The following is a 121,276-nucleotide window of genomic DNA, read 5'->3' as shown; positions in this document are numbered from 1 at the left end:
TACCATCAGAGACCAAGGAGCTGGAAACCAAAAATAAAATTCTAGGCCCCCCAACCGACTGAATGGACCCATTCTCTCCAACAAGGGCATTCCAGATTTAACCTGGAAAACTAGTTCAGGCCATAATGGAAAGTGGGGGAGTGGACATGCCTCATTATACTCTCTGCCTTTTGGGATTCAGACACAGCTGACCAACATTAACATTAAAACAGAGATCTTGCTGGGCGTGGTGGCTCACGCCTGTAATCCCAGCACTTTGGGAGGCCGAGGCAGGTGGATCATCTGAGGTTGGGAATTTGAGACCAGCCTGACCAACATGGAGAAACACCGTCTCTACTAAAAATCCAAAAAAAATACAAAAAAATTAGCCGGGATCATGCCACTGCAGTCCAGCCTGGGTGTCAGAACAAGACGCTGTCTCAAAAACAAACAAAAAAAACAAACAACAACAACAACACCACAAAGATCTTAAGGCTAAGGAAACAGACTTTTTTTTTTTTTTTTAGACGGAGTCTCACTTTATTGCCCAGGCTGGAGTACAGTGGTGCAATCTCAGCTCATTGCAACCTCTGCCTCCTGGGTTCAAGCGATTCTCCTGTCTCAGTCTCCCAAGTAGCTGGGATTACAGGCACACGCCACCATGCCCAGCTAATTTTTGTATTTTTAGTAGAGACGGGATTTTGCCATGTTGGCCAGGCTGGTCTTGAAACCTTGACCTCAGGTGATCTGCCCACCTTGGCCTCCCCAAGTGCTAGGATTACAGGGATGAACCACCACGCTTGGCCAGAAACAGACTTTTTGTAGCAATAATATTACTGGAGAGGGGTCCTGATCCAGACCCCAAGTGAGGGTTCTTGGATCTCACACAAGAAAGAATTCAAGGCGAGTTCATAAAGTGAAAGCAAGTGATTAAGAAAGTAAAGGAATAAAGAATGGCTACTCCATAGGCAGAGCAGCCCTGAGGGCTGGCGGTTGCCCATTTTTATGGTTATATCTTGATAATATGCCAAACAAGGGGTGGATTATTCATGCCTCCTTTTTTCAGACCATATAGGGTAACTTCCAGATGTTGCCATGGCATTTGTAAACTGTCATGGCGCTAGTGGGAGTGTAGCAGTGAGGTCACTCTCATCATCGTCTTGGTTTTGGTGGGTTTTAGCCAGCTTCTTTACTGCAACCTGTTTCATCAGCAAGGTCTTTATGACGTGTATCTTGTGCTGACCTCCTTAGGATCTCATCTTGTTACTTAGAATTCCTAACTGTCTGGTAATGCAGCCCAGTAGGTCTCAGCCTTATTTTACCCAGCCCCTATTCAAGATGGAATTGCTCTGGTCCAAACGCCTCTGACAATAATACGCCAAATTCCAGCCTGATTCTAGTATAGTATCACATGACAGACAGTAGACCCTGAAAGAAATTATTTTACCCCAAAATATATTTTTCTTTTCTTTTTCTTTTTTCTTTTTTTTTTTAGAAGCAAATGAAGCACAAAATTTATTGTGTGTTTTTTTTTTGTTGTTGTTGTTGTTGTTGAGACGGAGTCTCACTCTGTTGCCCAGGCTGGAGTCCAGTGTTGCAATCTCAGCTCACTGTAAGCTCCACCTCCCAGGTTCACATCATTCTCCTGCCTCAAGTAGCTGGGACTACAGGTGCCTGCTATCACGCCAGGCTACTTTTTTGTATTTTTAGTGGAGATGGGGTTTCACCGTGTTAGCCAGGATGGTCTCCATCTCCTGACTTTGTGATCCTCCCGCCTCGGCCTCCCAAAGTGCTGGCATTACAGGCGTGAACCACCGCGCCTGGCCCGCAAAATTTATTTTAAAAGATGCTGCAAATTCACTCATCTGCTCTAAATAACTCCTGTCCTTTGGGATCCTGTTATAGGCAATGTACACAAGACTTTCCAGCGCAATATATATATTTTCAGTAGCTCTTTGGGAAACAGGTGGTGTTTGGTTACATGAATAAGTTCTTTATGGTGATTTCTGAGATTCTGGTACACCCATCATGCAAGCCGTGTACATTGCACCAAATTTATAGTCTTTTATCCCTCACCCCACCCCACCCTTTCCCCTGAGTCCCCAAAGTCCATTGTATCATTCTTACGCCTTTGTGTCCTCATAACTTAGCTCTCACCAAAATCTATTTCTTTGACATATTTTGAAATGGCCCTGCAGAGCTGTCTCTTGTGGGGAAGATCTACATTCTGTAGAGAATTCCCATTCCTTCCCAGGTATCTTCCCTGATCCGGGAGAGAACTAGGAGTCCAGCACCTTTTTAGGTCTGATAAGAGCTCTGAAGTCTGCTACCTGGAGGGTTCACCTGCATAATAAAACCTTGATCTCCATAACTTTTTATCTTAACCCAGACAGATCTTTCAATTGGTTCCAGGTCTTAGATAATAACTCTTTTAACCTATTGCCAATCAGAAAACCTTTGAATCTGCCTATGACCTGGAAGCCCCTCCACCCCTGCTTCAAGTTGCCCGGCATTTCAGCTGAACCAATGTTCATCTCACATGTATTGATTGATGTCTGATGTCGCCCTGAAATGATTAAAACCAAGCCATAGCCCAACCACTTTGGGCACATGTTGTCAGGATCTTCTGGGGCTGTGTCAGGGGACCTTGGTCACTCATATTTGGCTCAGAAGAAATCTCTTCAAATATTTTATAGAGTTTAACTCTTTTCATTGACAGAGCCTTAGGATTTAGGGTGGGAAGACCCAGAACTTGCAAGTTTATGTGAGGAAGAGCAGAGAGAAGAGGATTGCCTCTTCTGCTAATGAAGATGGAATGCCAGTTGCTTGCAGGATGTAGGGTACATGGAGGGTGGGGAAACCAGAACCAAGTAGGGCTTCCCTCTCTCCAGGCAAGTAGTAGCCAAGTGGAGATCAGAGGGGAAGAAGGGAAGATGCTGTTAATGAACTGCGTTTCTTCTTCCCCTCGGAGCAGCCCGAGTAGAGAAACTCTACACTTCATGCATCCTTGGATGAGTAGAGGAGGAAGTTTTAGCAAACTGGAAGTTAATTTCTCCTAAGGAAACTCCACCAATTTATGATTTATTTTTATTGTTATTATTATTATTTTTGAGAGACAGAGTTTTGCTCTGTCACCCAGGCTGGAGTGCAATGGTGTGATCTCATCTCACTGTAACCTCCACCTCCTGGGTTCAAGTGATTCTCCTCCCTCAGCCTCCTGAGTAGCTGGAATTACAGGCATGTGCCACCACACCCAGCTAGTTTTATATTTTTAGAAGAGACACGGTTTCACCATGTTGGTCAGGCTGGTCTTGAACTCCTGACCTCGGATGATCCGCCTGCTTTGGCCTCCCAAAGTGTTAGGATTACAGGTGTGAGCCACTGTGCCCAGCTCACATTATGATTTTGAAAGCTGTTGCAGTACCAGGAAAAAAAAAAACAAGGCAACAGAACTTTCATCTCCATTAGAAAGACAGCAAAGCCAGAAAGTATAGCTTTCAGGCACAAAAGTTCTTCGCCCAGCCAGTAATCTGGGAAATATTGATATTTGTTTTCCTCACCTCAACCCCAAAATGACATGTAGGAACAGGTGTTTAAGTTTTTGGATAAATAATGAATTAGTGAAGAAATTCTGGTTGGTCGCGGTGGCTCATGCCTATAATCCCAGCACTTTGGGAGGCCGAGGCAGGCGGATCACAAGATCAGGAGATCGAGACCATCCTGGCTAACACGGTGAAACCCGATTTCTACTAAAAATACAAAAAATTAGCCGGGCGCGGTGGTGGGCACCTGTAGTCCCAGCTACTCGGGAGGCTGAGGCAGGAGAATCTCTTGAACCCAGGAGTTTGAGGTTGCAGTGAGCCAAGATCATGCCACTGCACTCCAGCCTGGGTGACAGAGCGAGACTCTGTCTCAAAAAAAAAAAAAAAAAAAAAAAAAAAAAAAAAGAGAAGAAAGAAAAAAAGAAAGAAAGAAATTCCACCTCTCCCAGCCACATAGTAGGCCTGAACTCAGAAGTCCTCCTTAAGTGTCAGATGCCTAAATGAGAACAGTAAGGACTCCAGCGTGCTTCTCCTTTGATGCAGAATGTGGCTGGAGATCTTGGGCAGTGTGATTTTATTTCTTCACCATGAAGTTTGGGAATATATAATCTTTAAGGGATGACCCTTGAGTAATTCAGGGAACAGCAGAGGCATGGGGCTGTGGGCTGAGGCCAAAGGTCTGACTTATCCTTAGGGCATCGTAGCTGGGGTCACCCCTTCCTGACCTAGGTCCTGCTTCCACTGGAGGGAGGCCTCTTTGCCATTGTGTACATGGCTGGCTGTCACTGGACTCACTCTGGTCCCTCCCCCGACATTCTCAAGCAGGGGTTCCCTACAAATGATTCGCATGACTATTTTCTCAATTTTCAAAGGGATAGTATATAACTAGTAACATTCTAATTGCATAGAAATAAGTTAATTTATGACACAAAGGATACCTTATGGCATGGAGGCTTAATTCTTGTGGAACTTCAGTTGAGGACTGGAATAGATACTTTGCCTCAACTGAAAATAGACCTTTGGTCTGAACAAAAAAGCCCTTCACATTCTGCTCAACCAAATTGCTTCCCCAACCTCCTCAAAACCTTTCCTAATATGTATTGCCTCCTGGAAATATTTTCTTTCTTAAACACATGATTCCAACCTAGACCCTCTACAGTGGGGATCGCCGGATGAAAGGGATGAGAGAAAACAGGAAAGCCTTGGAGTCAGACAGACCTGGTTCAAATCCTAGCTCTGCTGCTTACCAGCTGCATGACTTGGGACAACTTGTGAACTTCAACTTCCTCATTTGTAAAATGAAGATTAAAAGAGATAAGGCACTGAGTTCAGTGCCTGTTGCATAGAAGGCTGTTTTAGTAATCTATGATTAAATAGCAAACCACTTCAAAATTTAGTGGCTTGAAACAACAGCCACTATTTATTTGCTCATGAGTTTACAATGTGGGCAGGGCTCTCCAGGGGTGATTTGTCTCTACAAGGTGCTCGACTGGGGCTCTGGGGTCCAAGGTGGCCACATGTGTCTGGGGCCAGGGTGCTGGCTGTCAGTGGGGATGCTTGGTTGTCCTCCACGTGGCCTCTCATCATTCAGTAATGTAGCCTGAGATCCTTTACATGGGAGCTGACTTCTAAGAGGAAAAGTAGAAACTATGGTACCTCTTAAGGCCCAGGCCTGGACTGGCACCTCTTCACTTCTGCTACATTCTTTCGGTCAGAGCAAGTCACATGATTCAACGGAAGGGGAAACAGACTCCAACTCCTGATGAGAGGAGCAGCATGCTCATACAAAGACAGGAGGAACTGTTATCATCTTCTGTAGATTCTATCACAGAACACCTTCCATATCTTATTTGTCATCAGAATGAAAACAAAGATAATCAAGGGAACCTCACCTTTATTCTTTCCTGGGTTTAATGAGACTCTGCTCCAATTTCTTTTTTCTTTTTTTTTTTTTTTTTTTGAGGCTGAGTCTTGCTCTGTTGCCCAGGCTGGAGTGCAGTGGCATGATCTCGGCTCACTGAAAGCTCCAGCTCCTGGGTTCAAGCGATTCTCCTCCCTCAGCCTCCTGAGTAGCTAGGATGAGAGGCGCCCACCACCACACCTGTCCAATTTTTTTGTATTTTTAGTAGAGACAGGTTTTCACCATGTTGGCCAGGCTGGTTTTGAACTCTTAACCTTAAGTGATCCGCCTGCCTCGGCCTCACAAAGTGCTGGGATTATGGGCGTGAGCCACAATGCCCAGCCTAATTTTTGTATTTTTGTATTTTTTTTTTTTTTTTTTTTGAGACAGAGTCTCGCTCTGTCGCCTAGGCTGGAGTGCAGTGGCGTGATCTCGGCTCACTGCAAGCCCTGCCTCCCGGGTTCACGCCATTCTCCCAGCTCAGCCTCCTGAGTAGCTGGGACTACAGGCACCCGCCACCACACCCGGCTAGTTTTTTTTGTATTTTTAGTAGAGAGGGGGTTTCACCGTGTTAGCCAGGATGGTCTCGATCTCCTGACTTTGTGATCCTCCCGCCTCGGCCTCCCAAAGTGCTGGCATTACAGGCGTGAACCACCGCGCCTGGCCCGCAAAATTTATTTTAAAAGATGCTGCAAATTCACTCATCTGCTCTAAATAACTCCTGTCCTTTGGGATCCTGTTATAGGCAATGTACACAAGACTTTCCAGCGCAATATATATATTTTCAGTAGCTCTTTGGGAAACAGGTGGTGTTTGGTTACATGAATAAGTTCTTTATGGTGATTTCTGAGATTCTGGTACACCCATCATGCAAGCCGTGTACATTGCACCAAATTTATAGTCTTTTATCCCTCACCCCACCCCACCCTTTCCCCTGAGTCCCCAAAGTCCATTGTATCATTCTTACGCCTTTGTGTCCTCATAACTTAGCTCTCACCAAAATCTATTTCTTTGACATATTTTGAAATGGCCCTGCAGAGCTGTCTCTTGTGGGGAAGATCTACATTCTGTAGAGAATTCCCATTCCTTCCCAGGTATCTTCCCTGATCCGGGAGAGAACTAGGAGTCCAGCACCTTTTTAGGTCTGATAAGAGCTCTGAAGTCTGCTACCTGGAGGGTTCACCTGCATAATAAAACCTTGATCTCCATAACTTTTTATCTTAACCCAGACAGATCTTTCAATTGGTTCCAGGTCTTAGATAATAACTCTTTTAACCTATTGCCAATCAGAAAACCTTTGAATCTGCCTATGACCTGGAAGCCCCTCCACCCCTGCTTCAAGTTGCCCGGCATTTCAGCTGAACCAATGTTCATCTCACATGTATTGATTGATGTCTGATGTCGCCCTGAAATGATTAAAACCAAGCCATAGCCCAACCACTTTGGGCACATGTTGTCAGGATCTTCTGGGGCTGTGTCAGGGGACCTTGGTCACTCATATTTGGCTCAGAAGAAATCTCTTCAAATATTTTATAGAGTTTAACTCTTTTCATTGACAGAGCCTTAGGATTTAGGGTGGGAAGACCCAGAACTTGCAAGTTTATGTGAGGAAGAGCAGAGAGAAGAGGATTGCCTCTTCTGCTAATGAAGATGGAATGCCAGTTGCTTGCAGGATGTAGGGTACATGGAGGGTGGGGAAACCAGAACCAAGTAGGGCTTCCCTCTCTCCAGGCAAGTAGTAGCCAAGTGGAGATCAGAGGGGAAGAAGGGAAGATGCTGTTAATGAACTGCGTTTCTTCTTCCCCTCGGAGCAGCCCGAGTAGAGAAACTCTACACTTCATGCATCCTTGGATGAGTAGAGGAGGAAGTTTTAGCAAACTGGAAGTTAATTTCTCCTAAGGAAACTCCACCAATTTATGATTTATTTTTATTGTTATTATTATTATTTTTGAGAGACAGAGTTTTGCTCTGTCACCCAGGCTGGAGTGCAATGGTGTGATCTCATCTCACTGTAACCTCCACCTCCTGGGTTCAAGTGATTCTCCTCCCTCAGCCTCCTGAGTAGCTGGAATTACAGGCATGTGCCACCACACCCAGCTAGTTTTATATTTTTAGAAGAGACACGGTTTCACCATGTTGGTCAGGCTGGTCTTGAACTCCTGACCTCGGATGATCCGCCTGCTTTGGCCTCCCAAAGTGTTAGGATTACAGGTGTGAGCCACTGTGCCCAGCTCACATTATGATTTTGAAAGCTGTTGCAGTACCAGGAAAAAAAAAAAAAACAAGGCAACAGAACTTTCATCTCCATTAGAAAGACAGCAAAGCCAGAAAGTATAGCTTTCAGGCACAAAAGTTCTTCGCCCAGCCAGTAATCTGGGAAATATTGATATTTGTTTTCCTCACCTCAACCCCAAAATGACATGTAGGAACAGGTGTTTAAGTTTTTGGATAAATAATGAATTAGTGAAGAAATTCTGGTTGGTCGCGGTGGCTCATGCCTATAATCCCAGCACTTTGGGAGGCCGAGGCAGGCGGATCACAAGATCAGGAGATCGAGACCATCCTGGCTAACACAGTGAAACCCGATTTCTACTAAAAATACAAAAAATTAGCCGGGCGCGGTGGTGGGCACCTGTAGTCCCAGCTACTCGGGAGGCTGAGGCAGGAGAATCTCTTGAACCCAGGAGTTTGAGGTTGCAGTGAGCCAAGATCATGCCACTGCACTCCAGCCTGGGTGACAGAGCGAGACTCTGTCTCAAAAAAAAAAAAAAAAAAAAAAAAAAAGAGAAGAAAGAAAAAAAGAAAGAAAGAAATTCCACCTCTCCCAGCCACATAGTAGGCCTGAACTCAGAAGTCCTCCTTAAGTGTCAGATGCCTAAATGAGAACAGTAAGGACTCCAGCGTGCTTCTCCTTTGATGCAGAATGTGGCTGGAGATCTTGGGCAGTGTGATTTTATTTCTTCACCATGAAGTTTGGGAATATATAATCTTTAAGGGATGACCCTTGAGTAATTCAGGGAACAGCAGAGGCATGGGGCTGTGGGCTGAGGCCAAAGGTCTGACTTATCCTTAGGGCATCGTAGCTGGGGTCACCCCTTCCTGACCTAGGTCCTGCTTCCACTGGAGGGAGGCCTCTTTGCCATTGTGTACATGGCTGGCTGTCACTGGACTCACTCTGGTCCCTCCCCCGACATTCTCAAGCAGGGGTTCCCTACAAATGACTCGCATGACTATTTTCTCAATTTTCAAAGGGATAGTATATAACTAGTAACATTCTAATTGCATAGAAATAAGTTAATTTATGACACAAAGGATACCTTATGGCATGGAGGCTTAATTCTTGTGGAACTTCAGTTGAGGACTGGAATAGATACTTTGCCTCAACTGAAAATAGACCTTTGGTCTGAACAAAAAAGCCCTTCACATTCTGCTCAACCAAATTGCTTCCCCAACCTCCTCAAAACCTTTCCTAATATGTATTGCCTCCTGGAAATATTTTCTTTCTTAAACACATGATTCCAACCTAGACCCTCTACAGTGGGGATCGCCGGATGAAAGGGATGAGAGAAAACAGGAAAGCCTTGGAGTCAGACAGACCTGGTTCAAATCCTAGCTCTGCTGCTTACCAGCTGCATGACTTGGGACAACTTGTGAACTTCAACTTCCTCATTTGTAAAATGAAGATTAAAAGAGATAAGGCACTGAGTTCAGTGCCTGTTGCATAGAAGGCTGTTTTAGTAATCTATGATTAAATAGCAAACCACTTCAAAATTTAGTGGCTTGAAACAACAGCCACTATTTATTTGCTCATGAGTTTACAATGTGGGCAGGGCTCTCCAGGGGTGATTTGTCTCTACAAGGTGCTCGACTGGGGCTCTGGGGTCCAAGGTGGCCACATGTGTCTGGGGCCAGGGTGCTGGCTGTCAGTGGGGATGCTTGGTTGTCCTCCACGTGGCCTCTCATCATTCAGTAATGTAGCCTGAGATCCTTTACATGGGAGCTGACTTCTAAGAGGAAAAGTAGAAACTATGGTACCTCTTAAGGCCCAGGCCTGGACTGGCACCTCTTCACTTCTGCTACATTCTTTCGGTCAGAGCAAGTCACATGATTCAACGGAAGGGGAAACAGACTCCAACTCCTGATGAGAGGAGCAGCATGCTCATACAAAGACAGGAGGAACTGTTATCATCTTCTGTAGATTCTATCACAGAACACCTTCCATATCTTATTTGTCATCAGAATGAAAACAAAGATAATCAAGGGAACCTCACCTTTATTCTTTCCTGGGTTTAATGAGACTCTGCTCCAATTTCTTTTTTCTTTTTTTTTTTTTTTTTTTGAGGCTGAGTCTTGCTCTGTTGCCCAGGCTGGAGTGCAGTGGCATGATCTCGGCTCACTGAAAGCTCCAGCTCCTGGGTTCAAGCGATTCTCCTCCCTCAGCCTCCTGAGTAGCTAGGATGAGAGGCGCCCACCACCACACCTGTCCAATTTTTTTGTATTTTTAGTAGAGACAGGTTTTCACCATGTTGGCCAGGCTGGTTTTGAACTCTTAACCTTAAGTGATCCGCCTGCCTCGGCCTCACAAAGTGCTGGGATTATGGGCGTGAGCCACAATGCCCAGCCTAATTTTTGTATTTTTGTATTTTTTTTTTTTTTTTTTTGAGACAGAGTCTCGCTCTGTCGCCTAGGCTGGAGTGCAGTGGCGTGATCTCGGCTCACTGCAAGCCCTGCCTCCCGGGTTCACGCCATTCTCCCAGCTCAGCCTCCTGAGTAGCTGGGACTACAGGCACCCGCCACCACACCCGGCTAGTTTTTTTTGTATTTTTAGTAGAGAGGGGGTTTCACCGTGTTAGCCAGGATGGTCTCGATCTCCTGACCTCGTGACCCACCCGCCTCGGCCTCCCAAAGTGCTGGGATTACAGGCGTGAGCCACCGCGCCCGGCCTAATTTTTGTATTTTTATAGAGATGGGGTTTCACCATATTGGCTGGGCTGGTCTCGAACTCCTGACCTCAAGTGATCCATCTGCCTCAGCCTCCCACAGTTCTAGGATTACAGGTATAAGCCACAGTGCCCAACCCTCCAATTTCTTGAGTATCATTCCAGCCCTCAGGTCTTGGGGCTCTGTCTATAATTAGTTATGTTCATACTTGTGTTCTGCTGTTTGCCTCTTTTTGGTAGATGTGTGTCCTGTTATCCCAACTTAAATTGGAAAGCCCATAGAGGCAGAGAGCAAGTCACCTTCGGCATCTCTTTCCAGCACTTAGTACTGTAGAGAGTTGAATTCAGTTGTGTCGTAGATGTCTAGGGAAAAGAACAGCATTAGAAACCTCTGTGGAAGAGAATGTGGATATGGGAAGAGAAAGGGGAGTCTTAAGGCCCTGTGATTCCTTATAGCATGGCTAAAGGATGGCAACTTTCCATGTGTTTCATAGAAAGTCTCAAATACAGGAACATTTAGGCACTGGGGAGCCACACATTTATTTAGATGAATCCAAACCAGACATGGTGCCGAAGCTCCTTGACACAATCTCACCACTGGCGGGCTTCCTGGAGGCACTGAAAAGAGATAGCACTTTGTAGCCGTGACAGCAAATGGCCAGAGGACACCAGGCTGCTGAGGGCACCATTCTCACGGACCCTGGCTCCTGTGCCATGAATTCACTCCATTGCCGGGCACTGGCTGTGAGAGAGGGAAAGGGGTAACTAACACGAATGCAAGTATCATTAACACAGAGAGGGAGGGGAGAGAGGGAGAGCTGTCTCTGCAAGCCGACTGTCGGAGAGCGCTTTCCTGAGAAGCCTGTACTTGTAATGCATCCCTTTGGGCTTTCATTTGCTACATACCAGTGAGAGCCTTAAATAAATGTCTTATGGGATCAAATTCATTTCCAATTTCCATCAGCCAGCAGCTACAAGTCAGAGAGGACACTGGGAACTTGTTCTCTTTAGTTCTGTCTCAAGCTTCTTTTTCACCTTATGCATCAATTTGTACATAGCATACCTACTGTGAATGACAGAAAATCTAAAGGAGCTGTCAAGTTCTAAATGATGAGCTGAGTTGCCTTTTGCCAATAATGTGCTGCTTGGGACCACACACCTAAAGGTTAAATTATAATTGACATAAATGAGAAGGAGGATTTTCTTCTCTTGGAAGGGAAGGAATCTATAAGCTTCAAAGTAAAAAAAAAACAAACATATTAATCTGTTTTTTTACCATGCTTATGATCCTGAGGTGTTTACTCAGTCAGCAGGAGCAGCCTCCCCTGTCCTTATGTACCCCACAGGCATAAGGTGCTGTGACTCTTGTGGGTTCCTGCACTCCGAATTGTTCCCTTGACATCTTTTCCTACAATACCTGCCCAGCTCCCTCCCCTAGAACCTCCTTATGATTAGGTGGATGCTGTCACTCTTCTTCAGAGGACCATTAGGTTTAATTTCTACCATCAACTTGAGAAGTTCAGATGGAGAGAGGATATGACAAAAGCAGACTGCATCTAGTATTCATTCTCTCCACAGGGATGACAGTATTCGCTTTTAAAAACAGGCTGAGCGCGGTGGCTCATGTCTGTAATCTCAGCACTTTGGGAGGCCAAGGCGGGCAGATCATGGTCAGGAGATTGAGACCATCCTGGCTAACATGGTGAAATCCCGTCTCTACTAAAAAAAAAAAAATAGCTGGGTGTGGTGGCAGGCACCTGTAGTCCCAGCTACTCAGGAGACTGAAGCACAAGAATCGTTTGAACCCAGGAGGCAGAGGTTGCAGTGAGCCGAGATGGCCCCACTGCACTCCAGCCTGGGCAACAGAGCAAGACCTCATCTCAAAAAAAAAAAAAAAAAAAAATGGTTACAACAAAAGTGGTCACTAGTGGATACATGACTGGAAGGCTCAGGAATGCACCTCTGTCCCTGACTCAACAACACTAGCCATAAACAGGAACTAATCCACTGACACATCTTGCCTCTCTTTACTTACCTTTGTCAGAGTACCACGTCTTCTTAGGTGTCCTCAATTAGGAACTGCAATAATTCGGACATTTATCAGTGTTAACATCTCAGAAATCTCTGAGAAACCTTCTTTCAGAGCATTAGCATTAGAAATAGAAATATTCTATTTCAGGTTTTTGGGGAGTCAATGGTGCTAATTAGGTAGTCTATACATAGAGAAGAACAGGACATGTAAGGGTTCATTCATTCTCGATTCATGCAACAAACAGAGTGCCTACTGTGTGTCAGAAACTGGGCTAGACACTATGGGGACAAACGCAAATAAGACACTGTCCCTGCCCTCAAAATGCTTATAATTTAATAGGAAAACATCTATAAATAGAAAATTATAAAACAGTATGTTAAACACAATGATAGAGATCTGAACAAGGTGACAGGTATAGATAAGTGATTAAATACTTTAAGGAAGTAGAGAGGATATGCAATATTACCTGTAAACAAACAAGAGGGGAAAGTGAAATAAAGCCCGACAAACAGCTGCAGCTTTCCTAGGCTGAGTCAGAAGATTGCACAGCATAAAGAAAAATGAGCTGAGTGAGGACCGGGAGACCTGGGCTCTTTCCACCAGTGCCAGGTGGTCAATCAACTGACACTGGAAATCATGAGCAAACCAGTTGTACTTTCGTACAACTACCCCCCCTGTACTTTCGTCTTCTCTTTTGCAAAATGGAAATACAATTCTTCCTGTATTATTGAATTGCGATGGGGAGAAATGAGATTGTAGATAATTAAAATGTCTCCTCCAAGACATCCTGATGATGACAGTGATGAGAGGGTCCAACCGAGGAGCCCCTTCTCCACCTAGGCTTGCGTCTCTGGCCCCTGACTCTTCCACCGGTGGAGAGAGGAGGTGGCTGGCAACCTAAGGCACTGGTTCTCCTCTTGCCCTTACCTTTCACATCCACCCGACAGTCCACAGATGCCTCCCCTAGGGGGTTCACCGCCTTGCAGGTATAGATGCCTCCATCAAAGGGACCAGGCTTGCGGATCTCTAGGGAGCAGATTCCCAGGTGAGTCAGGGCTCTGTACTTAGGGTTGCCTTGGATATCCATCTTGTTCTTCAGCCAGATGATCTTGGGCTGAAAGACAAAGATGAGGGAGGCAGCAAGGAGGGGCAGGGGTAAGAACCAATAGTCTTTCTGTGCTCAGTTTCTGGGACTCTGTCTACATAGAGATAATGGCTTTCTGGAAGGCTCCCTGTTCCTTATTGTGGGAAGGGGTTCCCCTTCCAGTACCTTCAGTAGTCGCCCAAGCTCCTTCTCTTGGTTGAAAATAGCGCCTGAAGCTTCACTTTCTTCGCCAATATTTCTGACTGGAAGAAAACTGCTAACTTCTATACCGTGCTCTCAGGATCAGAAGCACTGAGCATCAGGCTCACCTGTTGTGAACCATTCATATTCTGTTCCCACTGCTGACTTTTGAATTGCCTCTGTTCCCTCTGGTTAGAGAGTAGCTTCTAGAGTGGGCTCTTGATATCCCCCTTCTGAGATGTTATCTCCATGTAGTCTGGCCCAGACTCGAAACCCAAAAGGTTCTTGGTACAGGTTATTAATGGTGTTTTATGCTGTGTGTGGAGCACGATGACTAGATTGTAAATAGAGAGCCTTGTTCAGGATTATGGCCAAAGGCTGAACTCTAGGCAGCTTGCATGTGCACGGCCCTGATGGGATGAGGTACGGATGGGAAGGAGAAACCACCAGGACTCCGTCACTCCTACCAGAGACACAACTTGAAGCACATGCCTAATTGCCAGCAGGTCAGTAAGCAACATTTTCATATATGAGAAACAAACACTCAAAAGGAAATGTCATTCTCATTAGTCTGTCTTGGACTCCAAGCACCCCGACTGTTCCTAAATACCGCGCTGTTGAAGAGGCAAATGGCGGTGATGGTAACAGATGTTATGTTACAATGCTCTGCAACTCAGCTTACGTTAGGAGAGGCAGGAACAGAAAGCAGCTCAGCACAGCACCCCCAAGAGCCCCCACTCACCCGGGGAGAGGCACGGACACAGCAGAAGAGCTGGGTGTTATAGCCGGTGACTGTAGTGCAGTCGGCCAGAGGCTGGGTAAACTTTGGGGCTTCAGAGAAATCTCGTTGGGCAAATCCCTTGATCTTGTAAACAGTAGCTGAGGGCACCAAGAGGGGCTGGGATGTAGCTTCTGAGACCCCAGCCCTCATCGACTCGTTATCCTTAGCCTTTTCTTTCTTTCTTTGTTTTTCTTTTAGATGGAGTTTCATTCTGTTGCCCAGGCTGGAGTGCAGCGGCTCTATCTCAGCTCACTGTAACCTCCACCTCCCGAATTCAAGCAATTCTCCTGCCTCAGCCTCCTGAGTAGCTGGGATTACAGGAGTGCGCCACCATGCCTTGCTAATTTTTGTATTTTTAGTAGAGACGAGGTTTCACCATGTTGGCCAGGATGGTCTCGAACTCCTGACCTCAAGTGATCTGCCTACCTTGGCCTCCCAAAGTGCTGGAATTACAGGCGTGAGCCACTGCACCCGGCCTATCCTTAAGTCTTCCCAGCTCATGGTCCCCGTGCCTCCCTTACCTGCTTTCTGGATGTGGGCGAGGTCCGTGGTGATGGGGGCTGTTTCACTGAGTCCGCATTGGTTTTCAGCAAAGACACGGAAGGCATAGGAGTTGCCGATGATGAGATCGGAGACGATGCAGCTGGTGCGGTGATAGTGCTCCAGCACTGTGAACCACAGCTGCAGGGCCGAACATGATGCCAGAAATCAGCCACTCCATGTGGAACTACCAGAGGCCTGTCCCAGCGTGCCCTCTTCCACCCTCCTTCCTCCCCAGCTGGCCTCACCCCAGATTTTGTGTCAGCCTTCTGCACCGTGTATCCCAGGAGTGCTGTATTCCCCGTATCTTGGGGAGGTGTCCATTCCAGGGTCGCGTTGAAGCCCCAGACGTCCACTAGCTTAATACTCTGAGGAGGGCCTGGCCTCTCTGAAAGGGCAAAGCCATGGCAGTGGGCGTGGCACAGCCCACATGCATTGAAGTCACTTCAGGAGTGTCCCAGCCCCTTTTCCTGCTCAGCTACCCTTCCTGTGCCCACCCTGTGTCCCAGACATGACGTGGGGGCCTTGCCCCAGCTTCCTCAGCTCTCTGCGCTGGCTCCTGTTCAGCCTGGAGAGGGAGTTCCTGAGGAACCCCCATCTCCCACTCCCCGTTCCCCCCGCCGTACCAATCACCAGGATGTCAATGGTGGCGGTGGCCTCCAGCCCGCCCAGCTGCACACGGAGTTGGTAGCGACCTGAGTCAGCACGTTGGGCTTCTCGGATGAAGAGGATGGAGTCTCGCTCCCCATTCCGCACACTCACACGGCTGGTGTCCAAGGCACAGCCATCGTGTGTCCAGATGGCTTGAGGTTTGGGCTTGCCCTGAGGAATGAGGGTAATGCTTTGAGCAGCCCTGAGAGGCTTCCTGACTCTCCCTGCTGCTGTAGGGGTCCCGTCCACCCCAGGTCCACAGGGAGGCTTGACTTGGAGCTGCATATGCCTTGAGTTAGAAGTTGGTCGACCCTCCCGGGGGCCTCCTCCTTTCAGCAACAACCTAAGGATCTTGGGAAAGGGGGATGGCTTTGAGTCTCCCAACCTCTGAGAGCTTAGGTCATGAACATCCGGGGCAGCTGTGACCCAACTGAATAGCCACTCAAACTGCCAAGAACCCTTCTAACTGCAAGCTCCGCAGCCTCTGCAGACTGAATGGTATGGATTAGCCTCACACCATCTCATGGGTGCACATCCAGTCCTATCCAAACCCACCCTCAGGAGTGCAGAGGTCTTTTGGCCTCAGACTTCTGGTGATGTGACCCCTTCTATCCAAGGCCGGGAAGATTGCCCCTCTGCTAGCAGGACTCTTGGCATCTGTTTCCAAATCGGAAGCCTGGGCTGGCCCCAGACATGGACCCAGTATGGTTCTCGCGTGATCACCTGGAATGGGATTAGTAGGTTCACTGTGTCCCCAACCTTCCGGATGTAGGTCTGCCTCAGGGCCCGAGGTAGCCAGATCTTGGGGTGCTCTGAGTGATGGAAAGAGAGAAAATAGGAGATGGATACTCAGAGAAAGTAAATCCTGCCTCCAGCTGCCTGCTGTGGGTGGGTGGCCCAGGAATCAGTCACCAAATTAAGCCTTTCTTAGAGGGAAGGGGAAGAGTGCTCCTATCATCCTGCTGGGATTTGGGGATGAGGGGTTGGCTTAAGGAACACCCTGGGAATGTTAAAGTCTCAGCAGAAAGAACACTGGAGCGCGAGTCTGACAGTTCTCTTAATTTGTAACTCTCAAATGCTGACTTTCCATCATCTCGAGGCATTCCATCCTGATGGAGGCATTTTTATTTTTCTGTTTATGTACAGACCAGCCTAGTCTGTGTGGTTTGTCTTTCCACCCTTTTCTACATTTGTCCTTAATACCATTCCTTTTATCAAGGCCACTTTCCATGTCAACCCTGACCTCCCAGTTAAGTCTGAGTCTGAGGAGAATGCTCTCCATTCTGCAGGCAGAGTCAACACCCTGGCCTCCCCAGCCGCCCACGGAGACAGCACTGATGTCACTGCCGAGGGAGCGCATGTCTGGGTCCCTTCCTCTGCATGGCCACTCTGCTCCCGGGCTTCTTCCAGTTTGCTGAGGATCATTTTGTACAGATTCTGGGACAGATGCGGTCCACCGCTCATTTCCCCTTGATCTCCCCGGCCTGCCCCAGTGAGAAGTGGAGATTAGATGGTGTGTTTGAGCTTCCAGGATGAAGACAGGAGAGGCCTGGAAAAGTGCTGAGTGTAGGTTTGGAGAATGACCAGGTGTCATTTCTCTCCTCCTGGGATGCCTCACACTGTCTCGGCTGGGCTCTGGTGAGCTGTCTCTACCTGGGCTCCCTCGGGGGCCTGGCTGAGACGGACACCATTTTCTGGCCTTTTCCTGGCTGCTGTCTCTTCCTTTCTCAGGCACAGGCGTTCGCCTGGCTGATGTTATCTTCAGTAGAATGTGATAGTGCTTCAGTTCCCAACAACCCAGGATTCCTGCCGCAGCTCATTCTTGGCAGTTGGAAGAACTTCACCCCTGGTACATTCCTGTGGCAAACAGCATGACTGCTTGATAGTGGATTCCAGACTCTTTGCTAACGCACACTTCTGTGAAAATACTTCCCTGAGCATTCACTATGACATATGTCTGTTTACTTATAGATGAACTGTTGAAATATGTACATTACATAACACAAACATGTAAGTGACGCAACTGAAACAGAGCTTCTACTGTGTCCTTCCTCCAGCTCAATCGGCGAGCACTGTCCAGAGAACTTGACTCCCGGAGTCTCCCCATGATAATCTCAAGGTCGCGAGACCTTTGCAAATGAAGATCAATAGCAATGTACAGTGCACACAGTCCGTTTGATTTCTGCAGTTTCCTTTTGTGCTGTGTGGCTTATGTTTTCACCCGGGCTGTGCCTGTCTTAGACTGCACCTCAGGAATACATGATGAGGGGACTTGATGGGTCTGCGTGCCCGTCCTCCCTGCCCTGCGCAGGGCTTGACGGCCTCAGCACAGATGCAGCAGTCCCAGGCGGCTGAGCGACCCTGCTGTGGCTGCCCTCGGCTGGGCTCTGGTGGCTTGGGAGGGGCGGGGCATGAAGAACAGAAGAAGCGTTTGTGTGATGGGCTCCTCTCCTGTGGCCATCTTGGCAAGCAACCAAGGAGTTGAAAACGGGTGGATATGACTTAAGGGTGTTTTGAAAAAGAGGGCTGTACTTGGAAAGGAGGGTCAAAACCTCATCTTGTTGGGCTCGGTTTCCCACTGTTGGGGGAGGAAATAACCCTTCTTACATTTGCTGGAGAGAAGGTGGCTCCGCTGTCCCTGTGCTGCCTCCCTATAGAATGTCGGCGTTGGGAAGGGGCTGTAAGCACCAGAACAAGGAAGCTGGGAGGAAGAGGGCTCCGAGAAAAAAGCCGGTATTCTGGAGACCTCCCGGCTAGCGGTGACGATGTGCCTGGCAACTGAGACTCCTGCCTCCCCATCTAAGATTGTGTGTCTGCAGGACCCATTCTCAGAGCACTAACTGTGTCCTGCCCGCCAGTGTCCCCCCGGCACTGAGCACCAGTCAGGGCTCAGAGAGTGGCCTGCCCCTGGAGGGAGGAGGCCCAGAGGGAAAGCAGGAGCTAGACACACCCAAGAACTGCAAAGGGTTGAGGTGGGGAGAGGAACCCAGGTCTTCACGCCTGGCAGAAGTGCCCGCTGCGGCCCGCCCTGCCGAGACCTCAGGTAGGGAATGGGCTGTCATGGGTGGCTGTGAGCTGATGTATGTGTTTCCACCTAATGTTTCTTAGAAAAACACCTTGGAAAATATTAGCGTTCTTACATCTGAACCAAAGAGAAAAATGAAAGAAACAGGTTTATGTGGAACATAAGCTAAGGTGGGGGAGTTAGGGGAAGAGGAGCAGACTGGCCCTTGAGATCTAGAGAGGATCCCAGCTGGGCAGAGAGAGCAAGGAAGGAGGCTGCCCGCGAGGACGGTGGTCTCTCCCGTCCTGGACGGCTCCGTTGCCGGTTCTCTGCTTATCAGTGGGTTTCCTGACAATGGACTCTGAGGATGAGCAGGTGAGGCCTCTGCTCACAGCAGGCTCCTGGCTCCCTGTGGGAGGGCAGAGGAGGGGCGTGAGGCTCACACAGCTGACTATGTGCAGAGGTGGCAGGAGACAGTGTGACAGCTTCAGACGCCCGGTCAACAGGTCAGCAGCATGCGCTCCAATCGCCTCCCAACCCAACCTGGGTGCAATCTGACTCTTTGCTAAGAATGTGAATGCCGGGCTCATTTGAGGCATCTCTTTTCACACATCTGCAGTCAAGCGAGGTGTAAATTGTACTGACCTTGGGGAGGCATGGCTTTCCCTGATGCCCAAGGTCTTTCTCCTCCTCAGATGCCAGGAGGGATGTGAACCAAAGCCTAGAGCCTTTAAGAGCCTAGGTTTTCTAAGAGCAGGTCTGTGGGAGTCACAGTTTGGTTTTCTCCCTTCATAGGGTCTTAGAGAAAAGGCATCTTGAAAAGTCCTTTAAGGGCCTTTGGTTCTGAGCTGGGCTGCTCTCAGTCCGACATTTCTCTCAGACAGAATGCTGTCTAATTCTTTCTCAAAGATTCTTAGAGAAGACTACTTTAGTCCGGGCACAGTGGCTCACACCTGTAATCCCAGCACTTTGGGAGGCTGAGGAAGGTGGATCACCTGAGGTCAGAAGTTCAAGACTAGCCTGGTCAACATGGTGAAACCCTGTCTGTCCTAAATATACAAAAATTAGCTGGGCGTGGTGGCGGGTGCCTGTAATCCCAGCTACTTGGGAGACTGAGGCAGGAGAATCACTTGAACCCGGGAGGCAGAGGTTGCAGTGAGCCGAGGTCACACCATTGCGCTCCAGCCTGGGCAACAAGAGCAAAACTTCATCTCAAAAAGAAAAAAAAAAGAAAAGAAAAGAGAAAACTACTTCAAGTCCAAAGATCTTGAGTTCTGATTAGAAAATTCCTCCTAATGCCTACCCTACTTTTATCCTGCTAAAGTTTATGCCTGGTTTACTATTCTATAATTGTTCCTATCCTCTCATAATTCCCTTTTATGGGATCAGTCTTTCTCCAGCGGCTCCCTAGGGGCTGTATAGTTCAGACCAATGTTACTAACTATGACCTAGAGAGACAAGAATCAAGATGGAAGCACTGGAGAAGTGGAGAGGGTGTGTGTGTGTGTGTGTTTGTATGAGGGTGTATGTATGTGTGTGTGAATGCGTGTGCGTGAATGTGTGTGTGTACGTGCACGAATGTATGGGTGTGTTTACGTGTGTGTGTGTGAATGGTGTGTGTGTGTACGTGTGTGTATGAGAGTGTGTGTGTGAGAGAGCCTGCATACACACGTGCCTATGTGGGTGAAGGGTCACCAAAAGAGGGGGAATGCAGGAGGCTAGCTACGGCTTTGAAACTATCCAGAGGTTTCCAGAAATCCAAGAAGTACCAGGATTTCTTAGAGAAACATTACCAGATGCCTAGGATGTGGCCTTGGTCTACTCAGAAACCTGTCTCGAGGAGTGCAGTGGGAAAGGAGTGGGGCAAGAGTGTCACTTTCTTGAAGACCATGAAACTAAGGTCAGAAAAAATAAAAGGACATAGGAACAGGCAACACTTCTTTGAGGAAAAGACTCCACCCCACCCCGTCCCAGTGTTACAGTCGTCCCCCTAGTGCTTGATGGTTTTAGCCCTGGCTCACTGTCTCTCCAACACTGCTCCAGGCATAATTCCTGCTGGTCCCAACACCCATGTTTCCAGTCCCTGTAGGGTCTCTCACATCCAGCCCACCACTCCTCCAATAACTTTGTCCTCTCCTAATTCAGCCACTGGTCCCTGTGGCTATTTCTAGACCAACAGCTACAATCCTTCTATGATCAGAATTACAAGCATCCCACTGTCTCATCACCAGAGATGGCTGTCTAACAAAATGTATGTTACCCCTTCTGTAGTGTAGCTATCTCTGAGAAGTGGCTACCCGGCCACCTTTTGCTGGACGGCCATGAGACTAGTTCTTGCCAATGAGACCTAAGTGGCAATGGTGAGAATCACTTCTGGTCCCAGGCTTTGAAGAAGTTAGATTTCTATTTTCTCCTTCTGCTAGCTGTACGCAAATGATCACGGGGCCCTAAGGAATGGCAGAGCCCCAAGATGAAAGAGGCCTGGGTCCCTGAATTACTACATGGAGGAGAACTATCTGCAGAATACAGTTGTTTTCAGTTCTTACGCTAGTGAGAAAGAGATGTCTGTCATTCCTGAGACCAATTTGTTTCATTCACTAGTATACCTAACTAATATAATCTTTATCCCTTTAGCTCACTTCCTCTAATGCTCCAACACCAGCAATTCTTTGGCACCACTGAGATCTGTGATCCATTGTCCTACCACCCTCTCACTACCTAGCACCCCTTTCATGTCAGCACTTTCTTCACTGCCCAACTTAGATTACATGGTCATTATTATACTCTCTCTCTTGCACTCACTCAAATCCCTGAGTCCTCTTTGACTTCATTGCACTCTCCTGGCAATACCTAACCCTGGTTAAATAAACTTCCCACCCACTCAGTGCCTGTATCTGCACAGAGTAACAGGACTAGGGGAAAATACAAAATTATGTGGAGTTTAACTTGAGGGCCATTAATAGTGACCACCACCTCCAAGTGGACCCTGGCAATTCTACTAGACTTCCCAAGTTCACTCGGTCTCCCATTCTCCTGGATGACTATTGCACACCTTCCCCTTCTAAAACCTCCCTACCTTCTCCCTCATTCTCATTCCCAGTTGTTGATCTTGCTAGTGTCCAAGGCCCACCTACAGTCTATTCTTAACATGGCCAGCTGGAAAAATCCTTAAAATCTACAGTTGGTCCTGTCAGTCCTTACTCCCAGTCCCTGCACTGGCTGTCTCTCTGTCTCGTAGACAAACCAAAGTCTTCACAGCGACCCTGCTACCTCTCAGACTGAAATACTGCCACTGTCTCCCTCTCTGTGCTACAGCCACAATTGCCCCAACCCATAAAGCACACTCCTGCCTCAGGGCCTTTGCAGTTGTTCTCTCTGCGTGGAAAATATTCCCCCAAATATCTGCATGCATTGCTTTCTCACATCCTTTAAGTGGCTGCTCAAATGTCACCTTATTAGTGAGGCCCTCACTGAATATTCCATTTGAAGCAGGAAGCCTGCATGCTTCCTACCCGCAGCACGTGTTATCCCCGTCCCTGCATTAGTTTTGGCATAGCATTTCTCACCACCTGACATATTAGATATTTTACTTGTTTATTTATTATCTAGCTCCCTCTGTGAGAATATAACTTCCATAAGGGCAGTTATTTTACCTATTTTGTTCATTTCTGTAATTCTGGCACCTACCCGGCCACCTTTTGCTGGATGGCCATGAGACTAGTTCTTGCCAATGAGACCTAAGTGGCAATGGTGAGAATTGCTTCTGGTCCCAGGCTTTGAAGAAGTTAGATTTCTATTTTCTGGCACCTATGATGAGCACCTGGCACATCATAGGCACAACCTAAATATTTGTGGAAGGAAGGAGGAGGAAAGGAATGATGGAAGGAAGGGCGGGAAGAAAGGTCACTCCTAGGCATGAGATTCAGTTTCCCATGTCTGGAAGACACAGAACAGTTCAGACTGAAAGAGCACACACAGTCAGTTGGAGAGATGTTGCTGAAGTCAGCAGATGGGCTCTCCCTCCTCCACCTCAGCGTCTCACCTTCTCTATGGGAGGGATGCAGCTTGTTACCCAGCCTCTCCCTGTTTTGGAAGCTCTCCTCTCGCCCCTGCCAAGCTTTGTCTCCAGGACACAGTGCTCAGTGTAGTGCTGAGGACAGACATAGAACTGTTTACCAATGCCGGCCACCTACTCCTGCTTATTTAGCCACGTAGCAGGCTTGCCAAACTAAAAGCTCATTGTTGGCCATTTGCAGTTGGTTTTGATCTTGCAAATTAATTTCTATTTCTGATGCTTGCTCTAGTTCCCATGTTTTCACATGCTTACTGTGATACTCAGTCCCAGAGCTCTCTGTAAGGAAGAGGAGTTAGGAGGAAGAAAGGCTTTGGAGCTCTCAGGTGGCTTAGGGGTCATCTAGTCCAGGTCCATGGCACCCTGAAGGATCTTTAGTGGGGGTTTGTGTGTTTTTTTGTGTATTTTTCCTGGGGCAAGAGTCCACAGCTGTCATTAGATTTTCCTAGGGGTCCATATCCACCAAAAGGTTAAGACCCTGATTTAGTTCAACTCCTCAATTTACAGATGAGAAAATGGGAGTGGATTGACTTGCCTCGGGCCACAGAACAGAGCCAAGATTTGAACTCTTGGAACTTCTTTGTTCCAAGTAGTTAACAGATGCACATATATTTTGGAAAGTATTCAAAGGTATTCTTATTGCCAGTGACTTCTAGGGTACCACTGGGTTGAGCCACTGGGTGCTAGTGGCCCTGAGGCCTGCAGTGTACAGAGCTGCCGCAAACAAGAGGGTTTGGGCTGCATTTGCGGGCCCGTGACTGGGGGCTGTCAGGAGCTGGCTGCAGCCAGAGGGGAGAAGCATGGGGGAGATGAGCGCCCTCCCTTGGGGTTTTGGGGAGACCAGTAGAGACAGCCAAGTCGTCAGCAGTCTCAGCTCTCATTCTCCTGCTGCCTGTCACTTATTCTCTGGGCCTTTTAAGGGAAGAAACTGGTTTTCTGCCTCAATCACCCCAGCTTAATATATTAACACTAACTTCTGCTCCCATCTTCAATGGGACAAACTTGGCCAGCTCTCTACCCTTGACATTCAAACAGTTTCTGGAAACCTGGCCTCTCCCATGAGGATAAGAAGCAGAGAGTATCTGCTGCACAACCCTATGGAGGCAGAACGCAGCCTTCACCTCTCACTTGGAAATATTTGATCATTTATTTACGTCTAGTTTGACCTCTTCCAAGGCACTCTGGATCATCTCAGCAATCCTTTCAACTACCCTGATAGGTAGATGTTACGAATCACCATTTTACAGAGCGAAAATGGAAACTAAGCCGTTCAGTGACTTGTCCAAGGTCACAGGGCTATTAGAGGCAGCACTAGGAATTGAGCCTACAGCTTTGCCTCCAAGTCTAGTACATCTTTTCCCCTGCCTCTTCCTGCCCTGGGAGTCCACGTGTTTCTTGTTTGTGGTCTTTTCATCCTCTTCACTCAAGAATTCCAGGTGAGCGCCACGAAGTGGTTAGCTACAGAGGCCTCAGTCAGGGCATTCGGGGATGGGTGGCAGGAAGCTGGGGGTTGGAATTCGTGCCAACCACCTCCTCACTTGGGAACGCCTCTTTGCTGAGAGGCGCACAGAGACCATCGTGAAGGGGAAATCGAATGCTTCTCCCAGACGAGCTCCACCTCTGTGGAGCTCAGACTGAGGGGTCAGGATCTCCCATGGGAGCATCTGGAGGTTGGAGGAGGTCCTGACCCCGTGGCACTGCCCAGCAGAAGGCCGAGTGTCACTGTGCTGCCCCACTCTTAGCCTCCCCATTGCCATAGCTTTTGATTTCCCTGTTCCTTCTGCAGACAGCCACTCTCTCTCACCCCTCAGTCCCTTCCTGACTGGCCATTAGTATATCAGGTCCTCCCGTCCTTATGACAATTTTTTAAAAGGTAAAAATATAAACAGATCATTTTTAGTCACTGTAAAGTGCCACCAACATCATCACTGACTTCTCAGCTAAAACACAAAAACTTAGCAGAGACATTTGAGCAGCAAGTCAGACTCCATCAAGGACAGGGGCTGGGGGCTCCCACGAATGATCTCCAGCCTAAGCACCAATCCTATAAAGTCTTTAGCTCAGCAAAAAACCTGAGGTGCCGCCAGGAAAGTGGCAATGTCCTCCCCAACTCCCACCACCCGGCCTCGCCAGCCTCCCCACCCGCCATGGGTCACCTTCTATAGGGGGCAGGAGCTGGGGAGTGGGGCTGCCAGCCCCCTGTCCAGGTGAAGCCTGGGGTGGTTCAGCATCTGCTGGGCTGACTTCTTTCACCTTCAGCTTGGATCCTACGGCCACCTCCGGAGCTGTGGCTGCCTCCATGCTGGGCCTTCCCAGAGGCTGGGCTCCAGCTCTAGATTTTCACTGCTGGTGATGAGGGAGGGGCGGAGCACCTGCTCCCAGGCTGGCCTCCCGGGTCCCAGCCACAGGGTTACGTAACTGGGCTGGCCTTCCCCACTCAGCTACGCCCTGCAGAAGGGCTGAAGTAGGGGTTGGGGGAGAGAGGAGGATCAAAGAGCAGCCAAGAATAGCCCCAGGAGGAGGACTGAGGTGGCCCGGTTATCTCGAGAGAGAGATGACACCCCCCACAGCACCGGGGGGGAGGGAGAGCTTGAACACAGACCATCCACAAGGGACCTCTGATTTCTGTCGGGAGGGTTGAGTGACATCTCTGCTCCTGACCTCCAGTTCATCCCGCAGGGCATTCAGGTCCCAAAGAAGGGGCCCAGGATCAGCTGACTCACAGCAATACCTGAACTGCTCTTTCTCCCTCTGCTCCCACATTCAATGAGTTGTAAAGTCTTATCAACTCGACCTTTACAGGGCCTGTCCCATTCTCCCCCGCTCCCCAGAGGGCAGCGGGCACAGTGCAGTGGTAGGTGGAGACTGCACTCACACTGGCTGCCCGGGCACCACTTGGGGCTCTGTCACCAACTAGCTGTGTGACTCACAACACATCACAGTCTCTCTTCAGTCTGTTTCCTCATCTGTAAAATGGAGATAATTATAACCGTAGGGTCGTTGTGAGGATTAAAGAGGTAATCTCTGTAAAGTGCTTAGCAGAGTGTACCCGACTAAGTGCTTGATAAATGTAAGCTATTTTTAGGTCAGGCCAGCACTTCCCCCTTTGAGAGCTGTCAATGGCTGCCTTGCCTATGAGATGAAGTACAAATAAAGGGAGAGGCAGCAGTGGTAGAGGGAGGCGAGCTCAGAGGACCTGCGTGTGACTTCTGGCTGTACCACTCACTCACCAGCTGGGACTCTGGGCAAATCACCAACTTGGAGTCTCAGGTCCCAGCCTGTGAAACAAGGGATGATGCCATGATTGTGTTGAGGATAAAATGATACAATCTATAGGAAAGTGGCCAGCTCACAGCAGGTACTAGTCACATTAGTAGGATTTCCAGACTTAGCAAACCATCTTTCTATACGTGTTGTACATGCCATGGCCACTGCCGCTTTCCTGTCATACTCCCACCTTCTTATCTCCAGAAGCCAGCATCCCTCTGCATTTTAAAATGCCTTAATTTTAGAGCAGTTTTAAAGTCACAGCAAAGTTGAGTGGAAAGTACAGGGTTCCCGCAGCCCCTACTTGCCCCTGTTATTTTTTTCATGAAAAAAAAAAAAAAATGGGTGCAGTTGAATGAATGGACTGACTTCTTACTCATTTTGCCCTCAATTTTGGGGTAAATGGTAAGATCCCAGGAGCCTGTGTTATCTTGGGGTGACAGCAGCTCACCCTCTTTGTAACTGGTATAGGGGCTGAGGTCCAGGACAATCTGTTTATTGGGGCCTTGGATGGCCTATGGGGCTGGTTTGGTTGGCAGAAGACTGGGTTTTTGCCATATCAGAACTAGTTTGAAGGTCTTCCTGAACTATTTTTCTTGCCTGACCCAGCCAAGGCCCCGTTAAGTGTGGACAGTCCCCTAGCCAGGAGACCCCAAATACACCCCCTTTTACGCAACACGTAACCCATCTTTTGGTGAGGAAATTGGCCCAGGCTGAATCTTAGCCCTTTGTTGGAACGAAGGTGTAAATAATCAACTTTAAGATGCAGGTTCCTAAACTTTGCCCATCAGAAAGTCTAATTCAATAGGTCTGGGGTGGTATCCAGAAATCTGCACCTAAAAAAACCAACCTAGTGATTCCGGCACAGGAAATCTTAGAATACCATATTAGATAGAATTCCTTCAAATAAAACGACCTTAGATAATGTCCTGGTATAGAAACTCTCCCATCAGATGGTGGCCTCAGAAACAAGGGCTTTGCCCTGTCATCTTCAGACCAAGATGCTGGAGTATTACATGGAATATTGCCCCAGGCTAGCAGCGTAGGATGGCTAATGGTTCCAAACGGGTGGGCAGGAACCTCTCTTAAACGCTTTGCAAGGTCCTTAAATGAAATTGACAAGAAAGGGCCAGTACGAACAGCAAGAGAAATGTAAGAGGGGCAGATGGGAAGTTACAAAGCTGAACTTCTCAGTGCCACCAGGTGTCAAACCTGCTGAAAATAACACAGAATTCAAGGAGTAATTATCTGTTGCTGTGTCCAGAAGGAAGAGTGTAGCAACTGAAACCTGTGAAGGTATGTGGGGTGGGTGCCTAGACTTTCTAGGCACTGGTCGTACACACACCCACAGGAGGAAGATCTGTATGAGCACAAAGAGCAAGAAAATGAGGTAATTTACGGCTCACATTTTGTGAGTCGTTTTCCTCATAGATGACCGAATACATTTCATGCTATAAATGTACAGTCCTGGCTCTTTAACTGGCCTGTTCTCTGATTGCTAGAGTCTGATTCTGAAGCTAGAAAACTGGAAAATGTATCATATTAACAAACTGTAACTTAGTCATTTCAGTAGGTTAGGTAACAAAGTCCAGTCTGTTTTATTTTTAACCCAAATATTCCAAATATACAGAAAATTACCAGTACAAAGTTAAACACATTCAGATTTATTTACACAATGCTAAAGAAATTTGAGTTTTATTTCCATTTTGTGGAATTTTATTATGGGGCCTGGCTTTAATGTGTAAGTGATGTGGGTCACTGAAACTCGATTATCCCACCTCACATGCAATTTTCTGTCCCAAGGGAATAGAAAACTTGGGTTTTTAGGGCACATGCAGTAATGATCTTAATACTGCTTTACACTTTCGTAGGAAGGCAGCTGTCCCACAGCTTGGGGAAGGACCACATGCTCAGAAAGGGAACAAGAGAGAGGGTTGAACAACAGGCACATGGGGACCCTGAGCATTTCTGTGCACAAGGAAAAGGAGAATATAACCAAAACCTCCTCCCTAGAGGTCCAAACACAGGAGGTGGGCCAAATCATCAGGGAACAGTCAGTCACCCACTTGTGGCTGAGGGCATGCGGAGGATGAGAACTACATTAAGGATCTGGGGCATAGCAATAAATCATTACCATGTACACTATACAGTTTATATATGTATATATGTACACACACATATATATAAAGGTACAGATTAGTTCGTTATTCCTTATAAACAAGTACACTTAAGAATGTACTGGTGTGAAGAAATGCATACTGCAAGTTGTTTCGAATTAATTTTCTGACTCTTGTTATTGTAATGCAACCTAACCAAGAAATCAACATGCTCCTGCTATTTCAATGATGCTTCATGAGGGGAAGGCCTGGGCTCTGCTAGGGCAGGATGGTGCTCCTAGAGCTACCTGAGCTGGACAAACCCGTGGCAGATGGAACAGAAAGTCTGGCACCTGCTGACTCTGGCCCTCCCTGTCACTTCATCACACAGCAAATCTTAAAACTTTGGTTTTTTTCAAAGGACATTTAAGTCCATGTTCATTTTCCTGCTTCAGGGAAGATGGCAGCAAAGTTGAAAGCCGAACCCTTTCCTATTTTAGCAGTTCCAAGTATCCTGGACGAATATAGGGGCGAGGGGCTACACTGACAGTGAGCAGGATGCACTCTAGGTCATTGTGGACAGGCACGGAGCTCTTGAGAGCGCTGCTCAAAGGAAAGGGAATCTCTACCTGGATGGTTGGCCTGGAAACTAAATAATGACTAATGCCAGGCCAGTCCTGTTATCCTAGGGTGGGTGTGGATGGCCCTGGGCTCCTCTCCGTATCCTGGTATCCTGACGAAGGTCATGAGAGAACCAGCTCTGGTTTACAGACTCGAGGCAGGAGCTGGAGGCGGTCAGCACATTACCAGCCTGTCAGGGATGAAAGGCAGCTTGGGCATGGAGAGGCCCAGAGGCAAGCCTCAGAGCAAGAGAGAGGAGGTGGGAAGTCCATTCAGAGGCAGACACCGATTCCAAGTTCCAGTTACAGCTGATCTATGGACCCCCCCGAGCCCACCCCCAGAACTGCCGCAACTCTTCAAAGGCTTTTATTCTTTGAAATAGAGTTGCCGTTGAATTAACAGCCTACAGGAGAGACCAGCCTGGGCTGTGGTCTCACTAGAGCCCAATGCCCCCTTAGGCCCAGAGCAGAAAGAAGAGTGAGTTCCCTACCTGGATTTAAGAACTCGGACCACTTTGGACTGGTATGTTCAATCTCTCTTATAATGCTAAATTCCACTGCTGAAGCCTCCAGAAATGATCTCTTCTGCTACATCAAGCCTGGGAGTTTACACAATGATACACTATGTTTTACCTTCAAAGACAATGTTCCTAACATGAGTAGGGCAAATTAGAAATGTTTTTTTGTTTTTTAAAGCTGTAACGGATTTGGGCTGTCTTACTCTCTGGCTGAGGACATACACTTGTGAGTGAGCAGGTTGATAAAGAAAGCTAACTAGCCAATAATGAGAATGAGTCAGGCTGGCTGTCAGTCTTCAAACCAATGGAGCTAGCCAGCCTGGGGTGGAAACCAGGGTGGGGAGGGAGACCCCTCAGTGGAGAGTCCACTTCTGCACTCTTGAGCAGTGACCCTCAGTGAGGGGAAGGGCAGTTTCTGCAAACACATAATTCCCATTACTTTTGTTTTCAGCCATGAAAGACAGGAAAATACAATTTTCTGTTCACCAAGGTGGCAAAAAGGTGCTAAATACTGCTCGGAAACAAATGCCACTGATCCCTGTCATAAAGAACAGCAAGTCATCTACATGAAGGCTGCCCTGCTCAAAGTGGTCAGCACTCAAATGCATAAAGATTTCCAAGAGTCCTGAAGACAGCCAGCCAGCACTGCTTATCACACACACGGGAACCCTGAACAACTGACTCCATCCCAAGAACATTGTGAGGTTCAAATGACATTATGCGAGTGAAGGTGCTCTGAAAATTTGCTAAGTTCCACAGAAATCCCAGATATCATCATAAGCGAAGAGCTTATAATAGCCATTACCAATGGCTAGCTCCACTGGTAATCGTATATGGGTTAGAGAAGAATATTAAGTTTCTTAAGTCTTAAAATGAGTAAGAGGATTACCATGTATTGGTGCATCTACCCACAGTGAGTACATGCTGGGAGAAAGGTAAGTGGTGTAAACAGTTCTTTTATGGGCACCAAATCCACTTTGGGCAGGAGGGAGGGTAGGACAGAGGGTGACGCTTTCATTTGTGAGCTGGCGTATCTTTGGAATTATTTTTAATTTTAAAACCATGCAAAATGAATGAGCAAAAAGACCAGTGCACTCCAGCCCTAACCATATTAATTATCTTCGCAACAACTGCCTTAACTTTATTTTCTAACGGAAGCTCCCTGACTCATTTAATTCTACTGCAGTTTCAATGTCTCTAAAAGTCTCCATCCACTCTCTCCCCCACTTTCCACGCAGCTGTTAATCCATTCTGGGGAGGAGAGAACTTAGCCATCTGCTCACATTCTGATGAAAGTTAATTTGGCACTTAAAAAAAAAACCCCAAAAAACCTGACTTTCTAGCCACAAAATAAACTAGTAGCAAATGGTATCTACCAAAGAATGTCCCAATCATAATCGCTGGGAGAAACTGTGACCCGCACAGTAGCTACAGTAAGACCAAAAACTTTCCATACTATATTCCTATATAGCAAATATTCAAGCTGTATTAAAACGAATTATTGCAGCTTTCCATTACTATATGGGCACCCCAAAATTCACCCAACAACATTCTATAATTTATTTAATTTAGAGAAGTATCAAATGGAAAACTTTTTTCAATTCAAAATAAGAAATTAATGTATCACACAAAGCATCATCTAGACTGGAAGTGTGTTTTCAACTGGTTCCTCCAAAATTTTCGTATCAACAAATTACTTGGTGAGGCCAGAAAAAAGTGGTGAGAAGGAGAGCCTGGTAATGAAATTCTAATTTTTTAAGTCTATACATCTGAAAAAATCTCTAGTCCTGGTTCCATGTACAACAGCAACCTAAGAAGCAGCAGAGAGGCAGCCATTGACATGATTCAGCAATGAGCCACATGACAGTTAAAAAGGGAACATGGAAGACTGTGAGGTTCCGTCTTCGGGGGGGCCACACTGTGTACCCGACAATCAACTCTAGGGAAGAGATCATTCAGCCTGGGCAGACTTCCAGCTAAGTCTGTACCTGTCCTTGAGTAAGTCCACTGGCACACACACAAAGCACAGCTTGAAAGATCTCAGAAGAAGCAAGAGTTTCTCTTTTAATAGGTGCTAAATCTAGTCAATTCTCTGCTGCTCCCTTCTTCCTGCCCCAAGTTAAAAATATTGCTCTGTAAGTTTTCCTGATTTACCGTGTGGGAAGCACATGTTTAACTTAGTTGTCAAAGGGCAATTAACAAAGGTATTGCCTAATTAAACAGGGGAAAAAAAATCACTGTGGTCTGTGGTCTCTGAAAAACACAAAAAAAGGAAGTGGGATCTGTGTGAGGAGCTGGTGTGCAGTGTTCTTGGAATAGGACTGTCCCCAGATGGAGAAAAGCTGGCCAGGCTGTGCCAGCCTCTGCAGCCTGTTTTCATCTCTACAGCTGCTTCGTCTCGCCAGCAGAGCCCAGGGATGGTACCAAGTACACTGTGAGAGCTGATGCTGGAGTTGGCAGATGCCCTGGGGCAGGCGCCATGCAGAACACACAGAAGTGAGGTTAGTGAAAAGGTCCCTTCGACTTCCATTTCATTTCCCTTAAAAAACAAAAAACAAAAGCCCATACTTTGCAAAGAGACAGGACAAGAAATAAGAAGTTAAAGAATTTAAAATGTCCCCCTTCTTCTCAGAGCCAATTGTAAAAAAGTGCTCAGGGTTCCCCACCCCCACCCTGCATTTCTTTAATGTAGGTCCTTTTGGCTTTGATGGAAGCAGCAGAAACAGAGCTGGGTCCCTCGCAATGGGAAATTTATTTCCCGAAGTTGGAGCCACAGGGAGTGTAAGAGGTACTGTGGTTCCACCATTCACGCTGGGTCCAGCTCCTCTGAAGAGCTATTCCAAGAGGTCCTGAAAAAGACATGCACCATATTACCAACAGACCACAACACTCCTATTTCAAAAGCAATCACCTAGTTTTTGGGCTTGCCAAATATTATAGTCATTAAGTTGCCTTGGCCCTGGCATATCTTGATCACGAACAGAAGACAAATTTTTTTTTCTTGTATTTTTTTTTTGCGGGGGTGGGGGGTGGGGTGGGGTACTACCATTCAAGAAGAAATAGCCTCACCTCATCTGAGTCGTCATGATAACCACTTTTATTAGTGTGGGAGGCTGTGTCCAAAGCATCCACACCATCCATGCCATTGGCCTCTGCATGCTGCTGCAGCACAGAGTATCGATGCACCAGGAACCTGTGAACAGAAACCTCCTTAACACTCGGGTGGCACACAGGGGTGCGTTTCTTACAGGACTGTGGACTTTCTCAGTTTTATACACTCAGGAACACATCAGACACAGAAAACACAGTCCATGGTCAACATAGGAAAAATGTAAGACATGAGAAGATTTGGGCCTGATTTTTCAGGAACAGTACTGCAAGTACCTAGTTTTTGCCAAGAGCAGACTCAGCCACATGCCCTAGACTAGCCTTCTGGCTTGAACTCAGTACCTTGGATTGACTTCTGTGTTCCTTACCTTCCCCCACAGACATATTTCTTCACAATGAGCACTCCTGCTATGACTGTGACCAGCATCAATCCCACGATGGCCAGGATAATTGGAACAGAATTTGACTTGGAATTCTTGAGAAATTAAAGCACAAACACAAAAGTTTTAGGCATGCATATCCTAGGACTGAGGTCAAAGCAGCCACTCATTCCCCTCATCTCCTTGTGAATGATCTGCAGTCCTGATGTGCTTACGGATGGCTCTTTTCCAGCTCCCCAAGATGAACCATCTCAATGTTACCAGGAGAATATTATAGCTGGCAGAGGGTCATCTTAGCTCCAACTGCCTTGAACCTTCAAATTCAGTGCCTTAAATGTCAAAGTTACCCTGGAAGCCTTGGCAACTGCCTAGATCAAGTATGACTGCTCCACAGCACCACTGTTCACAAGTCTTGAGGCTTAAGGGTGGAGCAGGAAAGGGAGACTACTATAACAGTGGGCCGAATGCCTAGAGAACAGGGTCATTATCTGGGAAGAAGCTGTGTCAGAAGAACCAGGCAGGCCATTATATGACACCAAGATTTATTTTTTTACTTAATTTTGATATCTTGTTACAAATAAGCCTTATTATATCATTGTTTGCGTGTGACCTACCTGCTTCTGGGTGGGAAATAGGGAGTGTGTGTTTTCAATGTATCCCAGAGGAGGCGGAGCTGGATTCTGGGACAAGCTGTGTCCCTGTGGGCGGGAGTCCTGTGCAATCACACACACGAACACTGAGGAAAGTCACCAGGAACCCAGGACAAGGGTGCACAGAGGGAGGAACTCGCCCCCTTACCAATACACGCACCCACACACTCCTCTCCCATCATGTCCTTAATCCCACCCCTTGTCAGTCCTTCATCCCTTAGAACAACAGAGAGGAGGAACTGCAGGTGGTCCAGCTTGACCTCCTCTATTACGAATTGGGAAACAGGCCTGCTGTTTAGCATCTGAAGTCATGCTGTTGGTCTAGTGCTTCATTATCAAGAGGTTTCCTCTTTACACATCTCCAATTCTACAGGTAGTTCAGTGCTACAGATTTGGACGCAGCCTCATGACCTTTTTTTTTTTTTTTTTAATTGAGACAGGATCTCACTCTGTCACCCAGGCTGGAGTGCAGCGGTATAATCACGGCTCACTGAAGCCTTGACCTCCCAGGCTCAGGCGATTCTCTCGCCTCAGCCTCCTGAATAGCTGGGACTACAGGCATGCACCACCACATCTGGCTAATTTTTGTTTTTTGTAAAGACGGGAGTTTCTCCATGTTGTCCAGGCTGGTCTCAAACTTCTAGCCTCAACTGATCTGCCCAACTCAGCCTCCCAAAGTGCTGGGACTATACAGCTGTGAGCCACCACGCCCAACAGATAACTTGCTTCTAAATCAAAACCTGCTCATTACCATAGCTCAAATTTTCACTTTGAACATACTTTTTTTTTTTTTTTTTTTTTTTTTTTTGAGACGGAGTCTCGCTCTGTCGCCCAGGCTGGAGTGCAGTGGCGCGATCTCGGCTCACTGCAAGCTCCGCCTCCCGGGTTCACGCCATTCTCCTGCCTCAGCCTCCCGAGTAGCTGGGACTACAGGCGCCCACAACCGTGCCCGGCTAATTTTTTGTATTTTTAGTAGAGACGGGGTTTCACCGTGGTCTCGATCTTCTGACCTTGTGATCCGCCCGCCTCGGCCTCCCAAAGTGCTGGGATTACAGGCGTGAGCCACCGCGCCCGGCAACTTTGAACATACTTAACATGACTTGGTCAAAGATCCACCCTACCTATTGCCCAGTGCTCTTCTCTTCCACACATGCACAACTCCAGGTCATGGCCCTTCACAGACAACCTTTTCTTTTTTTGTTACGGAGTCTTGCTCTGTTGCCCAGGCTGGAGTGTAGTGGCACGATCTCGGCTCACTGCAACCTCCACCTCCCAGGTTCACACGATTCTCCTGCCTCAGCCTCCGGAGTAACTGGGACTACAGGTGCACACCACCAACCCCAGCTAATTTTTGTAATTTTAATTTTTGTATTTTTAGTAGAGACAGGGTTTCACCATGTTTGACAGGCTGGTCTTGAACTCCTGACCTCAGTGATCCACCTGCCTTGGACTTCCAAAGTGCTAGGATTACAGGTGTGAACCACTGTACCCAGCCCATAGACAACCTTTTTGAATTTTCCTAAATGACTCTCAGCCTCAGAAATTTCCACAACTGTATGATTTTAAGAATTTTACAGCTTTACAGAATATCATCCCCCCATCCTCAATAAAAAAGGAGCTTTCAGTAGGGTGAGCTTATCACTGGGTTATGTGACCCATGCTTCATGCTAACAGCTTCCTGTGCAAAGGGAAGCCTGACAGAAGTAGTTTGACCACTTTGTATCAGTAACAAAACTCTTGATGTTTTAACTTTGATATTTCTTGGCAGAACACAAAATCCCATTTGTACCTGAAAACTAGACCTATTTTAACATACCTGTTTTTCCGGACTCAAAAAGTTGCTTGTGCATTTCTTTTTCAAATCTTTTACTTCTCTAACTGGATTCACCCCACCCTGGCATTTGTCCCCTGGAATTTTCCGGTACCTACCAGGCAGAGAAGATTATTTGGTAACAGAAGATAAGGATGTATTCCTGGGTCCCTGCCTACTTCTTGGAAACAAGATTTGAAAAGCTGCCAAAAACCTTCCCATCCTTATATCATCTTTCAGGTCTGGGGGGATGTCCACAGGGATGTTTTGGGGGTATTTTGTGTAGTTTCAGGCCTCTTAAGCAAACTAAGCATCTCAGTCCCCTGCTGTCAGAAACATGCCTGTTCTTTCTACCTAAGAGACTGTGCCAAAGAAATGTGACCTGGAAAAAGGTCATTAACAAGTGGTCCAAAATGGGAGAGGGGAATTATCAGGGGAGGGAGGTAATGAGGCCCCTCTAGAGCAGCACTGTCCAATATGGTGGCTACTTAAATTAAAATTGATTAAAATGAAAATTTCAGTTCCTCCGTTACACTAGTGTCCACAGCTACGTGTGGCTAGTGACTATCATATTGGGCACAGCAAATTACAGAACACTTCCATCACCAAAGAAAGTCCTATCAGACAGAGCTCTGCCTGGCCGTGCCTAAACTGTGGCAGGCGAGTGATGGACATTCATGGTGGATGGGACGCTTCTATCGTTCTGCCTGGGGGTCCCTCGCCTCTCCTCCCTTCCTGGGGGCGGTGGGCGGGAGGCAGGGGTGCAGGATCTGGCCGAGCTTGTTCTCCTGCCCTCTGCCTCGTGGTGTTGGTGGGGTTGAGTCCTCTGACACCAAGCACCCATGGCTCACCTCCTGTAGTTGACCCTCGAGGGAGGCCTTCACATCCTGCCCCTCCCCAACCCCTCCAAAAATAGTGCTCTAAAGTAGGGCTTGGATCTCAGTGTGGAGAGAAGCAGCTTTCACTCTGAACAAGAACACCTCATCCATCATGACAAGGGAGAAAAGGCCACCTCACCCATTTGTTGTTAGGTGTTCTTCTCTTCCGTACAGACAAAACTCCAGGTCATGGCCCTTCAGTTCTGGCTGCTCCACACACTTGGAGTCATTTTCTGGACGGTAGTAGCCAAAATCACTGCAAGAGTCAGCAAATAAAGTACCTTTCAAAGCAGCTGGAAGATAGTAAGTGACTAGCAATGAAGGGTTATGTGGGCAGTGGATGGTTAACATTCCAGTCTTGGGTTGTTAGAAAGTAGCTCAGGAAGGCCTGTGACACCTCTGAAGGAGGTCGATTTAGGAAAACAGATATGGAGAAGGCCTTTTTTTTTTTTTTTTTTTTTTTTGAGATGGAGTCTTGCTCTCTTGCCTAGGCTGGAGTGTAGTGGTGTATTCTTGGCTCACTGCAACCTCTGCCTCCCAGGTTCAAGTGACTCTCCTGCCTCAGCCTTCTGAGTAGCTGGGATTACAGGTGTGTGCCACCATGCCTGGCTAATTTTTAAATTTTTAGTAGAGATAGAGTTTCACCATGTTGGTCAGGCTGGTCTCGAACTCCTGACCTTGTGATACGCCCGCCTTGGCCTCCCAAAGAGCTGGGATTACAGGCGTGAGCCACTGTGCCTGGCCAGAGAGGGCTTTATTGAGGAAAAGAAGCTTATGGGTCAGGCATGGTGGGGTAGGACTAGCAAGGGCCCCGAGGCTGTGCACTGCAGGCAGCTCAGGCGCAGGGAGGGGACTAATGCAGTCTGCAGAGGGGTGGGACTCACAAAGAAACCTCAGCATCAGCAGCAGCTCTCAACTCGGGGATACTTGGCAATTCTTTTCTTTTCTTCCCCCCCGCTCTTTTTTTTTTGAGACACGGTCTTGCTCTGTTGCCCAGGCTGGAGTACAGCAGCATGAACACGGTAGCTTCAACCACCTGGGTTCAAGTGATCTTTCCGCTTCAGGCTCCCAAGAAGCTGGAACCACATGCATACACCACCATGCTCATCTAATTTTTTGTGAAGATGAGGTCTTGATGCATTGCTCAGGCTTGTTTTGAACTACTGGGCTCAAGTGATCGGTCCACCTCGGCCTCCCAAAGTGCTGGCATTACAGGTGTGAACCACTGTGCCTGGCTAATTTTTGTATTTTCTGTAGAGTCAGGGTTTTGCCATATTGCCCAGCCTGATCTCAAACTCCTGAGCTCAAGAGATCCACCTGCCTCAGCCTCCCAAAGTATTGCGATTACAGGCATGAGTCACTGCACCCAGCCAGTAATTCTTTACCTCCAAATGTCATTATTATGTTGCCCTTGTGGTACACAGCAAATTTTTCTGTCTTCCCCACTTCTGTTCCTTTAGCTTCTTAGATAGTCTTTGCCTTCCATGTGAACACCTTTTTCTGTCCTCCATTCCACCCTGTCTCTCCAGAGTGCCACCCACTGCTCTCCTTTTCCTGCTTTCCCCAAAGAAACAACGTCTGCTGACAATCTCCAGGGCTGACTCCATGAGCATCCTTGGTTCCCCTCCTCTGACCTGCCCTGGGGCCTTGCTTCCCTGAGTATGAGGAGAACAATCAATCTCTCCCACTCAGCTGGCAGCATCTCCTTAGCCTGCATGTCTTGACCTTAGAAATTACTTCCTTAACCCACCTCTCCCTTACTACCCACATTTCTCGAAAGAGTATTTCTTTACTTGTCCTATTTTACTCATTTATTTTTCCTTCCATGCATTTTGGCTTTGACCCCTTCTGCAACTTTGAAAATAAGTGTCTGGTCCAGGTATGGTGGCTCATGCCTATAATCCTAGCACTTAGGAGGCCGAGGCAGGCAGATTACCTGAAGTCAGGAGTTCAAGACCAGCCTGGCCAACATGGTGAAACCCCGTCTCTACTAGAAATATAAAAAATTAGCTGGGTGCAGTGGTGTGCGCCTGTAATCTCAGTTACTCGGGAGGCTGAGGCAGGAGAATTGCTTGAACCTGGGAGGAGGAGGTTGCGGTGAGCCGAGAACACGCCACTGCATTCCAGCCTGGGCGACAGCACGAGACTCCATCTCAAAAAAAAAAGAAAAAAAGAAAAAAAGAAAAAAAAAAAAAGAAAGTAAGTGTTTGCAATGTCCCCAAAGCTCAACAATCATCAAATTCAGTGGAGCCCTCTCTGGTCTCATTCCCCCAGACCACCCATTCTGCAGCATCGAACACACTGTTGTGCCCCTGCCCACCTTGGCACTGGCAAAGCTGCACTCATCTGTTTCTCTGCCCTCTGCTGCCCCTGCCACTGCCTGCTCTTCTTTCTTCCTAACCCATAAATGTAGTCTTCTGCCGGGGGCGGGGGGAGGTATAATGCATTCTCTTACTTTTTCTCTACCTGCTCTCCCTTAGTGATCACAACTATTTTTGGTTGCAACTAAAACTTCCAGGTTTTACCTCTCTTTAGTTCTAATCCTGTATTTCAAATACATGCTGGATATTACCACCTAAATACGCTGACAAAACCTCAAAGAAATAAGACGTTCAAAATACATCATGTTTTCTCCTTTGTGACAGACTCTCCTTATCATTTCCATATTTGTCCATGACATTACCTTCCTTCCCTCAGTAGAAAATTTAGCCTGAGGATCCTCCTTCTGGACCCTACTTACTTCTTTATCATGACTACTATGACTTCCTCAATGGCCTATCTTCCAGAACACCCTTCCTTGATCATGCTGTCGGTGTCTCTGCTTGCAGTAGTCCACTGGCATTGATGACCTGCTTCTTCCCAGATGCTCATGGACAAATCCTACCGTTTGTCAATGCTCAGCTCTCATACCACCTCCTCAACAAGGCCTTCTTTGACCCACTTCCTTTCAGCTCTACATGAAATATTCTCTTCCTTTTCTAAATCCCCATGGCACTTGCCACCTTCTGTTTTGCAACAAATTTTCCATTATCGCTTTTCATTGCCTGCACACAGCTGGTATTCAATGAGTATTTGGGGAATATATAGATGCTGCTTGTATTTCAAGGTTTTTCTGGTAAGTATTTAGGAGAGAGAGTATGGAGAACAAAATATGCTGAAGATATCACCCTTCAAATAACAGGAGGAAATTCGGGTAAGAGTTTTAGGTATTCAGTCAGAAATTTCTGGATTTTTGTGAGTACCCTTCTCACTCATAAAGGACCCACTTCCCAAACATGTGGGCTCTGGAGTTGGGATGCCAGTTTCACATCCCAGCTCTGCCACTTCCCACAGGCATGACAGTCATATCCTCTCTGTTGTGAGGTTAAATGTAAATTGCTTAGGACAGTGTCTAGTATAGAGTTAGTGCTCAATAAATGTTAGCTGCTATCATGATTACTATATTATTATCGAATAGAATATGCTTCCAAGGAATTTGGGGCTTAATGGTGGAAGCAAACCTGTAAATAGTAGTTAAAACACAGTAAGTGCTGTAATAGGGGAACTCTGGGGGTCTAGATGAGGGAAAGCCCATCTAGTGGTGATACCTGAGCTAAGTATGAAAGGCTAAGTGGGAAGTCGCCAGACTTGGGGGTGAAGCAGGGACTGTGGAAAGACTTTTCAGGCAGAGGAAGCATCATGTGCAGTGGCATGGAGGTCTGAAGAACCACAGCATTGCTGGAGAAGAGCAGAAGCACATGTGAAGAGCCTGGCATATGTGGAGTCAAGGATAGGAGAGAACCCTTTAGAGTGTTACAGGTTCATCAATGACCTCCAACCCTACAGGAACACCAAAGGTGATCCTTACGGAAACAGAGAAGGGAGGACCCTTGATCATGCCACACACAGGTGTGAGCCATGCAGGAGGAACCACACTGGGTCAGACCTGCATTTTGGTCAGAACTATATTCTACAGTCACCTGCGATTTGAGAGAACATGACATGCAGGGCCAGGGCTGCTATCTGCTTCCCTTCTTTGTCCAAATCCTTTAGGATCTACTTTTATCTTGTGTCAGTATCTTTTACAGGTAACAAGTTTCATAAGATCATCATCTGTGATGTGAAGCAGTTCCTCTTATTTGCCCCAAAATTACCTCATTTAAGCTATCCAGGGACTCATGCCCTTATATAATCAACTAACCCGATGCCAGCCAAGTAACTAATCCTTAAGTCTGGATGGTCCTGAACTCTAGGGAGTCCACTTTGATGGCCTCTAAACCTTAATGGGACCATGACTATACTGATGTCACCTCTAGTCTCAGGACCAACCACCATCTCTCTGCCTTGATTCTTGCAGAGGATCCAAAACCTAGTGTCCGCCTGCCGAGCTCATGCTGTCAGGGAGTTTTCTTTCTCTTTCTTTGTTTTCGTTTGAGATGGGGTCTTGTCATATTGCCCAAGCTGGTCTCAAACTCCTGAGTTTAAGCAATCCACCCTCCTTGGCCTCCCAAAGTGTTGGGATTACAGGCATGAGCCACCGTGCCGGGCCTCAGGCTATTTTCTAAAGTCCAATTTCCTCTTTGCTCCTCTACCACTTCTTTTGGTGTTTTTGTCTTTATTTCCTACAGATTTTTGTTTTATTCTCTTCTTTTTTTTTTTTTTGAGACAGAGTCTCACTCTGTCCCCTAGGCTGGAGTGCAGTGGCGTGATCTCGGCTCACTGCAAGCTCTGCCTCCCGGGTTCATGCCATTCTCCTGCCTCAGCCTCCCAAGCAGCTGGGACTACAGGAGCCCCCGACCACGCCCAGCTAGTTTTTTGTATTTTTTAGTAGAGATGGGGTTTCACCATGTTAGCCAGGATGGTCTCGATCTCTTGACCTCATGATCTGCCTGCCGCGGCCTCCCACAGTGCTGGGATTACAGGCGTGAGCCACCACGCCTGGCTTCTCTTCTTTCTTATATCACTTCTCTCCTTCCCACCACTGTCAACTCAGGATTTCTGGGGTTCGTTGCTGGTTCTGCCCATTAACTGTCTAATATGATTATATTATCTAATTATTAACAATTTTGGTTTCCTTTCTCTGTGCCTCAGTTTCCTTGATAAGAAGCAGCAGTTCTCCACTCTTGGAGAAAAGGGTTTCAATTTCTTTTGGGACAAGAGTCTCGCTCTGTCGCCCCGGCTGGAGTGCAATGGCGCGATCTTGGCTCACTGCAACCTCTGCCTCCCAAGTTCAAGTGATTCTTGTGTCTCAGCCACCTGAGCAGCTGGGATTACAGGCATGTGCCACCACACCCAGCTAATTTTTTTTTTTTGTAGAGACAGAGTTTCACCATGTTGGCCAAGCTGACCTCGAACTCCTGGCCTGAAGTGATCCACCTGCCTCGACCTCCCAAAGTGCTGGGATTACAGGTGTGAGCCACGGTGCCCGGTTGGATTTCAATATTTGTTAGCCTATAAGAAAACTGTCTTTCACCTCCTCCAACAGGGAAGGGGAGATAGAGAAATCTGAGGAATGCCGATACCAGAGAAAGTCCTCCAGGGAACAGAGGCAGATGGAGGGCTGCTTGGTCACAACATAGTCTCGACCATTCTGACACACGGATGACTTGCGTAGCCGCAGAAACTGTTCTTTATAGCCCAAAATGCAGCCATCTTCATAATCTTCAGGGTCTGTGGAGTGTGCCAGCCATATGGTATAGTCCTTCTCTTCACCTGAATGAGAGACAGACTGTTCAGGAAAAGTGCACAGCACAGAACCCACCCACGGGAGGCAGCTGCCAGGCTATAGGTAGAACAAGGAGAGGGAAAGTGGGAATGTCTGACTCAACCTATTCCTTCATTTTGGAATTGCAAACAGAAAGCTACACTAGTCTAGAGCCTACTAGCAATTGCATTTCCTCATGCCAAAAGAATATTCTTTCCATCTCAACATCCATCTGAGGATTAGGAAAAACCCTACTTGTTTTGAAGTGGGAGCTGGATAGAAAATCTCTCTAGTTCCTTCCAAACTAAGAGGCTGTTGTCTGTGTGTCTTGCACACCTACGCCCTCAGTCAAGGAGCTGTCAGATGTAAGCAACCAGATATTTTCCACTCAGGGCCAGGGAGCTCTTTGTTTAGGACAAGACTAATTAGCCAAGAACACAGGTTCAATTTCACCATGTGTTCACTGGCTTAAGGCAGAAGGGAAAACATCCTCTTCCTAGACTTCTAGCTCCAATTGACCGGCTCTCAAATGCAGATTGCTGATGAACCTAGTTTCTGGCTTAGTATGTCGTATCATCTACTGGAAAAACGACTCAAAGGCTGTGACCTAAAGACAGTGGATTAGGTTTTATCCTTCGGGAAATGAAGACCAGCATAGATCCTGCTAAAGAGCAGGTGCCTAACAAATCTTTTAATGACATTAAACTTTAGGGGTAACTGGAAAACTGCCTGCTGAGGGGAGAACTCCCAAGCCAGCTTCTGTACAGACTACTGAATGGATTTAAATGACAGCGACCCTCAGGCATTAAATCTATTTGAACGTCTTATGGAAAAGTAAGGTCCAAACCAAGGGTCTGCTCCCTCAGGAGTCACTAAATCAACACACTGAGGAAATGAGCTCACGAGTCTCAAAGAACCAAATTCAACTAAAGTGTCTGGAAATGTTAAGTCTTTTATTGCATCATGCCAACACTTAACTACAGGTCATCCTTTTTCCAGTGTTTTCCTTTATCCCCCTTCTTTTTTTTTTTTTTTTTGAGATGGAGTCTTGCTCTTGTCACCCAGGCTGGAGTGCAATGGCACGATCTTGGCTCACTACAACCTCTTCATCCCGGGTTCAAATGATTCTCCTGCCCCAGCCTCCCGACTAGCTGGGATTACAGGCACCCGCCACCTCACCTGGCTAATTTTTGTATTTTTAGTAGAGACGGGGTTTCGCCCTGTTGGCCAGGCTGGTCTCGAACTCCTGACCTCGTGATCTGCCCATCTTGGCCTCCCAAAGTGCTAGGATTACAGGCATGAGCCACTGCGCCTGGCCATTCCCCTTATTTCTTATATAATGCCAGCACCTTTGTTTGGCACTGAGATCAGGGTTTGCTTGTGACACTTCGGGAACACTGTGTAATGAACATTATGAATCTTTTTCTGAAGCTATTTTCTGGTCCTTTAATACTGCTTAATGTTGAAATAATATTTTGTATATATTAAGTTTATTTTATTAATATCACCTTTCTTTTTACTTTTATAATGTAACTGACAGAATAATTTAAATGACATATGTGACCCTCATATTTCTCCTGGACAGTGCTAGCACCAAGGAGGAGGCTGTTTTTCTGATGCCATTCCATTACTTAATCACCCGCACAGAACATCTGTCAATCCTCTTTCATGTGAATATGCATCTGCTGATTCCAGCTAACAGAAATCAAACCATATTGATTATTTAGGAAAATAGGCTTAGGTTGCTGGTAGAAAAGGTCAAAGGAGACACTCACAGTTCCTTTCAAGGATATCTTTAAAATCAATGGTGTAGGAGACCCACTGGCTGGTCAGGAAAGATTCTGTGAAGCCCCAAATACTGATATTCATGGACCTCGCTCCAGGTTCTGAAGCTAGGCCAGTGAAATAGATGGGGTCCCTGGTGAACGTGTAGGTTTGCCAGCACTGACCTTCGTCTGTGGAGAACCTGAAACCACGATTAGAGAAAGATCATGACAGAGGATCCACGTATACTGGGAATTCAGAAAACCACTCTGGCTTTTTGACCCCAAACCAGACAAAACCCCTTACACATTTAGGTGATGGCTTATTGGCTGACAACTATTTTAATCTTTTTTTTTTTTTTTTTCTGAGATGGAGTGTCACTCTGTCACCAGGCTGGAGTGCAGTGGCACGATCTCGGCTCACTGCAACCTCTGCCTCGTGGGTTCAAGAGATTCTCATGCCTTAGCCTCCCGAGTAGCTGGGATTACAGGCACGTGCTACCACACCCAGCTAATTTTTGTATTTTTAGTAGAAATGGAGTTTCACATGTTGCGCAGGCTGGTCTCGAACTCTTGATCTCAGGTAATCTTCCCGCCTTGGCCTCCCAAGATAATCGGTGTGAGCCACCGCACCCGGCCAACTATTTTTACTTTTAATGTCTGTGGTTAACAGGATAAGCAAAAGAGATTTGTTCAGAGAGAGTATGAAAGTAAATATCTTTGCAGAAATTATTTCAAAGGAAAGACAGGAGAGTGACCCAGGTAAGAAGTGGCTTTTAAATTAATAAATTTAAGGCTGGCTGTGGTGGTGCACGCCTGTAATCCCAGCATTTTGGGAGGCTGAGGCAGGTGAATCACCTGAGGTCAGGAGTTCAAGAATAGCCTGACCAACATGACAAAACCCCATCTCTACCAAAAAAAAAAAAAAAAAACTCACAAAATTTAGCTGGGTGTGGTGGTGCATGCCTGTAATCTCAGCTGCTCAGGTGACTGAGACACAAGAATCACTTGAACCTGGGCGGCGGGAGGTTGCAGTGAGCCAAGATTGCACCACTGCACTCCAGCTTGGGTGACAACAGCGAAACTCCATCTCAATGAATAAATAAATAAATAACAATCAAATTATTTTATAAGAACTTATACTTCTTTTTTTCTTTGAGACAGGATCTCACTCTGTCACCCAGGCTGGAGTGCAGTGGTATGATCTCGGCTCACTGTGGCCTCGACCTCCTCAGGTGATCCTCCCACCTCGGCCTCCCAAGTAGCTGGAACCAAAGGCATGCACCACCACATCCAGCTAATTTTTCTTTTTTTTATGGAGACAGCGGTTTGTCACATTGCCCAGGCTAGTCTTGAACTCCTGGCTCAAGCGATCCACCCACCTTGGCCTCTCAAAGTGCTGGGATTACAGGTGTGTGCCACCATACCCGGCTCAGAACTTATACTTAAGAAGTCATTTTCAATCTAGAGTGCTTGAACGCTTCCATAATAATTTTGTAGACAGAAAGAATATATATATATATATATTTTTTTTTTTAAATTGAAATAATATTAGAGACAGGGTCTCCCTATGTTGCCCAGGCTGGTCTTGAACTCCTGGGCTCAAGTGATCCTCCTGCTTTGGCCTCCCAAAGTGCTGGGATTAAAGGCATGAGCCACTGCGCCCAACCCAGAAAGAATGTTTTTAAGAAGTGACAAATATGTTAGCTAGAGGCAGTGAGACGAAAAAACAACGCCATTTTAAAAGCAATCCTTTCTAGAATCTTATCTATAGTTCTGTCAAATGCAAAAATTTGAATTATAGTCTGTAACATCCCCCCAATAAACTGAAGACCATCCCCCAAGTTGCCCTCTATGCAGACAATGTGTGTGAGATGAGTTCATGCATACTTAATCACATTGATAGGACGGCTGCTGTGCTCAATGGCCACAATGATGCCTCCAGAATCCAGGATGGTGTAATAGTGGGGTCCTTCCAGCATCTTTGTCCAGGAGTAACCCCCATCATCTGAGATGTACACATCTGGAACCATCACTGAGATGGCGTCCCCCACGCTACCTGCAACATAATCCGCCATCTCATCAGCACAAATAGGCAATGAAACAGAGAGCATTTACTCAAGAGAGAATAATTTTGAATGAATTTATTCTGATTATTTCCCATCAAGTCTCTTTTAGTAGGAAAGAAAACCACCAAAAACTTGGGAGAAGTTGTGTTGCTCTCTCTGATAAAAGCTGATGAAAAACCCAAAGTGTTGTTGTAATGTAAGAAATTCTACCAAAGGAATGTAAAAGCATCCACAGTGTTTTTTCTCAGAGCGTTCAAAGCCTGCGGCTGAGTTTCAGTGTGCTCAGCCACTGTTCCAGTTGGAGGCGGTGAGTGGGAGGTTTCTTACCATGAGCAATGACAATGCCTACGGCATTCGGCTCTGAGAGTGGGGCCATTGGAACATTCAGTTTCTGGGAGATGCTGTAGGAAGCATGAATATGAAGGCTGCACTGTGAAAAGAAACAAAAGCTTAGATTAGAACCAAAGATACAATTTCTTTAATCATTTCACAGAGCCCTTCCAATAAAGCTTTAAGTTAACCCAGACCTAGGTAAATGTACCATCTTAACCTTTTATTTACTATTTAGGTGTATAGTTCAGTAGTGTTAAGTATTTTCACATTGTTGTACAATCACATCTCTAAACCTTTTCATCTTATAAAATTCAGTCACCAAATAAGCAACAGTTCCCTACTTCTTCCTCCTCCCAGCTCCCAGAAACTACCATTTTACTTTGTGTTTTCTATGAATTTGGCTACTCTAGGAAGCTCATATAAGTAGAATCATATAATATTTGTCATTTTGTGTCTGACTTATTTCACTTGGCATAATGTCCTCAAGGCTCATCCATGTTGTATTAATAGCGTATGTCAGAATTTCCTCCCTTTTAAAGGCTAAATATTATTTAATTGTGTGTGTGTGTATGTGTATCCACACACACCCCACACTTTATTTACTCATTTATCTGTCAATAGACACAAGTTGCTTCCACCATTTGGCTATCATGAATAATGTTGCTATGTACATGATTGTACAAATATCTTTTTGAGAACCTGCTTTCAATTCTTTTGGATGTATACCCCAGAACTGGAATTGCTGGATATGATAATCCTATTTTTAATTTTTTTTAGAAACTACTATGCTGTTTTCTGTAGCAGCTGCACCATTTTACATTTTTACCAAAAGTGCACCAGGGCTCCAATTTCTCCATATCCTTGCCAACACTTTTTAAAATAGTAGCCAACCTAATCTGTGTGAGGAGATATCTCATTGGGGTTTTGACTTGCATTTTCCTAATGATTAGTGATGTTGAGCCTCTTTTTATATGCTCGTTAGTCACTTCTATATCGTTTTTGGAGAAATGTCTATTTAAGTTATTTGCCTATTTTTTATTCAAGCTATTTGTTTGTTGTTGAGTTGTAGCCCAGTGGCATACTCTTGATTCTGAAATGTACTACAATATCTGGAAGCAAATATACAATTATTTCCTCATGGGTAACCTGCCTCAGTTTATTTTATTTTTGCATTACATCAAAGCCTCTGACCAATGTTTAAAGGCGGACTCCACACAAATAAACTTGATAAGCACCTGATATACTTCAGACACTGTACAAGATGTGATGGTAGTTGGAAATAAGATCCAGTCTTGTCTTTAAGAAACTGGTGACTTAGGCTCCATGCCCACTCTCACAGACCCAGCCAAGTGGACCACTGCATCAGGCCAGCCCCTGAAGGCTAAGGGTAGCCCGCACCAGGTTGGCTCCTGCAGATTCACTTACCAGGCTCCAGGTGTTTCACCTGAAGACCCACTTACAAGGTCCACTCTAGTGGATTCCACTGCCAGGCCTGCTGCACAGGACCCAGCCTCCAAGCTACTCCCAAAGCCCAAGGCACCAGGCCCACCTACCTGCAGAACCTGTCAGTTGCCCTGCAAGAATCTCTGGATGAGCTACCTGGTAAGAGATTCCCCTGCTGAAGCCATCTGTAAAGGACTATGTGTGTAAGGGGACACATAGGCTGAAAGTAGAGATCAAAAAAAGATATTCCACACAAATGGTAGCCAAAAGAGAGCAGGGGCGGCTATATTTATTTATTATTATTATTTTTGAGACCAAGTCTCACTTTGTTGCCCAGGGTGGAGTACAGTGGCGCGATCTCGGCTCACTGCAAGCTCTGCCTCCTGGGTTCACGTCATTCTCCTGCCTCAGCCTCCCGAGTAGCTGGGACTACAGGTGCCCACCACCAGGCCCGGCTAATTTTTTGTATTTTTAGTAGAGATGGGGTTTCACCATGTTAGCGAGGATGGTCTTGATCTCCTGACCTTGTGATCTGCCCGCCTTGGTCTCCCAAAGTGCTGGGATTACAGGCGTGAGCCACTGTGCCCAGCCAGGGGTGGCTATATTTATATCAGACAAAATAGACATTAAGTAAAAAACTATCACAAGGGATAAAGATAGTTACCACACAATGATAAAGGTGTCAATTCATCAAGAGCCTATAACATTGGTGAATATAAATGCACTCAACATTAGAGCACCTAAATGTATAAAGCAAACATTAACAAAACTGAAGGAAGAGGTAGACAACAATACAATAATAGTAAGGGACTTCAATACTGTACTTTCAATGATGGATCATCCAGACAGAAAACCAGTAAGGAAAGAGCAAACTTGAACACCACCATACAAATGGACCTAACAGACATATACAGAACACTTAACCCAACAGCAGCAGAATACACATTCTTTTCAAGTGCACAGAGAATATTCTCCAGGATAGGCCACAAAACAAACCTTAACACATATAAGACTGAAATCACCTCAAGTATCTTTTCTTTTTTTTTTTTTGAGACGGTGTCTCACTCTGTCACCCAGGCTGAAGTGCAGTGGTGTGATCTCAGCTCGCTGCAAGCTCTGACTCCTGGGTTCAAGCAATGCTCTGCCTTAGATTCCTGAGTAGCTGGGATTACAGGCACTCACTGCCACACCTGGCTAATTTTTTTGTATTTTCAGTAGAGACCAAGTTGGTCAGGCTGGTCTTGAACTCCTGACCTTGTGATCCACCCACCTTGGCCTCCCAAAGTGCTGGGATTATAGGCGTGAACCACCATGCCCGGCCTCAATATCTTTTCAACTATGACATAATGAAACTAGAAATCAGTAAAAGGAGGAAAATTGGAAAATTCACATGAATGTGGAAATTGAACAACATATTCTTGAACAACCGAGTCAAAGAAAAGGGAAATCAAAAAATATCTTGAGACAAATGAAAAGGGAAACACAACATACCAAAACTTAAGGGATGCAGCAGAAGCAGTTCTAAGAAGAAAGTTTTTGGTGATACATGTCCACATTAAGAAAAAAGAAAAATCTCAAAAATCTTAACTTTATACTTCAAGGAAATAGAAAAAGAACAAACTAAGCCCAAAGTTAGCAGAAGGGAGGAAATAATAACAGAGCAGAAATAAGTGAAATAGAAGTTAGAAAAAAATATGAAAGATCAATGAAACTTAGATTTGTCTTTTTTTTTTGACAAGATAAAAAAGTGGCAAACTTTTAATTAGAATAAAAAAAAGAGAAGACTCAACTAAAATCAGAAATGTAACAGGAGACATTACAACTGATACTACAGAAAAAACAAAGGATCCTAAGAGACTACTATGAACAATTATACTTCAACAAATTGGATAATCTAGAAAAAATGGATGAATTTCTAGACACATACAGCTTACCAAGACTGTATCATGAAGAAGAAATAGAATATTTGAACATACTAATAAGAGTAATGAGGCTCAATCAGTAATCAAAAACCTCCCAACAAGAAAAGTTTAGGACCTGATGGATTCAATGGTGAATTCTAGCAAACATTCTTCAAAGAAAAATTAAGACTGATCCTTCTCAAACTATTCCAAAAATTGAAGAGAATGGAACACTTCCAAACTCATTTTATAAGGGTGGTATTACCCTGCTACCAAAACCAGACAAGGACGCTAGAAGAAAACAAAATTACAGATCAATATCTCTGATGAACATAGATGCAAAAATCCTCAACAAAATACTAACAAACTGAATTCAACAGCATGTTAAACAGATTATATACCATGATCAAGTAGGATGTATCCATGGAATGCAAGGATGGTTCAACATATGCAAATCAATAAATGGGATATGCCACATTAACAGAATGAAGGACAGAAATCATATCATCTTGATAGATCCAGAAAAAGCACTTAACAAATTTCAACACTCTTTCATGATAAAAGCTCTCAATAAATTAGGTATAAAAGGGATATACCTCAACATAATAAAGGCTATATGTGACAAGCCCACAGCTAACATCATACTCAAACATTCAAAAGCTAAACCTTTTCCTCCAAGATCAGGAATAAGACAAAGATGCCCATTCTCACCACTTCTGTTCATTATAGTAATGGAAGTCCTAGCCAGAGTAATTAGGCAAGAAAAAGAAATAAAAATAAAAAGCATCCACACCAGAAAGAGGTAAAATTGTCTGTCTCCAGGTGACATGAGCTTATATATAAAAATCCTTAATCTTTAAAGACTCTACCAAAAATCTGTTAAAATAAACAAATTCAAAAAAGTTACAGAATATAAAATCAACATATAAAAATACAATATACACTAACAACAAACTATCCAAAAAAGAAATCAAGAAAATTCCATCTATAGTAGCACAAGAAAAAAACTTAAAAAAAAAAAAAAAAAAAGAAACTTAGGGACAAATTTAACCAAGGAGGTGAAAGACTAAAAAACTACAAAACATTGATGAAAGAAATTTGACAAAAAAAAAAAAAAAAAAAAGAAAAAGAAAAATATCCTATGTTCTTGGATTGGAATAATTAATATTGTTAAAATGTCCATACTACCCAAAGTGATCTACAGATTAAACGTAATGCCTATTATTTTGACTGTCTTTTTTTACTATTATATGGTTATAAATAACCCTCTTTCTGTGACAACACAGAACAATCCAAATACATATTAATTAATTCATCAGATGTTTACTGAGTACCTGCTATATTTCAGGCACTGTTTTAGGTACTTAAGGTATATCAAGAACAAAACAACCAGTTGTGGTGGCTCACATCTGTAATCCCAGCTGAGAGGCTGAGGTGGTAGGATCACTTGAGGCCAGGAGTTTGAGACTAGCTTGGGCAACATGGTGAAACCCCATCTCTACCAGAAAGTACCAAAGTTAGACAGGTGTGGTGGTACACACCTGTAGTCCTAGCTACTTGGGAGGCGGGAGGATTGTGTGAGCTCAGGAATTTGAGGCTGCAGTGAGCTATGATTATTCCACTGGACCCCAGCCAGGGTGACAGAGTAAGACTCTGCCTCTTAAAAAAAAATTCCAATGGTATTTTTCACAGAAATAGAAAAAATCCTAAAATTTATATGGAACCACAAAAGACCCTGAATAACCAAAGTAATTGCGAGCAAAAAGAACAAAGCTGGGGGTATCATGCTACCTAATTTCGAAATATACTATAGAGCTATAGTAATCAAAACAGCATGGTACTGGCATTAAAAACACATATAGACCAATGGAACAGAATAGAGAGCACAGAAATAAATCTATGCATTGATTGTTGACTTATCTTTGACAAAGGTGTCAAGAACATACAATGTGAAAAAGACAGCCTCTTAAATAAATGGTGCTGGGAAAACTGAATATCTATATGCAGAAGAATGACTTTCAACCCTTTTCTTTTTTTTTTTTTTTGAGACGGAGTCTTGCTCTGTCGCCAGGCTGGAGTGCAGTGGTGCAGTCTCGGCTCACTGCAACCTCCGCCTCCCAGGTTCAAGCAAGTCTCCTGCCTCAGTCTCCCCAGTAGCTGGGGCTACAGGTGCACACCACCACACCCAGCTAATTTTTGTATTTTTAGTAGAAACGGGATTTCACCATTATGGCCAGGATGGTCTCGATCTCTTGACCTCATGATCCGCCTGTCCTGGACTCCCAAAGTGTTGGGATTACAGGCGTGAGCCACCACACCTGGCCTCAGTCCTTATTTCATGTCATGTACAAAAATCAACTCAAAATGGATTAGAGACATAAATGTAAGACTTGAAACTGTAAAACTACTAGAAGGATATATAGGGAAAAAAGCTTGACATTCATCTGGGCAATGGCTTTTTGGATATGACCCTAAAAGCACAGGCAACAAAAAACAAAAACAGACAAATGAGACTGCATCAAACTAAAAAGCTTCTGCAGAGCAAAGGAAACCACCAAAAGACAGAAGAGAGACAATACACAGAATGGAAGAAAATATTTGCAAACCATACATCTTATAAGGGGTTAATATCCAAACAAATCAGTAGCAAAAAAACAAATAATCCAACTAAAAAATGGGCAAAGGACTCGTATAGCCATTTATCAAAAGAAGACATTTAAATGGCTAACAGGTATATGAAAAAATGCCCAACATCACTAATGGTAAGGGAAATACAAATAAAAACCACAATGAGATATTATCTCCCCCAAGTTAGAATGGCTATTATCAAAGAGACAAAAGGTAAGTATTGGCAAGGACATGGAAAAAAGGGAACCCTGTACATTGTTGGTGGGAATGTAAACTGGTACAGCCACTATGCAATACAGTAAGAAATTTTCCTAGAAAATGAATAACAGCAGGGCCGGGCATGGTGGTTCAAGCCTGTAATCCCAGTACTTTGGGAGGCGGAGGCAGGTGGATCACGAGGTCAGGAGTTCGAGACCAGCCTGGCCAACATGGTGAAACCCCACCTCTACTAAAGACACAAAAAATTAGCTGGGCATGGTGGCACACGTCTGTAATCTGTCACTCGGGACGCTGAGGTAGGACAATCACCTGAACCCGGGAGGCGGAGGCTGAAGTGAGCCAAGATCATGCCATTGCACTCCAGCCTCAGTGACAGGACAAGACTCTATCTTAAGCAAAAAAAAAAAAAAAAAAAAAAAAAAAAAAAAGAAAATGAAGGACAGAATTACCAGCAATCCCATTTCTATTCAAGAGAAACAAAATCAGTATGTCCAAAAGATATCTGCGCTCCCATGTCCACTGCAGTATTATTCACAATAGCCAAGATACAGAATCAACCTAAGTGTCCACTGATGGATAAATGGATAAAGAAAATGGAATATTATTCGGGCTTAAAAAAGAAGGAAATCCTGTCATCTGTTGAAAACACAGTGAACCTGGGAGGCATTATATGTTAAGTAAAATAAGCCCAGCACAGACAGACAAATACTGCATGATTTCACTTGTAAGTGGAATGTAAAAATGTCAAGCTCACAGAAGCAGGGAGTAGAATGGTGGCTTTCGGGGGCTTGGGGTATGGGGTGATGAAGGCCAAAGGGTACACAGTTTCAGTTATTCAGGATGAATAAGCTTTAGAGGGAAAATATACATGGTGAATACAGTCTAGAATACTGTATTGTTACTTGAAGTTTGCTAAGAGAATAGATCCTAAGTGTTCTTACCACACACACAAAAGATAATTCTGAGGTGATGCATATGTTAGTTAGCTTGACCGTGGTAATCATTTCACAATGTATACATATATCAAAACATCATAGTGTACATTGTAAATATATATACAATTTTTATTTGTCAATTATGCCTCCAAAAAGCTGGGGAAAAAAGAAGTGTATTGTCAGAAACTAGTTGAGGTATGCAGCCGAAAGAAAGTTAGTGCTCTAAAAAAGGTTCAAAATGGTTAAAATAATAAATATTATATTATGTATATTTTACTATGTTTTAAAAAAGAAGAGGTTCAAGCAAACTATTAATGAAATGAAGAGGAATGATTAGTTCTAACCGGATGGTCACCGAGGGTGGTTAGGATTTCCACTAATCCTAGTCAACTGGGGTTGGGGGAGACAGGCCCAACTTCCCCCAGGAATAGTGTGGGTGTTCAGGCAATGGCAGGGGGTTACAAGGGTGTGTCAGGGATAAGGTGAGCAATGACAATGAAAAGGCGGCAGAGGGCCCACCAGGAGAGAACCTTCACTCACCAGGTCAGGGACAGAGGCCATTCATAGGCCAAGAGAGCCACAATGAGTGCTGGGCAGGGAGAGGCATGGGGAGCCTGCAGGCAGCAAGGCAAACACACAGGCCACTGAACCTGCCCAGGCTTAAGGCGAGGAGGGCAGTGGCTGGGCAGGGCCAAGGCAGACAGATGGGAAACAGGGGTCAGAAGGTCGGGTAGATGCAACAGTGCTTGCGAGTGTAAAGGAGGAGAGTGTGTTGAGGTGGTGTAGGCAGGCACACTTTCTCTCACCATTTAAGGCTCTTAAAACAGAAAAACCCCACCTAGAAAAGCAAAGTGTATGTCAGTGATAGGGATACTAAGGAGGGTTTGGGAACTACTGGTACTTGAATTTCTGAAGGAAACTCCAGCTGTCCCCCAAGCTCTCATTCTGTGAGAGTCAGATAAAAACTTATTTTTTTTCCCCTTTTTCCTTGCCTGCCTGTCACTCCTGGCTTTGGATCTCCTGGAGTGACACGTGTGTAGTTCCGGTTCCCAATCTCTCTGCAAGGAGGCCTGCCTTGCGTCCCTGTGCACTAAGCAGGTCACCACCCACTGGCCATGAGAGCCTAGGGAGAGGGAAAAGAAGGCCAGATCCTCTTCCTCTTGTTTCCAACGAGCAAGATTGTGCACTGCTTATGAGTGGCGGAGCTGTGGCTTCTTGCAGAATCTCTAAAGTCTCCCAGCTGCCATGTTGAGCCCTAACTAATTACCAGCCCCTCTGGCCATTGTTTTAACTCAGCAGTTTAGCGAACCACAAATTGTTAGCCCTCAGTTTTGTTCTTTAAAAGACAAATAATCCATAGTATTTTGACCTTTCCTCAGTTCTTACTTCCCAAATTCTAAGTTAATTTCATTACTCTCATCTCAAACTTTCCATCTTATTCTGAGGACCCTAATCAAGTATGAAACTTCATCATCCAAAAGCCTGGCACGGATCAGAGCAAAACGGAAAGGCTGCTGTGCTCTGCACACATTAGAGTAAACAAACCTCATTCTTGTTTTTTGCTGTAGCATCACATTCACTGTTTTCAGGCTTCCTCAGGTGCTTCCACCTTCCTCCTTGGTCAAAAGTGATCATGGTCTGGATAGAATTATCTGAATGGGAAGAGAACGACATTAAGCCTGATACACTGGAAGTACCTAATTAGATTCAGTTTATCATTGCATAACTCTCTCCTGAGACCATATAGCCCCTGGAGTACGACAAGCTTGTAACACCTCACAAAACAGCTCATTGTTGGTGAGTAATGAAGCAGCACTTTAAATATGATATTTGAGGCCAGGTGCAGTGGCTCACACCTGTAATCCCAGCACTTTGGGATCACCTGAGGTCTGGAGTTTGCGATCAGCCTGGCCAACATGGTGAAACCCCGACTCTACCAAAAATACAAAAAGTTAGCCAGGCATGGTGGCAGGGGCCTGTAATCCCAACTACTCGGGAGGCTGGGACAGGAGAATCACTTGAACCTGGGAGGTGGAGGTTGCAGGGAGCCAAAATCACGCCATTGCACTCCAGCCTGAGCAATGAGAGTGAAACTCTGTTTCAAAAAAATTAAAAAAAAAACATATTTGAAGAAGGTGTCCCACCTGAACAGGACCCAACTGATTCCACAAATTATCTAGGACTGATATTCTTTGAAAAAGATACTTTTTAACTCCTCACCAACATGAACAGGCTGATGTCCATTCTCCTTCCCTGTTTGCTTGCCTGGGAAGTAAAGTCTACCATAGGAAGGCATCCTAACGTTTATTCAGACAAGGCCATGACACTAGGCTTGTTTCAGGGACTCTTGAGATTCAGTAAGTGCGCATAGTTCCAGGTTAATAACTCTGAATTATTGTCTCTCTACTACTCCATATCCTATTTTTCTTATACCTTTCTTTTTTCCCTTGTCTCTTCCCCATTCTTATTTTCAATGATATAAACTGTTGCAGGTTTTAAATTCAGAGATAATATCCTTTGAGTTTTCCTTTATTTTTATTTATTTATTTATTTATTTATTTATTTATTTATATATCTACTTATTTATTGAGACAGAGTTTCACTCTTGTTGCCCAGGCTGGAGTGCAATGGCGGGATCTCAGCTCACTGCAACCTCCACCTCCTGGGTTCAAGCAATTCTCCTGCTTCAGCCTCTCGAGTAGCTGGGATTACAGGCACCTGCCACCCGGATAATGTTTGGTATTTTTAGTAGAGACGGGATTTCACCATGTTGGTCAGGCTGGTCTCCAACTTCCGACCTCAGGTGATCCACCCGCCTTGGCCTCCCAGAGTGTTGGGATTACAGGTGTGAGCCACCGCGCCTGGGCTCCTTTGAGTTTTCTAGGAAAAAGCAAATGAGAAAGCAAATGAAGGAGAATTAGTTTATTCAACAAACATTTACTGAGTGCCTACTATGTGAAAATTCTTTTTTTTCTGAGACAGAGTCTTGCTCTATCACTCAGGCTGGAGTGCAGTGGCATCATCTCGGCTCACTGCAACCTCCGCCTCCCGGATTCAAGCAATTCTCCTGCCTTAGCCTCCCGAGTAGCTGGGACTACAGGTGCGTGCCACCAGGCCCGGCTAATTTGTATTTTTAGTACAGATGGGGTTTCACCATATTGGCCAGGCTGGTCTCAAATTCCTGACCTCAAGTGATCCACTCACTTTGCTCTCCCAAAGTGCTAGGATTACAGGCATGAGCCACTGTCCCCAGTGTGAAAACTTTTGTAAGCCTTTGGGAATATATCAGTGAACAAAATAGACAAAAAAGATATTGTGAAAAATACATTCCAGTAGGGCCAGACAAGCACCAGACATAGTAAATAAGTAAATTATGTAGTATGCTAGAAAATAAGCACTATGGAAAAAACTTGCGCAGCTAAAGGTGGATTGATAGTGTGTGTGTGAGGAGGGGAGGGCAAACTGGAATTTAAAATAGGATAGTCAGGGAAGGTCTCATTCAAAAAGTAATACATGAGTACAGACATATCAGCCTTGCAGGTACCTGGAGAAACAGAGGGAACTGTCTGTGCAAACTCTAATTCGTGCATGTGCATGTGTACCTGGTGTGTTAAGAACTGGCAGGTGGACAGTGTGATGAGGGTAGGGCAGATAGAAAGAGAAGAGCTGGAGGTGAGTCAGGGAGGAAACCAGGAGCCACATCTCCAGGACCTTGTAGGCCACTGCCAGGACTTTACAAAATAAAAACAGCCCCTACCTCCTACTGAAAAATAAATACATAAATAAAATGACACATTAAGAGTCTTTGTACTTGAGACTAATGTGTTTATTTGTATAACTGGCCTAAGGAAAGGTGAGCTCTGTAGAGCCAATGAGTAGAACACAAGAAGAACCCTGGTTGGCTATCGCTATGCACCCTTAACAAGAGGAAGAGCAGGAAGTGGGTCAAATTCAGGCTTATTCTCGTAGGCCTACATCTCCCAATACAGAAGACTCATTTTATAACCTAAGCAACACAGACTCAAAACATCTTCTTTTCTACTTGCCATTGCTCTTCTCACTCCTAGTTCTATTTACCATAACTTATTTAAAACAGGGAGCCAGAATTTGCATGGGCTTGGTCTGTCCCTGCTAGACTCTCCTCCTGATCCCTCCTCCCCTGGCATCACCCAATGTCTCACCACCACCAGGCCAAACCCTCCTGCGACTCTGATACTTTGCATGTGTAGCTCCTTCAGCTGAAAATGCCCTTCCCTCCCCATTCCTGCCTATCATACTTCAGGCTCGGTCTTAAATGTTTTTAAAGTGTGTTCATTGTATGGTTTTGAGTGCGAGGCTGTCCAGTCGTTTATTCATAGGCTCATTCAGCAAGTATTACTGAACATCTACTATGTGCAAAAATTGTCATAAGCACCAGAGGAGCATCAGTGAACACAACTTTAAAAATCACTGCCATTCATAGGACTCAAACAGAAGCTTCTTCAAAGAAGATATTCACACGGCCAACAAGCACATAAAAAGTTGTTCAACATCATTAGTCATTAGAGAAATGCAAAAAGAAACTATAAACGAGATACTACCTCACTCCCATTAGGATTGCTTTTACAAAAATAACAGAATATAATGTTTGCAATGAAGTAGAGAAATTGGAATACTTTTGTATTGCATGTAAAATGGTACAACCACATGGAAAACCCATTGGTATTTCCTCCGAAAGAGAAACATGGAATTATCATGTGATCTTGCTATTTCACTCCTACATATATCCCCAAAGGAATTGAAAGCATTGACTTAAACAGTTACATGTATAACAATGTTCATGGCAGCATTCAGTATTCATAAGAGCTGAAAATGGAAAGAGCCTAAGTGTCCATCAATGGAGGAATGAAAAATAGGCTGGGCATAGTGGTTCATGCCTGGAATCCCAGCACTTTGGGAAGCCAAGGCGGGCAGATCACCTGAGGTCAGGAGTTCGAGACCAGCCTGGCTAACATGGTGAAACCCCATCTCTACTAAAAAAACAACAATTAGCTGGGTGTGGTGGCACACACCTGTAATCCCAGCTACTTGGGAGGCTGAGGCATGATAATTGCTTGAACTTGGGAGACTGAGGTTGCAATGAGCTGAGATCAAGCCACTGCATTCTGGTCTGGGCAATAGAGCAAGACTCCATCTCCAAAACAAAAACAAAAACAAAAACAAAACAAAAGGTGTTATATTCAAACAAAGGAATATATCTATTCTAGCCTTAAAAAGCAATAAGTGAAATTCTAAAACATGCTGCAATATGGCTGAACTTTGACACAATATGCAAAGTGAAAGAAGCCAGACATACAACCAATAGTGTATGATTCTGCTTACATGAGCTACCTAGAATAGGCAAATTCATTGAGACATAAAATAGAATGTTGGTTACCAGAGCTGGACGACTGGGTCGGGACGAGGAGTGGTTGTGCACCTGGTGCAATTTCTATTTGGGATGATGAAAAAGCTCTGGAAATAGGGGTGATGGTTGTACAACATTGTGACTATGCTTAATGCTACTGAACAGTACCCTATACAATGTTAAAAACTGCAAATTTTGTTATACATATGTTGCCACAATAAAAAAAAAGGAAACAAAAAAATGTACATGGGTAGGCTTGTTGGCTTGGCAAGCAACACTACTAGAGGACAGGTTCCCCGAAGCCTCAAGTCCTACCACATGCAACTGAAGGCACGGTGCACCACAGGGATGCTGAGACTCACCTTCAGAGAGCACGCTTGTTATGTAGACGCCGCGGAGGGAGGTCACATTGGTAAAGTCTGTCTCTCCGCCTGTGGTAGTGTAGAGATGTCGGTCCAAAGACTTGGAATAGACAATGCCTCGATCATCTGAGGTAAAGATTGTGCCAAACCCAGTGTCTGAAATAGGCAAACAAACAAAAATACTAAGTCTTGGGTGGAACCAAAGAGAAAAACAATAGTCTAACCACACACATGATTGTCTGCCTGACCAAACACAGCAGCCAACTGTGTCTCTTCACGATGAAGACTCAGACCTGAGAATTAATCAAGGTTTGATACTCAAGATTTTTATGCCCATCTTTAATTCTATTACCCAGCTTAGTGCCTGGAATATGGCAGATGCTGAGTTTGTTGAATAAATTAATCAGATGCTACAGAAAAACTCTTCCCAGATATATTTTGGTGGGAGAGGCCGTGTGTTTAGTTTACACTTTTTAAATCTTTACACTCTAGAACAATGCTTCTCAAACTATCTGTAGTGAAGGATCAATTTGTAAGATTTCCAATATGTCACAAACTGATGCTTTTGTAAAACATAATAAAAACTAATCAGTAGATATAAGCCCCTAATTTTCTTTTTTTGAGACAGAGTCTCACTCTGTTGCCCAGGCTGGAGTGCAGTGGCACAATCTCCGCTCACTGCAACCTCCGCCTCCCGGCTTCACGCCATTCTCCCGCCTCAGCCTCCTGAGTAGCTGGGACTATAGGAGCCCACCACCATTCCCGGCTAATTTCTGGTATTTTTTAAAGTAGAGATGGGGTTTCACCGTGTTAGCCAGAATGGTCTCGATCTCCTGACTCACAATCTGCATGCCTCAGCCTCCCAAAGTGCTGGGATTGCAGGCGTGAGCCACCACACCCAGCCATAAGCCCCTAATTTTTTATCATTAGATCCAACAGACATAAAATTGCTTTGTCGAAAGGCTAGAAGAGTTTCCAAACTCTTGCTCTCAATTTCTGTACTTACCTGGTAACAGAGAGTTTGTAAATCAGTACCAGTCTGGCTGACCATTCTTTGAGCAGCTCTGCTCTAGAACACCTAAACATACACACAAGCTACCTTAGAGTACGAAAACAAGTGGCATTTTTAACAGGGGCTACAGATTATCTCTAGGACAGAATAATCAGTAAGGCACTAATAAATTTCTAGGGGTAAGAGGAAACTCGACATGTAAAAAGAAAAGCTGCTCAAAGCTTACATCTCTATGCTTTTAAGGGTAAGCCACTAAAAAGCTCTCACCTCCAGGTTCATCTACATGCATGAATACCATGTCATCATTTGCTGCCAGAATAGAATAAAACTGTTCCTGTCCCACAGAGGGTAGCTGGGCCATGCTCCACGTGTCCCCTTGATCTGTTGAAACGTGGATCCTTCTTGTTGTATCCTAGAACAGATGTCAGTATTTATCTTTCTAATTTTCAGCCAAGATGCCATGTGCAGGGACATGAACAAGAATGTTTTAAATAATTACTATTATCCATTTCTCCACTGGGTACAATTGCTATGAATGAAAGGTCACAGTACCAATTACCAAAGCAATTTCTAGCCTCTAGCAAAGTTCTAGGTAAAGGAACAATCCATTCTATTTTAAGTAAGGCTATCTTGGCTTTCTCTTTGAATTCTTCATTCTGATGAGGCCCTGTAAGACAGTATAGTCTTTGTCTCTGATAGTCCATCTCCTTCAGTAGAGCTAAGGATTTGATGGGAACATCTTTAGGTTGGCTTTATAGCCATTTGCATACACTCACTCAGATAATTCATTTTTTTCATTTTTTTTTTTTTTTGAGACGCAGTCTCGCTCTATCGCCCAGGCTGGAGTGCAGTGGCGCGATCTTGCGTCACTGCAAGCTCTGCTTCCTGGGTTCACGCCATTCTCCTGCCTCAGCCTCCCGAGTAGCTGGGACTACAGGTGCCTGCCACCACGCCCGGCTAATTTTTTGTATTTTTAGTAGAGACTGGGTTTCACCGTGTTAGCCAGGATGGTCTCGATCTCCTGATCTCGTGATCTGCCTGCCTCGGCCTTCCAAAGGCCTTCCAAAGTGTGGGGATTACAGGCGTGAGCCACAGCGCCCGGCCGGATAATTCTTAAAATGATGACTACTGCATAAAAGTTTGGTCCCTTTCATACAGTCCTTGCATAATTCAAAGAATTATATAATTAAGGGTCTAGAAAATAGAGATGAAACCCATATTTGGGAGATCACAAGGGAAGTCAAGATGTAACACGCCTTCTCTCTAAGGAAGTCTCTCAGAATAGCCAGGATGAAGGAACAGGCATGGGCTGGAAAGAGGCCAAGGAGAGTCAAAAATTACTATAAGGAAACTGATCAGGGAGTATTTGGCTGGCAAAAGGAGTCTGTTAAGAAAGCAATTAAAACTTAACTCTCTGATAAATAGCTTAAAATCGCTACTAGATACAGTTAGCCTGGGCATAAGAATTAATGTCAGTGTTTCCTTAGGTTAAATACTCTTTAAAGTTCAGTGATAAGTAGATTTAACTTATTCAACTTATACCAAGATGTCTCATTACGTTGAATCTTATTCTCATTGCTGTAGGTAGAAACCAGAGTTCAAAAGCACATCGCAAAATTTTAATTCTGTAGACAGAATTATACCATATATGCAGTACAGCATAGGAGGCTACCTCTGGAATTTGAGTCTGATTTCCAGCAGGATTCCACTATTGTTGACCCTAAGTAAGTTACTCAATTTCCTCACCTATAAAACCGAGATAATACTATTAGCTCACAGGGTTGTTGGGAGGATATTACAAAATGGCTCGGGAGAGTTATCTGTACTTATTGCCTACTTCTTCATCTCTAGTTCTCACTGAAGTCACTCCAATCAGCCTTTTAAATTCCAATGAAGTGCTTTTGTGAAAGTCACTAACAACCTCCACTTCGCCAACTCCAGTGGATTATTCTCAGAATGCACCTAACGCAATGGTCCTGATTTCCCTTTCCCTCCCTTGCTCCTCCCTTTCAGTCTTCTCTGCTGGATTCTTCTCTTTCCAACTTTCTGTTGTGGGTGCTTCAGGGCTTGCTCAGTCCTCTCACCTCTTTGCTACCTACTTACTCCTCCAGAAGATATCATCTAGTCACATGGCTTCAAATATCATAGCAATTAGGGAGATTCATATACCCAGATGCTCACTTGACATCTGCATTCAGATATCTAATAGGTGTCTCATATGCAGAACTGAATGCTTTTTTTGTTTTTTTTGAGACAGAGTCTCACTCTGTTGCCCAGGCTGGAGTGCAGTGGCATGATCCTGGCTCACTGCAACCTCTGCCTCCAGAGTTCAAGTGATTCTCATGCCTCAGCTTCCCGAGTACCTGGGATTACAGGCACGCGCCACCACACCTGGCTAGTTTTTTGTATTTTTCAGTAGAGACAGGGTTTCACCATGTTGGCCAGGCTGCTCTCAAACTCCTGACTTCAAGTGATCTGCCCGCCTTGGTCTCCTAAAGGGCTGGGATTACAGGCATAAGCCACCGTGCCTGGCCCAAAACTGAATTCTTGATTTTTCTCCCACAACCTACTCCTCCTGCAGTCTTTGCCATCCTAGAAAATGGCACCACCACTCAGGTGCTCAGGATAAAAACTCTTAAAGGTACCCTTAATTTTGCTAATTCTCTCACAACCCACATCAAATCCATCAGCAAGTCCTACTAGCAATATGTTTAAAAATATATCCACAGTCTCACCACCTGCCCTCTCACCCACTGCCAAGAGCCTGGCCAAGCTACCACCTCCCCAGCTTGGACTCCTGAGAGAGCTCCTGGCACTCCTGCTGCTTCCACGCATGCCCCTGTCAGGCTGTTCTGCTCACACCTATTCTTCAAAAGAGAAGACAAATCCCAGCATTCCCCTGCTCACAACCCTCTCATAGTTCCCAACACAGGAGGAGTAAGGCCCACATCCTAATTGTGACCTACGAAGGCTGCATAAGGTCTGGTCAGGCCCCCTCTGGCCCCACTTTGGACTGTTATTCTCTGTGCTTCCTCCATACTGCCCTTCTCCCCTTTGCTTGGATTGACTGGGCATGCTCCAGCCTGAGGGTCTCCGCATTGGCTGTGCCTCATCCTACTCTCCTCCGAGATGGCCACATGGTCATGTCCTTGTTTTACTTAGGTCTCAGAGAGCCCATCCTAAACACCCTGTCTAAAAGAGCACTGACTCTTGACACTTTCTGTTTTCTTACTGTTTTAGATTTCTTCACGGCTTTAATTACCTGATACACACACACACACACACACACACACACACACACACACACACAGACTCATATTCATTTATGAGACAGGGTCTTGTACTGTCACCCAGGCTGGAGTGCAGTGGCATGATCACAGCTCACTGCAGCCTCAACCTCCCCAGGCTCAGGAGATCCTCCCGCCTCAGCTTCCCAAGTAGCTGAGACTACAGGCACACGCCACCATTCCCGGCTAATTTTCCTATATTTTGTAGAGACAGGGTTTTGTCATGTTGCCCAGGCTGGTCTTGAACTCCTGGCCTCAAGGGATCCACCTGCCTCAGCCTCCCAAAGTCCTGAGATTACAGGCATGAGCCACCACCCCCAGCCTTCATATTTATTTTTTGAGTATTTATTTTCCCCCTTAAATATAAGTTCTGAGAGCAGGAAATTTATCTGTTTTGTTCACTGCCATATTCCTGGGACTTAGAATAGTACCTAGCATATAGTAGGCACTCAATAAATTAATGTTATCTAATTGTATCTTTATTTTTGGATAATGAGCAAGAGATTGCTTTCTACAGATGTCCATGTCTGAGTAATGCCCAAACCCTGGATCAAAATATCCTGGCCAGGCGCGGTGGCTCACGCCTATAATCCCAGCACTTTGGGAGGCCAAGACAGGGGGAATCACCTGAGCTCAGGAGTTCAAGACCAGCCTGGCCAACATGGTGAAATCCCATCTCTACTAAAAATACAAAAATTATCCCGGTGTGGTGGCGCACACTTTTAGTCCCGCTTACTTGGGAGGTTGAGGCAGGTGAATTGCTTTAATCTGGGAGGTGGAGGTTGCAGTGAGCCGAGATCGCATCACTGCACTCCAGTCTGGGCAACAGAGCAAGACTCTGCTTCAAGAAGAAAAAAAAAAAAAAAAAAAATTTCCAGAAAAGATACCAGAATTCACGTGGTGACTGAAGGCCAAAGTGCAGAGTAGCCTATCAGATTCAATCAGCCTCTGCAAAAAGAATCACCCCTAACACTTACAGTGGCACTAAATATAGCAAAAAGACAAGAAACTCTGTCAGTGCCAAGTAATAAGGAGAATCTATAGGAGAGATATTTGCAGAAATATCAGACCCCAAAGGGAACAAGGCAATACCTACCTTATCAGCCATCACAGAGGCAAAAAGGAAACGTCCCCCAAGACCAAATGAGTAGATTTTCACGCCAATAGTTTTGAAGCTTTTTCCCAAGTCTAAAGTTCTCCATAATTCCAGAGCCCCAAGGTCAGCTTCTTAAACAAGACAAAATATTAATTAAAATTTCACTTACTGGTGAGCCTAGTTCAAAGCAGTTGTTTTAGAATCAGTCTTAATTTTATAGCTAAACCATTTTAAATACTATGCATGTTAATCAAGTGACAACATAAAATGTGATACAGCATTAGATTTAGGAAATTCATATTTGTGTTTTATTTTATACATTTCAGATTTTTGCTCGATGGAAAGGTAAGAGATTACTTAATTCCAATACAGTGTTTCATGAAAACATCAAAGCCACAGCATGCTGCTTTACTTTCTTCATGGCACAGTTTAGAATTATCTTATCCCACTTTAAATTGTCGAGTTTTCTTTTCTTTTAAGAGCTGGGGGTCTTGCCACATTGCCCAAGCTGTCCTTGAACTTCTGGGCTCAAGCCAGCCTGCTGTCTCAGCCTCCCAAGTAGCTGGGACTACAGGCATGCAACCATCATGCCCAGCTTGAGTTTTGGTTTTCTTGTTTATCATCCAACACCCCTACTTGAATTTACATTCCATGAGGGCAGGCCTTGGGTGTTTTGTTCTCTCCATCCTTAGAATAGTGTTTAGCATATGAGCAGGTGCTCAAATATCTGTTGAAATATGAGTAAATGATAGATTTTGCTTTCTGTTTTGAAATTGTGTCATCATTTGGGAAGCCAGTTGCTTCTACAAGCAAACACAAACACAACCCATGCTTTCCTGTAGAAATAACTATGCATTTCAATTTGCTGTTGTCTGTAGCATAATATTTGCTTTACATAAATACATGGCTAAGATTAAATATTGCCTCTATGTATAGCCTATATTTTTACTTGATCTGGATAGTGTAGTAATTTGGTTTTATTTTTAAGATTTTAATAATCACTAACAGCTTTCTTTAGCTATTACAATTTCAGGAGAATAGAAGGATCTTTTATGTTTCTACCTTGCACAATCCAGAAAATTCTACCACGAATGGACAACAGGACACTATTTTCTGGGACTAAAATATACTTACTGCAGGAGCCATTTGCATAGGTGGTAAAGAAGATGGTGTTGTCTGATCCCCTACAATGAGGCAAAAACGGGGAAAAGAAATGGTTTAAGACTGCTGAAGGACTGTGTTGACCTTACTCACAAACTTCCTAGCAGGTCTAACAAGCTTCATTCACAGGTACCAACAAGCACCGCTTCTCAGGTGCTGAGCCCTAGTCCTTCACAGCTCTGCCCGTCAAGCTCCCCACTGCCCAGCCCACGTGTTCTCTATAGTCTACCACTTCTTTAAGTGAACTCTTTCAGGCAGTCATGCTTGTCTATTCACCCTCTCCACATTTGCCTCTGACATTTTTGATCGTCACAACTGGGCGGTGGGTTGGGGAGTTGTTACTGGCATCTAGTGGGTAGAGGCCAGGGATGCTGTTACATATTTATGATGCACAGGATGGTCCTACATGATAAGGAATTCTTTGATCCAAAATGTCATTAGTGCTGAGGTTGAGAAACTCTGTTTTAGAGCAGCTGGCATGCATTTGCCTACTGTTTCTTATTTTACTTGCATAGTATGTGCCTTACCTTTCCTACTATATAAATTAGCTTCTTCAGGGCAGGTACTATGCTTTGCTGTTTCCCTTCAGAATCAAGTTCAATGCTTTGTATGAGCTAAATAATTTAGTTCTTCCATCTCAAATAGACAACTAGGTCAGTGGTTGAATTATTTAAAATGTAACCTGGAAAGGGAGTTTGCAGGGAACTAGATTCAGACCCTCCCGGCACTTACTGGATTACAACCAAAAAAAGGTGTTGGTTTTGAGAATGTTCTTTCAGAACTTTAGGTTGTAAATTCCTAGAAACTAGAGATCTAAAAAGGTGAGTAAACAGCAGCAGCCTGGTTATTCATATTTAGACACTAAACAAAAAAAAGTTACAAAAGTAAAAATCTTGCATAGGATACACAACAAAATACTCTTTTAAAATAACTTTTTAGTTTTAAAGATAAGGTTGTGCTTGTTTATTTAAGTGATGGAGTCTTGCTCTGTCACCTAGTTTGGAGTGCAGCGGGGCAATCACAGCTCACTGCAGCCTCGAACTCCTCGGCTCAAGTGATCCTCCCACCTCATTCTTTTGAGTAACGAGAACTACAGGAGTGCACCACCATGCTTGGCTTTTTTTTTTCTTTTTATTAATTTTTTGTAGAGATGGGGTCTCACTATGTTGCCCAGGCGGGTCTTGAATTCCTGGTCTCAAGCGATCCTTCCATCTCAGCCTCCTAAAGTGCTTGGATTATGGGTATGAGCTACTGCATGTGGCTAAATATGAGTTTTAATGATTAAAATTTAACAAAAATTAGCCAGGTGTATGCCTGTAGTTCCAGCTGCTGGGAAGGCTGAAGTGCGAGGATCACTTGAGCCCAGGAGGCAGAGGCTGCAGGAAGCAGAGATCGTGCCACTACATCCCAGCCTGGGTGACAGAGCCAGGCCTTATCTAAAAAAAAAAAAAAAATTACTGAAGTCTTACTTACACATGACCTACGTGTTTTAGTTCCATCAGGAGTGAAACAATTTAACTTAGTTATCTTAAAAATTACTTCCGCCTGGTGCAGTGGCTCACGCCCTGTAATCCCAGCACTTTGGGAGGCTGAGGTGAGCAGATCATGAGGTCAGGAGTTTGAGACCAGCTTGGCCAACATGGTGAAACCCCATCTCTACTACAGGGTGTGGTGGCGCACGCCAGTAATCCCAGCTACTCAGGAGGCTGAGGCAGGAGAATCACTTGAACCTGGGAGGTGGAGACTGCAGTGAGCCGAGACTGCACCACTGCACCCCAACCTGGGCAACAGAGTAAGACACTGTCTCAAAAAAAAAAATTACTTCCTTCCTGATAAAACTGTATAAGGTACAAATACAATTCATTAGAATACATAAAATGAAAGCAAATGTGGCATGTGTACCAGAGTGGTGCTATAAAAACCTCATTAAAAAAACATTTCTGGGGCTAGGCATGGTGGCCTATAGCTATAATCCCAGTACTTTGGGAGGTTCTGAGGAGGAAGGATTGCTTGAACACAGAAGTTTGAGACCAGCCTGGGCAACACAGTGAGACCCCCCCACATCTCCACAAAATAAAAATACAAAAATTAGCTAGGCATGGTGGCACATGCCTGTAGTCCCAACTACTTGGGAGCCTGAGGGAGAAGGATCACTTAAGTCCAGGAGGTGAAGGCTGTGATAAGCCATGACTGTGCCACTGTACTCTAGCCTGGACAGAAGAGCAATACCCTATATCTCAAGAACAAGGAACATTTCTAGAAAAGGCCTACTTTATTTAAGCAACATATTTAATACTTTAATTAATCTTGGTAGACGCATTTCAAATCTGTATTCTACACTTTCCTGATTCCTCCAGTACAGGAAACTCTTGGTATTGTGGGTCCTGATCATGAACATCAATTGTATCAAACTACAACACAGTGTTCCTATTAGAAGTTACCAACGCAGGTGTACTTTCTTGATCTAGCACTAAAGAATTTCATACTGTTTATTCTCTAAGTTTTTGTCTGTTCTTTTAGAGTAATTTCACCTCCTTCCAGCTCTCAGGCTGTAATTCTAATGCTGTTACGTGCTTATTGTAGCAGTTACATATCCCACCTCTGGAACCAATCTGCTATAAACTGGGATTCACAAATTAGCTGAAATTAGTCAAAGGGAAAGGAGAAAGAGGCTCTAAACAACATTCTGAGCCTAATCAGATTTTGGAGGCATAAAGCCTCTTAATTCAATTCTTGCTTAGCCATCCCCACATTCTCCAAATAAGCCTCCTTTTACAAAAGGAAAAAAACTAAAGCCCAGAAAGGTTGAGCCCCTGACTAGCAGCAGAGTGAGGACAGAACAAAGGTGACGCGACTTCCAAGTAAGAGCTCCCTCCACTCCATCCTCTTTAAGCAGGCACCCGGAGGGGCAGGGAATCTCTCCGAGAACAGTGAATGAGTTTTGGTGCGCAATGTGACTTCAGGAGTCTGGAAGCTCTTTCAGCTTTCTTCCTGATTCCTTGCCATGTTCTACATAACTGAAATGGAACTCCAGACAAGAGAGTGTAAATCTGGGCATGGAGAAGTATTTAAATCCCTAAATTAAAGCTATATTTTATTGTATTTTAATTGATGTCACCATTCATAGAGAATAAACCCTGGGCAGGCAGCAGCAACTCAGTCACATGCCTTGTTTTATACGTTATGTTCTAACATTTAAGTGAGACTAAGTCTTCTTTCCCAGCAGAATGAGAAGCTCCTCCAGGTCAAGGCCTGTGTCATAGCCCTCTCTGATATTCCTTATGGCACCCTGAAGAGCACTTGGCACACAGTAAGTGCTCAATATTCATTCATGTGATTTTTGGCAGCACTATCAGGAAAAGGGTTTAGGGCTCTGCACAGATGGAGTCTTCTGTTACTTACCATTTGGCCAAACATACTGCTTTGTGGATTTCTTCCCATTTTCCCCCAAAATTCTTGGACACCCACAGGCCATTCTGAAAGATTATAAATGACTTATCAAAATTCTAGCTTTATCTTGTGCAGTTGCTTGTATGACCTTTAATATTTCATATCCAATCATTCAGGACAGTAAAAACACACACTGAAGCTCCATCAGAGCTGCCCGAGCTCCACAGACGCACACATGGTCTATCTGGGCCCTTTTGGGGTCTTGAAAGTTCGGAATAACAAATGTGTATGAAGTGCCTACTATGTGCCAGGCACTGTACCAGATGTTGCACTGGGGATACAAAGATGAATAAGACACACTCCCTGCTGAGAGAAGGGGCTCACAGTTTAACAAGGGGCATAGATAAGAGGAAAGTTCAACACTATGCAGAGTTATAAAATATGGTCTAGTATAGAAGTGGGGAGAGGAGGAACATCGCATCAGAGATAGTTTCCTGAAGAAGACAGCTGCACTGAGTTTTTTTTTTTTTTTTTTTTGAGACGGAGTCTTGCTCTGTTGCCCAGGCTGGAGTGCAGTGGCCGGATCTCAGCTCACTGCAAGCTCCGCCTCCTGGGTTTAGGCCATTCTCCTGCCTCAGCCTCCCAAGTAGCTGGGACTACAGGCGCCCGCCACCTCGCCCGGCTAGTTTTTTGTATTTTTTAGTAGAGATGGGGTTTCATCGTGTTAGCCAGGATGGTCTCGATCTTCTGACCTTGTGATCTGCCTGTCTCGGCCTCCCAAAGTGCTGGGATTACAGGCTTGAGCCACCGCGCCCGGCCTGCACTGAGTTTTAAATGATGAGCAGTGGGACCAAAAGAAGGCAAACAGGGAGATGAGGTGTTGCTGCACAAAGAAAGACTAGTATTAGCAAAGACAAGGAGGTCATAAACCCTGCAGCGTGTACAGGGAGCTAAAAGCCATCAGACATTACTGGAGTGCAAATTCCAAGGTAAGCAAATGAGGAACTAACGCTAGGCAGAAAGGTGAGGCCAGCTCACAGAGAGCCTTCCTTCTGTGCCATGGTAAGGACTCCAGGGCTTATTGCATATGAGGTGCTCCCAGGAGGAATGTGTGCTAAGCAGGAGGATGACACAGTCCATTTCACTTTTTTAGGTGGAGTACTTGGATGAGAATGGGAAAGACGGATTTCAGAGGGTCCAGACTAGAGGCAGGAAAAGCAGTGAATGACTGCCACATTAGTTCGGTAAGAGCTAATGAGGTCTTGAACACTGGCCATGAGGAACAGGCTCTGCAAGAATTTAGAAGCTAGCATAGTAGAACTGGATGACTTTTCCTCCAGGGCAGGATGAGAGGTAGGAGTATGGGGGATGTGTGTGTGTGTGTGCGTGCACGTGTAAGTTGGTCACTCTGGTTTTCTGGTTGGGGTATCGGATGCAATGTGATATCATTAACTAGTATAAGGATTAAGGGAAGAAGATCAGGTCTGAGAGAAGAGTAGGGAGGAAGCTCAGTTTTAAATTGATTTAAGGTGCTTGTGGAACATCCAGCTAGAGATATTCAGGGGGCAGCAAGACAGGAATATGATGCATTAGGGGAAAACCAGGACTAGAGATAAGTATTTGAAAATCTTATACATTATAGGTGGTGGTAGTTAAATGGTAAGAGTGGAAGAGACTGCTCAGTGAAATGAGGAGTAGGCATTTAAGGGTAGGCTGAAAGGAGGTTAAGGAAGATACTAAGAAGGAATAGCTAGAAAGCTAGAAGAACTAAAAGGAATAATGTCACAGAAGCCAAATAATTAGAGTTCTCAAAAGGAGGAATTGGCCAATAGTTTGAAATGTAGCAGAGACTTAACAAAACCCTGACTGACAACATAACACTGGTAATGTGAGCTTACTGAGCTCGGCCTCAGCGGAGATGGGACAGAGATGTCCTAGTCTAGCTGAAATAAATGTAACTTATTTAGGCAGAATTTATGTTCAGTACTCCTGTACTCTCACCCACCATTCTCCTTTAACTTTTTCTCCCCTGGTAATATATTCACATCCCAGCATTTCTAATTTATCTAATTCTACTTATAAAGACAAGGCAGAATTTGATACCACTTATTTGCACTTTAGTACAAATTGGTCCCTCTTCTCCAGCCCAATTATATGTACTTCAGACTTACCCTTAAATGGAAGACATTTCAGATACCGAAGCAGATTGTACCTGTCTCTTACTGAGGATAGTGCTGTTTTAATAACCCTGAGACACTTGGTAAAGGAGACGCAGTAGTCAAAGGGGAGCTCTATGGGCCTGTTCACTCCTAGGGAGGGCTCCTTGCTCCCTTGTAGTGCTTTCAGCTTAAGCTGCTGGAGGCCAATTTCTAGGAATTGTTCTAAGATCTGAAGCTTACTCCCCAGCAAGCTAGTTTCCTTCCCCCAGCCTCCACTGCTAAGCATAACTCTGAGGCCAGACACAGTGGCTCACGCCTGTAATCCCAGCACTTTGGGAGGCCGAGGCAGGCGGATCACCTGAGGTCAGGAGTTCGAGACCAGCCTGGCCAACATGGTGAAACCTTGTCTCTACTAAAAATACAAAAAAATTAGCTGGGTGTGGTGGCACATGCCTGTAATCTCAGCTACTCTGGAGGCTGAGGCAGGAGAATCGCTTGTACGCGGGAGGTGGACGCTGCAGTGAGACCAGATCGCGCCACTGCACTCCAGCCTGGGCAAGAAGAGCAAAACTGTCTCAAAAAGAAGCATAACTCTGGCCCTCCTGGAACCCCCTAGCCTGACCTCTGCTCAAAAATCTCCCCACAGAAAGCCCAGAATCCAGATCTCTCTTCTAGTGCCCTTCATCCTCCTATGTCACCCTTTGCTCAGCCTGACTAGTTCACAGTTATGATCTTGTTTCTGACCCCAAAACAGTTAGTACAGCAATGACTCTCAAACTTTGGTGCTCAGGCTCAGCTGGGGAGCCTGTTAAAAATATTGGCCACCCTACAACAGAAGTCATTGACTTATTATCTCTGGGTTTGGGCAAAGGGATGTGCCTCTTGAACTAGTTCCTCAGGTGTTTCTATCTGATGAGAGAAGGCCATAAAAATGTAAAGTATAATTCTGATTATTACAGTCTAGCAACTCAGCCACTTTGGGCCCTTAACCACAGTAAAGGGAGACTGGTCCTCCAGGAAAGGAGAAGCTGAATGTGTTCCTCAGAGAACTTTCAGAAGAGAAGTGGGAGGGTTAGGAAAACACACTGGTTTCTGGAGAAAGTATAGGAATGTGGTAGGGAGCGCAGGGATTTAAGACTTTGGATATTTATACATGAGTGCCAACGACAGAAACCAGTATGTTTTATAAACTGATGACCTAACAAAAAAGAAAAAAAATTAGAAAGATGTTGTCTGATCACAGAAAAGGAACAATGACAACATCAGGAGTTTGACAATTTATGCTTGTCCCTTGTAGCACAAGAATGGTTAAATTAAACTGTTTTCTAGTTCATTACTGCAATACCATACATTTAGTCACTTAAAAAAATTACAATGACAACTAGGCATCATACTTACCTGGAATAGATAGCACATGGAAATTGTGTCCTTTAGCCAAATAGGAAAAATCGTTAAAAAAAATACAAACTTCATGCCATAAGGAGATTCTAGAAAGAAGTCCAATATTAAAAGCATTTCCTAAAGGATCCTTCTAAGACAGTACATTTGAGACTCTAAAATGCAAAACACAAACCATGTTCCTCAACTGGACTTACTTCAGTGCTGAGAGCTAAAAGATAGTCAGAATTCTGAGGGCTATACATCATCTGAGTGAGGGGATGAAAAGGGAGATCTGTTTGCACAAAGTTCTTCGCAAAATCTGATGATCTGAAGATTCTTCCTCCACGACTTCCTCCAGACACCTCTGCTGTTAATACCACCTGACAGGAAGAGGAAAGATCTGATTCAGGGTATGATACTATCTATGCAAGCACACAAGTTCGTACACCATTTTCACCAGACATTAGTTAAGAAATCTTAGTTCTAGAAGTAAGAAGAGTTACAAAAACCAATTAGTTGCTCCACTCTACTCCTTGGGTCTTATTCTTATCAAAAAATAACACCCTGAACTGAGCTGGGACATCGTATCTGTGGGTTTAAGCCTTGATTAGGCTGAATAACTGAGATTAGTTTTCCGAAAGACTAAAATGTTGTCATAGGGTATATACATTGGAACGTTAAGCAACTGCTGCGTAATTATTAAGGGCTTTGGTGCACCTTGGGCAGGGAACAAAAAAAATAAATCTGTGTGCTCAGAGTTCCATTCTTTTTTTTTTTTTGAGATGGAGTCTCGCTCTGTCGCCCAGGCTGGAGTGCAGTGGCACAATCTCCGCTCACTGCAAGCTCCGCCGCCTCCCGGGTTCACGCTATTCTCCTGCCTCAGCTTCCCTAGAAGCTGGGACTACAGGCGCCTGCCACCACACCCGGCTAATTCTTTTGTATTTTCAGTAGAGACGGGGTTTCACCGTGTTCGCCAGGATGGTCTCGATCTCCTGACCTCGTGATCCGCCCGCCTCGGCCTTCCAAAGTGCTGGGATTACAGGCGTGAGCCACAGCGCCTGGCAAGAGTTCCATTCTTATACGACTGATATTAAATTGTGTTTAAGGCAGGCACAGTGGCTCAAGCCTGTAATCCCAGCACTTCAGGGGGCCGAGGTGGGCGGATCGCCTGAGTCCAGGAGTTCAAGATCAGCCTGGGCAACATAGCAAAACCCTGTCTCTACAAAAAAAAAAAAAAAAAAAATTACCCGGGAGTGGTGACAAGAGCCTGTAGTCTCAGCTACTCAAGTGACTGAGGTGGGAGGATCCCTTGAGCCTAGAAGGTCAAGACTGCAGTGAGCTGTGATGGTACCACTACACTCCAGCCTGAGGGACAGAGTGAGACCTTGTCTTAAAAAAAAAAAAAGTGTTTAATTTTAAAATACAAATATAGCAATACTAAACTAAAATACATTATTGTGAATCACTGGACCATGCCAATACTAATATCTGACAGCTCTGCAGGTGGTATCAAGCACAAGCTTTATGTATACAAGAATGAGTCTCACCTTTCCAGAGTTCTCAGGACCAATAGCCATGCCAAATTCTGTCCGAATAAAGGTGTTATTGATGAGATTTGTAATATCCTTAAAGTTCTTCCCATAATCCTCACTGAGAGGAAGAAAAAAAGGGCAAATTTAGGGTACAGTGGTCATGGATATTACAAGTTCCTACTCAGCTTTCATTCTCCCTTCCCACCAACCATACTGAGAGACTCGGCTCACCCTCAACAGTCACATTCCTAGCTCCAGAGGTGCCCTGGTGAGTCCAAAGAACATTCCACCCCGCCTCACCAGTGATGGGGGTTCAGGAATTGGGGAGTGACTCAGGATGAACCAATGGGAGACAAAAGCGGGGGGAAATTTGGGGTCTTCTAGGAAGCACACTGCCTCCCACTTACGACAGCCACCTGATAAAATGGTCTATATTCCTTCAGACCAGCAGTTCTCAATCAGGGTGTTTTTGTCGCCCAAGAAACTTTTGGTAACGTCTACAGACTTTGTTTCTTTCTTTGAGACAAGATCACACTCTGTTACCCAGGCTGGAGTTCAGTGGTGCAATCTCAGCTCAGTGGTGCAATTCCCAGGCTCAAGCGATTCTCCAGCCTCAGCCTCCTGAGTAGCTGGAATTACAGGTCTGTGTCACCACGCCTGGTTAATTTTTGTATTTTAAGTAGAGACGGGGTTTCACCACATTGCCCAGGCTGGTCTCGAACTCCCGAGCTCAAAGCGATCTGCCCGCCTTGGCCTCCCAAAGTGCTGGGATTATAGACATGAGCCCCCGCACCCGGTCCTGGAGACGTTTTTGATTATCACAACGCAGCGCTGAGGCGCTACTGGCATTAAGTGGGTAGTGGCCAGCGATGTTGCCAAACATCCTACAAGGCACAGGACAGTCCCACAATAATAAAGAATTACTTGGCCCCAAAGGTCAAGAGTAGTAAGGTTGAGAAACCCCAGTGATGCAGTATACGAACACACAGTAAAAAGACTGCTATCGTTATTCTGTCCCAATGGGAGCACAGAGAAGGTAATTTCAGAATTCCTGAGAAGTAGAGCCTATGACACTGAATTGAATTGACCCTGAAGCCTGACATTCCTCTGTACTTAGTTACAGAATCAACTATTCCCTTATTATTCAAGTTAGTTTAAGGTAAGATCTATGCAAAGTACAGCCAAAGGCTTCTAACTAATCTATTAATCCACAGCACTTATGATAAAGCTGTAAGTGAAGCTGTACCAAGTTCTTGAAGTTTTCCCCCCTAGAAGTTACCATCCTTAGGCACAAGTCTCTAAGGCACTCAGTACATGAAATACACCTAGGAAAAACAAACAAACTTAATCTCAACTTTCAGGGTTTCAAAACTTTTTCCAAAAGTTCATTCCAACAATATCTTTGAGAAGTATCTGAATCTGTGTTTAGATTCTGGGAAATAAAAGCAAAAATTCCATAGCTGTCTAACACTGACAGGTTTAATACTATGTATAGCTCTCTTACACAATACACAATGCTAAATCTTTATGTTCATTAAAGTATCCATCAATGAAGACAGCTGTGCACTGCAAATTTTCACACACAGATAAATGTAATCTGCAGTGGTCTTCAATGATAGAATATAGCTACATGTTGCATGAAGATGCTTTGGTCACCAACGGACTATTTATATGATGGTGAGTCCAGAAGATTATGATACCATATTGTTACCATGCCTTTTCTGTTTAGATATACAAATACTTAGCACTGTGTTATAGCTGCCTACAGTATTCAGTACGGTAACATGCTCTACGGGTTTGTTGCCTAGGAACCACAGGTTATACCACATAGCTGCGGTGTGTAGTAGGCTATACTGTCTAGGTATGAGTTAAGTACACTCTGCGATGTTTGCACAATAATGAAATCACCTAATGATGCACTTCACAGAATGTATCCCCATCAATAAGTGAAGCCTGAATATACATGATGTAAATGATGTTATAGGTTTTGGTAGCGGCCTCAACAAATAAAGAATTGCAAAACCATGAGTGATGTAAGGGGCTGAAGTGAACATCTTGTCCAACTCCCTCATTTCACAGATGAGGAGTTGCAAGGGAAGGCGATTTATCAAAAGTCAACTAGTTAATTAAGGGCAAAATTGAAACTATAGTCCAATTCTCTGAACCTTTAGCCCTAAACTAGAGATAACTTTTAATTATCTGTGAGGATTTTTTCCCTTACAAACTGGGACCTTCCTCTATCTTGCTGGGGGCTTATGACCTGGCAGAAGAGATCAGCTAAGAGAAAGTTGGAGACAGAAGGGAAGTATCCATGTGGGTATGTAGAGGTCCCTGATAATATGCTTAAACAACTATATATGTCTAGGTTGTCTGAATGACTTTATCCTTCCTTAAGTACATACACACATGTAGAAAATTCCTAGATAAATGAAATAGCATTGGGCACCACCCAACAAAGTCCTATATTACCCTTCCTTTGGCTTTGGAGTAGATCAGCTCTTACCTTCCTGACAGCTGGCCAAGAGATGTGCATAAACAATTCCCAGCTCTACAGTGCATATATCATCAACAGCCCTGTAAACCTTCCAAAGGGGTTGAAGCAGCCTGATTAAGACTAGTTTACAAATCGGTCCCCTTCATGACATCCCCAGAGAATCTCCACAAACCTGTTGGCAAGGCTGCTTGCTTTTTAAGAACTTGGCACAACAAACACATCCCTGCCCTTCAAAAAAAGAAACCAGCATGAGCAAAACAAAAGATCACCTGCTACAGCACTCTAGTGCTTTAGTCAGTTAAATAAATGGAGAAAATGAACTAGCATCAACCTGCTAGGACTTAAGTAGAGTACTAGCAAGGCCACTTTGGGCCCAGGGGTATATTTTATTAACACAATACTTTATTTAAATGTAGCTTTATTTTCTATTAGCATACATATCACGAAGATATGTATGGTCTCAAACTCCCGGCCTCAAGCAATCCTCCCACCTCGGCCTCCCAAAGTGCTAGGATTACAGGCTGATCCTAGCACTTTATTTTCTATCAGCATACATCATGAAGAGGAAATCAATGAAGCAACTTTGATAAATAAATCTAATTTTCAAATTCCATATGATAATTAATGCAGTTAGGCACAGCTGTCATATGATAGGTAAACAATTAAAACCCTGTGAAACCAACTGCTTTAGAAACAAGTCTTTTTGGCTGGGCGCGGTGGCTCACGCCTGTAATCCCAGCACTTTGGGAGGCCGAGGCGGGTGGATCACGAGGTCAGGGGTTCAACACCAGCCTGGCCAAGATGGTGAAACTCCGTCTCTACTAAAAATACAAAAATTAGCCAGGAGTGGTGGCACGTGCCTGCAATCCCTGCTACTCAGGAGGCTGAGGCAGAGAATTGCTTGACTCCGGGAGGCGGAGGTTGCAGTGAGCCAAGATCATGCCATTGCACTCCAGCCTGGGCGACAGAGCGAGACTCCATCTCAAAAATAAATAAATAAATAAATAAAAAGAAACAAGTCTTTTTAATAACAATTCTATGCATCAACACTAATGTCCACTTTCTGGTTACTAAAAATAAATGATCATGGCCGGGCGCGGTGGCTCACACCTGTAATCCCAGCACTTTGGGAGGCCGAGGCGGGTGGATCACCTGAGGTCAGGAGATCAAGACCATCCTAGCTACACAGGTAAAATCCGGTCTCTACTAAAAATATAAAAAAGTAGCCAGGCGCGGTGGCGGGCGCCTGTAGTCCCAGCTACCTTGGGAGGCTGAAGCAGGAGAATGGCCTGAACCCGGGAGGCGGAGCTTGCAGTGGGCAGAGACTGCACCACTGCATTCAAGCCTGGGCGACAGAGCGAGACTCCATCTCAAAAAATAAAAAATAAAAATAAATGATCATTTTTGCATATATCCATGGTGTAAACACGAACGTTTATAACTCAAGACAATAATGCTAAAATACAAATATAGTTGGAATACAGCTTATTTTAGTTTGGGCTGCTATCAGAGAATACTATAAACTGGGTGGCTTATAAACAGCAGGAATTCATTTCTCACAGTTCTGGAGGCTAAGAAGTCCAAGATGAAGGTGCCAGCAGATGTGCTGTCTGGTGAGGGTCTGCTTCCTGCTTCACAGATTGCCCTCTTGTCACTGTAACCGTACATGACAGAAAGGACAAGGGAGCTCTCGGGGGTCTCTCTTAAAAGGGGACTAAACCCACTGGTGAAGGTTCTGCCCTTATGACCTAATCACTTACCACAGGTCCCACCTCCTAATACCATCGCACTTGGGGTTAAAATTTCAACATATGAGTTCAGAGGGAACACAAACATTCAGTATACAGCATCCTGACACCCCCACCCCGCCCCTCCACTCCATTCCTCCAAACTCATGGCCTTCTCACATGCAAAATACATTCGTTACATCCCAACAACCTCAAAAGTCTTTTTATTTTATTTTATTTTTTTGAGACAGAGTTTCGCTCTTGTTACCCCGGCTGGAGTGCAAAGGCAGGATCTCAGCTCACTGCAACCTCCGCCTCCCAGGTTCAAGCGGTTCTCCTGCCTCAGCCTCCCGAGTAGCTGGGATTAAAGGCATGGGCCACCACACCTAGCTAATTCTTGTATTTTCAGTAGAGACAGGGTTTCTCCATGTTGGCCAGGCTGGTCTCAAACTCCTGACCTCAGATGATCCGCCCTCCTCGGCCTCCCAAAGTGCTGGGATTATAGGCGTGAGTTACTGCATCCAGCCTAAAAGTCTTAACTTGTTCCAGCATCAATTCTAAAGTCTAAAATCGAAAGTGTCATCTAAGTATCATCTATATCAGACAAAGGTGAGACTGAAGGTATGATTCATCCTGAAGCAAACTGCCCTTCAGTTGTACAGTTTGTATTTTTGTATATTAGCCTCCCAAAGGCTAATTTTTGTATTTTTAGTAGAGACAGGGTTTCACCATCTTGGCCAGGCTGGTGTTGAACTCCTGACCCGTGAAACTTGTGAAACCAAACAAGTTATGCACTTCCAAAATACAATGGTGGGACGGGCACAGTATAGACATTTCCATTCCAAAAAACGGAAATGGGAAAGATGAAAGGGGATTCCAACTAAGTCTAAAATATAGGCAAACTTCATGATATATATTTATTTAGTTATTTTTAAAGAGTAGGTCTTAAGGCTGGGCATCCTACCACCTCGGCCTCCCAAAGTGCTAAGATCACGCCTGTAATCCTAGCACTTTGGGAGGCTGAGGTGGGAGGACTGCTTGAGGCCAGGAGTTTGAGACCAGCCTGGGCGACATGGTGAAACCCCATCTCTATAAAATACACAAAAATTAGCTGAGCATGGTGATTTCCAGCCTGTAGTCCCAGCCACTCGGGAAGCTGAGGCAGGAGGATCACTTGAGCCCAGGAGGTCGAAGCTACAATGAGCCGAGATCATGCCACTGCACTCCAGCCTGGGCAACAGTGCAAGACCCTGTGTCAAAACTAAGTAAATAGAGGGTCTTGCTCTGCCACCCAAGTTGGGGTACAATGATGTGATCATAGCTCACTACAGCCTAGAACTCCTGAGCTCAAGCAATTCTTCTGCCTTAGCCTCCCAAGTAGCTAGGACTATAGTCATGTGCCACCGCACCCAATTTTTTTTTTTTTTTTGGCAGAGATGGGTCTCACTATGTTGCCCAGCTGGTCTCAAACTCCTGGCCCCAAGCAATCCTCCCACCTCAGCCTCCCAAAGTGCTGGGATTATAAGCATGAGCCACTGCACCCGGCCTAGATATTAAAGCTTGAAAACAATTCTCTTTGGCTCTAACCTGGGTCCTACAGGTCCAATGTTGGGGAGGGGGTCCCTCCTCTTCCCAGACATGTTGGGATTGTGGTCTTGCTCTGCAGCCTTGCCAGAAAGCGGGTAGGCCCCCAAGGATCTGGGTGGCCTTTTTTCCATGGCTTTGGGTGATGGTCCCTCCTTTTGAAATTGAGGAGGCAGCCTTGGAGATCCCTGAACTGCCTTGTCTTAAAGAAGAGCGCACATATGCAATCGAATAGCTCTGTGGTCCTTAAAATCTGAAAGCCTTTCCTCATTGGGTTCAAACTGGCAGTTTTCCTGTTGGGGTAACTGATTAAGTTCTTAGTTCACACCCATGCTAATCTCTTTATCAAATGGTCACTCGGCCACATCCTAATTATTCTCAGTTTGTGCAATTTAGATAGACTGAGAATTTTCCAAATATTTAAGTACTGCTTTCTTCTTGCTTAATAATTCTGTCCTTGAGTCATTTCTCTTTTCCCACATTTTACTACCAGCAGTCAGGAGGAACCAAGCTGCAACTTCAACATTTTACTTAGATATTGTTTTAGCTAAATACGCAATTTCATTGCTTGCAAGTTGTACTTTCCACAAAACACTAGAACATGAACACAATTTGGCCAAGTTCTCTGCCACTTTATAACAAGCATTGTTTTTTCTCTATTGTCCAATAACATGTTCCTCATTTCTGCCAGAAACCTCATCATAATGGCCTTTGTGGTCCACATTTTAATGAATATTCTACCATGGATTACTTAGGTATTCTCTAAGATGGAAGCTTTCTCTATAGCTCTCCTCTTTTCTTTCTGAGCCTTCACCAGAATCATCTTTAAGTTTCATTAACAGCTATGTAGGCTTTTTCAAGCATGCACCTCAAAACTCTTTCTGCTTCTACCTATTTTCTTTTGTTCATTTTGCCATGATTAAGCCACCATAAATTATAACATAAAAGTAACAAGGATGATGGCAAACTCTTAAAAATATTATTGTTTTGTAGTTTTTACTAATTGAGAAAGCTTATATAATCTTCATTATGCATGGATTCTATATTTGTAAATTTGTTTACCTTCTTAAATTTATTTGTAACCCCCAAATCAATACTCATGGTGCCTTGCTAGTCATTTACAGACATTTACAGAGCAGCAAAAATGTGAGTCACCCAGTGTACCCATTCCCAGCTGAGGTCAAACAAGCTGATTTGTGTTCAGTTCTAACACTATAAACAAGTGTCCTTTTCACGGTCTATTTAGTGCTAGGTTTTTGCATGTTCATGCTTTTTTTGGGGTACTTTTTCTATCTAAATGGCCTCCAAGTGCAGTGTCAACATGCTGTTGAGTGTTCCTAAACGCAAGAAGGCTTTGATGTGCCTCATGGAGGAAATATGAGTATATGAGACAAGCTTTGTTTGGGCAAGAGTTGTAGTGCTATTGGCCATGAATTCAGTGTTAATGAATCAATAATACGCATTAAATAAGGTATCTTTAAACAGAAACACACATAAAACAAAGTTATGTATTGATCATTTGATGAAAATGAGTGCTGTGACCAGAAGTTTGCATAAACCTAACCCTATATGTCCCCCTAGGAGCAATGGTTCACTATTAACTAATTCAGTATTCATGACAACTTTACAGAACATAACTATCACTAATAATGACAACCAACTGTACTGAGATTTCCAGGTAAAAGATCAATAGGGAGAATGTAGTTTATTAAAATGTATCAAAAGAATCACGGACCTGAAACTACTGCTGGGTAAAACTGGCAAGATTTGAATTCATAATAAATTTAATTCCCAATATTTCAGTCTCTTTTTTCCCCACTACCTGATATTACCTTGTGTTTTTATTTAAATATTTTGTATTTTATCATTATTGGGAAAGGATACACGTTTTCTGTAGAAATTTTAAAACTACAAGTGGGAAAATAAAGAGAGTAAGATATTGTAAATAAAATCACAGAACTTTTAATCAGAAGGAACATGAATATGTATTTGGGGGTCTTCATCTTACTCTGATTGACAACTTGACGTGTATAAAAGTGAAGTTGTATTAAAGGTAAAATGCCAGCATCACATTTTAGTATACTTTTTCTTTAAAAAAAAAAAAAGCAAGAAAATATATGTTGTAAATGGAATTTATGCCAACCTTGTAACTGAAATATGCAGTCATTGTTAACAATCTACTGCAGCGAAAACTGAACTCAGCATATCATAAAAAAGGTTGTTACACAAGATGCCTTGAAGACGCTGGTTTACTGCACTAGCAGCACTTTGCATTGTATACCTTTAAGTTATCCTTTTTTAAAAATCTCAATCCCAGCACTTTGGGAGGCCGAGGTGGGCGGATCATGAGGTCAGGAGATCAAGACCATCCTGGCTAACACAGTGAAACCCCGTCTCTACTAAAAATAAAAAAAAAAAATTAGATGGGCATGGTGGCAGGCGCCTGTAGTCCCAGCTACTTGGGAGGCTGAGGCAGGAGAATGGCATGAACCCGGGAGGTGGAGCTTGCAGTGAGCCAAGATCGCACCACTGCACTCCAGCCTGGGCAACAGAGAGAGACTCCATCTCAACAACAACAACAACAACAACAAAAACTCAAGTGACATCCTGAAAAACTTACATTGACTATGTAATATATTTTAATGCAAAACCTCTTATAGATTTCCCTATTGATTCCCAAAATTTGAGCAACTCTCAATAGGAAATTAAAACCAGAAATAAAATAGCCCAGCAGTCTTTGTGATATTAATAATTAGGTATACAATATTGGTGTAGAACAATGCCTACATTTGCTTCACTAAGTAAATTATACAATGAAAAGCTGGACTTAAGACATCATAAAACAAAAAGATGGAAAATAACTGTTAGTCACCAAAAACCAAATTATCATCTTAATTGTAGCTAGTTTATTTCTTCAACTTCATATGTGCGAGACAAACAAACTTTATAATCCATTATACAAACTAATATTCCTTATAAGAAAATCAAAATTAATACTATATAAACACGGTTCCTTTAAATGGAAAATACGTATATGTGTGTGTATACATGTACACACAAACATATGTATACACACACATATATTTGTGTACATATACATATATATAATCTCCCAAATCCTTCAATAATTCTTTTTCACAGCTTAAAGACAGAAGTATACTCCCTCTAATTCTGCATATCAACAGGGACAACCTCCTTCTATTCTTGTGAGACTTCATGCTGTAATACACAGAGCAGGTGGCATGTGATTTGCTGTTTTTTATTTGAAATCCAAATGAACCTTTAACCATATAAGATTTAGTACGCAAAGATAGTCTAATGAATAATAAAATCATCAATGCTGTGAAAAACAGAAAAGTCCTCAGAGTGGGTTCAGTGGGCTTTTAGTGGTAATTGGGCAACTTCAACATACTCAAGACCCATTTTGATCAAACTGCGTCTTTCACTTTCTCATTTCGGAAACAACAGTTGCCTCTTGGTTGGCATGTTCAACATGGTTGACTTGGTTGGCCAGTCACTTTAGGCCAGGCCAGCCCAGTTAGAAAGGAAACAAGGCATATTTACAGTTTCTGCCTAAACTCTGGGAGCAGGTACAGAGTCAGTTGCCACTTTGTGGCAAGGAAGAGATAATTAATATTCAAAGTCAATGTGGTTAAAAAAAAAAAAAGAAACAAAAAACTGCTGGGTAATATGAAAAAAATGTTACCCTGGTAATATTATACTATATCAGAAACAAATAGAATTGCACTCTAGTAAAGTATATGTCAGGAAAGCAGGGTTTTTCACAAGACTACACAAAAACAGGCTGAAAAAAGGCTGAGTCTGATGGTGGTGGTATTTAAACAGTGACATGGCAGTATCAGTTCTCGTTTTGGTTTCGATTGTCTTAAGTTGTTGAGGCATTAGGTATAGAAAACAATTCAATCTGGAGAAAGAGGCATTTAACAAACAGCCTTTAAAACATGCTGACATCCATCAGAGCGGAGGTTTTCCTTTGCTACTAAAAAGTGAATTGGAAATAAACATCCCCTATCACACAAATGTGTATGATATTTATCACAGTAGCATTAGTGAAAAAAACAGCTACAAGCTAACTGTCCAATGGAACAATGATAAATTATGTCAATCTAAAAAAATGAGGGGTTACTAGCAGAGTTAAGGTATGAGTACTGACCAATCAGCATGGATGTAGGTCATAATGCCAGGTGTTAGTAACATTTGCATGTTGGCAGGGGCTAGGGGGTACAGTGTGCATTTGTAGAAGATGTGGAGGCATCTGGGGGCAGGCAATCACTTTTTAGCAACTGGTGTGGAAGGCTTGTCATTGGCATGGCAGCAGCTAACAGCACCCAAGCTATTCCTCCATGCCAGGCACTGCAGAGCATACCTCACAACAGCTCTGAGGTGGGCATTATTATTGTCCTTTTACAGATGATAAAAAAGACTTAGGAGGTTAAATGACTTTCCCAAGTTCATTCTGTTTGCAATGACAGTGCTGTGATTCAATCCTAAGCCTACTTGCCAACAAAGCTTGGCAACATTTTGCTATTCCACGTTGCCTCCCAATACTCTACAACTATATGATACAACATTAAAGGGGAAGGTCAAGATAATAAATGACAAATGAATTAAGATTACACTTGGCTGTATGAACTTTTTTCTTTCCTTTAAAATTTTCAAATGTCCTATAATATGATTATACTGCTTTTATAATGAAACACAGGTTGGTAAGAAAAACTATCATGAGGAGATACTTTATTTTTTTGAGAAAGGGTATCGCTCTCTCACCTAGGCTGGAGTGCAGTGATGTGACCATAGCTACTGCAGCCTCAACCTCCAGGACCCAAGAGATGCTCCTAACTCAGTCTCCCAAGTAGCTGGGACCACAGATGTGCGACACCATGCCCAGCTGGGGAATGGGCAATTGTGAGGAGGGGAATTTATGAGAGCAAACATTCTTAAACACTGGAAAGAGTTACTGAAGCAAAGTTACACATTTTAAAACGCATTTTTCTCTCCCCAAATAGGATGCTTTTCATCTAAAATGGTTCAACTACTGTTCTGATTGAATAAACAAAGTCACCTATTATAGCTCTTTCTAGCACCAAGACTCTAAAATATAGTCGATCCTGTATCAAAAAAAATTTTAATTATCCATCCAAAAAAATTATAAAGAAGCCAAGACATTCATTCATTTATTTGATTATTATTTACTGCCTACCTACTACATGTTAGGCATTTGGCTAGATTCTGGGGAACCCAGTTAGTCAAGAACCTTGCCTTCATGGAATTTGCACTGTAGTTCTAAGATAGCAATTCCTTGTTGGCCTAAAGGTATTTGTTGCCTCTCTGGGACAACATCAATGTACTGAAGGGCAGAGACTTCTGGCTCCATGCCCAGGAGACGTAGTCAAAGTTCATACCTCATGGGGAAGAGAGGTTAGGCTAATCCATTTCAGAGCTTGAACGTGGGTTCACTCCCACTTGGGCCAAGAACAGCAGTCAAATAAAGAACCTTGAGAAAGTACCATGACTCCTGGGAGATACCCTGACCCTAGGGTAGTTTCTATATCATCTGCTGGGAGGTCATTATTTCTTTAGGTCCCTAGGGGAAAATGAGACAGACATAAATGATTGAGAAGACACAATCATTCAGCAATCTCTAGGAATTAGTTGGTCTTGATCTTACTGTTAAGGAACGGAACCTACTTTTTAATCAAGTCATACCTTTGAGAAGACAACTCTAAAACTTCACCAATGTCACAGTATAGGTTGTGGTTCCAGAACACAAGTTACCATCATTATCACCAGTGTGAACACTACAAAGCATTTTGGTAGGTCTGACCTGACAGCCTCCTTCTTACGTAAAAATAATCTGCTTAGGCCTCAAAATGCTGTATAAATAATATTTGCTGGGAAAGTACAATGAAGATTTTTACTTCAGGAATATAAAAAACCATTTTGTGCTCAAACTTAATAGAAAGACTTTTTAACTCCATACTACCTTCCCACAAATAAATATCCATATAAATGAACACAAACACACAGCACTATAGACTCTTTCTTCATCTTCCTTTATTGTTCTGCCCCTCAGTCAGGTCAAACCAACCTCTTTGGAACCAGGTCCCTTTTCATACTTCTTTCAGTTGCTAATTAGATGTTAAGGCCAGGCACTGTGGCTCACACTTGTAATCCCAGCACTTTGGGAAGCCGAGGTAGGCAGATAGATTGAGCCCAGGCGCTCAATACCAGCCTGGGCAACATGGTGAAACCCTGTCTATCCAAAACACAAAAATTACCCAGGCATGGAGGTACATGCCTGTAATCCCAGCTACTTGGGAGGCTGAGGTGGGAGGATGGCTTGAACCTGGGAGGGAGAGGTTGCAATGAGCCGTGTTTGCGCCACTGCTCTCCAGCCTGAGTGACACAGCCACACCCTGTCTCAAAAAAAAAAAAAAAAAAAGTAGACGTTAAAAACTGTGCTGGGGGCTGGGCACAGTGGCTCCCGCCTGTAATCCCAACACTTTTGGAGGCTGAGGCAGGCAGATCACTCGAGCCCAGGAGCTCGGTACAAGCTTAGGCAACATGGGGAAACCCCATCTCTACAAAAAATACAAAAAATTAGCCGGGCGTGGTGGCGTGTGCCTGCAGTCCTGGCTACTTGGGAGGCTGAAGTGGGAGGATGGCTTGAGCCTGGGAGGCGGAGGTTACAGTGAGCCAAGATGACGCCACTGCACTCCAGCCTGGGAGACAGAGTGAGACCCTGTCTCAAAACAACAACAACAACATGTGCTAAGTGTGACAGTCTGGTGAAAACAAGATGGCTAGAAGATCTTTTACATCAACTGTTACACGCCATCATGTCTAGAAAAGGGGGAATCTACATTCTCAGTATGTTACTTAGTCAAATGCTCCAACGCGTGTTATTGATCTCACCTTCGATATAGCTTGGACTGTCCGAAAGTCATAATTACCAGTGGTACATGGAAGGTAGTCAAGACTAGAATGACCTGGAGAGAGAAAAAAGCATTCCATAAATCAAAAAGATACTCCAATCACATGCTGATATGTGTTCAAGATTAAGCCAACACCTAAAAGACTTTTGATATCCCTACTTTGTAGTACTCCCCAAAGTCTAGAAAGATCTAGGTACTAGGGCTGAGAATGATAAGAAAGTCCTCAGCTCATTTTGTTGGGTTGATCCCCATCGCCTCCATTGAAGCAGTGAGGCTGACTACTCAAATACACATTAAAATAAAAGAAGGCTTTAACTATTTTGTATCCATACTATTGTAAGATACTCTCAGGCAAGCACCCTCTCCATTTTCTCCTTATAGAAGCTAGAATAGCGTGGGTGTTCTCCTAGAGGTCACTGTGTCATGTCTGTCTTGTCTTTTTCTTCTCCTTGTTGTTGGTTCTTCATGAAATTCATTTTTTCAGTACTTTATCTACCAAAAACTATGCATGAGGAAATGATTCTGGATGGATTACTACAAGAGTCTAGGGAGTCTCAGAAAGCCATATGAGAAATCTTGAAGATGGCTGGGCACCGTGGCCCATGCCTGTAATCACAGCACTTTGGGAGGCTGAGGTGGGCAGATCACTTAAGGTCAGGAGTTCGAGACCAGCCTGGCTAACATGGTGAAACCCTGTCTCTACTTAAAACACAAAAATTAGCTGGGCATGATGGTACATGCCTGTAGTTCCAGCTTCTTGGGAGGCTGAGGCATGAGAATTGCCTGAACCTGGGAGGCGGACATTGCTGTGAGCCAAGATAGCACCACTGCACTCCAGCCTGGGTGACAGAGCGAGACTGTGTCTCAAAAAAAAAAAAAGAAAAAAAGAAATCTTGGAGATACCAACTATCTAAGATAAAAGGGTAAATCATGGAAATTAGGGTACAACTCAAATTCTAGAAAAAACTGAGCTATGCTTAAAGAAATTCTACTAGAAGTTTAAAAATTAATCAAAATAAGAAATTTACAATTTGCTTTTCAGCACCAATATTTTATTTCTTTAGGCTTCTAATATAATTATCATGTGCCTCAATGAAATGACACATGCATTATGGAATACCAGGAGGCAGGAGATGTTGCCTCTGCTCTTGTTCAAGTAGGATATTAAGACAGCCAGGCAACAAGTCCTGATTTAAGACCAGAGGCCAATGTATCCTCAGCATGCCCTCCTAGTGGAAGCCCAGCTGTATATCAGGAGGGATAAGGAACTGACTGATCCTCCTTCCAGTCCCCCAATCCTGACAGTACCTCCTTTGTGGTAGGGGCAAGGACAACAGATGAACAACCATGAGCCCATGGGCACCACAGTCCCTCAACACACCTGTGGGAAAGGACACAGGAACAATACAGTTTGGAGGAAAAGTGCCAGGATGTTTTTAATGGACATTTTCTGTTTCTATATAGGGGTTTTCCCAAGTATTGTGAGCTTCCCTTCTCAATACAGAGCACTCTCTTCCCTCTTTCTTCTTGCTCATCTTGATGCTAAGCAGCCACCAAGGACTGAAAAGGTGTCCATCTTCCTACTGTGGAAGAAGGTGATCAGAAGACGTTCCCGGCCAGGCGCAGTGGTTCATACCTGTAATCCCAGCACTTTGGGAGGCTGAGGCATGTGGATCACCTGATGTCAGGAGTTCGAGACCAGCCTGCCCAACATGGTGAAACCCCATCTCCACTAAAAATACAAAAAATTAGCTGTGCATGGTGGTGGGTGCCTGTAATCCCAGCTCCTTGGGAAGTTGAGGCAGGACAATCGCTTGAACCTGGGAGGCGGAGGTTGCAGTGAGCCAAGATCGCGCCATTGCACTCCAGCCTGGGCAACAAGAGTGAAACTCCGTCCCTACCGCACCCTAAAAAAAGATGTTCCCAGTTCTAAAGCAAAACCAACACAACTACAACTTCCTGAAAGTCTGTCTTGCAAACATTTCCTGTGATTGAGGCTAAAGACAGTTTCAGGAAGAAATGATACTAGGTGCTTAACCGCCCCCCAAATCTGTTGTCATCTTCTTGCTGGGTTGAAATAACAGGCTCAAAATATGACTTACCCCAGTGCTATCTCCAACCCAGGACAAGGATACTGAGCCTCTGAGATCATCAAACACATGCTATAAGGGGAAAAAAAATTAATTTAGAAATGACAGCTACTCTCCTTCAATCTTTGGCTTCTTTAAATATCTGAACTTTATTACTGTTCAGAGTAATTAAGTTAATAATTATAAAGGGGATATGGATTCCCAGTACAAAATTTGGGAGAGATGGGATTTAACTACTTAATATGAATCACAAATAACCTGGAAATTTAAATTCTCTTTTACACAAAGTAAGCCAAGCAGATGAGTTTTCTTTACTGCACCAGATGGGGAGATGGGATAATCTAATTGCTTTCTCCAACAGAACTAAATATAAAGGTATAGCAAAGTATTTTTAGGACGCTTTAAAACAAGAGATCATAGCCCACACTGGCAGGCGTAATTGTAACCAAATCAGCATAATTTAAATTTTTCTGGGCATCCTTTACAGTATAGCTGAGAAGTTCATAACTGGATTCCTTTTACTTCTAGGCTAGCTCACTCAAAATGACAAGGGGCAGAAGCAAGAAGCAAATGTCTTTGTTTCACCTTTTTATTTAATAACCATAGTAATAATGATAATAATAAAACAACCTCACTAGAGTTGCAGTGAAAGTAAGGAGGTAAAAAAGGGAAAACTGGTATATTATACTCAAAATATAGTAAGCATGTCAAAATATAGTTATAATCATCATTGTAGGTGGTTTTGGATTTGTTTTTTAAATACTTCCTTTCTCTACTTATACAATAATATATATTCATTAAAAGAGATGTAGACAATTATAACAAGGTATAATAAAAATAAGTCATTCACAATCCTACCACATAGAGATATACTCAAGGTTAATATTATATGTATTAATACAATCTTCTGTTCTCTATCATTTTTGTAACTGATTAAAAAAAAAAAACCCAAAGAGGCAATAACTGCACTTGGCAAAAATTTCAAACCATATAGAAATTACATACTATATAGAATCTATATAGCAAAAAGTGAAGATCCTTCTCTTTTCCAGGCCACATGTTCACCACCCAAGCCCCATTTCTTAGACAGTTTAATAGTTCAGTATATATTTCTAATAATTGTTGATGATTATGCTTTTTTCTTAAGACTTATAATCTTACTAAGATTTTAAAATCTTAAACATGCCTTGCCCTCCCATATATGAGAAACTCCTTAGAAGCCAGGGAATGTAACTTTATATTTCTTGGTACTCCCTGTGCCTACCACAGGAATACTTTGCACACTCAGTAAGCATTTGTTGAAAATGATTACACATCCTTCCCAAACCACAAACTCAACCTCAAAATAGAACATGTCTAAAAATGGTTGGGATGTCAGCTACTCGGTCACTCAAGCCACCAATCCCAACATAGAAATCTAAAGAAACAGAACTCAAAACATGAACTGTTTTGTTTATCTTGGAATTTTCTCTTGTAGTCTTGAACGGGCTTCTGAATTAATTCACCTATGTGATTTCCCCTCTGGACCATAAGTACCTTTGATGTCAAAAGAATCTCTCACACAATTTCTGTAAGTTAGTACAATCAGTGCCTCACGCAGGTCTTGCTCCATAAATAATGGTTAACTCTCAAATGCTCGGCAGAGCTTCTCACAGCCTCTGCAGGACAGAAGGGTTATTCAGATATGCAGGCTTGCCAGGCATCTGAGAAAAAGTAGGGCTGCTAGAGCTTCTGAAACCGGAAGCTTAAAAGTGACACAGCAGTGTGTCTTATACGATATTTCACACATAGCAAAACCACACATTCTCTTGAGTGAGCATAATGTCTGAACTGACATCAATGAGGTCCTTCAGGAAAAACAGGAACATCCAGAGCTACCACAAGCACCAGGCAGATCACAAGGGCTAAGATCACAGTCATCTAAACATAGGTTATCTTTCCAAGGAAGGTCCTTGTCATAACTGACTAAGAGAAAAGAAAAAGCCCATCAATTATGGCACTGGAATTAGTGGTTGTCTTCATCAGGCTGTAAGATATCAGTCTTGAGCCAATCAGGACTGCAACTTTTACTTTTCAGGCAATGCTCTACACAGCTGACCCAGTCAATGCAGACTGGCATTACCCACATTTTCCTATTGCTTAACTATAGAACGAGGATTATCACTCTCAGCTTCACTGAAACAACTGAAATGGTAATGGACCTCATTCATCATCCAAAGAGTTCCTTTGGAAATGTAGCAAAATTGTGATTTTCTACTACCCTTAAGCTTCCTTCCCATCCGCTCCAAATAACCAGTGAAGATTTGCTTTTGAAAATGGGCAAACTCACTGAAAAACTCATCTACCTATAGCAAATGCAACTAATTTTTTTAATATTTCAGTCTCTAACATTCTTACACTGGTGAAAGTTCAAAAAGAAAAATGAAATGAGATGTTACAGCAGGCCCAAAGGTTAAGAAAAGAAAAGGTCATATGGAAAGGAGATAAATCCAGGAGAACTAGGGACCCAAGAGTACAGATTCAATCCTGGCCTTTCAATGGGAGAAAAAATATGGATGTCCAGGAAAGGGCGGACAACCTGGTCATGGTTAGGAGACAGAATTCACAAGTCAGCACAAAGCCATCAATCCTAATCCAGAATCATTTCTAATATTTAAGACAACATACATGTCATTCTACACTGCAGTGGCATCTTAGATCTTTCAAAATATGTATTACAGCACTTTTAATTGTAGCCACAAGAACCTTGCCTGTCCTCCCCACTAGACCTGAGGTCCATCTGGTAAAGGAATCAAGCCTATACATTTCAGCAGCTAACACACAGCACAGTGCACAGTGGGCACACACAATAAATATTAAATTCTTGAAGAACTACTTATGAAGTTCTGAAAAAGAGGATGATGAAGTAAAAAGAGAAGGCCAGGCCCACTTAACTTCCCCATGACAGACATGGGTATGAAATGTAAAAGTTCATTTCAGAGTGGACTTCTGCTTCTGGTCAAGATAGAGTGACAGGGATCACATTTACCTTTCTACGGGAAATAGCTAATTAAAAAAAAAAAAAACCACACACACAGAATAGGCTGGGCGCGGTGGCTGATGCCTGTAATCCCAGCACTTTGGGAGGTTGACACAGGTGGATCACGAGGTCAGGGGTTCGAGTGAAACCCCGTCTCTACTAAAGATACAAAAAATTAGCCAGGCGCGGCAGCACACCTGTAATCCCAGCCACTTGGGAGGCTGAGGCAGAGAATTGCTTGAACCCAAGAGGCGGAGGCTGCAGTCAGCCAAGATCGCGCCATTGCACTCCAGTCTGTGTGACAGGGTAAGACTCCATCTCAAACAAACACACACACAGAATATATGAAATCACTGTTTCCAAGATATTGAACACCAGGCACAAAGGACGACGATTCCTGAAAGAAAAGGAACTGAACGAGAGTACCCTACAGCTTACTGGCTTACTGCCTGGAGAGAATTTCAGGCACAGTACAGGGGAGGGGCACCCAGGCAGAGCCCAGAGTTCTCCCTAAACTGAAGAGAGGAAGCTGATAGTCTGGGGAGGCCAAAGAGGTTCACAGGGCAGAAGATTAGAGCAGAAAGACTTACAAAGAAAAAAATGTCTGGAGATCTGAGCAGTGGGCCTCCCCTGCCACCCCACCAAGTCTTCCGCTGAACACCAAACAGTACACGCATGTGAGGAAACTACCTGAGGCCAGGGAAATAATTACCTGAAAGGATGGCAGAGAACAATATTCAGACCTCACACAGGAACAGGAATAATCCTTGTTCCCAGCAACCATAATAGGAAACCTTGTATTTCAAGGAAATTGGGTAGAGTACTCAGAAACATTTACCTCTGTGGTAAGGAAAAATAACCCCAGACTTAATGCTGTGCTGGTCCCGCCTAAAAAAAGCGTAAAAGCAAGACCCAAAAGGATCAAACTGTTTCCAAGTAATCAGTGTTCCAGAACAAAGTTCAAGAATATTTATAAGAATACAAAAATATCTAGCATCCAACAAGCAAAAACTCACAATATCCAACTGAAAAATCATCAGGTGGGTAGGTGCAGTAGCTCATGTCTATAATCCCTGCCCTTTGGGAAGCCGAGGTGGGAGGATCACTTGAGGCCAGGAGTTCGAAGCTAGCTTGGGCAATGTAGCAAGATCCCCATTTCCACAAAAACAATTTTAAAAAAATCAGCTAGGCATGGTTACACATGCTTGTTAGCCCTCGCTACTTGGGAGGCTGAGGCAGAAGGATCTCTTGAGCCCAGAAGTTTGAGGCTACAGTGAGCTATGATTATACCACTGCACTCCAGCCTGAGCAACAGAGCAAGACCCTGTCTCTTAAAATAAATTTTTAAAAATAACGAGGCGCTGGGCCCGGTGGCTCACGCCTGTAATCCCAGCACTTTGGGAGGCCAAGACGGGCGGATTACGAGGTCAGGAGATCGAGACCATCCTGGCTAGCACAGTGAAACCCAGTCTCTACTAAAATACAAAAAAAATTAGCCGGGTGTGGTGGCGGGCGCCTGTAGTCCCAGCTACTTGAGAGGCTGAGGCAGGAGAATGGCGTGAACCCGGGAGGCGGAGCTTGCAGTGAGCCGAGATCGCACCACTGCACTCCAGCCTGGGCGACAGAGCGAGACTCCGTCTCAAAAAAAAAAAAAAAAAAAAAACATAACCAGGCACGCAAAGAAGAAATCAGGACCTATAATGAAGAGAAAAATCAAACTGACTCAGAAATAACAAAGATAATTAGTAGATAAGGACACTGAAACAGTTATAACTGTACTCCACAAGAAATTAGAGAATGGATTGAGAATGTTAAAGAAAAAAAATTTTTGAAAGACTTAAATCAGGCCAGGCGCGGTGGCTCATGCCTATAATCCCAGCATTTTGGCAGGCCAAAGTGGGCAGATCACCTGAGGTCAGAAGTTCAAGACCAGCCTGGCCAACATGGTGAGATCCCATCTCTACTAAAAATACGAAAATTACTAAAATACTAAAAATTAGCCAGGTGTGGTGGTGGGCACCTGTAATCCCAGCTACTCAGGAGGCTGAGGGAGGAGAATCACTTGAACCCAGAAGGCAGAGGTTGCAGTGAGCAGAGACTGCACCACTGCACTCCAGCTTGGGTAACAAGAGTGAAACACTGTTTAAAAAAAAAAAAAAAGACTTAAATTAGACTTGTAGAAATGAGAATTACAATGTTTAAGATGAAAAGTATACTGGATAGGGCGCTGTGGCTCATACCTGTAATCCCAGCACTTTGGGAGGCTGAGGTGGGCAGATCACCTGAGTTCAGAAGTTCGAGACCAGCCTTGCCAACATAGTGAAAACTTGCCTCTACTAAAAATACAAAAACTAGCCAGGTGTGGTGACATACACCTGTAGTCCCAGCTACTCACAAGGCTGAGGCAGGAGAATTGCTTGAACCTGGGAGGTGGAGGCTGTATTAAGCCGAGATTGCACCACTGAACTCCACCTGAACGACAGAGTGAGACTCCGTCTCAAAAACAAACAAATAAACAAACAAAACAAACACTGGACAGGCTGAACGGGAGATTAGACACTGTAGAAGAGATGAGTGTGAACCTGAAGCCATCCCAACAGAAACTATCCAAAGTGAAACACAGAGATAAGAAAAGACAAAAAACGAACAGAGCCATCAATTTAGAAAATGTTCTAGTTTCTACAAATGTTCTTGAAGTTGTTCTATAGCTCAGCGATGGCTCTGTCATTCTTTTTGAAGTAGAACAACTTCAGGCAGCTGATTATATATGCAATCAGGGCATCTAGAGGAGGCTGGGCTGGAGACAGAAAAAAAAGTTAAGATATAATAGCCAAAATTTCCCCAAATGTGATGAAAAGGATAAACCCAGAGATCCAAGAAGCTCAGAAACCCGAAGCTCAAGAAACATGGTGAAAAATACACCAAAGCACATCATATCATAGTCAAATAATCTAAAATCAGCAATAGAGAAAAATCTTAAAAGCATCCACAAAAAAGATGACATTACATACAGAGAAACAAAGAATGATAGCAGACTTTTCCTACAATACAAGCCAGACAGTGGAGTAACATATTTAAAGTACTGGGTAAAAAACAGTCAAGCTGTAATTCTATAGCAAGTGAAACTATTTTTCAAAAATGCAGGTTTCACAATGAGATACCATCTCATACTAGAAAGAGTGACTACTATTATTAAAACATCAAAAAAAAAAAAAAAAAAAAAAAAACCCAGATACTGGTGAGGCTGTGGAGAAAAGGGAATGATTATATACTGTTGGAGGGAATGTTCAGCCACCGTGAAAAGCGATTTGGAGATTTCTCAGAGAACTTAAAAGAGAACTATGATCTGACCCAGCAATCCCGTTACTGGGTATATATCCAAAAGAAAACAAATCATTCTACCAAAAAGACACATGCACTATGTTAATTATCGCTCTACTGACAATAGCAAAGACATGGAATCAACCTAGGAGCCCATCAGCAGTGGACTGGATAAAGAAAATATGGTCTATATACACCATGTAATACTATGGAGCCATAAAACGAATGCCTGTCCCTTGCAGTAACATGGATGCAGATGGAGGCCATTACGCTAAGCAAATTAACACAGAAACAGAAAACCAAATACCACATGCTCTCACTTATAATGGGAGGTAAACACTGGGTACTCACGGACTATAAAGATGGCAACAATAGAAACGGGATTATTAGAGGAGGGACAGAGGTGAGTATTGAAAAACTAACCGTTGGGTGCTATGTTCACTACCTGAGTGATGGAAGCATTTGTATTCCAGCATCACATGATATACCCAGGTAACAAACCTGCACATATACCCCTAAATCTAAAAGTTGAAAAAAAAACGCACGTTTCAAAAAGGAAAAGTTCTGTGTTTCCGCACTTGTCCATCGCTCCTCAGCATTCTACGGTGGGTGTTTCTTTTTGACAGCCACCAGGGACGGACTACACCAGTGCAAAAGATCTGAAAGACAGCCAAAGTCCCATTTTTCACTGCAAAACAAACCATTCTGGTTTGTAATTATCACAGCTCAAAGTGATCTCCTCTTCCTAAGTATTACCCTCACAGCATTTACAGACACTCCTTGTACTATAACTATTTATATATATATATAAATGTAAACTATACGTACACGTAAACTATACATGTAGAACTATTTACATATTTGTCTTCCTCTCAAATTATGCTATAACTTCTTAATGGCAGACACTATAATTTGGTATTACCCATCAGGCCTAGAACAAGGTCTTATACATACTAGATGCTCCACAAACATTTTCATAAAAGTCTATTCACAAACTCCTGCTACTAACGTTCTTTCTTTTTCTTAGTATTTTTTTTTTAAATTCACGATAGCTGTTTGTCCCGAACTAACATTATTGATCTGTGTGTAATCTTCCTTCTAACACGGTTACTGCTGTCTCAGTAAATAATGGCTGAATAGAGTTATTCCTATGCTCTTCCAGCCAGCCAAGACACTGTTATACACTGGCATGTGTTCTTAGCTGTTCACACATGATGGTGACCTTACTCCTCTCCTTCCCATTGTAGTTACCATTAGCTTCATGTAGCTAAACATTGGTAAAGATGCCCTGAACACATCTAAGTGTTTAGAGGCATTGAGCAGGGGTAGTCTATATAGAAGAGAAATTCAAATTTCAAGTGAAAAAATAAAGGTATGAATACTGAGATTTAAGCAGAGTTTACAGAGTTGGGAGGCAGATATAAGCAAGAGCAAGGCAATGAGAGAAGGCAGCGGTGCAGGTAGAACATACAGGAAGATAACATGCAAGTATCTTGAAAATTTTCACAGAACACAAATAAAATCTAGTAATATCACCCTCTAGTAAAATGCTGAGTATACAGTAAATGCTATTAAGACTTGTTAAAATAAAAAAAGAATTTCAGGCTGAGTATGGTGGTTTATGCCTGTAATCCCAGCACACTGGGAGGCTGAGGTGGGAGGGTCACTTGAGTCCACAAGTTCAAGACCAGCCTGGGCAATATAGTGACCCCCATCTCTACAAAAAATTTAAAAATCAGCCAAGCATGGTGGTGCACACCTGTAGTTCTAGCTACTCAGGAGCTGAAGTAGGAGGATCACTTGAGCTCAGGAATTCAAGGTTGCAGTAAGCTATGATCATGCCACTGTACTGTAGTCTGGACAACAGAGAGAGAACCTGTCTATATTTAAATAATAATAATAATAAGAATCTCAAGGTCAGAATAAAGAAAGTTAAGGTTGAAATAGAAGGAAAATAAAAATGAAGAAAAGGAAATATCTTTAAGAAGACATTTTAGAAATAGTACTCCTGGCTTGAAAGACCAAAGAAAGCTGAGAGAAGCCACTGGATCACTTAGACAAGAATGGTGTCTGACGATATATACAGCTGAAAATAATGAGTCAATAAGTTATGGTTCAATTGCTCTAATCAAGGCAAAGTAAGAAGAATAAAAGAAATATGAACAGAGGATAAAGCTTTGTTGCTAGAAAGAACTGAAAGGCAGAATAATTCCTATAAGAAGGGAAAACCCAAAACCTCTGACACAATATTACCAAAGAATGTTCTATAATATTAAAATAATGAATCATACAAAAACATCTAGTACTATGTTGCAGAGTCCATCCAACAGAAGGTAGAGTGAATATTTTATATATATATAGCATATATATAGCACTTTATATACATATAGCATATATATTAATATTTTGTCATGTTGTTATATTAATATAAATTAATATTTATATATAGCATATAAAGCACTTTATATATATATATAAAGATATTATGTGTTAGTTGTATAAATGATTCAAATGGAGAGTGTGGGGAGAGTTGAAGCATGTTTTGTTTCTGGTAAACAACAGCTGTAGGCCAGGCATGATGGCTCACACCTGTAATCTCAGCACCTTGGGAGGACGAGGCGGGTGGATCACCTCAGGTCAGGAGTTCAAGACTAGCCTGACCAATACAGTGAAACTCCATCTCTACCAAAAATACGAAAATTAGCCGGGCCTGGTGGCACGCACCTGTAGGCCCAGCTACTCAGGAGGCTGAGGCAGAAGAATTGCTTGAACCCAGGAGGCAGAGGTTGCAGTGAGCCAAGGTTGCGCCACTGCACTCTGGCCTGGGCGACAAAGTAAAATTCCATCTCAAAAAAAAAAAAAAAAAAAAAAAGCTGTGTTGCTTTAATGTAGCATGCCTAAGAGACAGATTATTTAGCACAAGGGTGTCCAATCTTTTGGCTTCCCCGGGCCACACTGGCAGAAGAATCGTCTTGGGCCACACATAAAATACACTAACACTAACAATAGCTAATGAGCTTAAAAAGAAATCATACAAAAAAATCTCATAACGTTTTAAGAAAGTTTATGGATTTGTATTGGGTCGCATTCAAAGCCACCCTGGGCCACATGTGGCCCGCGGGCTGTGAGTTGGACAAGCTTCATTTGGCACAAAGAGAACATGATCTGGTCACTACATATTGCTAAGGAGTCAGCTAAATGTATGATCTAGAAACAGGTCAAAATTAAGGAAAACTATGTAAATATGTTGTTTCTCTGCTCAACAGTCCAAAAGCCAGTACCCTGAGGAGCCCAGAGCAAATACTGTAATTCAGATGACCTAATCCTACCCCAGGAGAGGAAGCACAGAAGCCAAGAAGTTTAAGAGTAGTTGGGTAAAATGTCAGCTTGATTCTACCAGGAGCAGATGAGCATGAAATTATTGCCACTTTTGGAAAAATTTATTAATCCCATGACAGAGTTACTGGCGCAAGAATAGACAAATCAATAGAGCAAAACAGATCCAGTAATGGATGAGGTTTCTTTTAGCACATGATAAAGCTAGCACTTCAAGTTAGTGGTATAAGAACACTGGAAAAACTGGCTATTTGGAAAAATAAAAAATAAAAAGCTGAATTCATAACTCCCTTAAAATGCCTAAATAAATTCCATATAGGGAGAAGATTTAAATGTAAAAAAAGTAAATTATAAAAATACTAGAAATGGCCAGGCACAGTGGCTCACGCCTGTAATCCTAGCACTTTGGGAGGCCAAGGTGGGTGGATTGCTTGAGCCCAGGAGTTTGAGACCAGCTTGGGCAACATAGTGAGACCCTGTCTCTACCAAAAAAGAAAACAAACAAACAAAAAACAATAGCCAGGTGTGGTGGCACAGCATGCGTTTGTGGTCCCAGCTACTCAGAAGGTTGAGGTGGGAGGATTGCTTGAGCCTGGGAGTTCGAGGCTGTAGTGATCTGTGATGGCACCACTGTACTCCAGCCTGGGTGACAGAGTGAGACTCTGGGTCAAAAAACGATACCAGAAGTATAAGTGAATATTTTTATAACCTTGGAATGGGAAGACTTTTACAAAAATGCTATAAAAATCAGAACCAATATTTAAGGATTTATTTTGACTATGTAAAAAGTTTAAATTGCAAAACACCAAAGAGAAAGCTGAAAAAAACTGGGGAAAATTATTTCTAACATGACAAAATATTAATGGAGAAAGGGTTTCAATTAATATAAAAGGGTTTCAATTAATACAAAATTATTTGTAACATGATAAAATATTAATATACAAAGGTTTTCAAATCAATAAGAAACAGGTCAAAACCTCAAACAGGTTTTTGGAAAACAGGCAAAGAACATGAGCACCCAATTCATAGAAGGACAAAGAAATGGCCAATATACATATGAAAAGCTATTTAATCTCTAAAAAAAAAAACAAAAAACAAAAAACAAAAACAGGCTGGTGCAGTGCCTCACACCTGTAATCCCAGCGCTTTGGGAAGCTAAGGCGGAAGGATCACTTAAGCCCAGGAATTTGAGACCAGCCTGGGCAACATGGCAAAATCCTGTCTCCACCAAAAATTTAAAAAAAATTAGCCGGGTATGGTGGTGTGCACCTGTAGTCCCAGCTACTCAGGAGGCTGAGATGGGAGGGTGGCTTGAGCCCAGGAGGTAGAGGCTGCAGTGAGCCAAGAAAGAAAACGAAAAATAATATGACATTTTTGCCTTTCAGACTGGCAAAGATTAAAAGACTTGACAAAATGTATCCAGTGACAGCATAGGGACCAGAGTACCTTCTTCTATGGTGGGTGGGAGTACATAAATTGCTGTAATTTTTCCGGAGAGCTATTTGGTGATGCAAATAAAAAATGAAAACATCCATATCACGTGACCAAGCAAATCCTCTTAGGAATTTGTCCTAAGGGGATAATCACACATCTTTATAAAAGATGCCATATATTGGGGTGATTCCTGCAGCTAACAACTATTGAACATTCCCCACGTCATCTTCTGTGTTAGGTATCTTATACACATTATTATTTAATCCACATAACCCCATGAGATATTACTATACCTGTATATTATAAATGAAGAACTGGAGCTTTGTTAAGTAAATTATGTTATACCATATAACAATATATCTGGTGCTATTAAAAATGTTTCAAGAACAAGGAAAAAAAGAAACATTTTAAAAAATTTTAAAAAACAAAACCAAAAATGTTTCAGGTATTTACTGACATTGAAAGATATTCATAGCATATTAGTAAAAAGCAGGCTACAAAACAGCATGTGACATCATATGTGCATATTTATGGTTAAAATGATATCTGGGACCGGGAACAGTGGTTCACACCTATAATCCTAGCACTTTGGGAGGCTGAGGCAGGACAATTGCAATTGCTTAAGCTCAGGAGTTTAAGAACAGCCTGGGCAACATAGTGAGACTTTGCCTCCACAAAACCAACAACAACAATAAAAACTACCCAGGCCTGGTGGCAAGCACCTGTAGTCCCAGATACATTGTTTGAGCCTAGGAGGTCAAGGCTACAGTCAGCCATGATTGTGCCACTGCACTCTACTCTTGATGACAAAGCAACACTGTCTCTAAAAAAAAAAAAAAAAAAAAGATATCTGGAAGGATACCCTTTAAAATATCAATAGCAACCGTCGTATTGTAGAATTGACACAGGTGCACTCTTCTTTATAGTTTTTCTAGAGTGCATGAATTACTCTCATTCTACCTCCAATTGGCAGAAATCATTTTTAAAATAAAACTATATAAGTAAGCTATTTTTAGTTTTTTAAAAAAAAAGAAAAAGTATAAAGGAAAGGGTGATATAAAAAGTACACATAGACCATGTTAATTAATTAATTTATTTTTGGGGGGCAAAGTCTCACTCTGTTACCCAGGCTGGAGTACAGTGGTGTGATCTTAGCTCACTGCAACCTCCATCTTCCAGGTTCAAGCAAGTCTCATGCCTCAGCCTTCCCAGTAGCTAAGATTACAGGTGCATGCCACCAGGCCTGGCTAATGTTTGTATTTTTAGTAGAGACGGGGTTTTATCATGTTGGCCAGGATGGTTTTGAACTCCTGACCTCAAGTGATCCGCCCACCTCAGCCTCCCAAAGTGCTGGGATTACAGGCGTGAACCACCGCGCCCGGATGCATGTTAGTTTATTCTTATTTATATTACACTAGCTAACAGATATACCAGAAGGTTATAGGATAGGTCAAGAGCCCCTGCTACACTGAGGCACAGGAACATAGGCGGTCCTGATGTAAGGTAGACCTCCTAATATCATTAATCACTGATACACTAAGCTGCCTTTTCAGAGTCACATTCAGAGCCTTTTGTCCATTACCTATTGAATAGTGATTTCTGGTGTCCCAGATGGTACCAACAGCCATCTACTGCCCTCGGTAGGGGAGCTCTGAAGCAGAAGTAACTGGCTGGCATTTATAGCTGCCATCTGACTGTCAAATAGATTTTCAGGAATTCATTATGTTAGAAAGCAGGGGACAGCTTGTACTACCTTCTCTAAAAGGCATCCACCTTGAGAGCTGATGATATAAGACTCATCCAAGCATTTATTGCCTACCATCTTAAAGCAGGAGGCCCCCACACTTCAGAGTTCATGAATTAGCACACCGTCCATTTCTGGGATCATCTAAATACCCCCTAGGTTCTGCTCACAAGATTCTTCATGGAAACAACCATCTTCACATCTAATTAAACTAAAAACCAAATTAAATTACTGTTACCATAAGCTTGGAAAATTTAAAGTTGGGCCCAAGAGTCACTGTAGCTTGGAAAAAAATCCAGTCATGAGAAACTTCTATCTTTAGTTACACACATGATCAAAAATAAAACACTGAAAAAACTAACACTGGCACTACTGCGTGTAGGTCAGTTTTCCCAAGGCAAGGCCCAGCTTAAAAGCCACTTGCTGACGGCCTGACCATGTACCCATCAGGAGCAGCCTTTTTGACAAGCAAAGAAGGAGGTGAATTCAATGATGGCATTCTTCACATACATGCCCTCTTTCAACAAATATGTCTGCATGCCTACCATGTGCTGTGATGATACATGCTCTGAGCTACTGAAGATTATACCCTATCAACAGGCATCTTACGTACAGAAATCTAAAAAGAAAGGCTAAACACACTAGACTTTTAATCTACAGAAGTCAGCCTGTCACACTGAAAATAAAACTACGAAAGAACGTTAAGCCTCGCCCAGTAACTAACTGGTTGGGATGGTAGGCACAAATCATTTTCTCTGTTGGGAATCCATTTCCTCAGGAGTAAAACTGAGGATTACGAAGGCAAGGCATTGGTGATCCCACAAAGACTGGGGATCTAGGATTAGTCTTCCAAAGCCCTGTGAGGCCTAGAACATAACCTGAGTGACGCTTTTGCAGGCAGGAAGAAAATCCTAACAGAATATAGTTCTATTAAATTAGGCACTGCTAGAATCATAAAACATGAGCCAGAAATAAGATCACAAATGTCCCAGTTCTCATGGAGTCTATTCTTGGAAATGAAAAAATTAACTACAAAATAATGTACAAGTTTTCAAATCTATTTAATTATTCAGAGTTTTCTGAGGGAGCATGATACAGAGGAGAGTACCAGGCTAATAATCAGTCAACCCGAATTTTATTTCCAGCTCTGCAAAACGCTGCGTGAAACTGGGCAGCACAACCTGACATCATTACCAAAGTGAGGGGGCTAGAATGACAATCTTTCTAGTCTTTCTAAGCTTTAAAATTCTATGACTCATCAACAATTCAGCCACTGAGTTTGCTTTTCAACTGCTATGTATCTGGGATTTGGTTGTTTTGGAGATCAGCTCCCTGCTCCACAATAGGGCAGTGTTCAAAGGAGAGGGGCAACAGCAACCTCCATGATTTAGATGCCTCAGCAACCTGGATACTCACTGAAAAGAAGCAAGGAGACCTCTGATGCCACTATTATGCATTAAAAATCTGTGCATTTGACTTCTAAGAGAAATCTGCAGACCATCACTCTAATTCAATTTACTAAACTGGTTAGAATTGTCTAATGTTAGAAATCTGCTTTCTTAGCATACAGAGGAAGCAAATCAAATTTGAGGGTGATATATGCAGAGACAGACAGGGACAACAGCAAGAGGAAGAGGATATTACAAGAGGAATTACAAAGGGAATATCATTTCTGCAGGAAAAAAGCAAACAGGCAGACAATGGCATTAAGTTTATAATCTAGGACATTTGAAATGGGAGAAGATAGCCCATATATCTCAATAGCCCCTGTGGGTATTAAATATTATACCACATTAAAATACTGTGAGTCATGTCTTAGTCCATTTTCAGTTGCTATAAGAGAATATCCAAGACTGGGCAATTTATAAACAAACGATGTTTATTTAGCTCACAGTTTTGGAGGCTGTGAAGTCCAAAAGCATGGCATAGGCATCTGTAGAGGATCATCCCATGGCAGAAAGTGGAAGCAAGCACAGGAGACACAGAAAAGAAATAGGAACAGGCCAGGCATGGTGGCTCACGCCTGTAATCGCAGCACTTTGGGAGGCCAAGGCAGGTGGATCATTTGAGGTTATGAGTTTGAAACCAGCCTGGCCAACATGGTGAAACCCCATCCCTACTAAAAATACAAAAATTAGCCAGGCATGGTGGCACACACCTGTAATTCCAGCTACTTGGGAGGCAGAGGCATGAGAATCCCTTGAACCTGGGAGGTGGAGGTTGCAGTGAGCTGAGATCACAACTCTGCACTCTAGCCTGGACAAAAGAGTGAGACTCTGTCTCAAAAAAAAAAAAAAAAAAAAAAGAAAGAAAAAGAAAAAGAAAAGAAAGAAAAGAAATAGGACCAAACTCTTCCCCTATTATAATTAACCCACTCCTGGGATAAAGGCCTTAATCCATTCATGAGTTGGTGCCCTCATGATATAATACCTCTTAAAGACCCACCACTTAATACTGTTACATTGACAATTAAGTTCCTAAAACATGAATTTGGGGAGGCACATTCAAACCACAGCAGTCCTGGTACAGCATAATTTATTATCTTCTTAGTGACCTAGACTCATATTGTTGACCAAGAAGCAGAGAAGTATATTAGAAAGATTTCCATTAAAAAAGCAAGCAAACAAAAACCCTTTGGCACTTACAAAAGGGCAGGCTTAGTTTTTGAAAGTCACTTCCATGAAACAATTCATTTCTCAATAAATAGCTACATTTCATAATTTTTTGCATTTAACGGCTATATCTTAGTTCATTTTAAAGAAAAGAAAGTGACAAAGAAATATGCTCCAGTTGCCAGCTGACTGAGCCGAGAGAACCATAAAGGCTGGCTGCTTATCCCTTGGGTGTGGGCGCTAACCCCTTCCCCCATTCCCTCTGCGACAACCACACTGGCCTTCTTCCAGATCCTGGAGTATGCCAAGCTCTTTTAGACCCAGGCCTTATGAACATGTTGTTCTCTCCGCCTGAGATACTCTTCCTGGCAAAATTCTATTCAAGTATCAGTTTAAATAATTTCTCAGTGAATCTTTCCTAATGCCCCAGACTAAAAAAGACCTGTCGATTATTCTCCTGTGGTTACTATTTTTCTTCTTGGTTGTTACCACATTTATAATTATATATCGTTTAGTGCCATTTTCTCTATTGGTCCATAAAGTTCCATCAAGGCAGAGGTCTGGTGTTCTACACCAGTTCCCAGGACCTGATACAGTGCCTCATGTATGTAGGTGCTCGATAAACATTGCTGAATTAAAGAAAAACAATAATATTTAACCTTTACTAAGCACTTATTATATTAGTATTATATATATTAAGGTACTCACTGTTAATTTATAAAGAAAGCAGCAGGCTCAGAGACATTAAGTAATTTGCTCAAAGTCAAAAAGTTGGTAAGTGGCAGAGCAAGGCTTCAATATCATGTCTGTCTGACTCCAGATTACACATTTCATGACTACTCTTTCTTCAGCATTGTGGGAGGCAAAAGTGATGAAGGACTCATAGTACAAGCTGGACCCTACCTTTAAGGAGTTTATCATTGAGGGAACAAAACTTCTATGGATGAAACTGAACTCAAGACAGAAGTGTTGTATTATATGGAATAGTCCAAAATTATAGGGGAGAACAGGAAAAACTAACAAGGGCTAGAAGGGCATTCAGACAGGAACAAAGCCATGAAAACAAATATGGAGAAGCAAAAACCACATGGGGAGCTGGAGGGACTGGTTAGAAGGTCACTTTAACTGGAACAGAGCGTTAACATAGGCCAGGAAGTGGTGAAATAGTAGGTTAAATAAATATGCACACAGGCCGGGTGTGTTGGCTCACACCTATAATCCTACCACTTTGAAAGGCCAAGGCAGAAGAATCATTTGAGCCCAGCAATTTGAGAACAGCCTAGGCAGCATAGTAAGACCTCATCTCTACTTGTTAATAATTGTTAAAAGTTTAAAAAAGCAATATGCACATAAGAAAAAATAATTCCATCAACATTCTAGTCCGCTATTCTTTCAAGTTCCTGAGAAGTACCTATCACATTCACCAATATTTCTTGAAACCACAGAGGTCAGTCAGTAAAGCACAAAGCTAACAGTAGCTGCTCAGTTAAAAGGGTGAAATATGCAAGGTGCTATTTCAGAGCTATCAACTTAAACCACAGTCATTAACTCTAACAAATTAAAGCTTAATGAAGGGGAAAAAAATTGTTATTAAATTATAGTCTTTAAAAAATAATTTGGCCAAGTGCAGTGGTTCATACCTGTAATCCCAGCACTTTGGGAGGCTGAGGCAGGCAGATCGCCTGAGGTCAGGAGATCAAGACCAACCTGGCCAACATGGTGAAACCCCATCCCTACTAAAAATACAAAAATTAGCCAGGTGTGGTAGTGCACACCTGTAGTCCCAGCTACTTTGAAGGCTGAGGCAGGAGGATCACTTGAACCCAGGAGGTAGAGGTTGCAGTGAGCTGAGATCATACCACTGTACTCCATCCAGCCAGGGCAACAGTGAGACTCAGTCTCAAAAAATAAATAAATAAAAATAAATAATTTTAAGTTATTTAAACCTATTTAGGAGCCAGGCACAGGGATATGTGCCTGTAGTCCTAGCTAACGCAAAGGCTGAGGCAGGAGGATCACTTGAGCCCAGGAATTCAAGGTTATAACAAGCCATGATTACACCCCTGCATTCCAGTCTCGGTGACACAGTAAAGACCATGTCTTTTAAATTTTTAAATTTTGTTTTAAAACAAAACAAAACCTATTTAACCATATATGCTTGAAGCTATTGTAACCAGATGACCAGGTATCTGATTATTGTTTTCTGGTTATTAATCTGATTATTTTCTTCTCCATCTCCCATAGCTTCAAGAAAGGCATTTTGGGCTGGGTGCAGTGGGTCACGCCTGTAATCCCAGCACTTTGGGAAGCCACGGTGGGTGGATCACAAGTTTAAGACCAGCCTGGCCAAGATGGTGCAACCCCTTCTCTACTAAAAATACAAAAATTAGCCAGGTGTGGTGGCAGACACCTGTAATCCCAGTTACTTGGGGGGCTGAGGCAGAGAATTGCTTGAGCCCAGGAGGTGGAGGTTGCAGTGAGCTGAGATCACATCACTGCACTCCAGGCTGGGCAACAGAGCCAGACTCCGAAGATGGAAGGAAGGAAAGGAAGGAAAGGAAGGGCATTTTGAATAGATGATCTCTCCCTAACCCTACCTCCCACTCTCCTCTTTTTTATCCTGAGTCCAGTGATACAAATAGTACTTTTTTTTTTCCTTTTAGATATGGGACCTCACTATGTTGCCCAGGCTTGCGTATAGTGGTTATTCACAGATGCAATCATAGTGCCCTATAGCTTTGAACTCCTGGGCTCAAGCTATCCTCCTGCCTCAGCCTTCCAAATAGCTGGAACTCTAGGTGTGCACTACCACCTACCCCTAATAATTTTTTTTTGTTTTTTTTGGAAGACAGTATCTCGTTCTGTTGTCCTGGCTGGAATGCAGTGGCGCAATCATAGCTCACGACAGCCTCAAACTCCTTGGCTCAAGTGATCACCTCACCTCAGACTCCTGTGTGGCTAGGGCTACTGGCATATGTTACCATACCAGGCTAATTAAAAAAAATTTTTTATACAGATGGGGTCTCACTATATTGCCCAGGCTGGTTTCAAACTCATGGGCTCAAGCGATCCTCTCACCTCAGACTCCAAAAATCTTAGAATTATAGGTGTGAGCCACCCTGCTTAGCCAGAGCTAATATATCTTAGTCCAGATGTAGTTCTTGTGAGTACCTATAATTCTCTAGAAATATTAGAGATATGAAAAAAATTAAGCACATGTACAAATATTTAAGCATCTAACTGGTAATGTGTCAGAAGCTTTGTAGAGAAAATCATCACAAGAAATCCTCAACAAAAGAATATACACTAAACCCCATACCATCTCTTAATCTTCACAATGACCCTAAGAAGTAGTATTAGTACTCCCGTCTCATAGATGAAAAATCTAAAGTTCAGAGAGGTTAATTTGTCCATGGTCACCACTGAAGTTTGAATCCAGGTCTAATACCTGAGATCCTGTTCCCCCAAACCACTGCCTCAAACCATCATCAATCATATTAACAAAAGTTTGACATAATCACAAAGGCTTAAAAAAAGAAAATCACTACATACATGTCTTACACTTCTGCCAATCTTGACTCACTTTAATTCTTGCCACCCCCACTCAAGCCTGTCATCCAGCTCTGCCAAGTGATAAACCAAATGCGTTTATGCCTCATCCGTCTGCTTTAATATACATGCTCCTCAGGGTTTGACTCGAGGGTTGTATTTATCAGGATCACCTGGCTGACAAGCAGGCCCTGTGGAGGCTGTGACACATCAACAGGTTTATTAAGGAATTATACTAATCATACTCATACGGTACTTCAAGGTTTCACAATATTTTAACATATATTTTCTCTTCAAAACTTCATGATAATCCTCCATTTTATGTGATGGGACACGGAGGCTTAGAAAGGCTAGTTCAGCTCTGCTGAGGGTACTATGACCTTGAGGAGAAGAGTAGAATTCACAACTATATTATTTATAACTGGGATCTCATAACTTAGCCTTATCCCTGAAGCAAATGCATTGATTTCAACACTCCTATGAAACACTTCCAAATGCAGCACCATGTTGGGACATCTATGTTTTACTCCCAGCTCTTGGCCCATAAGCAAGTCAGCCAGCCACATCAGCAAAAGGGCTCTGACCAGCTAATCAGCCCAATGATCCATGATTCAAACCGTTAAGCACATTATCAGCAAGAGTTCAATCTTATCCTTGTTCACAAATGTTGAGAAAAATCTGTTCATAGGCATCACCGACTTACAGCTCTTGGCTTCCTCATGCCTTGGCTCACATTCTTCAACCAGGTCCAGAAGTTTAGGAGTGTTTTTTGGAAACATTTAGCACTTCAAGTATAAAGGACGTTCTGCCCCGCCCTCTGTTCTGCTTTCCTCTGGAACCTTCGCATCCAAGACCAAAGCAATGGCCGGCCTCTGAAAGGGGAACTCTTCTTGGCTCCCCATTTCTACCTGTGGTTCCTCCAGCTCTAGCCTCATGTCTAGCACTATCTGTAAAAACTCTTTCATAAGTAAGTCCTTTTTGCCAAACTCCCTACCCACACCCCTCGTCTTTCCAACCACCACAAAAGAGCTATTTTTTTTTTAACTTCCCTATATGTTTTCCTGGAAACCTTAGTGATACTTCCCATCAACTACCTCACCCTAAAATAAAGTTTCTATCGACCATTCCTTGAACATATCTTGGATTTTCCTACTTCCTTGGTGTCTTTACAGATCTCCCTAAAAATCACCTCCACTTTGATTCTCTCTTCAGCCAGAGGGCTTTCCCAACACACTGCACTGCAGTGGTCAAGCCTTCTTCCAAACTCCCCCTGAGACATCTCTGAACACCTAAATCCTTAAGATAGCCCCAGTGCTTTGCTTTGTTTATGCACAGGTCTGGACTCCACTCAGTACATGGCAGGCTGCTCAGTAAGTGTCTAAATGAATGACATCTATATAGTAGTACTCTATCTTTAACTAAACACGTCGGTAAAACTTCTCATTTGACCCTCCAAACAATCCAAAGAGCTGCTGCTCTAGTTTAAAAAACAACTGTAAAGATCACAGAAGTTAAGTGATTTTCCATAATCACACAGCTATGAAGCAGCAGAGCCAGGACCCAAATCTGGGTATTGAGACATCTCTTTGAAATTTTGTATACAACATGTTTATGTTCTGAATCCTTTGTGATAAATAGCAAATACCAGATAAACATGATTTGAACTAACCTGTCTGGGAATTTTTGAAGTTAATACAAATTTTCCTTCCCAGTTCAATTTCTCCTGGTCCTTCAGAGCAATTGTACTGTGGAACGAGACTTGCAAACTGGCTTAAGTACAATATTAGAAAGTGTGTGTGTGTGTGTGTGTGTGTTTTAGGATATACAGGAAGAACAAAACTGTTATCAAAAGCAAACATAAGACGGATAGTATTCATAAGCCAGAGAGGGAACATACATACGTTTTCTTCTGATGAAAATAAATCAAGCCAATTAATCATATGTGAGTTTCTACAAGTGAATATATTTATGGTAAGCTGACCATCTATTTTCAAACACACAGGCAGCCAGGATGAAGAAAAAAAGCCCAGTTTTGGCAGAGTACTATAGGGAAGAGAAAAAGAAAAATGAATTTACTGCTATCTATTGGGTTTGCTTTTGGACTATTCAAGCTAGTAGCTTTTATTAGCATTAGATTTTTCAGCCAACAAGGAACAAACGATAAAATATTACCCCCAAAATAAAAGAGACAAATGTCTTTCATAACTGTATGAAAAAAAGTACTCCTGCTATCTTTAAAAACACTCATATTTCACTGAAGCAAGTCCTGAAGGTGGTAGTAAACACCCCTAAATGTGAAATCCATGCTATGTTCAAGTTTGACTGGGAAGTCAAACAGCCACAGTTTGCTTCTAAATTTGGAATCAGCCAGTAAACATTTGTGATCACAACCTCTGGCCTCTCTTCTTCCATATGAATCATAGAATTTTTAAAAGAAATTTTAAGGCTAGTCCAAAACTTCTCATGTTGTAGATGAGGAATGGAGGGCCAGAGACTAAAACGCAAAACAGAAAATAAATTACATTCACAGAAAACTTCCTCAGCAGAACATGACAGGTTCTGAATGGAAGGATTTTGTTTTTACTGTGGTTTCCTGAGACTGAGATTGGGGATAGAGAAGGAAAAATAGCCTCCATCTTTCACCTAACAATTTTCATAGGTATGAGGAATCTGTCATGAACATTCATTCAACCAAACTCAAAGTTTGGTTCATTCAACTCAAATCTCAAAGCCACATATTACTAATCCAACTTCGACTGTAGTCACCACTGAAACAACAACCAAAAAACTGTCTAGAACTGACTGAAATTGATCAGCTTGTTCTTCAAGCCCCATTAATCCTCAAATTCACCTGCATACAAATCACTGAGACCACAGAGTGGGAAGAACAAGTTTTCACCAAGTTTCTAAAAACAGAAGTAAAAGATGCAATAAAAACACTGATTACAAAAGGAGAGAAGGAACTGAAACTTGTAGAAATTTACAAATGCAGTATCTAGTTCATAATATTATCAGAGTCATTGCCACAGTTTTGATTTTTCTAGAAAGCTGTATTTTTAATTACATGTCAAATGTGATGGGTTTGTCTGCCTTAATGTTAGCCCCTAATTACGTAAAACACCTGAGCCTCATTTCTGCAGCCTCAAAACACAGTTCACTTTCTGTTAAAAAAAAAAAGAAAAAATGGAGGGGTAGGATTAGGTAGGAAGGAGGGAGAAAAACAAACATTACTCCCCCGTTCTGACCACTACAACTTGGTGCTAAGCACTGCCCAGCATGTGATGGTCACACAAGGGTAACAGGCCAACTGGGACAAAGTTGGGGAGCGCAGACTCTGCAGTCACCCACTGAGAACCCAATGCCTGTTGACAAGAGTTGATAGGACACTGGCAGAGTGCAGAAGAAATTGTTAATAGTACCTGTGACCCTAACATGAAAGATCTGATCAAAACAGCAGGATAGAAAGCCTATTATTGTTGTTAATATCACAAAAAGAAAATAGTCATTAGAAATTGAAGAGAACATAAGCCTTCTTGCAATTATTTCCACAAGCAGACATGAGACTCAGATTTCTAATTAAAAATCACTGTGCACAGAGCTAAATATTTGAGTCAGCAGAGAACTTACCTAATTGTTAACACTGCATTCCCTTGGAGCCATCTGTCATACCTGGCTAGCTTTCTACTCTCATCCCAACCAAACTTCAGATGAAGACTAACCTTTCCCCAGATAAATTACATTTCATCAAATCTGCTGATACTTCTTACTGAAATATCCAATGCATAAGTGATTTTAACATCCCTCTAGGGGCTAAAGGTCTAACTATACATTGCATGAGAGAGGGCTCTTTGTGAGGGTTTTGCTCACTCTGCTCAACCAGGACCAAGAAGGAGACCCTACAGAGTTCCTACTCCTTGATCCAAAACTGAATGGAAGAAACAGAACTGAAGAGAATATTAAATAAGCTAGACAGCTGGGGGTGCTAGGGAAGGTAGTATGAAGAGAGGCCAAGTATCGGAATAAATGAGGCAGTTAGGAAGTTCCGGGGCATTAAAGGACTGATCTTCAGACTTCCGGGTGTTACAAAGGTCTGGTGATCCACAACAACAGGCCAAGGGCTTCAGAGGCAGCTCCCTGAAGCCTCTGACAGGCACACTCAGTCCTGTGAGCTCGGATTCAACCCTGCCAGTGCCAGCAAACAAACACACGCATTCTTCCCAGAGCTGACACCCCATACAACACGGCCTCTCTACAGGGCCTGTTTATTTAAGAAACCAGATGCTTTGATGTTGGAGTAGAAGTTGGGAAGTTATGTTTAAAGAAGTGGTTAGTGACAGGAGCAGAGGGAGGACAGAAAATAAGCAACAGTTCCTGGCTTTATTCATCGTAAGTTTTAAAAGTTTTAAGGAAATTGTCAAATGGTCTGTACACAGGAATGAGAAGGAATGAGAAGTAAGGAAATTACATCAGCCACCACCACAACTCTGGCCAAGGCATTTCATCTGTTCCTTTAAGACAGTTTCATGCCTACCCTCAAAGGGGTGCTTACAGCAGAAATGTTTTGAAGCAACCCAACGTAGCAACCAACATTAATAAAGTCTTCTAGGCCTGCTCAATTTCACGCATGTACAAAGGTTATACATGTCATGGATACTCCAAGCAGTTGAAGGAAAGAATCAGTTAAAAATGTGGCATGAAAACAGTTTTGAGTTCCAGGCAAAAGGAAGATTATTGAGACTAAGAAAAGAGCATTTATAAATGATAGCTAATTGCTGAGTGCTAATTATGTGCCAGACATTGTTCTAATGAGTTATTACATATGTATAGATTATACAACACAATGTGATATGTTGTAATACATACTATAACTCATTACAACATAATACAATATTACATACTTATATATTAATACAAATAGATATTACACAATAAAATAATATACATATACGTATATATTATGTTTATATAATTTAACACACACTCATTTAATTCTCACAACCATCCTACAAATTAAGTGCTCTTATCTTCACTTTACAGATTAGGAACTGAGACACAGAAAACTTAAGTAACTTACCCAAGATCACACAGTGACATGGCCAGGGTTCAAATGCAGACAGTCCAGACAAGGCAGTGCTATACTGCCTTACCATGGTATGTCAAACCCTTAGAACAAAATTAGGGAGCATAATTTTTGGAATGGTATAACTATTTATCTTTCTCCTTTGCTTTCTTGTCATCCCTTTTGTTTGTTTTTTTAGTAACAGCCAATATTTTTTATTCCACTTTCCCATGAGTCTATCATAGCTAACTTGTATTATTATAACTAGAAAGGAAAATGTTTTCTCCTGCCTCAACTCCTAAAATAGAGCACTTAATCATTAGAAGTTCTAATCATTAGAACTTCTATGTGAAAAAATATATACTGTGTGTAATAAACCCAATACACTTTAAATATATTTTAAATTAATAGACTGAAATGATATGAGAAAAAAATCTTAGAGAGAAAAAGGGAGGCTTGAGCAAAGAGAAAAACCTGTTGGATTTCACGTACAAAGAAGCCTGAGTGGTCATCAGGACGCTGGTCTCCTAAAAACGTAATGTAAACGCACTACCGTGCTTTAGCTTTACCGTGCTTTCTTGAGAAGACAGGTTAAATGCTAATATATTCTCATAAGCCACAGAAACAGGTCTAGTAGTTTGCTATAACTTTCTGAGGCTTTTCATTCTCCAGTCTGAACGATCTTTTCTTTGTATCTTGGCACCCCCAGCACCTAGCACAGATCTAGGCATTTGGAGGGCATTCACATACAATGATGGTATGAATTACTGTGGCTTCAAACAAAACAGGACCAAGTTAAAAGAAGTAAGAGAACCATGAACTTTTGCCTTTTCTTGGGACTCAAATCCTGTCATATTATGTAGGAAAAATGATTCTACATGTACTTTCCTTCCCCAGTTGTACAAAGTATACAACATCTCTGATAAAAAGTTGTTCTGTCATGCTGATGCTTTTATTTCACATTGTTTTATAAAGGGTCCAAAAATGCCAGATATCTTCAATACAGTTCAGGATTTTTCATGACTTCTAAAACCAAATAAATAAATAGAAGAACAGGCTACTACGTAACAATTCTTGGTTAAGGAAGTGCTACTTAACCATTTTTAAGGTAAAGGATATTAAACAAAGGCTCCACTTTTTTTTTTTTTTTTTTAACCAGATACAAAAAGGATGAGATCTCTGAAGAAAAGACCACGGATGATTAACAAATGCAAAACTTTTTTTGTTTGTTTGAGACAGAGCCTCACTCTGTCACCCAGGCTGGAGTGCAATGGTGCGATCTTGGCTCACTGAAACCTCTGCCTCTTGGGTTCAAGTGATCCTCATGCCTCAGCCTCCAGAGTAGCTGGAATTACAGGCGCATGCCACTGCATCTGGCTAACTTTTGTATTTTTAGTAGAGACAGGGTTTCACCATGCTGGCCAGGCTAGTCTTGAACTCCTGACCTCAAGTGATCCACGTGCCTTGGCCTCCCACAATGATGGGATTACAGGTGTGAGCCACCATGCCTAGCCAAAATAGCTATTTTAAATAAGGTCACTGAAAAAAAGACTGGGAGAGAAAAAATAAATAAATAAATAAATAAATAATTGCAAACAGCCAAATGAAAGAAATAGAAGGAAATTCCTTTTTTGTTTTTTGAGACAGAGTCTTGCTCTGTTGCCCAGGCTGGAGTGCAGAGCTGCGATCTCGGCTCACTGAAAGCTCTGCCTCCTGGGTTCACGCCATTCTCCTGCCTCAGTCTCCCGAGTAGCTGGGACTACAGGCGCCCGCCACCACACCCGTCTAATGTTTTGTATTTTTAGTAGAGATGGGGTTTCAGCGTGTTAGCCAGGATGGTCTCGATCTCCTGACCTCGTGATCCGCCCGCCTCGGCCTCCCAAAGTGCTGGGATTACAGGCGTGAGCCACCGTGCCCGGCTAAAAGGAATTTTCTTTTTTTTTTTTGAGACGGAGTCTCGCTTTGTCACCCAGGCTAGAGTGCAGTGGCCGGATCTCAGCTCACTGCAAGCTCCGCCTCCCAGGTTCACGCCATTCTCCTGCCTCAGCCTCCCACTTAGCTGGGACTACAGGCGCCTGCCACCTCGCCCGGCTAGTTTTTTGTATTTTTAGTAGAGACGGGGTTTCACCATGTTAGCCAGGATGGTCTCGATCTCCTGACCTCGTGATCCGCCCGCCTCGGCCTCCCAAAGTGCTGGGATTACAGGCGTGAGCCACCGCGCCCGGCTAAAAGGAATTTTCTTTACATATGGACTTCAAAGAATGAGTGGTTTTAGGTCTACTCTTCCATAGATTTGACCTTAGAACCCCTCAGCCAGTTTTCTCAACCTCTTGCTTTGGAATCAACATATTACAAATGGCATATCAATTCAAACTAACCAGTAAGACTCTGACTCAAGGAATAAATCCAGGCAGGGCATAGTGGCTCACGCCTCTAATCCCAGCAGTGTGGCAGCCTAAGGTGGGCGGAGCACTTGAGCCCAGGAGTTCAAGACCAGCCTGGGGAGCATGGCAAAGCCCTGTTTCCAAAAAAAAAAAAAAAAAGGAAAGAAAAGAAAAGGACAATTAGCTGGGTGCATGCACCTGTAGTCCCGACTACATGGGAGGCTGAGGTGAGAGGATCACTTGAGCCCAAGAGGTCAGGGCTGCAGTGAGCTGTGATCGCACCACTGCATTCCAGCCTGGGCAACAGAGTGAGACCCTATCTCAAAAAAAAAAAAAAAAAGGAATTATACAAAAATTAGCTAGGCATAGTGGTGCACACCTGTAGTCCCAGCTACTCAGGAGGCTAAGACCCTGTCTCCAAAAAAAAAAAAAAAAAAAAAAAAAAAGAAAGAAAGAAAAGAAAAAGAGGAGTAAATCTAAATCCAGGAGCAGCAGCAGATCTAAAAGTTAGGTCAACCAGCAAGAGAAGAATTTGAAATATGGAGTAAGAATGCTGTGTCCAGCTAGTGGTCCAGTATAAATTAAGCATCACTGTTGTAAAGGCTTTCTCAATCCCCCACTGTGAGAAGGAAGTCTATTTGATTTTTTTTTTTTTTCTCATCAAGTAGGAAGACTTCCTAGATCTCATTCTACCCAACCTGTCCCACCCTCCAGCACTAGCTTGGCTACCTTTACACAGCTGCTGCTCGGGCTACGCAAAGCACAGTTATTCTTGAATACTTGTGTCTTGTGTCCCCAGATCAGAAAATTCTATCACAGGTGACAAGTATGGTCCAGATAATCGGGCAGTCCAAAGGGAGACTGAGGCTTGGCTGACGCTGAAATACAGTTACAAAAGGACAACGGCAGGCACAGAACCTTGGCCATCCATCTCTGCCCCCAAGTGCAATTCATTTTCTTTGAAAGAGGAAAACAGGCAAGGGAGAAAATACATAGAATTGAAAATACATTATGCAAATGTGGCTAGCAAGGATTAAATTGTTAATTTTAGAGAAACAAGAGAAAGATGCCCAAGTTGTGCTGAAGCAAGGAACCAGGACTTTTGTAATAATTGGTTTTGTCAGTCCTGTAGTGTGCGAAGGTTGAGCTGCTTGTCCCCACGGACAGAAATCCCATAATTCTGAAAGTCTTTTTGACCAAGAGCTGGCTCAAAGCAGAATGTGTGCAATGCGTTTCTTAACTATTGAAAATGTTGTCACCGCGGGATATAGACATGCTAGTCAGAGTTCCATACCATGACAGAAGGTCAAATCTGAAGCAGTCAGAAAGATCACATAAATACTGCCATCTCATTTCCAATCTAGTCTCCTTAACTATTAAAACACGGTGACCAGACCGCTGCTTCGGGCCTCCTAAACTCCCGCCTCTCCCACCCGGAAAGTACTGACCCACGGAGGACACACCTTTGCTTCTGAGCAGCCCAACTTCTGCAAGCGCACAAGAGTTAATTACTCCTTCACCCTCCTGGGGCCTAACAGTGTTACTGGGTCCTGATTAGTTATACAGACGAAAAACGACGTTCAAAAGATTCTGACAACTTTAAAAAAAAAAAAAAGAAAAAAAAAAGAATGCGGTGGAAGTCTAAGATTGCCTCCCCTGTGACGAAACACAGCCCCGCCGGCCGCTCCTGCCCGACTCCGCCCGCCCGCCCGCCGCAGTTTCGGGGCTGCGGCCCGGGGGGCGCGGGCGCGGCGGGGCCGGGGTCTCCTCCGGGAGTCGCGGGGAGCACGGGCCGGGAGGGGCACGCGGGCGGCACCTCGCAGCCGAGCGGCTCCCGGGCCCGGCGCCCGCTCACCTGGTGCGTGTTGTTGGCCAGCTTGGCGACGAAGTCCCGGACCCGGCCGCACTCCTCGTCCTCGCCTGGCGCGCTGCGACGCCAACGGCCGCCGCGGGGAAACGCGCCCCCGGCCGCGGCCGCCCGCAGCCCCCAGCTCACCCCGATGGGGCCAGACCAGCGCAGGAGCGGGGCAGCGGGCGGCGGCGGCGCGTCCAGCCGGTCCTGGCCAAGGGTCACCGGCGGCAGCAACTGCAGGAGGAGGAGGAGGCCGAGACCGTGGGGCCAGCGCGAGAGGCCGTCCGCAGCTCCCCGGGGCCGCTCCATCGCCGCCGAATGCCGCCGACGCCGACACCTGCCGCCCGGCGCGCCCGCCCACCCCCGTCGGCGCGCGCCACACCCCCGAGCCGAGCGCGGCGCTCCTTGGATACGCGCGGCCGGGCCTCTCCGCCCCATAGGCTGGCCGCCTGTCCCTCTTCCCCGGTCTACTCCTCATTGGCTCGCGTCGCCTCCGGCTTCGGGGGTCCTGGATTCGGATGCCAAGATGCGGGACTGATTGGCTGGAACGTGGCAGAGACTGCTGAGGTCAACCCCGCCTCGCCCGGCGTCTCCCGGGCCCGGCTTGTGGAGTTCACGTAGGAGCTTCTCCCACCTTCCCGCCGAGCCCCGGGCTCCTGGCGCCGCGACCCCTTGCCGCACCTCTAGCGCCCTCAAGTTGGGGCTGGATTACGTCCCTCCTGTTCCCCAGAGACACTCCTAAAATTCCTTCAGTGAGGCAGCGCCTGGAAAACCTACCCAGGAAATCTCTGAGCTCGCTCAGCTGGAAAAGGGGGCTCCATCATGAACAGGGGCTTCAGGTTTTTATAAACCCCGCTCACTGGAGCGCCCATTGTCTGCTAAGCAGCTGCCTTGCTGCCAAGAAGGTGAATGCGAACTGGTGTGGGCCACATCCTACGGAGACAGACATCAGGACATCCGTGACTCGGGCAAGCCTGAATAGTCTTTCCATACGTTTGGCCTCTCTCGCCTTCCTCTTCTGCGGGGAGGTAGGCCAAAGGCGGAATTACTTACAGGTTTTCCAGGACTTCGAATGTAGCTTAGGCATTAGGGGCAGGTAAAAGGGGGCAAGAGAATGACCCAATGCCTACTGTTCACATGACCATTTCCTAGATGCACATTTATTTTACCAAAGTGCCTTAACTCTGCAGTGAGAGCTTCGGACAAGTTTGGTTCCAGTAAGTGATGTCCTCTAAATTAGCACCCCGATCCACCTCTAATGAATAAAATAAAACCCCTACGCTTTTCCCTTTACCGCAGAAGCTGCACATACAACTTCTACAACACGTAGCACAGGTAAAACCAGTTCTGAATCCTTAAACTTACTGACTCCATCCCTTTAGAAAGCTAGAAATTGTTCAGTAGAAAAGGTAGCAAATAGATACAAAATATGCAAATCGTTACAAAGCAAGTAAAGATTACTTTTAACTATAAACTAGCCATAAACTCAAATGAGGGTATAGTCATTGTAGAGCAAAATGATACAATGCACCCAACCCGATATTCACATTAAAATACTTCCAGTCACATTAACTTTCAAACAAAAAGACTTACGAATTTACAAATTTTCCCAAAACAACCATACTAAGACGTGAGAAGAAAAATGTTTTTGAATGCCATCTGAGCAGGATAGTAAAATCATTAGAATAGTCTTTTAAGTTCTCAGTTACTGGACTGACAAGATAAAGCTGATGAGAACTGAACAATTTGTTCCTTTCCGTAACTACTATCAGATTAATTTTAAAAATAGATTATTTTAAAATCTATGCCAACTATGGGAGTAGATCACAAGACAGTCAGTTCCAGTAGCATGTGATTAGGTGGGGGGAGGAAACGGGGTTATAAAGGAATATTTCTTTGTTTGGGTGACAAAGATGAATGGTCTATTGTCTTACTGTTTGAAAATAAAAACAACTCAATAGTGCCACCTCCTGGAGAAATTGCCAAATACACTTTTAAACGCTATTAAATTTGTTGGCAATTATCTGTACCTTCACTTTTTAGTATGTTGCTTTTAGTTATCACAGGCTTACAGTAGTTATATATTTCCTTCCTCAAACTGTATCAGCTTCCAGGACATGGTAACTTGCATATGGCACTGAGAAAATGTTTGAGTGAATACATTTACTATTTCACTTTTTAAAATTGGAAACCCTAGGAACTATATTTCATTTTTGTCTAATGAGATTTACATTAAATATAAAAGTCACACTGTCAGTTCTCCTTTGTGAAATACTGGACATAAGATTTCACCTTATTTGCAGGACTAAAATAAGTAAATGTATCTTATTACTAAAAACCATACCTTTCTCCAGGAAACATTCTATAGCAGAAAGATAACATAAAACAATTACACATCATGAAACCATTGCTGTTCCTAAGAAAGCTTGTTTTAATATTCTACAAAAAAATCAAAGTTCTACCTCTTTGAAGAATGCCAATTATAGAAGGTATGAAATTTATTGTTTTACCAGGTAAAATACAAATACACTGCCCAGCCAGTGGGAGGGAAAACAATTTAAGCTGAGGCCAATGGAGACAGGCTGAGCTATTCCTTAGTATTTGGGCATTTTTCCCCCTATGAAATGCATGTGATTCAGAGACACGACTCACCTCTCCCAAAAGCAACACTGGCTTTATCCATTTCTGCATTAACCTAGAGTTAAAGGGGAATGTTGTTTATTGTTTGGCTCTCCCCACTACAAGTTTCACAGGAGCACAGATCATATCTACCATTTGAACAGCTCTCTCTGCCTGATGGCTAATACATTTCTTGGCATATAGTAGGTAGGTGCTCAATATATTTGTTACAGGAATAAATAAGATAGGATTTTCAATGGTATTTTCTATTAGGATTTAATAAAACAAAGTGATCTTTAGAGAAACAAATCTCCCAATCAACATGCTATACTTAATAACAGTGTTAAAATCACTAGAAGTCTCTGGAACATTGAGTAACAATATACTAGTTCTCTACTTTCCTTATGTGTTATTCTAGGGCAAAATCCCTTTCTTCCAAATGTTTCCTGTCGTTGCAGTTTCCAAATGTATATAAACACATTGTTGTTTTTTGCTGAATTACAGTGTGGATTTAGTATGAATTCAGCCTACCCAAATAGTCATAATTTATTAACATCATATAGTACAACTTCCTACACATTAATATACCCAGAGCCCAGCAAATAATTATGGGGTCCCTGTTAGTGAATTAAATCAATTCTGCATCATCCATATATGGATTAGCCATGTTGTGGACAGTGCAAGCACTTTTCAAATCTCCAGATTTCCCTATTACAAGAGCTGGTGATCTGAAACAAGATCTGAGCTGTTCCAAGTCCCAACAGCTTAATTCTGTGTGTCCATGGGCACACAGCATTAAGATTCTTCATCTGTTAAATAGTGATACAAATAGTGATACTGATACCATCTTCCCATGGTAATTTTTGAGGCTGAGATACAATGATTCTTCAAACAGTCTCCACCAGTCATATGATGGCAGCTCTAATGGGGAGAGTTCGTCATTCATTCCAAAGTCTAATGTAAACTGCTTCTGAATTTTATTTTATTTTATTTTTTTATTTTTATTTTTTTTTTGAGACGGAGTCTCACGCTGTGTCACCCAGGCTGGAGTGCAGTGGCGTGATCTCGGCTCACTGCAAGCTCCGCCTCCCAGGTTCACGCCATTCTTCTGCCTCAGCCTCCGAGTAGCTGGGACTACAGGCGCCCGCCACCACGCCCGGCTAGTTTTTTGTATTTTTAGTAGAGACGGGGTTTCACCATGTTAGCCAGGATGGTCTCGATCTCCTGACCTCGTGATCCACCCGCCTCGGCCTCCCAAAGTGCTGGGATTACAGGCTTGAGCCACCGCGCCCGGCCAAACTGCTTCTGAATTTTATAATTCTCTTCCTGATATGGCTGAGATTTGTAATTGATTGCCAGTAAGGCCAAGGTCATTAATTTAATTCTTAGTCCTTCACTTCGTAAACAAGGAAATCTCTTTCCAAATTGTCTATCAAGACCCAAGAACTGGTACAACACTGTTGATGGCTTATTCCAACCCATCAGTGTTTTGAGGAGGACCTCAAAACATGTTCTTCTGATAGTCAATTAGTAGCATCTCCTTATAAGAAAAGCAGCAAAAATACATGTTTGCTCAAGAAATTACAGGGCCAAAAATGGATTTACAGTGCTGTTAACATCTATTAACCACTGGGAAGAGCTGGACTAACATCTATTAACCACTGGGAAGAGTTCATTTATCAACACCAAGGGATTAATGGATAT

The 121,276-nt window shown here is 43.6% G+C and overlaps 2 protein-coding genes across 17 annotated transcripts; both read right to left on the bottom strand.

Annotated features, from left to right (window-relative positions):
- Nucleotides 1-9,185: 9,185 nt before the first annotated feature.
- On the bottom strand, nt 9,186-26,594 carry MYBPHL (myosin binding protein H like). 6 transcript variants are annotated; one of them, XR_013400053.1, is made up of 10 exons: nt 24,883-26,594; nt 16,374-16,462; nt 15,626-15,821; nt 15,248-15,387; nt 14,981-15,140; nt 14,421-14,557; nt 13,321-13,507; nt 12,397-12,440; nt 11,061-11,103; nt 10,877-10,979 (listed from the first exon to the last, which is right to left on the bottom strand). XR_013400053.1 is itself a non-coding variant. In XM_028830677.2 (9 exons), the coding sequence occupies exons 1-8, from the start codon at nt 25,025-25,027 to the stop codon at nt 12,430-12,432; spliced, it is 1,065 nt and encodes a 354-aa protein (XP_028686510.2). In that variant the 5' UTR covers nt 25,028-26,594; the 3' UTR covers nt 9,186-9,428; nt 12,397-12,429. The 6 variants fall into 6 exon arrangements, 5 of the variants coding, with proteins under 5 accessions (XP_028686510.2, XP_015003191.3, XP_001089938.3 ...); XM_028830677.2 differs by lacking the exons at nt 10,877-10,979; nt 11,061-11,103 and adding an exon at nt 9,186-9,428; XM_015147705.3 differs by having other exon boundaries at nt 10,877-11,103.
- A 4,169-nt stretch (nt 26,595-30,763) lies between these two features.
- On the bottom strand, nt 30,764-117,288 carry SORT1 (sortilin 1). 11 transcript variants are annotated; one of them, XM_077951899.1, is made up of 22 exons: nt 116,957-117,288; nt 116,565-116,698; nt 88,656-88,715; nt 86,534-86,607; nt 73,808-73,910; nt 72,476-72,640; nt 68,734-68,807; nt 65,305-65,354; nt 64,171-64,301; nt 60,055-60,199; nt 58,776-58,931; nt 54,573-54,679; nt 45,896-45,998; nt 45,390-45,558; nt 43,512-43,702; nt 41,555-41,744; nt 36,193-36,309; nt 35,182-35,290; nt 33,330-33,428; nt 32,704-32,810; nt 32,297-32,420; nt 30,764-32,076 (listed from the first exon to the last, which is right to left on the bottom strand). In XM_077951899.1, the coding sequence occupies exons 4-22, from the start codon at nt 86,563-86,565 to the stop codon at nt 32,062-32,064; spliced, it is 2,187 nt and encodes a 728-aa protein (XP_077808025.1). In that variant the 5' UTR covers nt 86,566-86,607; nt 88,656-88,715; nt 116,565-116,698; nt 116,957-117,288; the 3' UTR covers nt 30,764-32,061. The 11 variants fall into 11 exon arrangements, with proteins under 11 accessions (XP_077808025.1, XP_077808028.1, XP_015003176.1 ...); XM_077951902.1 differs by having other exon boundaries at nt 64,171-64,298; XM_015147690.3 differs by lacking the exon at nt 33,330-33,428.
- Between the last annotated feature and the right edge of the window lie 3,988 nt (nt 117,289-121,276).

The sequence above is a fragment of the Macaca mulatta genome, chromosome 1 (assembly GCF_049350105.2).
Source record: "Macaca mulatta isolate MMU2019108-1 chromosome 1, T2T-MMU8v2.0, whole genome shotgun sequence".
Taxonomy (NCBI): Eukaryota; Metazoa; Chordata; class Mammalia; order Primates; family Cercopithecidae; genus Macaca; species Macaca mulatta.
The sequence above is the reverse complement of the archived record's forward strand: the minus strand, read 5'-3'. Positions and strand labels throughout refer to the sequence as shown.

Excerpts from the sequence above, each read along its gene's own strand:
- SORT1 (XM_077951878.1), bottom strand. The coding sequence starts at position 117,262 with ATGGAGCGGCCCCGGGGAGCTGCGGACGGCCTCTCGCGCTGGCCCCAC. Across the intron at positions 72,641-73,807 it reads GTCCTGAGAACTCTGGAAAG|GTGGTATTAACAGCAGAGGT; the intron begins GTGAGACTCATT and ends TCTTCCTGTCAG. Across the intron at positions 64,302-65,304 it reads CTATGCAAATGGCTCCTGCA|AAGCTGACCTTGGGGCTCTG; the intron begins GTAAGTATATTT and ends GTCTTGTTTAAG.
- MYBPHL (XM_028830677.2), bottom strand. The coding sequence starts at position 25,027 with ATGGAGGCAGCCACAGCTCCGGAGGTGGCCGTAGGATCCAAGCTGAAG. Across the intron at positions 15,822-16,373 it reads ACCTACTAATCCCATTCCAG|GGCAAGCCCAAACCTCAAGC; the intron begins GTGATCACGCGA and ends CTCATTCCTCAG. Across the intron at positions 13,508-14,420 it reads GTGTCCGTGCCTCTCCCCGG|CCCAAGATCATCTGGCTGAA; the intron begins GTGAGTGGGGGC and ends TTTGTCTTTCAG.